Genomic DNA, 141,552 nt, shown 5'->3' with positions numbered 1-141,552 from the left:
TTAATGTCCCTTCCATCCCAAACCACTCTGGGATTCCATGATCCCCCACCAAAATGAGGGAAGGAGGGAATGGCTTTGTTGCTGTGCCTTTCCCAGAGAACACCAGGTGTGGTTGGTCCCAGCCTCTGGAATTCCCTCACTTTGATTTGCAGGAGTGATAATTTGTAGTGCTTGAAGTTAAGTGCAGAACGCCATAGAAAGCAGCTGGAGATGGAGGATTTTGGGTGCTTCATCCAGGAGTGAGGATCAAAAATCCCAAGGGAGAGGCTGGGGCAGAGAGAGGAGCCTGGGGAGAGGTTTTGGTGCTGTCCCATGTCCCCAGCAAGGGGAGGATCCGTGGCTTTCACTGAGGATGAGCTGGCTGTGCCAGTTAATCCCTAACAGGAATGAATGAGGGGCTGAAAAAGCAACAAACACAAACGTAAAGAAAGCAATATGAAAGAAATGAAATGTTCCACTTTGTGACTCCCCAAGAGAACCTGGGGGAACTGCAGAAAAGCAGGACTGAAAGGGAAAGGGAGTTTGTAGCAGAGTTAAGTACAAATTAACATTAAACTGCCGTGAAATTCCCAAGGAATTATATTTTGCATCCACATGAAAACCAGGGTAATTCATCACCTTTAATGATGTTACAAGGAATCCTGGCATGGCTTGAAATACTTCCCTGCTCTAAGAGTGGGAGAAAAATGTTTACCATGAGCACTAAATATGGACATTCATCATTATGCCTTTAATGCCAGGGCAAAACCACTTCCATGCTGTGAATGTTCAGCCCAGTATTGTAATATTTAGAGTGAATAGACTGACTGAGACAAGTCTAAAATTCCTAAGGAGCTCATGCAACTGAAGGCAGAGAAAACCTCAGACATCTTCAAATGTTTGGGCAGTGGCTGCTGCTGCTCAGTTTTCGTGAGGAGGAAAATGCTTGGAGGAGCAAGAAATGGAACATGAGGTGAGCCGAGAGTGATTCCACAAAACCTTTTGGGGCTGAGACAAGGAATGGCAATCCCAGAGTCACATTTGCTGTGTCTGGGAAGGACAGCACAGCCTCTGGGTCAATGGGTGCAATTTTCCCAGCTGGGAGAGAGCTCAGAGCCCTTCCAGGGACTAAAGAGGCTCCAGGAGAGCTGCAGAGGGACTGGGGACAAGGATGGAGGGACAGCACCCAGGGAATGGCTGCCAGTGCCAGAGGGCAGGGCTGGCTGGGATCTTGGCAATGAGGAATTGTTCCCTGGCAGGGTGGGCAGGGCTGGCATGGAATTCCATCCCTGCATCCCTGGCAGTGCCCAAGGCCAGGCTGGACACTGGGGACAGTGGGAGGTGTCCCTGCCATGGCAGGATGAGCTTCAAGCTCCCTCCCAAGGCAGGAATTCCCTGATTCTGAGCTCCCTGAGTGCCTCTGTCCCTGTGATCCCCCTGTCCCTGAGCTCAGCTCCCCCAGGGGTGTTGGAGAGGCTCCTCTCCTGCTGGGGTGGTTTTTCTGTTGAGGGGAAATTGCCCTGCCAGGCACATGCCCAGATCTGCCTGTTTACATTTTGAAGATTCTGGGGCTGTGTCCAAAGTCTACTGAAATCATTGGGAGCCTTCCTGTTTGTTCCAATGCACTCAGATCAAGCTGAGCATCAACAAAAATCGAGATTTACCCAGGGCCTTCCTCGTCCTCCTCCTCCTTCCCTTCCCTGGCTTCTCCTCTCCCTCCTCCTCCTCCTCTCCCTGTGACACCATCACCACATAAACCCAGAAAGGCTTAACCAAGATTTGGGATGTCAGTGACATTTAAAGCCTCCAGAAATCAGGAACTGCAATACAACAAGGAGCCTCTCCTAATCCCAGGCTCTGTAATCCCCCTGATTATCCAGGTAATGAGGGGCTGGAGCCAAAATCATCTCAGCCTGCTCAGGGTGTTAATCCAGGGACTAGAAAATTAATGATCCCTTTATATCTGCACGTTTACCTGGCTGGAATCTCTCAGGGGCTGGAATATTGGGTGTTCTTCACTGGATTTCTTTTATCAGCTTTATTTTTTTTTTTTTTAATTATTTTAAAGGTAAAAGTGGTGAATTTTTGCAGCATAATTGGCTGAAGTAAAAATTACCAGGCAAATAAATAGAAGTCGGAAAAGGGCAGGGAGGTGAAGCTGCATTTCAACTTTTTTTAATGTTTCAGGTTCCAGGCTCTGGGTTTAACCCAGGCTGTAGAATTGTGGAATGGTTTTGGTCAGAAAGGACTTTAAAGGGGCAGGGGCACCTTCCACCATCCCAGGCTGCTCCAACCTGGCCTTGGAAACCTCCAGGGATCCAGAGGCAGCCACAGCTTCTCTGGGAAATGTGGAAGTGATTTAGGAACCATGGGGAGGCTTTGGAGAAGGGGACCAGTGAGGCTGGCAGTGCTTCTCTTGCCTCAGCCCGCGGATTTCTCCCCTTTCTTAGCCCTGGGGATCCTTTGGAGCTCCCACATGTGCTGTTTGTCCTGGCTGGTGATGTCTGGGGATGTTTTCTGTGCTGGAACAGGAGTTTTATCTGCCCCAAGAGGGGCAGAGCAGCAGAAGTGGCCCTGGCAGGAGCTGTAAGACACAACCATGGCTTGGGGCCACCTTTGTCCCTGCCCTGGTGTCCCCTCTGCTGTGCCCAGGAGTGCAGGAGCTCAGGGACTTGGGATGGGAGCTGTGAGTGGCCTGGAATCCCTGGAGATATGGGGACATTGGGGCAGTGATGGTTCTGATCAGAGCTGCAAGGCTTTAATCAAATCCTGGTTCTGCTCAGAGCTGGGTGGGTTTGATCCAATCCTGGTTCTGATCAGAGCTGGGTGGGTTTAACCAAACCCTGGTTCTGATCAGAGCTGGGTGGGTTTGATCCAAACCTGGTTCTGCTCAGAGCTGGGTGGGTTTGATCCAGTCCTGGTTCTGATCAGAACTGCATGGGTTTAACCAAACCCTGGTTCTGGTCAGAGCTGGGTGGGTTTAACCAAACCCTGGTTCTGGTCAGAGCTGGGTGGGTTTGATCAAATCCTGGTTCTGCTCAGAGCTGGGTGGGTTTGATCCAAACCTGGTTCTGGTCAGAGCTGGGTGGGTTTGATCCAATCCAATCCTTACAACGCCTTGCAGGGACCAATGGCCTGCGTGGTGTGATCCTGAGCAGAGGATTTTGTTTAATTTAGTGGGGATGCTCAGGGGGCAGGGCTTTGGGAATTGGATAAAATTCAGCAGATCTGGAGCAGCTCTGTTTATGTGTGTGTGTAAATCCTGGAGCTTGGGCTGAGCCAGCTCAGGGCTGCAAAGGCCTCATAAACTGTAGATTATCCTGACTTTATTCCAGCACTTTTTATCCTAGGAGTGGCTTATTTCTGAGTCATTTCTAAACATGATCCAAAATGTTGGTACAAATGTATCCAAATGGTTTTACTTATTTACAATAATCTTCACCCCATGGTTTCAGGCCTGGCTTTCTGGAATTAGAAACCTGAGCCAAGGGAATGCTCCTGTGCCATCTTTGTCTGCTCACATAAAGCTAAGCAGGTTTGCAGGAACAGGCCTGGCAGGGCCCATGGGAAGGGTTAATTACATCCTCCCTATGACCAGGATGTAAAAACTTGATAACCAGGCTTGAAGATGTAAAATGGGAGAGGTTTTCCTAATTTAAAGCAAGAATTTGTGACTTAGCACAGCTTATTCCCTAAAAAAGCCTTGGGAAAGGGAGTTTCACTGACAGGGTGCCCCCCCTGGGGCACAGCACCACCTCAAATGAGCATTTATGTTTTTCATAAGCAGCTGCCTTAAATTTTTAATCAACCTTTGGCAGCTGCTTTCATGTTGCCGAGCGTTTCATCAATGTTTCAGCAGTGTCACATTTCCCAGGCACTGCTTGGCCACAGGTGGGGCAGCAAGAGCCAGGAGGGTGCCAGGGACGGGGGAGGGATGCAGGGATGCAGGGATTGAGGGGTGCAGGGATTGAGGAGTGCAGGGATGCTGGGATGCAGGGATGCAGGGATTGAGGGGTGCAGGGATTGAGGGATGCAGGGGTGCAGGGACTGAGGGGTGCAAGGATTGAGGAGTGCAGGGATGCTGGGATGCAGGGATGCAGGGATTGAGGGGTGCAGGGATTGGGGGGTGCAGGGATTGAGGGGTGCAGGGATACAGGATGCAGGGATGCAGGAATGGGGCAGGGACACAGGGGTGCAGGGATGCAGGGTTGCAGGGATTGAGGGGTGCAGGGATACAGGATGCAGGGATGCAGGAATTTTGGGATGCAGGGGTGCAGGGATTATGGGATGCAGGGATGCAGGGATGTAGGGATGCAGGGATGCAGCATTCAGGGATGCAGGGATGCATGGATGCAGGGATGCAGAGGTGCAGGCATTCAGGGATGCAGGCATGCAGGGATTATGGGATTATGGGATGCAGGGTTGCAGGCATACAGGGATGCAGGGATGCACGGATGCAGGGATTATGGGATGCAGGAGTGCAGGGATACAGGGATGGAAGGATACAGGATGCAGGGATACAGGATGCAGGGATGCAGGGATGCAGGGATTGAAGGGTGCAGGGATGCAGGGAAAGCCACCCTGGGCCAGCCTGCTGGAGGGGAAGCCCCTGAGAGCTGCTGCAGTGGGAATTGAGGGGTTTTCCCTGCTGGAGGGTTATAGGAATGTGCTCCTTGTGGACAGAGGGACAAAATTATCTTCTGTGCCTTTAAAAAGGAAATAAACTTAGAAGTTTTGGTTGGTTTTTTTTTTTTCAATTAGGTGAAAAGACATCTCATAGGACTTGGGGGACTTCACCTGAAACGTAAGGATGGCCAATTGGACAGGGACCAAAAAGTCCCACCTGGGCAATTTACTAGAAAAAGAAGAGAACAAAGAAACCAATGGCTTTTGTGAGGTGTTTTACCAGGAGCAAGAGCCTCTTGCACCCGGATTCGTTTTTCTCTGTTAAGAGTTTTGTTATTTTGCCTTTTATTAAAACTTTTCTGTTTCCAACACTGCCACAGAACCCATCCTGCTGATTTTTATGCTTTCTAAGGTAGCTGAGCTATCTTGGGTGTGATATAAATCTCCAAGAGTTTGTGAGACCTGGCTTGAGGAGCCCCTTATTTCAGAGGGTGACAGTGGCAGGGAATTTGCAGGAGCACAAAAAGCACAGATGAGACAACAGCAGGGACTGGAGCAGGATGTCCTGGATGTGCTGGGAAGTGGAGGAGCAGCAGGGCAGCACTGCAGGCACAGAACATCCCCAAAACCCCCCAGGGAATGGGGGATCAGCTGCGGCCCGAGGCAGAGCAGCTCCTGCAGGGCTGCGAGGATGAGGTGGGAGTGAGTGATGAGGGATTGTGCTCAGCAGGAGGGAAGCAGTTTGCTTCCCTCATTGCTCATTCCCAAGCACTCGAATGTTTGGGTGGTATTTCAGTGGCAGGGTTTCTGTAAGGGAAGTGTGATGTTGTTTTATGGGGTGCCAGCCAGATCCCACTGAGCCGCGCTCTCGATCCTCAGCCTTCTTAGTCACAGCTTTTTCCAACAGGGAATTCAGCTGCTCAGAAAGTTGCCAGTGTTTCAACATTATCACTGCTGAGGACAGGCCTGCACTTCCATTTTCGTGCCAAAAGGGCTGCCTCAGTCACAAATGTGGGGTTTTATGGGTTGCTATTGCTGTGATAAAGGAGCAGCCCTTTGTGCTGCCCCAAAGCTTTTGTGTTCTACCAGAAGGCACAAATTTTCCAGGCAGTTCACGCATTTCATCTGCACTCATTGCTGAGCACTTCAGGACAGCCCAGAGAGGCATTTAGAGCACTTTTCCTCAGCTGCACAGAAGCAGCAGTGCAGAGAGTGGAGTTTGAAAGGAACACTTCATTTCCCCCTCTCCTCGCTGTCCTCGCCCAGCTTGAGGGAGCAGGAGATTGTTCAGCACCATGTCAGCAAAGTCTTCTGGTCATTGCTTCCCCATGAAGAAAAAAACAGTTCTGAACCCTCAGAAATAGTTTTTCCTCGATGGCCCAGCTTTTAATCCACGATTTTGGGCTCCAGTGGCCGGCCTGAGCCATAATAAACCACACTTGGAACCACAATAAACCACACTTGGAACCACAATAAACCACACTTGGAACCAGATGGCTCCAGGTGGAGGTCCTGAAATCGAACCTGTGTGATTTAAAACCAAAACACCTGCCCAGGACAGAGGCTTTGAGAGCAGCAATAATGACCTGAGAGAGGGAAGGAGCTGAAGGCCAAGCAGGTGCCAGCTCTGGGGCAGGATTTGGTTCCATCCCCTCTCAGAGATTTTGGGATGTGCTCTGCATCCCAGTCCTGGCTGCAGTGGTCACCCAGGAGTGGTGTTTTCCCTGGGAACAGGGAAAATGTTTCCTGCCCAAGGAGTTCCTTTGCATCCACTGCTGTTTCTGACTGCTGGAAACAAGCAGGTTGGATTTTAGACCTGATTCTGCCAGAGCAGACTTCAAGGCTCTGGAGGAACTGGAATGTGCCATTCTCCAGTGTGGACACCGTGACCCTGCCCAGCTCCCCTGCAGCAGCTGCACTCACACCCTGCGCTGGCAAGGTCCAAAAATAGGCCACATTTCAGACTCTTAATTGTCATTAATTTTTCAGAGGGCTCCATGTGCCAAGGGTCACCTTCCCCAGGCTGCCAGGGGCGCCCAGGGAGGGAATGTTGGGGGGTCTGGGCAGGAACGGGGGCTGGAATTGCAGGGAATTTCATAGAATTTCATAGAATTTCATGAAATTTCATTGAATTTCATGAAATTTCATTGAATTTCATTTCCTTGTGGGTCTCCCTTCCAGCTCTGTGATTGCACGAGCAGTCGGATTCTGAGCAGACCCACCTGGGGATGAACTGGGAGAACTGGGAAAGAGCTGTGCAGCATTCTGGAGGCTCTGATCCCTCTGATTTGCTCTGTAGGTAAATTTCAAGGCCAAGATTTTGACAGTTTCTCTGATTTTGCAAGAAATTCAGTTTCCAGAAATTCAAGAAATTCAAGAAATTCAAGAAATTCAGAAATCCAGTTTCTCAGATTTTGCAAGAAGTCCAATTTCTCTGATTTTGCAAGAAATTCAGTTTCCAGAAATTCAAGAAATTCAAGAAATTCAAGAAATTTCGTTTCTCTGATTCTGCAAGAAATCCAGTTTCTTTGATTTTGAGGCTAAATTGCAGTGATCAAGTGAGGAGGGTGCTGCTTGTCAGGACTAAAGTGACTCTGTGTTCCTTCTAACTGTGGTCATTGCCTGAAGAATGAGCTCCTAATTCTGTTTATAAAATGATGAACGGCCTCCAGCTCCCCTTTGGGAGAGGGGCAAGGCTGAGGTGGGATAGTGCAAGAAATCCCATTTCTCTGATTTTGCAAGAAATTCAGTTTCCAGAAATTCAAGAAATTCTAGAAATTCAAGAAATTCAGAAATCCAGTTTCTCTGATTTTGCAAGAAATTCAGAAATCTAGTTTTTCTGATTTTGCAAGAAATCCAGTTTCAAGAAATTCAAGAAATTCAAGAAATTCAAGAAATTCAAGAAATTCAGAAATCCAGTTTCTCTGATTTTGCAAGAAATTCAGAAATCCAGTTTTTCTGATTTTGCAAGAAATCCAGTTTCCAGAAATTCAAGAAATTCAAGAAATTCAAGAAATTCAAGAAATTCAAGAAATTCAAGAAATTCAAGAAATTCAGAAATCCAGTTTCTGTGATTTTGCAAGAAATTAAAGAAATTAAAGAAAGCCTCCAACTCCTCTTTGGGAGAGGGGCAAGGCTGAGGTGGGATAGAGCAAGAAATCCAGGGAGTCCCTGGCAGGAGAGAGGGAACCAGGGCCCCAAAATTAACAAACCAGAGCCCCAAAATTATTTAATGCTCACTTTGAATACAGGAGCAAAATATAAAACCAGCAAAAAGCCCCAATTCCCTGGGGGATGTGGTGAGCTGGAAACCTGGGCTCTGTACCCTGTGGTAGTCTGGACCTGTGTTACACAGTGAAATAAAAGTGACTCAGTGCCAGAATTTATTTTAGAAATGCCATTAAAATGCTCAATAAAAGCAAAATAAAACCAAGAGACACATGATCAGCATGGAGCAGTTATTAGGGAAACAACACCAATCCAGCATAAAATACTTTATTAGAGACAAAGCAAATCAATCTTCCTTGTGAGTAAGAATTCAGTCACCAAATGAATTCCAGCCATAGAAGGCAGAATAGGAAGTTTTGCTCTAAATTTCACCTACATGATTGTAGGTGACTATTTAAGGATTGGGAACTGCTGGATGTTTAATTCCTGGTTCAAAGGGTTGTTTTGGGTACCCCTTGGCTTTGACGAAAATTCTGTTTTTTCAAATCTGCCATGGTTGTACAGGGGTCAAACAAATGGCTCTGCCTTTCATTCTGTACCTTAAAAATTGAGAAAGATTGGGTTGCCCACACAACAACAGGGTAAAACAGAAGGTCACAGAATCCTGGAATGGTTTGGATTGCAAGGGACCTTAAAGATAATTCAATTCCAACTCTCCACCATGGCAGGGACACCTCCCACTGTCCCCAGTGTCCAACCTGGCCTTGGGCACTGCCAGGGATCCAGGGATGGAATTCCATGCCATCCCTGCCCACCCTGCCAGGGAACAATTCCTCATTGCCAAGATCCCACCCAGCCCTGCCCTCTGGCACTGGCAGCCATTCCCTGTGTGCTGTCCCTGCATCCCCTGGAAATTGTCTCTCTCCAGCTTTCCTGGGGCTCCTCCAGGCCCTGCAAGGCCACCCTGAGCTCAGCCCAAAGCTTCTCCTGTGCAGGTGAACAATCCCAGCTGTGCCAGCCTTTCCTCCCAGCAGAGCTGCTCCATCCCTCTAAAGGGCTGAAGATTTTATATTTAAGATCTGTTATAGTTGTACTTGGGTCAAGCAAAGACCTCCACTTCCACTTTTGCACCTTAAAAATGAAGAGATTAAATTGCACACAGGTCTGGTTAAAACAAAATACCAGTGAATCATGAAAGATCACAGAATGATGGAATGGTTTGGGTTGGAAGGGACCTCAGAGCCCACCCAGTGCCACCCCTGCCATGGCAGGGACACCTCCCACTGTTCCAGGCTGCTCCAAATCCCAATATCCAACCTGGCCTTGGGCACTGCCAGAGATCCAGGGGCAGCCCCAGCCCCCACTGTGCCAGAGCAAGGTGAGAGGAGCAGTTCTATGAAGAAGAAGAAGAAGAAGAAGAAGAAGAAGAAGAAGAAGAAGAAGAAGAAGAAGAAGAAGAAGAAGAAGAAGAAGAAAAGAAGCAGCAGAAGAAGCAGAAGAAGAAGAAGAAGAAGAAGCAGAAGTAGAAGAAGAAGCAGAAGAAGAAGAAGAACCAGAAGAAGAAGTAGAAGAAGCAGCAGAAGAAGAAGAAGCAGAAGAAGAAGAAGCAGAAGAAGCAGAAAAAGAAGAAGAAGAAGAAGAAGAAGAAGAAGAAGAAGAAGAAGAAGAAGAAGAAGAAGAAGAAGAAGAAGCCCCACAGCTCTCCCTTGCTATTGGAACCCAGGACATTCCTCTGGCTGCCCTGGATGGCTCCAGACCCTGGCAAGGGGCTCAGAGACCTTGGCATGGAGTCAAAACCACCTGTGCCTTGGATTTTAAGCCATGGAAACAATTCCCAGCTTTGTGTGAGGAGTTACAAGCCACAAAAGTTTGAATAGAATGATAGTGAATTTATCACAGGGTGAAAAAGTAGAGTTTTGGGGATTTAGGATGGAGGTTCAAAACCCAAGATGGAGGAAGCTGGGCGTGTCCTGTCCTTCTTCTTCTTGTCCTCCATCTTCTGCTGGGATGGTGGCACTTTTGGATTGGTTTAGGGTAGAGACAGACTGTCTGACATAGGTGATAGGTATTGGAAAATTCTTGTAAATAATGTACACATAGTTCTCAGTATAAAAAGCCAACACCACCCCAAGGGCAGTGGCTGTGCCTCAACCCGACCTGCAGGACGGATCTCAGCAGGTCAGAGAAGGAATGTAACAGATAACAGAAAATAAACAGCCTTGAAAAGCAGAGCCAAGGAATCCTGTCTTCTTCTTCAGTCTTGGGGCTGGGATAAAGAGACTTTCCAACACCTCAGGGTCATCTGGACACCAGAGACCTCATCATCACCTGGCCACCAGAAGGAAGCCACAGAAACCTCAGCTCTCACCCTTTGAACTGGGCTCCCTGGCCCAGTTTGAGCAGAACTGGAGCACAGCCTGGCCAGATTTTTGTGGGGATCTCCAGAACTGGAGCACAGCCCGGCCAGATTTTTGTGGGGATCACCAGAGATGGAGCACAAAAATCTGATCCCCAGATTTTTGTGAGGATCACCAGAGCTGGAGCACAGCTTGGCCGGATTTTTGTGGGGATCACCAGAGCTTGGTGCTCTCAGGAAAGCAGAGTCAGGGAGAGAAAAAGGACCCTGAAAATGTGATGGGAGTGCAAACCCTTCAGTGCTCAGTGCCTTCCCTTCACCTCTGGAGCAGGGCTGGCCGTGCAGAGCACATGGGGCTGTTTTCCTGGCACTGCTTCCCGGAGTTTTCAGCCTGGAGAAGGCAGGTGATGGATTGCTCAGCTACTGGAAATGTGGAAATGTGTTTGCAGCAAGCTGCTCTTCCCTGAGCAGCCCTGGGATCCCAGAGGAGCAGGAATCCCTCGGGGTGTTTGCTGACCCAAAAGTCTTCCCTGCCTCACCCTTAAATTCGGGGGCTGCTTTGCTCTGTCTCCCTCAGGGCCAGGCATCTTTGGCTTGAATTAGGTCACTCTCAACCAGTGTCAGCTTGGAGGAGCCTTGCTGAAGCTGGCAGTCTAAAAAAACAACATCCAAAAAAAAAAAAAAAAATTGGAAATATTTTCCATGCCACAGAGACTATTGGTCTGTGACCCACCAAAATATCCAAAATCCAGATGCATCAGACCAATTCTGATGAAGTTGGCATGGTCTTATCTGGGTCAATTGTCTTAACAAGACATTATGTCACCCGTTAGGGGAAAATACAATCTAAACCCCCTAAAAATAACTAATGGGAAAAACCTTGCACAACAAAGCCAGTGGCACATCAGAAAAATAAAAATAAATTCAGACTCATGATATATTTAATCATCTGTATTTATTCCTCTGCTAATCTAAATACAGGCAAATGTTCTTTTTCTTCTTGGAAACGAGGCAATTCTGGAAAATTTCATATTTTAGGCAGCTCTTTGAACAGCTTTTCTCCCCAAACTTTAATTTTGTTATTTGTTAGGAGGAAAGCCATTGGAATGAAAGACATTTGCATTGTATATAAGTTATTTTACCATAGCAGCTCTGTCCTCTGGGCTCTCAGAACAGGCACCAGAGGAATCTCATTTTTGTACTTTGCCACAGAAGGAGAATTTAGATTTTAAGCCAATCCCTCTGAAGAAGATGGGAGCAAAGACAAGGAAGGCCCAGGAAGAAGGGAAAGGCAGAGGGATCTCCAGGTGCGTGGTGTCCATGCAGAGCATCCTGCACGGAGGTGGATTATCCTGCAGTGATGATGGATTAAGCCTTCAAAATTGGGAAGTTCTCCAGCCACCAACTCCCAGGGCTTTTGTGTGAAAAATCCAGTGGTGGAAAAACCTGAGGGAGAAAGCTCCAAAGCAGCATCCTGCAGGTTCCTGCTGAGGGACAATGTCTGCTCTGGGACAGGGACAGGGACAGGGACAGGGACAGGGACAGGGACAGGGACAGGGACAGGGACAGGGACAGATCCTGGCTGGGGCTGGGCCAGGAGGGATTTGGGTTGGGTTTTAGGGCAAGGTTCTTGCCCAGAGGGTGCTGGCACTGCCCAGGCTGCCCAGGGAATGGGCACGGCCCCGAGGCTGCCACAGCTCCAGGAGCCTTTGGCCAGCGCTGCCAGGGATGCCCAGGCTGGGCTTGCTGGGCTCTGGGACTGGGGGATCCCTGGGGGTTTATTCCCATCAGGATGTTCCATCATTCCATGAAAGAGGTGTTGAACCCAACCATGTGGGGAGTTTTTCCAGCCCAGTCTGAATTTGAGAGGAAAAAGGCAAAGCAGTGAGAGCTGCACAGAGGGTTCTGTGTGTGAGCCACTCTGGAGACCAAAGGGATCCTGTGGTCCTTCATCCCAGCAGAGCCCAGAAAAGCCAGGAAGTTTTCCTTGAGGAGATACCTTGGAGCACAGAGATGATGGAATCACAGCAGGGTTTGGGTTGGGAGGGACCTCAGAGCCCACCCAGAGCCACCCCTGCCATGGCAGGGACATCTCCCACTGTCCCCAGTGTCCAGCCTGGCCTTGGGCACTGCCAGGGATCCAGGGCTGGAATTGCATCCCAGCCCTGCCCACCCTGCCAGGGAACAATTCCTGCCCCAAATCCCATCTAAAGCTCCTGTCAGCTCAAGGCCATTCCCTGTGTCCTGTCACTACAAAGATAAAACATTTCAGTTGTCTTGGACTTCTTGAGACTCCTGAAAATGGTTGTTTGAAGCTTTTTTCTTTTGCTAAATGGATTTGAGATTTAGTTGGATTAGAGCCTTAATAAATACCTACAGTGTTTGCCTTTCATCTGGGAAATGTTTGCCTGCTTTTAAATAGGCTGTTCTTGTTTGCTCCAGTGTTGTCATGTTGATGGGAGCCTTTGGAAACAGGAATCCTGCCCTTGATTCAATGAAAGGATTTGGAAACCTGAGGCTCCAGCTCGCCTCAAATATAACTGGGAGAAATCCAGAGTAGCAGGACTTCATTTCACTGCTGGGGAAGCAGCAGGGGAGCAGCTCCTTGACAATTTCTGATGTCTGGATGACTTTTTTATGTGCCTCAGGACAGTTTGTGGTAGTGTAGCTATTATTTTTAAAGCTCAGCCCTGGCCAGAGGGCAGCTGTGCTGTTCCACGTGGTGGGAAAACCCAGCAGAGCTTCCCTGGGAGGAGAAGATTCCTCCTGGTGCCCCTGTGCTCCATCCTCCTGGGATGCACCTGGAGTGCAGCTTCCAGCCCTGGAACCAGCCCAGGGAGGAGCTGGAGCTGCTGCAGAGAGCCCAGAGGAGGCTCCAGGATGAGCAGAGGGATGGAGCAGCTCTGCTGGGAGGAAAGGCTGGCACAGCTGGGATTGTTCACCTGCACAGGAGAAGCTTTGGGCTGAGCTCAGGGTGGCCTTGCAGGGCCTGGAGGAGCCCCAGGAAAGCTGGAGAGAGACAATTTCCAGGGGATGCAGGGACAGCACCCAGGGAATGGCTTCACACTGAACATTTTCCAGGTTCAGATCAATATTAGGAACAATTTCCTGCCTGGCAGGGTGGGCAGGGCCTGGCACAGGGTGTCCCCAAGGCCAGGTTGGACACTGGGGCTGGAGCAGCCTGGGACAGTGGGAGGTGTCCCTGCCATGGCAGGGGTGGCTCTGGGTGGGCTTTGAGGCCTTCCCAACCCAATCCAACCCATTCTCAAGTCCCCACGCGGGTTTATGGCCTGGCTGTCATGGGGAGGGTTTCTCACAACGAAGCCAAGGTGGAAGCTGCTGGTGGGAATGTCAGGATCTACTGCTGGGAATGCCAAAACTTGCTGGTGGCACTGTCAGGACCTTCTGGTGGCACTGTCAGGAGCTGCTGGTGCGTGGTGGGCTGGAAGGTGCCCAAGGATGAGCAGAGCTGGGACATTCCCAGCCTGGGGAAGGGACAGGGCAGTGCCAGCCCTGCAGGGAGGTGCCTTTGGCAGGGGCACTGCCTTGGCAGGGCAGGTGAGCCCAACAATGAACTCCTGGGGATAAATCTGTGCTGGGACAGCTCCTGGACCTGGGATTTTCCATCCTGGGCAGCTCCCAGGTGGTCAGCAGCAGGACACAGGGACACAGGGACACAGGGACAGCAGGGACAGCAGGATGGGCTTTCCCTCCCCCTTGGAAAATGCTCATGGAGCCAACTGGGCTCTGCTTCAGACCTTTCCCCTCCAAGGGACACTCGGGCAGGTTCTCAGTGTCCTCCAGGCTGGTGGTTCTGCTCCAAGGAGCTGTGAAGGTCGCAGGGCAGCTCAGGTGCCACCCCCTGCCCTCAGCAGTGCCGCCTTTGTCACCCGATCCCCGGGGCCTGCGGGACGGGGCTGGGTTTCATGGGGCCCGATGAAAACAGCTGGCAGAGGAGGGTTTGTTCCTGCTCTCCACGTCTCATCAAAGACTGCATTGAGCTTTGAAAAGGAGAATCGGGAGGCTGTGAGAGGATTTTCACACCGAACTGGGGTGGCTGCAGCCCTTCTGGAGAGGTCAGGGCTGGCAGTGAAGGTGAATTTTAGATCTGGAGTGTGCAAATCTCACGGGATAATGAATAGGAATTAATGAGATTTATTGCTTGCTTTTGAAGAACCCTCTCTCTCTGGTTACAATAATAATAAAAAGAATCCCCTTTGCCCAGCCCTTATCTACTCATATGACCCAAAACCAGATGGAAAAAGCAAGGAGAAAAGAGGGAAACAAGGGACATGAAAGGATCCTGATCACCCAGCAGTCCCTGGTGTTGATGTATTGTCCACCTGCTCCTTCTCAGGTGATTTGCAGGCACAAACAATAGTTCAGCTCCTGTTTTTCCACAAAAATCTCTCTGGTTACAGCCTTCAGTTGCCTTTTTTCCCTCCATCCCCCCCCCCAAGAGCAGGAGAGCAGCTGCCAGGTCGGTATCAGGCACACAAAGAAGGATCCAGAAGCTCCATGCCAGAGTGGGAAGCACTCAGGGATCTGTCCTGTGATCCTGAGAGCTGTCAGGTGTGCCAGGCTGAGCACTTTGGGCAAATGGAGGTGTTATTCTCCGTGTCACTTTAATAGCTGATGATTAAATCAGAAGGAAAAGAGGGCAGGCAAGAAGGTTTTGTTATTAAAAGGGATGAGAAGGAAAAAATTGTGTGATCTCCTAGGACAGATCACACACCCAGGGCTAAACTTGCCACAACAGAATCAGGTTGATTCATGGGGCCGTGTGCTGGGTGCAATTAGACCTTAGTTAAAAATGAAACAAAAAAAAAAAAAAAAAAAGAGAATGGTTTTAAGGTTGAGCCACACCAGAGCTCAATCCTGCCCAAATTAGGGAGGAAGGAGCTCAGCTGAAGGGCCCTGAGTCTCGTGGCCAGACCCAGATTCCTCAGGATGGTCCAGGCAGAACGTTCTGGAAATAAAACACACCCAGAGGCACCAGAGCAGCCACCCCCAGCCCCACAGCCCACGGGGGCTCTGCAGTGTCCCCAGGAGAGGCAGGGATTTGGGATTGCCCAGGAGCTGGGCAGGGCTGGGACAGAGGCCCCTCCATCTGCTGAGCAGCCCTGGGCAGGGTGGAGCCAGGGGATGATTTCATTGCTGTGAAAATAACCCGAGATTTTCCACAGTGCCTGAGCATCCCCCTGGGAACAGGGCAGGGGGAATGCCCAGCCCCACTGGGACCCCAAGGGCTGAGCTCTTCCCTGTGCTCAGGAGCTGCTCACCCTCATCCCCAATCCCTGCAAAATCCCAGCTCTTCCTGTGCTCAGGAGCTGCTCAACCTCATCCCCAATCCCTGAAAAATCCCAGCTCTTCCCTGGGCTCAGGAGCTGCTCAGCTTCATCCCCAATCCCTGAAAAATCCCAGCTCTTCCTGTGCTCAGGAGCTGCTCACCCTCATCCCCAATCCCTGCAAAATCCCAGCTCTTCCTGTGCTCAGGAGCTGGAAAAGGCTGCCAGGTCCTGCTCAACTTCATTCCCCATCCCTGCAAAATCCCAGCCCTTCCTGTGCTCAGAAAGGGCTGCCAGGCCCTGCTCAGCCTCACTCCCCATCCCCATCCCTGAAAGGATGCAGCCAGACCCGTCCTGCAGGCCAGGAACTTCAGCCTGAGCAGAGGATTGCTCCCAAATGCAGGGATGGGGATAATGGGATGGAAACACAGGGCCTGGGGTCTCTGCTGCCCCAGGGGTTTGTGAGCTGGGCTCAGGAGGGGGAGGCAAATTCAGCTGCTGGTGCCTCTGTCCCACCCTCACGTCTGGGCATGGAATTCCTGAGTTTTCTCCATGGAGCAGCAGAAGTTCAGTCCCTTCCACGCTGCTAAATCCATGGATTTGTCCCCCTCTGCCCTGTCCTGGGTCAAGTGGTGATTATTGATAATGTGAGAAATGCTGCTCGCTTTCAAAGATTTGAGAGGTTTATTAAAACCTTATCAAAACACAACAGAAGACTGAATAAAATATTATGGGGCAGGGAGCAAAGGATTTTTCCCACCAGGTGCTCACCCACACAATGGAGGTTTCACCTTTTAACCCTTTAATCCCCTCCCAAAGCTCAGCCCATCGACTCCTCCTTCCCTGTCCAGTGATGGAGATCATTTCCTTAAATCTCAATTGGTTGCCAGCTCTTGCCATAGCAACAATGCCACCCTCCCAAATGTCCCAAACCCAGGCCACCCCCTGATAACAACACAAGGGGGGTAAAACAGAACTATAAATCTATAAAAAAAACCCAGAACTATAAATCTATTAAAAAACAGAACTATAAATCTATTAAAAAAAATATAACTACAAATCTATGAAACTTCTCCTAACATAAATACATGATATTTGCATTTTAATGGTGAGAGCCAGCCATGGCATTCCCCATTTATCCCACCCCTGTGGCAGCTCCAGCCACCCCTCTGAGGGAGGATTCCAGCTGGGTCACTCCTGCAAAGCTTCTGCTGTTCCCAATCCCATCTGGGAATGCATGGGAGGCACTGGCTGGGAAGGGACACAGACAGCCCTGGCTGCCAACAGTGTTGGGAAATATCCTGATCCCTTTCCATGCTCACAGATGCCTGGCACAGCCTGGTGAAAATAAAAAACTAATTAAACATTTAAGTTCTATTTCTTTACATTAGCAATAAACAAGCAAACAAACAATTATAAAGAGAAGAAAAAATATTCTAAGTGTTTTATTCTAATTCTTATTACTCTTTCTTTTAATTACTGTTAATACATTTTTCTTTATACCCTTTTAAAGTTTTAAACCTACTTTACCTTTCTCCTAGCTCAGAACAAAAAATAAATACACTAATGATTCACAAAAAAAAAAAAATCTAAAAATTAACAAAATCTCAAATTAACCAAACAAAACCACTGCACTGTGTCTTGCTGATGGCACCATTGAGTGTCTGCAATTCAGGCAGTTGAAAATGTGCAAATCAGAGGTGTTTTCTGTCCCCACAGATCCCCAAATCCCTGGGGCTGGCAAAGCCCTCCCAGCCCATGGGGTCCCAGCTCCAACTGAACAGCCTCCAACTCCACTGTGGGAGAGGGGCAAGGCTGAGGTGGGATAGTGCAAGGAATCCAGTTTCTCTGATTTTGCAAGAAATTCAAGAAATGCAAGAAATTCAGAAATCCAGTTCGTCAGATTTTGCAAGAAATCCAGTTTCCATAAATTCAAGAAATTCAAGAAATAATTCAAGAAATTCAAGAAATTCAGCAATCCAGTTTATCTGATTTTGCAAGAAATTCAAGAAATGCAAGAAATTCAGAAATCCAGTTTCTTTGATTTTGCAAGAAATCCAGTTTCCAGAAATTCAAGAAATTCAAGAAATTCAAGAAATCCAGAAATTCAGAAGTCCATGGGCACCTTGTCCCCAGCCCAGAGCACTCAGTGCCACCTGCAGGGGACACCTGCAGGGCTGGGCACTGCAAAGCTCCCTGGGCAGCCCCTGCCAAGGCCTGAGCTCCCTTTCCATGGGCAAATTGCTGCTGCTGCTGAAGAAATCCTTCCCCACGAGTGAATTGCACCTTTCAACATCAAACACCTCTTGTCACCATTTTCTTCCAGTAGAGAACCTAGTCCAAAAGGGTGTTTTGCCCAATTATTCCTTCTTTTCTCACCATTTTCCCCTTCCATGTCTTGGCTCTTGCCTGTCTTTGCTGGTGTCATTGTCACAGCCCTGCCTGGGGCACATTTTTGCATGAACATTGCTGTCCCTCAGCCTGGTGACTTCCTGGGGGTGCTGGGCAGCAGAGCCCTGCTCTGAACAGAAATTGCTGATAATTCATGGTCTGGTTGTGCCAGTGCCAGCTGATTCTGTACAACCAGAATGGATAAAGCAGCAGCAACCTGGTGTTTGTGAGCCTGGAGAGGGATGGAAGGGGAAAGGAGGCTCAGGGGGGACCTCAGTGCTCTGCACAGCTCCTGACAGGAGGGGCAGGGAAAGGAGGAGAGGAAATGGCCTCAAATGGCACCAGGGCAGGCTCAGGTTTTTTAAAACACTTCCTGTGGAACTGAACAAAAAATCCTCACCCAAATTCCTTTGGTGGATCTTTTCCTGGCTGTCCCCTGGATCTCTGCAAGATGGGAACATTTGAGAGTCTCTGTTCAGGTTTCTGTAGAGCTCTGGGACATTTTTGTCCCTCTCAGAGTGGTCAGGCCTTGGGCTGAGCTGCCCAGGGAGGTTTGGAGTCCCTGGAATTGTCCCAGAGCAGTCTGGATGTGGCCTTGGGGACAGGGATTGGGGTGATGCTGGTGGGGCTGGGGTGGCACTGGGTGATCCTGAAGGGTTTTCCCAGCCTTGATCCTGGGATTCTGAGAAGATCCATCAATTTCTAAAGTCCACCTTCAGGGCAGGTTGGATGAGTCAAAGCTCTGTGATGCTGCCCTGGGCCAGGTCTTGCTGCTCCCAGCCCATCAAACTCTCCCTCCATGACCATTCCCTGCTGATGTCCTGCTCTGCCTGGATGTCCTGGTGGTCACACCAGCGACCCTGAGGCCACCCAAGCACAGGAATGGCCACCAGGATGTCAGGGTGGAGGGGAACATCAATGGCAGTGTGTGTGGGGGAAGAGGAGGAGCCAGGAATGCTCACCAGGGGAAAAGCTTGGTGACAATGTGGTGATCACAGAGCCCCTCACACGCAGCTGGAGGGGCTGGTGGCATCTTGGAATCCCCAAATCCACGGGACCTGGGCCCAGCCACCTCTGCCTTGTGCCAGACCATGGTTTGTGAGGGCAGTGAAGATGTCCTGGGGGCTTGGTGGCAGGGACAGGATGAATGTGAATGTGACAGGGATTGGAGCAGAGGGCTGGAGCAGCTCTGCTGGGAGGAAAGGCTGGCACAGCTGGGATTGTTCACCTGCACAGGAGAAGCTTTGGGCTGAGCTCAGAGCCCCTGGCAGGGCCTGCAGGGGCTCCAGGAGAGCTGCAGAGGGACTGGGGACAAGGCCTGCAGGGACAGCACCCAGGGAATGGCTTCAAAGTAGGATTTGATGGGATCTTGGGCAGGAATTGTTCCCTGGCAGGGTGGGCAGGGCTGGGATGGAATTCCCAGAGCAGCTGGGGCTGCCCCTGCATCCCTGGCAGTGCCCAAGGCCAGGCTGGGCACTGGGGACAGTGGGAGGTGTCCCTGCCATGGCAGGGGTGGCTCTGGGTGGGATTTGGGATCCTTTCCAACCCAGGCCATGCTGTGACTCCAGGGTCCCTCTGGGGGTTTTTCAGTCCTTTTTAACCCCATAAATGCAGGGCTGATGCCAAGCTCTGTGTCCCTGCCCAGAGCTGGCTCTTTGGAAAATCAATGTTTACGCTCCACCAGCAGCACGGAACTGAATCCTGCTTTCTCCTCAGCATTGATCCTTAAATAGGAAAAGCACAAACCAGAAACTCCATATCCATGGAAACATGGTGCTTCAGCTCCTACGAGTCAACAAACACACCAGGAATTATTTTGCTGTCATTCTTACAACTTCATCACTTAATGGTGTTAAGAGACCCTTGGCTGCTCTGGCTGATTGTTATCTGTCATTTCTGGTTAAATCATTCTGTCAGGAGGAGATCACTGCCTGAAATTTCATGTTCTCATTTCCAAAGTAACACCTACCACACGCTGCTGGATTAAGTGTTATTTGAGGTTTAAAATTAGATGGATAGACAGATAAATAGATGGATATTTGGTCTCTTTGTTCCCTCTCAGATATTTGGTCTCTTTTTTTTCCCCCTCCTCTCTGTCATTTTTTAGCTGGAGATACAAACGAGTTGTGTGGCTTTATTGTAACCCTGATAAAGCTTTTCACTCTTTTTTACTGTCAGGTTGGTGCTTCACTCTGAGGTGAAAGCAGCTTTTTGGAAATGACAAACAAAACCAGCATTTCAAAATGGAAAAGGCAGCCAGAATCTGGGTCTGGCAGGGTGATTTATACACAAACCTGCTTTTTTTTTACTGGTGGAACTGGTCTGAACAGAGAGCAGAACTGCTCCTGGGAATGGTGGCTTTTCTGGTTATCTCAAACTTTTGGGGGACAAATTTGGAGAGGGACTTTGGGCAAGGGCATGGGATCAGGGGAATGGGTTTAAGGTGGAAGAGCGCAGGGTCAGATGGGATTTTGGGGGTAAATTCTTCCCTGGGAGGGTGGGGAGGCCCTGGCAGAGAGAAGCTGGGGCTGCCCCATCCCTGGAAGTGTCCAAGAACAGCTAGGATGGGGCTTGGAGCAGCCTGGGACAGTGGAAGGTGTCCCTGCCATGGCAGGGGTGGCACTGGGTGGGCTCTGAGGTCCCTTCCAACCCAAACCACTCTGGGATTCCCCCTATGGAACAAACTCGGTTTATCCATCAGCTGATGGCAGCCAAAGAAGTGTTGGAAAAGCCAAATCCCAGGGAGAAGGAATGAGACAGTCTGATGTCCTTAGCAGAGGCTGCAGGAGATTCCTGAGAGCACCGAGTGGTCCCACAAGTGCCACACAAAGGGCTCATAAACAAGGGAACCTTTATTGCAGAAAAGTTTCCACTGCAGCGAGTCCTCCCCTGGTCCATAAAAGGGCATAAATTGGCTCTTTCATTCCAGAAAAATAAAATGCCTTCCCACTTGATAGCACCCAGGGCAGGAGCCAGCTCTGCTTTAAGGTGTTTACAGGATTAGGCACCCGGGGAAGGCAGGGGAGGAGGAGGAGCCCGGGAGGTGCTGCCTCACCTGCCTGGCCCCACATAATCCATTGTTTTTATTTCCCAAGAACCCCAAACAAAACCACCTTCGTGCTTTAAAAACCACTGGCAAAAGAGCCATGCTGAGAAATCCACTGGGTTTGCTGCAGCCTGACAAGAGGAGAGAAGGTCCTTAATTTTAAGGGTTGTTCTTTTTTTCTCCTTTTTGGTTTTTCGCATGAGAAAATAACTCGGCATTCCAACGGCATCCCTTGGCAGAGGGGGAACGGGAGTGCTCCAATTGGAGGTTCAATAAATCAGGACAAGAATTGGCTCTGTCACTCCATAAACTCTTGGGCATTTGCTTTTCCTACCCTTTGGAAGTGGCTGGCTGCTCTCTCAGGCACGCCGCCGGTGACGCAGCCACGGTTTCATCACGACCAAGGGAAAAGCAGCAGCACATTCTGTGCCACGGACACCCCTGCATTCTGCACAGGTTTCCTCACAGCCCAATGAAAATGGGAGAGTTTGCTTCCCGTTTCCAGGATTCCCCTCGCTTCTCCTGCGTTTTAGTTTTTAATTATTTGGAAAAAGCCGGCGGCAATCTGACACCTCGCCGCGAACGTGATCCCTCTGTGCTGGTGTGTGGAAAGAATGCACAACAAAGGAGCTACAAAAGCTTTGTAAATATACATTGCCTGCCCTGACAGAGAATATTCTGTCTGATCAGCTCCCTGCTCCTGCTGTAAATGATATTCTCCTTTTATTGAACAGTTCAAGCCCTCCTGAACCCAATTAAAAGCTTCTCAGGTGTGCCCGGTGGGCAAAATTTGGATGCATGGGTGCATCAGGAATTTCTGTCACTACAGCTCTTAAACCTGACTATAATTTTGTGTCCATGGAGGGCCTGTGTGTTCTCAGAGGCCTGTGTGTCCCCAGCCTCAGAGGCTCTCAGTATATGAAAGCATCATTGTTTCTCCAAATGTTATGGCAAAAGCACGACTGGAATTGCAGCGTTTCTAAATATTTTGCCTAATTAGTCTGTTGGGAAGAATTTGAACTCCACTTGTCCTGGATGTGAATGTGGAGTGTTGACCAAACCCCAAACATGTTTGCTGGCCAGCAGGGTCACTATCCCCAGACAGCTGCAAATCCCAAGGGATGCTTTTCAGGGATCCTTCCTTCCCAGCCTTCACATCTTGGGGTTTTGGACTCTGAACCAGGAGTTACTCTCATTCCAAGCCCAGGTCTTCCCCTCTTGGCTTAGAAACGAAACTGAAAGCATTTCCACAGCCAATAACCCAGGGAAGGATTATATCCTGAAAATTCAGCTCTTCCCCTCTGCTGGGCCTGTCAGAGGAGCATCCCCTGATGTGTTATTCCTCACCTTATGCAACCCAAAATTTACTTTTTGTGGTAGAAAAAGCAGCTGCTTTCCCACAGAAGAGAAGGGCTGGAGCAAGGGGGCTCTCCCTGCCCTTCCACAGGAATTCCTGGGAGGGCTGTGAAGCAAGAGGGGATCAAAGGGTTTTTTGTGGTGGTCTTTAAGGTCCCCTCCAACCCAAGGCATTCCCCTTCTGCCCAGAATTGTCCTGGTCAGCTGAGACAGGGGCTGTGAGATTCCCACAGAGCTCTGGACACCAAAACCTTTCCCAGGTGCCCCTTCTGGGTGGCTTTGGCTGCACACCTGGATCGTTGGCACCTGCAGGGGAACCTCTCTCAGCTGGGGCAGCTGATCCAGGCACTGATCCCTTCCAGGGGAGGCCCAGAATTCCCCACAATTTCCAGTCCATGGGTTAAATCCCTGTGCAAGCCCAAAGTCCCCGTGCTGAGGTGTGTGGGTGTGCAAGGCTGCAGTGAGGGTCATGGAATCATGGAGTGCTTTGGGTTGGGAGGGACCCCAAATCCACCCAGTGCCACCCCTGCCATGGCAGGGACACCTCCCACTGTCCCCAGTGCCCAGCCTGGCCTTGGGCACTGCCAGGGATGCAGGGGCAGCCCCAGCTGCTCTGGGCACCCTGTGCCAGGCCCTGCCCACCCTGCCAGGGAACAATTCCTCATTGCCAAGATCCCACCCAGCCCTGCCCTCTTTCAGCTTTAAACCATTCCCTGTGTCCTGTCCCTCCATGCCAAACCCATGGGCTGAGCTGCTGTCACCTGGTGAATGAAGTCACAAATTCCCCATAAATTCTGTTCCCATTCGATTCATTCCTGTTCCCCACTGCTGTTCCCTCCTCCTGCCTGACCCCCCTTTGCCTCTCTCTGTTTTAACCCTTTCCCAGCTGAGGAGCAGAAAATGCCACCCTCCACCTCCTGCTTTCCATTTTCCTCTCATCCCTCTCCATGAGGATCCTGGTCTGCAGAGGCAGGGCTGGCTGTGGAAAAGCAGGACAGGGCAGTGTTATCTCACTGATAGTGGGGCCAAGGTCACCTGGGAATCTCAGCTCCAACGTGCACAGGAGGCCAAAGGACCTCACTGGGCCCACAGGAAGATTTCCAGCTCCAGGGTTGTTTTCTGCTCCCATTTTCACACCTGGACATGGATGGACTCACAGGACAGTGGTGATTCCCCATCACAGAGTCACAGAATCACAAAATCATAGAGTGACAGAATCACAGAGTCACAGAATCACAGAGTCACAGAATCACAGAGTGACAGAATCACAGAGTCACAAAATCATAGAGTGACAGAATCACAGAGTGACAGAATCACAGAGTCACAGAATCACAGAGTCACAAAATCATAGAGTGACAGAATCACAGAGTCACAGAATCACAGAGTCACAGAATCACAGAGTGACAGAATCACAGAGTCACAAAATCATAGAGTGACAGAATCACAGAGTCACAGAATTCACAGAATCACAGTCACAGAATCACACAATCACAGAATTCACAGTCACAGAATCACAGAATTCATAGAATCACAGAGTTCACAGAGTCACAGAATTCACTAAATCACAGTCACAGTCACATAATCACAGAATTCACTGAATTCGCTGAATTCACCAAATCAGAGTCACAGAATCACAGAATCACAAGTCACATAATCACAGAATTCACAGACTCACAGAGTCACAGATTCACAGAGCCACAATTCACAGAATTCATAGAATCACAGAATTCACAGAGTCAGTCACAGAATCACATAATCACTGAATTCACTGAATTCACCAAATCAGACCGACAGAATCACAGAATTCACAGAGTCACAGAATCCACTGAATCAGAGAGTCACAGAATCAGAGTCACAGAATCACAAGATCACAGAGTCACAGAGTCACAGTCACAGAATTAACTGAATCACAGAGTCACAGAATTCCCAGAGTGACCAGGTTGGGAGAGACCTTCCGGACCATTGAGTCCAGCCCAGCCCCAACCCCTCAACTCAACCCTGGCACCCAGTGCCACATCCAGGCTTTGTTAAACACACCCAGGCATGGGGACTCCACCACCTCCCTGGGCAGCCATTCCAGAACTTTCTCACCCTTGCTGGAAAAACCTTTTCCCTGCTGTCCAGCCTGGATTTCCCTTGGCCCAGCTTAAGATTGGGTCCTCTGGTCCTTCCAAGCCGCCTTTTTATGAGTCTCTGGAACACCTGGTGACAGAGGAAATGGGCCTGCCTGGCTCCCAGCTTGGGAGCCACAACATTTCTTCCTGAACAGCCCAGCTCTAATTCCAGTCCCAGAGCCCAGCACTAATTCCAGTTCCACAGCCCAGCTCTAATTCCAGTCCCAGAGCCCAGCACTAATTCCAGTCCCAGAGCCCAGCACTAATTCCAGTCCCACAGCCCAGCACTAATTCCAGTCCCAGAGCCCAGCTCTAATTCCAGTCCCAGAGCCCAGCACTAATTCCAGTCCCACAGCCCAGCTCTAATTCCAGTCCCACAGCCCAGCTCTAATTCCAGTCCCACAGCCCAGCTCTAATTCCAGTCCCAGAGCCCAGGTCTAATTCCAGTCCCAGAGCCCAGGTCTAATTCCAGTCCCACAGCCCAGCACTAATTCCAATCCCACAGCCCAGCACTAATTCCAGTCCCAGAGCCCTGGGGAGGGAAGAGGAGACAATGGAGCTGCTGCTCCAGAGGGGATGAGGAAGAGCTCTCAAGAGCAGGACAGCCTGGTTTGGAATTGCAGCTCTGGACACCCCTCCTGCCCCCAGGGCAAACCAGAGCCATTCCCGACTGCTCTCACCCCTGGGCAGCCTTGGCAGTGACCTGGGGCCACACCAGTGGCTCACAAGTTGTCACCTTGCTCTGGAAAGGTGCAGTCCCAAGCTGCACCAAGGGAAATCCAGGTTGGAGAGCAGGGAAAAGGTTTTTCCAGCAAGGGTGAGGAAGTTCTGGAATGGCTGCCCAGGGAGGTGGTGGAGTCCCCATGCCTGGGTGTGTTTAACAAAGCCTGGATGTGGCACTGGGTGCCAGGGTTGAGTTGAGGGGTTGGGGCTGGGCTGGACTCGATGGTCTTGAAGGTCTCCCAACCTGGTCACTCTGGGATTCTATGAATTCTGTGAGTTCTGTGAGGAGTTCTGGGAGGGTCAGGCTGGAAGGGCCCACAGCGCTCACCTGGAGCCACCTCTGGGTCACCCAGGGCAGAGGGCACAGGGTGGGCCCAGGTGGCTCTGGAATGTCCCAGGGAGGAGACTCCAGCCCCTCTCTGGGCTCTGCTCCAGCTCGGTCCCTGCCCAGGGCAGAAGTTGTGCCTCCTGTGCAGGGGAATTGCTGGGCTCAGGCCCTGCCCGTGGCTCTGGGGCCATTGCTGGGCCTGGAGCAGAGCCTGGGCCTGCTCTGACCTCTGCACACAGGGACAGACACGGGGACAGACAGGGACAGACACAGGGACAGACACAGGGACAGACACAGGGACAGACAGGGACAGACACAGGGACAGACACAGGGACAGCGACAGGGACAGACACAGGGCCAGGCAGGGCCAGGCAGGGCTGAGGCCCCTCTCTCTCCCTGGGGCTCCTCTCCAGGCTGAGCAGCCCCAGCTCCCTCAGCCTCTCCTGGGCATTCCAAGAGCCAAAACTCCTATAATCCATGCTGGGGGTGTTGAGAATCCTGTGCACTGTGACAATGGATTGGTCACACACAAATAAATTAATACCTCGGGAATGAGCGTGTGGAAAATCCAGCAAAATGAGCGCCAGGCATCAAAATTAGCAAGGAACTAAAATCGGGGGAAATTCCTCCTTAAGGGGAAAAAACAGCCAAGAAATCCTGCATTAGTGCAGCTTGTTAAATCAGCAACCTGTTGTGTCTGATCTTGCAAGGCTGGAGCAGCTCTCCCATTTCCCTGGTCTCCTCTGGGCTTGTTAACACAAGCTCTGCCATTCCTTCTGCAAGGAATTTTAATGCATTAATTTCTTCTTCGTTTCCCTGTGGTCAGGGTTAATTCTCTGCAATGAGGGTGCTGCAGGTAAAGCATTCTTTAGCCCCAGCCCCCAGGTAATTTTATCCATCAGACATCCCTGCTTGGAGCAGGGAATAATTCTGAGATCTCTGAGGTCTCTGGGAGGTGCTGCTTAACAAATGCAGGAGAATTTCTGCCTCCAGAATCTCTTCTCCCCTGTCAATAAAGCACTGAGCAGTGTTATTCCTGCATGTAGCTCATGTTTGTGGTCAATTATTCCTTGGTTATGTTCTCCTGTGCCCCAAGGCTCCTACCCAGGAGCTGCAATGTGCTCCTTTATTTCAGAAGGTTTGCAGAGAGGGCTGCAGCCAATGGCCCATGGCAAACCCTCCTGCTAATCTTTCACACGCTCCAGAACTTTGGGTTCAAGGCAGGACAAATCCCTTCCTCGTGGAATTGATGAGTTCCTGCTTTCACTTCTCCAAATTTGATTCATAAAAAAACAGAATCTGGCCAGTCTTTGTTACAGCTGCTGGTGGCCCTGCCATGGCCTGAGTGAGTGTCATCCTTCAGGACAGCACTCACCAGCTTCTGCCCCTCGTGTTCCTCAGCATTCCCCAGCCTGGGATTGTCTTCCCAAGAGTCACCTGGGGTTTAGGATGTCTCATTTCTGAGGGGTCCTGTTCACATGGAGGATGGAATGGATGGAGGATGGAAAGTGGGCAATGTGATGGTGTAGCCATGATATTTTATGAAAAATCCTTTCCTTAGGATTTTTCCTCCTGAGAAGCTGAGAGGCCTCAGGAACAAAATGCAACCAATGGTTATCTGCTGCTGTGGAATGCAACAGGAGCATCTGTGATTGGTCTCATGTGGTTGTTTCTAATTAATGGCCAATCACAGCCCAGCTGTCTGGACTGTCTCAGTCAGTCACAAACCTTTGTTATCATTCTTTTTCTATTCTTAGCCAGCCTTCTGGTGAAATCCTTTCATCTATTCTTTTAGTATAGTCTTAATATAATATATATCATAAAATAATAAATCAGCCTTCTGAAACATGGAGTCAGATCCTCGTCTCTTCCCTCAACCTGGGACCCCTGTGACCACCATCACATAATGGGAACAATTCATCCAGTGATTCCTGAGCAGCTCAAACTCCACCACAAATCCTGGAGGGACAGCACCCAGGGAATGGCTGCCAGTGCCAGAGGGCAGGGCTGGATGGGCCCTTGGCAATGAGGAATTGTTCCCTGGCAGGGTGGGCAGGGCTGGCATGGAATTCCATCCCTGGATCCCTGGCAGTGCCCAAGGCCAGGCTGGACACTGGGGACAGTGGGAGGTGTCCCTGCCATGGCAGGGGTGGCACTGGGTGGGCTCTGAGGTCTCTTCCCACCCAACCCAGTCTGGGATTCTGGGATTCCACCATTATGGGGTAGGGGCTGGTCTAGGAGTTTGTGATCAGCCTTTTTTCCAAGCTTTTCTGGTACAGTTTTTGCCAAGATTCAACTGCTTATGACTGCCAGAGGCCTCAAAGTGGGTGAAACCTTTGGAAGACTTCAGGATGGCTTAAAGCCCTGCATTTGTGGGGTGCTCCATGGTGATCCATGCAAAACCCCACAAATCCATGTAGGGTGTTCCATTGGATCGAGAGCCGTGGGCTTATCAAGCCAAACTCGTCTGTCCCACTGCTCCCCCTGTGTGGGGAGGAGCACAGGCTGCACTGTGCCTGTCAGCTGGGCCCTGGGGAGCTGCTCTTCCTCTGGAACTGCCAGCACATCCCTGTTCCCTGCATCCCTGGCAGTGCCCAAGGCCAGGCTGGGCACTGGGGCTGGGAGCACCTGGGACAGTGGGAGGTGTCCCTGCCATGGCAGGGGTGGCACTGGGTAGGATTTAAGGCCCCTCCCAACCCAAACCATTCCATGGCTCCCTGAGATCTCTGGGATTTCAATTTTGGAGCAAAGGAGTCCTCAGAGTGTCACCCACCCAGCAGAAGGCCAGGCTGCAGTGAGCCCTGCTTGAAGGGCTGCAGAGTGGCTGCTGCTCCTGGAACTTCTCACTTTTCTTCTTGGAAATCACTGCAAATATCAGAAACCCTCATCAGGGAAGTGGCACTTAGGGACAGGCTTTGGGGTGATGCTGGTGGTGCTGGGGTGAGACTGGCTGAGCCTGAAGGGCTCTTCCCACCCTGCTGATTCTGGGGTTGTGTCAGATCATTTGGCTGATCATGGTTTCAGTCTCTCTGGGATGTTTCTGTTTCATAGGCAAGGCAACAGGAACTGGCAAACTCCAGCAAATTTAAATTTTCTCACTTCATACCAGCCTGGCTGTGAGTTCAAAGGGACTCTTCCAATCCTTGGGTGTGCACCTGAGCTGTGGAGCACCTGCCTGCAGGCAGGGAATAGGGAACACAAATGGGCAGCAAGGGGAGGCATTGATTCACCTCAATTTGTAAAACTGTAATTTGTAAAAACTGAGGCTTTGATAGCAGAGATTCCTGGGACTGAGTCCATCTGGGATGATGAACTCATAAATAACATTTGGGGTCTAAATTAAGAGCTGGACTGTGGCATTGGCTGCCCCCTGAGAAAGAGGGCAGGGCAGCACAGATGGTGGAGATGCTGAGTGAGAAGTGGTGACCCTTCCTGCAGCCTCAGGCCCAGCCAGACTCTGCTCCTCCCTGCAAGGTCCTGCTGGGGTCAGCCCGGGCTCTGAGGCTGCTCTTGGCACCTAAAAACCACCCAGTGGGGCATTTCTGGTGTCAGATGTGTGTCCTCAGCAGGGCAGGGATTGTCCCTCTGTGCTGGGGTCCCTCCAGGGCTGGGTCCAGTTCTGCTCCTGCAGGAGAGCCCTGGAGGGGCTGGAGCGTGTCCAGGGCAGGGAACGGAGCTGGGCAGGGGCTGGAGAATCCCTGAGGGAGCTGGGCAGGGGCTGGAGAATCCCTGAGGGAGCTGGGCAGGGGCTGGGAATCCCTGAGGGAGCTGGGCAGGGGCTGGGGCTGGAGCAAAGGAGGCTCAGGGGCCCTTGTGGCTCTGCACAAGTCCCTGCCAGGAGGGCACAGCCGGGGGGGTCGGGCTCTGCTCCCAGGGAACAGGGACAGGAGCAGAGGGAACGGCCTCAGGCTGGGCCAGGGCAGGCTCAGCTTGGACAGCAGCAGCAATTTGCCCATGGAAAGGGAGCTCAGGCCTTGGCAGGGGCTGCCCAGGGAGCTTTGCAGTGCCCAGCCCTGCAGGTGTCCCCTGCAGGTGGCACTGAGTGCTCTGGGCTGGGGACAAGGTGCCCATGGACTTCTGAATTTCTGGATTTCTTGAATTTCTTGAATTTCTTGAATTTCTTGAATTTCTTGCATTTCTTGAATTTCTGGATTTCTTGCAAAATCTGACCAACTAGATGTCTGAATTTCTTGCATTTCTTGAATTCGGGAAATTGGCTGAGTTTCCACTTCAGCTCCTTCCAGTTTGGAGTCCCCATGGCTGCAGGCACAGTGCAGGTGGCTGAGTGTCCTCTCAGGGCTTCCTCAAACTGGGATTTCAATTGGGAATGAACTGGGAATGAAAAACTGGGAATGACCACTGGGGAGGAATCTGTGACCTCCCATCCTGTGCCTCTCCTGCCTTGTGCTGCTGGGATGCTGCAGTAAAACTCCTCTGCTCGGGGCTCTGGGTGTCTTTAGGAACGCTGGGGACAGAATCCAGAGGCCAGGCTGGCACCAAACCCCACATGAACACTTCTCAACAGCAGGAAAGCCACGGGAAGTGAGCGCCCTGCAGGAGTTCTGTGTGGAAACTGGGCTGGAAGTGGAGGGATTTGGGATTTGGGATTTGGGATTTGGGATTTGGGGCCACGGTGACATAACCCACACCAGGGAGGGGCAGATTTTGCAAGAGCTGCGCATGAGCCAGGCCTGGGTGTGCTTAAGCTTGGCTTAAAGCAAAGCTCCAGATCCTCTCACTCCTTGCTCTGGGAGCAGGAGGAGCAGAGCAGCTCAGCAGCAGCCTCAGCTTTGTCCCTGTCCCCTCCTGGCTGCTCCAGAGTTTGGGAGAGCAGGGCCAGCCTGCTCAGGGCTGGCTTTGCACCCTCCTGGCTGCTGGGGTTCCAGCTGCACCCCAGGACAGCTCCTGGGGGTTCAATCCCTCGTGCTGGGGAAGAGAAAGGTGCATTTATTGATGGCAGGCCTTGATCCAGGCTTAGAATCCTGGAATCTCCTGAGCTGGAGGGACCCAGAGGGATCCCTGATCCAAGGCCTGGCCCTGCACAGACACCCCACCAATCCTCCCTGGGAGTGTTGTCCAAACCAGACCCTTCCCCATCCCCTGTCCCTCCTTTGGACACTCCCCAGGAGCTTCATTTTAACCCATTTTATGTCGAGGTGCCCAAAACTCCAGGCAGCTCTGGGCACTGAATGCAGCAGGGATCTCTCTGGGGGTGTCACAGCCCAGGTGTTCCAGCCCTGGAGATGGCAGATGCAGAGTGGAAAATCCTCGTGGTGCTCAGCCAGCAGAGCCCCGGCTCCCTCCCCTCTCCCAGTGCCCCCATTCCTTTCCATAGACGAGGCTGGTGGAGAGGAGAAAAAAAAATAAATATTTTGGGCTAAGCTGCTGAGTCATTAACCATGTGATGGAAACAATGCCTGCAGTTCTCACCTCCTCCTACTCCTCCTCCTCCTCCTCCTCCTCCTCCTCCTCCTCCTCCTCCTCCCAGGCTTTTGTGTTCCAAGGGCTCTGTCCACAGGCAGCAATGGGAATCTGCTCCATGACTCATCCCCTGGGCACTGCAGCCACTCTGATAATGCTCCCTGCTCAGGCCTTTCACATCTAACACAGTTGGGAGAGCCTGAAATAAGGGTTTGGGGCAGGGGAGAGAGATTAGCTCCCAATGGCTGCTCTTTGATACATTTAAATCTATAAAAAATATAAATATAAAACGTGTAGTGAAATGAGGAGCTGAAAACTAACTTTGAAAGGGACCTCAGCTTGGCCTCTACAACTGCAAATCTGCATTTTCCATCTCTCCCTGCCCTTGCACCATCGTGGATAGAGGTGTGGACATCCTGCAGAGGTGGTTTGCATAGAGGAAAGCTGTTTGTGCACTTCAGGAGGTGCAGGAAGAGCTTTTGTGCATGCAAACCACCAGCTCCATTTGGCAAATGTGTCATTAAGTGGTGGTTTGTCACAGCTTTTTTGCCTTCCTCCCTTCCAAATGCCTGTGTACACAGGATTGAAATGCTCTGCGAGCTGCTGGGTGGAACAGGATTTTCAGATTCTCCAGTAATTTATATTTACTTCCATCTAACAATCAAAATTGCTTACAGTGCACAACTTCCAGCCTACCATGGATTAAAATGCATTTTGGAAACCTCTCCAGATTCCTGGCACATTTATTGCAGCAACTCCAAAGCACAGAGTGTTTGGGATCTTTAATCTTGCCATTCCTGTAATAAGAAAAGTTGTATAATCCATCTCTGAAGGACAAATCCTTCTGAAAATCCTGTGAGTGTATCCTGAGAGCAGGATTTCTCCCTCTGAAACCACTCATCCATATCCAGCCAGGAAAAGCCTCTCATTTTCTCCCATTATCACATTTGTGTGTTTGCTCAAAAGCCCTCACAGAACTCTGCAGCCTCTCCCATTTCCCCTTCCACAGCCCCTTTTTCCTTCCAGCAGCTGCTTCAGGGTGGGCAAAGAGGTGCTGGGAATGAGGAGCTGGGGCTGCCCCTGGATGGAATTCCATCCCTGGATCCCTGGCAGGTTGGACACCGGGGCTGGAGCAGCCTGGGACAGTGGGAGGGGTCCCTGCCATGGCAGGGCTGGGATGGGATGAACTTTGAGGTCCCTTCCAACCCAAACAGATTTGGGATTCCATGATTCGATGAAAATGCCATTAAACTTTAGGAGTTTGGGATGGAAATGGCCCCTGAGGGCTCTGCCAGAGAAAAGTTCCTCCTTTCAGGACCACAATAAGTTCAGCAAATAGGGAAGAGGAGGAAGCTCCATTCTTTAACCCTGCCTTTCCACCTGCTTGTGCACCTTGGGCTGCAGCTCTCTGCCCTCTCCCAGGTGGCACAGCACAGAATCATGGAATGGTTTGGGTGGGAAGGGACCTTAAAATTCACCCAGTGCCATCCCTGCCATGGCAGGGACACCTCCCACTGTCCAGGCCCAGTGTCCAGCCTGGCCTTGGGCACTGCCAGGGATCCAGGGGTGGAATTCCATGCCAGCCCTGCCCACCCTGCCAGGGAACAATTCCTCATTGCCAAGATCCCATCCAGCCCTGCCCTCTGGCACTGGCAGCCATTCCCAGCTGGGTTTGGGCAGGGATCACCCTCCAGGGATGGCTCTGGAAGGAACCTGGACACAGGGAGAGAGTCCTGAGGGGATGGAATTCAAATCACAAGGGGAAGGCAGAGGGAATCAGACCAGAATAATGAAATCTGGATTTGGGTTGGGAGGGAACTTAAAGCTCATCCCAATCTACCCCAGCCATGGCAGGGACACCTCCCACTGTCCCCAGTGCCCAGCCTGGCCTTGGGCACTGCCAGGGATGCAGGGGCAGCCCCAGCTGCTCTGGGCACCCTGTGCCAGGGCCTGCCCACCCTGCCAGGGAACAATTCCTCATTGCCAAGATCCCACCCAGCCCTGCCCTCTGGCACTGGCAGCCATTCCCTGGGTGCTGTCCCTGCAGGCCTTGTCCCCAGTCCCTCTGCAGCTCTCCTGGAGCCCCTGCAGGCCCTGCCAGGGGCTCTGGGCTCTCCCTGCAGCTGCTCCTCTGCAGGTTGAACATTCCCAGCTCTCCCAGCCTGGCTCCAGAGGGGCTCCAGCCCTGGGGCAGTCCCGTGGCTCCTCTGGGCTCTCTCCAGCTGCTCCCTGATTCCCCAGGGCTGGGCCCCTCTGCAGGTGGGCTCTCACCTGAGCAGGACAACATCCCCTCCCTTGCCCTGCTGCAGCCCAGGATCCCTTTGCCCTCCAGGGCTGGCAGATTTTATTGTCTCTTTTCCAGCTCAGCCCCAAGAACTTGGCCCCTGCAGATCCAACAAATCCATGGAGGAAAATTCCACTGGGCAAAGGGGTTTTCACTTTCTCCTCGTTCCCAAACACCACTCTCAGGGCAGGTGGTGCCAGGTTACAGAATTGCAGATATTGGTCCTCCTTCTCCTGTTCCTGGGTCCTGCACAAAAGGGATTTGGGGTGTGGAAGGGCAGCTGGAGAGCAAGAAACTCATGGATCATTCTGCAGGGGGGGAACAGCTGGAGCTGGGCTGGGGTTAGAGAAAGACAAAACAGAATTTTCTGGAGAAAACAGAATTTTTTGGAGGGGTGAGTTGTTCCAGGATCATCTGTGGAGGGATCTTTGGATGTGACACAACATAAAAATGTCCAATTTGGATTCTCCCAGGCTTCAGCCATTGTGTGTTGCCCACTAAATTTGAGAAATCAAAGGGAATCTGATGAAACTGGAGCAGTTTCTCCTGACTGAGGTGACATGATGGAAAAAAAAAACCAAAAAAAACTGGGACTGAGCCTTGCAGGACTTCAAGACTTGGAGTGCCCTTTGCTGTGTGATATTTGTGTTTGTAATTTTAACTCGAGATAGAGCCAGAGCTGTTTCTCTGCCTGCCAAAGGAAACGATAGATATAAATCATCCACCAAAAAGTGAGGCCTGGGGCCCTTGTTTATGTGATATGGAACAATTTCATTATTGTTAATTATTTATTTTGGTAGGGCTACAAAGTGGTAAAAGCCTTTTTTCTTTTTTTTTTTTTTTTTTTTTTAGGAAGACAGGATAGAAAGCAAACTTCAAGCATTCCAGTTTCTTTGGCATTTTCACACTGGTCAGTGTTCAGATTTCATGTGACAAGCCCAGGAATGGAAGTTGAAAAAGGCAAATTTTATCTTCCCCCTCTGCTAAAGGGCATTTGTTGCTTCCTGTGGGTTTCTAAGGGCAATTTTCCAGCGTGACTGTCAGAACCCGTCCCCAAACAGGGCAGAGCTGCTGCTTCTTGCAGGAAGGGAAATTCTGATTTGTTTTCTTCGTTGCTGTTGCATGGTGTGCTCATCCCCAGCCCACACTCACCTGCAGCATCCTGCCCACACCTTGCAGCAGGTGGAACACGGCTCCACCCCAGTTCAAGCCACCGAAATCCAAAATTCCAGCGCTGTTGCAGGTGATGCTGCCACCAAAGCTGTGGGGTGGCTCCTGTGTGTGCTGCTCCTTCACCCTCTGCTCATCCCACCCATCTCTGCTCGCAGTGCCAGCATTGATTGGTCCTGAAAATTAAATAAGGCCCAGAACTCCTCCAGGAGCACAGGATCAAGGAATATCTTGAGGAAATAAGGATGTGAAGATGTCAGGATGGCAAATGTTCTCCAGGAGGTGCCATGTGTGACATGGAAACACACCAGGTCTCAACTGTGTTTCCAGGGGAAGCCTGTGGCACAAGAGGGACTCCTCTCCTCTTGATGAACTGAGAATTGATTATCTGAAGGGTGGTGATGGACTGAGAGTCGGTGATCTGAGGGATGGTAATGAATTGAGGGGCCAAGGTTTTGTCTTACTGTGATGTGTTGGAAATTTGGTGCGGGGAGGAGGAATGTTTGGAAGGTTTTCATCCGGAGTTCTGGGTGATTCTCTTATGTATTGTAAGTTAATAATTTGTTTTTCCTTTTATTCCTAAGCTAGAGCCTGCTTTGCTCTATTCCTGCTCACATCTCACAGCAGACACCAGGGAGAATGTATTTTCATGGGGGCACCGGCATTGTGCCAGCCTCAAACCATGACAGGGTGAGAGATCAGCTCCCAGTGGCTTCTGTTTAACACATTTAAATCTCTAAAATGGTCCCTCCTGCTTAAATCTATAAAAGGGACCCCCAGGATCATCAATCCCAGCCCTGCCCTGCCCAGCCTGGGCATCCCTGGCAGCGCTGGCCAAAGGCTCCTGGAGCTGTGGCAGCCTCGGGGCCGTGCCCATTCCCTGGGCAGCCTGGGCAGTGCCAGCACCCTCTGGGCAAGAACCTTGCCCTGAAAACCCAACCTAAACCCCTCCAGGCCCAGCTGCTGTCAGCTCCCAGGAGCAGAGATGGATGCTGGCCCTCAGGAGGAGCTGCAGCCCCTGGTGGGTCTCTCTCAGCCCCCTCTGCCCCAGCTGGACACTCCAAGGTCCCTCAGCTGCTCTTGTTTGGCTCTTCCAGCTCCTTCCCCATCCCTGTGGCCTCTCCCTGTGTGTTACATGCCCACACCTGCCTGGGCATGAGGGCACAGATGCCCCCAGGGGCTGCAGGCCCAGGTCACCCTGCACAAAGGGTCTGGGCTTGGTGTCATTCCCGAGCTGCTGGCACGGGCAGAGCTGCAGACAAACGGCGCCATCGCCATGGAAATCGCTGGCACTCACATCCCCCGACAGCTCCTGCATCCCTGTGCCAGGGTCAGGAAAATTCATCCACAAACACCAGAGCTTTATGGCCAAACAGGAGACAGAGGAGTCCTTTGGCTTTACTCCAATAAAGGGAGAGGCCATGGGCCATTCCCCTGGGATCTCTCAGTTTTTTTGGAGGACGCAGGCTCCTTTTTATCCACATTTCCCAGCTGCATTTCCCTTCTCTCTTTCCCCATTGTCTGAGAGGTTCAGACTTCCCAAAACACCCGATACCAGAGATTCCCTCTAATGTACAACCCTCCCTTTTCATTTTCAATTCTTATGGAATTTAGGTGGTTTTCCCCATTGGCTGAGGCACTTGAGAGGTACAGACTTCCCAATACACCTGATACCGAAGATTTGCCAAAGATTTCCCTCTGATGTACAACCCTCCCTTTTCATTTTTAATTCTTATGGAATTTAGGGGTTTTTTTTCCCATTCCTGAGGCACTTGAGAGGTTCAGACTTCCCAAAACACCTGACACCAGAGATTCCCTCTAATGTGTAACCCTCCCTTTTAATTTTTAATTCTTACAGAATTTAGGGGTTTTTCTTCCCCATTGTTTCTTTCATCTCTCAATGTCTAATTTCATTTATCAGCAAACCTAAAGTTCATTAGTAAAAGCAAATCTCTTTTTCCATTCATCAATCAGTGAAATCCTTCCCATTGTTTCTTTTATCTTCCAGTGCTGGTTTTATCTACCAGCAGACCCAGAGCTGGTTTGTAAAGACAAATCTGCCATTCCTCTCATATAAATACATGTATATGTATATATAAATGTATATATACACACACACACATATATGTATGTGTATATATGCCCCATAGCAGTGAAATGAGCTGTTCTAGGGAGGAAAAAAAGATTAAAAAGCATTCAAGGAATAAAAAGATTGACCTGTTAAGTAATCTATAGGATACCTAGTGACAAATGGGAAAATTGCTTTGTTTGGGGTTTGTTTTGTTTTCAACCTGCACTTTGTTTTCAATACATTCTTGATCTTTGTGTGTGTGTTCTGGGGGAATTCTGAGGAGAAGAAGTGGGATGAATCCTGCTTTCAGCATTGCCTCAGTTCTCTTAATTTTCAGTGTCAAATATATATATATATATATATTTCAAAATTAATATAAATGGTACCATTTCTATTAATATATATATTAAATATATATATATAAAATATATATCAAAACAGACACCTTTACAACGTGAATTCTTCTCTTCTCTTGGCCCCTGCTGACTAGAGAAGGAATTTATTTTTAAGTGGTCAAACTTCCTCCCAAGGAATCACGCCTCTAGATCCTGCCTGGGGGGTTTGGTGTGGCTAAAAATGGGTGAGGAGACAAGGAGAGGGCTCCCTGTGCTCCTTGGACAGGGGGTGGTGGTGCCAAGGGAAGGTGGCAGCTGCTGCAGCACTGTCAGGGGTTAATGCTGGGCCTTGCTGCCCCATGGGAAAAACGCCAATCGCTCGTTTTTAAAATTGTAAAAGTTTAATAGTAATAAAATGGTTATAAAAATAGGAATGTAATTAGAGTGAGAATAATTTGGACAATCTGGATTAGGACAATATGAGACAATAAGAACAAAGAGTTACAGACAGTCTGGGTACCTTTTCTGGACAAAATAAGCCCGAAAAAGGCCCCACATTAACAGAGGATTAACCCTTAAAAGCAACAGCCTGTTGCATATTCATACACCTCATCCATGATGCATAAATTCCATTCAAACACAGGATTCTGGCTGGTCATCATCAGCTTCTTCCTCTTGATGCTGACGGTGTCTTCAGGAAGGAAGAAGTTCGTTTCTTCTGATAATGGAGCAATAAATTCTCTTTCTCTGAAAGATTCAGGTGTCCTGTGGCTGCTATCTGGTGTGAGTCCTTTCTTTAGCATAGTTTCTATTTTAACCTTATGTTATAACCCAAAACCGCACACTACATAAGAAAATTATTACAGCATAACTTTCTAACATAACACAAATAACATTCATTTTAATATCTGCCAAAAGCCAATCATAAAATACACACTTTTTCACACCCAGGAGTGGGAGGGAGGCCTTGGGGACCTTCTGTTTTCTCTGGGATTGCCATGAGAGCTTGGGAACAGGGCACGTGGGGGAGGCATCAGCCAAAGAAGTGGTGCTGGAATTGCTGATTGTGTGGGATCCTCCATTCTGGGACAGGGAGGGAACTGGGAACTGGGCAGATTCCACTCCCCAAACGCAGTGAAGGAGTTGCTGCTACTCCCTGAGTTCTTCTGCTGAGAAAAGCACGAGTTGTTCTGCCTGGCAGCCTTGGAACCTCTCATTACACAACACAGAGGGTTCCACATCCCATAAAGCAACAGCACAGGTCATTGTTTCACTTTTTGTATCTCATTTCGACATGGGAATTACTAAAATATTGTCCTTTTTTTGGTGTATCAGCACTCACACCATCTCTGCAAGGGGATCTCTGCCTTCCTGCTTCCCTGCAACTGTTGCTGAAAATACAGCTGTGTTGTATTTTCCACAGGTTGTTTTCCAGATGTATTTGCTGCAGGAATGCTTCTGTGCTTTACCTGATGTAGAATTTGGGAGATAAATCCCCACATTTGGAACACACAGAGTTCTGTTCTGCTTCACCTCACTTTTGGTAGCATGGAGACCATAACTGCCCTGCACTCATTGCTAGTGCCAGTGTCAGGTGAATCAGCTTCCACTGAAAAAAAATTGGTTGGATGTTTTCCAGACATTGTAGCCACTGAAACAAATCAGGAAAAAAAACCTGTATTTTTAACAGGATGCACTGCACTACTGAAAATCTGTATTTTAACAAGATGATCTGTATTTTAACAGGATCATTGTGGTACCTCATAAAGGGAATTATAGGGACCCTCAGGATCATCCTGCCCTGCACAGACACCCCAAAACTCCCAGCCTGTGCCTGCTGAGGGACAGCCCTGCCATTGTCCCCTGCTGGGCAGTGCAGTGGCAGTGTTGGGACACAGGGACACACAAGGACACTCCTGGCAGAGCTGGGCTTTGCTGCCAGCCTGGGCCTGCCCTGACTTGCTTCCTTTGGTAAGCCAGGCTCAGCACCCCCTGCTCCTGCTGGGCTGGAAAATTGGGTGTGAAATGGCACAGCAGGGCCAGCAGGGCTGCAAATGGAAAGGGAATCCTGATTTTCTTGGAAGTTAAGAAGTGAGAGGTTCTGGACATGGGTTGGTGTCAATAGGAAATGATGTTGGCAATTGATTTCATCTGTGGGAATTGTACAGTCATGGAATGGTTTGGGTGGGAAGGACCTTAAATCCCAGCCAGTGCCACCCGTGCCATGGCAGGGACACCTCCCACTGTCCCCAGTGCCCAGCCTGGCCTTGGGCACTGCCAGGGATGCAGGGGCAGCCCCAGCTGCTCTGGGAATTCCATCCCAGCCCTGCCCACCCTGCCAGGGAACAATTCCTCATTCCTAAGATCCCATGAAATCCTACTTTGAAGCCATTCCCTGGGTGCTGTCCCTGCAGGCCTTGTCCCCAGTCCCTCTGCAGCTCTCCTGGAGCCCCTTCAGGCCCTGCCAGGGGCTCTGAGCTCTCCCATGTTTGCTGTATAATTTTGGATTTGTTTTTTTTTTTGAGGTTGAGATCCTGAGAGAGGTTTCTGAGATTTTATTTGAAGTGTGGCAGGAAGAGCTGAGCCTCTGTCCTGGCTCAGGGTGCCCAGAGCAGCTGGGGCTGCCCCTGCATCCCTGGCAGTGCCCAAGGCCAGGCTGGGCACTGGGGACAGTGGGAGGTGTCCCTGCCATGGCTGGGGTGGCCCTGGGTGGGATTTAAGATCCTTCCCAACCCAAATTGTTCTGTGATTCCCTGATGTTGATTTTTATCCACTCAGATTTTCCTGCCTGCAGAGTTTTCCTCCAAGGCCTTTCCTTTGTTGCTTCCCAGTGAATGAAATCTCCACGCTGAGCTGGAGCTTTCTCCCTGTTCCAGGTGAGCCAGAGCTCTTTCCTGCACTGCCCTGAGGAAAATTCCTGCAAATTCCTGGAAAAGCTCAGGTGCCATCAGGGCACTGAGGCTGGCAAGGCCCCTCTGGAGGAGCTGCAGCCCCTGGTGAGCTCTGACCTCGGTCCTGAACCCCAAAACCCCCAAATCTTTCACATCTGCGGGGGTTCAGCAAAATCTCCTGGCTTTTACTTTCAGTTTGGAAGCCTGGCTGGGTGAGGGGTTTGAAGCACTCCCAAAAAGATATTTTACTACTGAATTCCCATCCAGGCAGGAGCACAAATTACCAGAAATTCTGGAGTGGTTTGAGAAAAACTGTGATTGAATTCTTCAAGCCTCCTGAATCCCCAGGTGATTTAATGCCCCAGGTGGATGATATCAGTGACATCCAGCACCTGTGAGCTCCTGATCTTTGTAAAGCAGAGAAACTTTGCACAAATGTTAATTGGAGGAATTAACACCTGCATTAATCACCAGCACAAACCAAATGAATTTGAGGCTTCTGATGATATTCTGTGGTGTCTGCTGCAGGCTGGACATGTAGGAAAAAGGGGATTATCCAAAGATTTGAAATTATTCACATTGCACCAAACAGTTTCCTTAACGCTTTGATTAAATTATTATTATTATTATTATTATTATTATTATTATTATTATTATTATTATTATTATTATTATTATTATTATTATTATTATTATTATTATATTCTTTTGGAGAGTGACTCCAGTGAGCTCTGTCCACTGACTTGGGGAAAACCATGGGACCACGTTTGCCGCTTGAAATTTTAAATTTTGAATTGTCACCGTGTAATAAAGAAACCAAGAGTAACAGCAAGGCCTTTTGTTGCCCCCAGGATGATTTTCCTCTGCCTGGCAGCAACAAAGGAGGTGCTTGATGAATCCACTTTGTGTCATTGCAAGAGAGAATTCCTGAATCTTCTGGAATCAGTGATGGGGGATCTGCAGCTCTTCTCAGGTGGGTGGTGCTGGGTGGACTGGATGATCTTTGTGTTTCCAGGATTTCTCATTTATTAGTTCCAATTTCTCTACACTGACCTACAGAGGTTTCTTCTTTTTTGTTTTGTTTTTTTTGTTTGTTTGTTTGTTTTTTTCCCTGGGGATTTCTTGGACAAAACCCCTTGAGCGTGTTCTGGACCATGGAATCTTTAAATGGAATTGTTCTTCAAATGGAAATCCAAACATTTCCTGTTCCCTCACAAGTCCTGCACAGGGAATGAACTCCTGGAAGCTCCAGGATCACTGTGCCTGGAGCACAAAGGGACCTGCAGGTGGGTCCACGAGAGCTGGAGCAAAGTCACAACTCCAGATGGATTTTCTGAGGTCTGAAAATGCTGAAGAAATGACTGAAATCTGCATTTTCTGCCCTCACACACATTTTGAATGTGAAAAGAATTTTTGAATGGGGAAAAAAAAAAAAAGAATTTCCAGGAAAACCTGGTGCAGAAATTGTCTCTGTAAAAAAAAAAAAAAAAAAAAAAGGAGAGACAGAGCCTGGCTGAACGTTCACCACTTCAATAAACTGGAATTTGGGAAGAGCCACCATGATCAGGGAAGCAGAAGACAGGTGAGCACCACTGGAACGAGGGAGAATAATTTTTCTTGATTTTTTTTTTTGCTTTTCTCATGTATTTCCCAGATTCTGAGCATTTCTGCTGGATATCAGCACTATGAACAGCAACATGGCTTTGGATGTGTGATTTCTAAGGGTGAAGGGATCAAACCCCCTCACTTCTCTAATTTAATCAGGGTTAGGGATTCCTCAGTGAAAATGTGGGTTTAAACTTGATTAAATTGGATCAGTTGATTCATGATATTCTATTTGCACAACACAATTTATTAGCAGCAAATTGCTGCCAAGAGAAGAGGACAAACAGCTGGAAAAGCAGAGAGAGGCTTCTGGGGGAGGCGTCATTTTAATTGCACAGAATTCCATTCACATCCCCAGCACGGGCAGCACGACCTCAGAACCTTCTGGAAGGAGCTGAAGTGGGAACTCTGCCAATTTCCCAGAATCAGAAATCCCTGGGGCTGGCCCAGCCCTGCCAGCCCATGCAGTGCCAGCTGTGCCCCATGGGCACCTTGTCCCCAGCCCAGAGCACTCAGTGCCACCTGCAGGAGACACCTGCAGGGCTGGGCACTGCAAAGCTCCCTGGGCAGCCCCTGCCAAGGCCTGAGCTCCCTTTCCATGGGCAAATTGCTGCTGCTGTCCAAGCTGAGCCTGCCCTGGCCCAGCCTGAGGCCGTTCCCTCTGCTCCTGTCCCTGTTCCCTGGGAGCAGAGCCCGACCCCCCCGGCTGTGCCCTCCTGGCAGGGACTTGGGGACACTGAGGGTCCCCCTGAGGGGGGGGACACTGAGCCTCCTTTGCTCCAGCCCCAGCCCCTGCCCAGCTCCCTGAGCCCCTGCCCAGCTCTTGGTACCTCTGCTGCTTCTCATTTCCTTGCCTGGGCTCTCTTGCCTCCTCGGGGTCTGCAGAGGGATCCAAGCACAGCCACCCCTCAGGTTCCTCTCATTCCTGGCACAGCAGCAGTGCCAGTCCCTGGTTGTCTCCCAGGTGATGGGACTGCAGGCTGCTCCTGCCAGAAATGCACAGGATGCAGCCTGCCTTGATTTATTTCTTTCCTTCTCTATCTTTATTTATTTATTTTTGCACCAAGACACCAACACAGCCTAACATCCCTTTTCTCACCTGCAGCAGGAAACCACTGAAGCAGAAATTCAGCCATTCTGGCACCGTCTGTGTCTGTTTGCAATCATTGAAAGCACAGAGAGACCTCAAGAAATTATGTGAGACTCAGAAACCTTTCAATGTTTGCATCTTAGAGCTGATTTTTCTCTGTTTTTCCTGCTTTGAGGTTGCTGGAAAGAACTTACTGGGAGCTGAGAGATGCTTCACCCATGGACAGCACCCTCGGGATGTCTCCAGCTCCAGATGTCACCTGAGCCCTTCAAATCCATTTCTGCAGCTTTTCAGGTACATTTGCCTCAAAGCTTCTTCCCTCACCACACCAATAATCTCTGGTGCTTTTTCCAGCTGCATTTAATGCCCTCAATGCCCTTCAAGGCTCCTTTAACTCCCTAACTGGGAAGTTTGCCTTTCAATCCAGCAGGAACTGTAATGGTGGATATTGTTTAAGCTCCCTGCTGCCCTCCAAGCATCGAGAGTTTCCTGCTGCCTTCTACCTGTTACATATTTGAAGACTCTTATCATGTTACTTCTCTGTCCTATTTTCTCTAGATTAAAACCAACAAACCCAGATCTTTGAGGTTTCCCTCCAGAGTCAGCTTTTTTTACAGACTTTCAGCACCTTTTTGTGCTCTCAGGACTTTCCCTAATTGGCCTCGTGAGGAAGTTGGAGACCAGGCTGGGGTTTCTCCAGTTCAGTGACCAAAGGGAATCATTCATTTTTCACTTTCAGGCCTCCCCAGGGCTGAGTGGGAGTGCAGGAATTATTCCATACATCCCAACCAGCCTGTTTAGACATTTCAGGCCAATCCTTGCTTTCCCACACATTTGTTAATTCTCAAGGGAGCTCAAGCTCTTCCAAAATGCCCACTGGTTTTTGTCCAGGTTTTTTGCCTTGTTGGCTCCTTCCACTGGGGGGGTTTATTCTTATGTAAAACTGAGTTTACACTTGCACTGAATCCTGCTGGTTTTACACCATTTCTTCAAGGATCAAGATGTTAATCCTAAAAGAACTTTCCCACTCAATCCCTCATCCTGCAAAACACAAGGAAAACAGGGAATGGCAAAAACCCCAGGCAGGGCATCTGCAAAAAATGCTTTCCATAATTTTTCCACACCAACAACAATCCCTCTTGGAGGGTTTTTGATGTTTCAAACAGCTGAGTCCACCTTACAATGGTTTCATTTTAGTTCCCTCAGCGGAGGCTGTGCTGAAAGCCTCGCTCCAGTCAAGATATGCAATATCTATTGTCCATAAGAGCTGCTACTTGTCAGGGGAGGAAATGAGCCTGGCTGGGCAGGATTTGTTCCTGGCAAATCATTCTTGGCCTCCACTTATCATTTCATTATTTCCCATGCACAAAAGAAAACTTTGTTTCATTATTTGTTTCCAGAAATTTCCAGGAATTCAAGCTGGGCTGTTTTCTCCTCTGACATTCCCCAAGCTGGTTTTTTTTATAACTCAGGTGACTGCAGCACCTGTCCCTGCTCTTCCCTTTTTCCAGCTGTGGGAAGGGATTCCTTGTGGATTCCTCTAGGATTCAGCCAGTCCTCCACATCCTCTCAGCTGCATTCTGCCAGGTCTGGCTGGCTGGAAAAAGCCCAACTTGCTGAAATGTTCTGCTCTGTTCTTCGTGGTTACTCAATGGACCATTGTTCATTCTCCTTGCTGAGGAGTGAGGAGAAAAAGCCATCAATCATTTTGGCATTCCCAGTGTCACCTTTTCCCATCCTGCCATCCTGGAGGAAGAGCACATCTGTTTTTCACAGTTTTCTTGTTCTAACTCCTAAAGAACAGCCACACCTACCTGGAATTTTCTCTTCCCTTTGCTAATTACATTGATTTTATTAATTTTCACTCTTACAGGCTTCTGTTCTCATTGCTGTTCCCAGTTTGCTGGAGTGTCTGCTCACACTGGAGGGTTAATGAGCCACTGATTGGGATTTAGTTGAGTTGTGGCCTGAAGAAGGGACACAGGAACCAAAGGTGTGCCTGTGGTGGCTCTGCAGCTTCTGCCACCCTCCCTGTGCCTGCTGGTGCATTCAGAGCTGTTCCCTCCTCGGGGAGCAATGGAATGGTCGGGGTTGGAGGGATCCCCAAGCTCATCCAGCCCCATGTCATGGACAGGGAACCTTCCATGAGGTTCCACACCCAGCCTGGCCTTGGGCACTGCCAGGGATGCAGGGGCAGCCCCAGCTGCTCTGGGCACCCTGTGCCAGGGCCTGCCCACCCTGCCAGGGAACAATTCCTGCCCAAAATCCCATCTAATCTCATTTTGTATCTCTCTACCCTTATATTGTATTCCACACAAGCTACACTTTGTCACAGTTACTTCTGGACTCCCTCGCTGGCCTGCCTCTCTGCCAGTTCAAAGCTTTTCTCAGTTGAGCCATTTCTCCCCCTTGTTTCCCCTGGCTCTCCTGGCACTCAGCATTCAGGATAGCCCAGCTGAGCCCTGGGGGTGGCTGCACCTCCCAAACCACGCCTAAATCCCCTGGTGCCAGAGCTCTCTCTGGAAGGACTGGGCCCTCCCAGAGCTCCAGATCCCTCCACAGTCATTCCCAGCCCCCCTCAGCTGTGTTTCTCAGAACCTTCTGGAACCCTGGGGCTGGCCCAGCCCTGCCAGCCCCTGCAGTGCCAGCTGTGCCCCATGGGCACCTTGTCCCCAGCCCAGAGCACTCAGTGCCACCTGCAGGGGACACCTGCAGGGCTGGGCACTGCAAAGCTCCCTGGGCAGCCCCTGCCAAGGCCTGAGCTCCCTTTCCATGGGCAAATTGCTGCTGCTGTCCAAGCTGAGCCTGCCCTGGCCCAGCCTGAGGCCGTTCCCTCTGCTCCTGTCCCTGTTCCCTGGCAGCAGAGCCCAGACCCACTGTCTGTGTCCTCTTGGCAGGAATTTTGGAGACTCCTGGTCCCACCTGGCAGAGCCATTAACACTCAGGAGGAGGGTGAGAGGGGCAGGGCAGTCACAACAACTTTCCCAGCCATCCTGGGTTTAGGTTTTTTTTGGCCAGGACCCTTCTGGGATATCAGGATAAACAGCAGGAAGGTGCCCCTTCCTCCCCTTTCCATGGAAAAGAACCATCAGCCATGAACAGGTTTTGTTTCCTCCTGGGTGTGATGGGTTTGGGATGGGCTGGAATTACCTGCAGTTCTTTAGATTCTGGTTCCTGAGTTTGAGACAGTGAAGAGTTCAAGTGAATATTTCAAGAATTGCTGCGTTCCTCATTCAGAGCACTTCACATGTGTAGCACCAATTGAATTTATTCCATCTGGGATCATTCAGCACTTCTGCAAATGAGACCACAAAATGTCAATTCAGACACTCAGAAACGGGGAGGGTGAAATTCATGGCCACCTGCAAGAAGTGTGGTTTAACTGACTCGTGCAGCCCCACCCAAGTAAGGAAGGAGGGATTCAATCCCTTCCTAAGGCACATCCCAGCTGGTTGAAACCCAAGAGCTCATCCTTTTCCACATAATCCCCTGCACATTCACTGCTCATCTTCTGTCTGCTGAAACAAATGTGGAAAAAACTTCTGGAGACAGCAGCCTCCTCCACTATGTCATCCTGACACAGCTCCAGAGTGGCTCCACCCTGAAAAATAAATGTGGCACAGAGCCCATGGAAAAGAAAAGTGGGCAATTATCTACTTTGCATATGCAGATGCAAAGGAGAGGAAGGAGAAATAACGCTCCTCATTATGTGGTATTGATTTTGCAACCTAGTCCTCATTTAAAGCAGATTGGATGTGTGCAATTATGCAGCTTTTTAAAAGTAAACAGCAAAAAGGATCTGAACTCCTTCCATCGTGTGCAAGCATCACATTGTGGCAGATGGACACAGAGCTGCTGGAGCAATTCCAGAGGAGGCACCAGGACAAGAACAGGGATGGAGGAGAGGCTGGGAGAGCTGGGATTGTTCACTGGAGAGGAGAAGCTTTGGGGTGACCAAAGGGAAATTCCTGAAAGGAGGTGACAAGAGAGATCCCAGATCAATGGAATGGTTGGGTTGGAGGGACCTCAGAGCCCACCCAGTGCCACCCCTGCCATGGCAGGGACACCTCCCACTGTCCCAGGCTGCTCCAGCCCCAGTGTCCAGCCTGGCCTTGGGCACTGCCAGGGATGCAGGGGCAGCCCCAGCTGCTCTGGGAATTCCATCCCAGCCCCCATTTCCATCACAGGAAACAATTCCTTCCTAATATCCAACAGAAGCCTTCCTGCTATCAGTCTGAGGCCATTCCCTGGGTGCTGTCCCTGCATCCCCTGGAAATTGTCTCTCTCCAGCTTTCCTGGGGCTCCTGCAGGCCCTGCAAGGCCACCCTGAGCTCAGCCCAAAGCTTCTCCTGTGCAGGTGAACAATCCCAGCTGTGCCAGCCTTTCCTCCCAGCAGAGCTGCTCCATCCCTCTGCTCATCCTGGAGCCTCCTCTGGACACACAAATCCATGATTCTTCTTCTTCTCTTTTAGCTCATTCATCTTCCCATCTTTCCCTGTCCTCATCTTCCTCAAATCTAGCCTTTCTTCATCCCAGTCTTTTTCCATCTATTCTCCTCCCTTTCCTTTTCCCCTCTCTTTCACATCCTCTCATCAGACCCTAGTCCTAAATCCCAAACCCATGTGAAACGTGTGGTGTTTATGGACAAACCTCCTGGAGAAGTGAGGAAACAGCAGGAGAACAGGCCTGCACCTGCCCTACACCCCTGCCCACAGCAGGCAAACAAACCTCCCCCAGCAGGGCAATTCCTCTTTCCACAGGCAATTCCTGCTTCCTACCAGCACCTCCAAACACCTCTCCTGACCTGGGGCTGGAGGGAACCAACATCCCAGTCCTAAAGCTGTGATCAATTTTGATTTTATTTTGATATTGAGTGAGGTGCCATAGGTGGAAATTTAAGTTTTTAACTCGAGAATTGGCTTTCTGTGGTGCACAGAGGACGTGGTGCAAAAGGAGGTTTAGTGCAGCCTAGTCAGGAGACTGCTCGAACCAAAAATAGCTGTGGTTAGAGAAGTTCTGAATGGTGATTTTGAGCTTCTAGAAGTGCCAATTTTTGTTTTTCATTTTCACCCTCAACTGCCATGCTGGGCCAGCTTCTTTGTCAGGAGCCTCTGAGATATTGCAGGACATTTTTTCATGGAATCCCAGAATTATTGAGGTTGGAAAAGCCCTCCCAGATGATGGAGTCCAAGCTGTGACCCCCTGCCAAGGCCTGAACACCCTTTCCATGAGGAAATTGCTCCTGGTGTCCAAGCTGAGCCTCCCCTGGCCTGGCTTGAGGCTGTTTTCCCTCGTCCTGTCCCTGTTCCCTGGGAGCAGAGCCCCACTTTGCTACAAGCCTCCAACATTCCCAGCATCTTTCCCAGAGAAAACCTTGGCATATGTATATGGAATGCAGGAGGATATCTTTTTATCTGTGCTTTATTACAAAGGGTGATGTATTAAGGGTGGAATTATTCATCCATGCCCTCTTGTGCTGCTCTTTGGGATAGGGATGGATGGGATAGACACCAGGATGCAGAGAGGGTGCTTTGCCCAAATTGCAGCATGAAAAAGTCAGGACATTTTGCATGGCACTTATTACTGAAATAAAGTAAATAAAATCTCTGTCAGGGGAGTTTTTATTCCCTTACTGAGTATTCAGGGCATGGTCACCACTCGCTGTTCAGACCATCCTCTCTAACCCTGTGCTTTTAAATATTAAATATTACATTTCCTACAGTCTTTGGATGCTTTTGGAGGAAAAACCAAACTTGTGAGATTCAAGGGAGTTTGGACATGGTGGACACCTTAGATGGGTGGTGAAAGATCTGGGGATCATCTTGAGCTTCCATAAAGGGATGGACAAGGCAGGGCTGGCACAGCTGGAACGTGTCCAGGGAAGGGAACAGAGCTGGGCAGGGGCTGGAAAACTCCTGAGGGAGCTGGGCAGGGGCTCAGCCTGGAGCAAAGGAGGCTCAGGGGGGACCTCAGTGCTCTGCACAGCTCCTGACAGGAGGGGCAGGGAAAAAAATGAGAGGAAATGGCCTCAAATGGCACCAGGCAGGCTCAGGTTGGAGATTGGGACAGAAAATTTCCCTGGCAGAGTGGTCAGGCCTTGGGCTGAGCTGCCCAGGGAGGTTTGGAGTTACTGGAATTGTCCCAGAGCAGTCTGGATGTGGCCCTGGGGACAGGGATTGGGGGGATGCTGGTGGGGCTGGATGGTCCTGGGGGGCTCTTCCCACATTCCTGCTGACTCTGGGATTCTGGGATGCCCCATGAGATGCCCACACATGTGTGACAGACAGGTGTAGTCACTACCTGTGTTGCTGATGTGCATGAGAGACCCTCAGGCACCCAGATCTCATCCCAGGGATATCAAACATCCACTGGGAATGGGTTTATGAGGTCTCAGGATCAAATGTTTCTGCTGGGAGCAAATCCCATCACAGACAAAAATGGACTCGGGCTCAGGCTGATGTTTGGGGAGTCTTGAGACAGCTTTAAATACAGCTGGGGGGGGGATTCCCAAAAAGGGGGGAGTTGGCCACAGGCAGATGTGTATTTAGGGAGATTCCATGTGGAATGGAGTCAGAAGTCAGATTGAACAGAGACTGTAAATTTATACCCTACTGGGAATCTGATACTGGCATTTGAAAGCAGCACTGGGAGGACAACAGGGACAGGGATTGAAAGTTTCCTTTTCTTCTGCCAGAGGAATGTTTGAAGGAGGTAGAGCATTGGAAGAACTGGGAATTAGAGCTCTCCCCACTCCTTTCTTCCCCTGGCCAAAATGTGACAGCTCCAAATGTGACAAAGAGAACACCATGGGTGACCTGTGGCTGCACAAGGAGCACCTGGAGGGTGGGAATGGCTGATGTGGGAATGGCAGGGATACCTGGGAATTCCCACCTCACCTGGATTTCCTCCTGAGCTTGCCAGGCACATGTCCAGAATAAGGAAGAAGGTCAGGCCAGACAACACTGTATTAGAAAACAAACAGGGAAGCAAAGTAAAGGGAAGCAAACCCAGGGAGAGTTTGCATTGTGAACACCAACAGGCAGTAAATTCTCCCTGTCAGTTGCCTGGCAATTACTGCCTGAGCACGGAGCGGTGGGAGCCTGGGAATACCTGTAAACACTTCTGCACAGGCAATTTGTCTTGTAGCAGTACCCAAAACAGCTCCCAGGACTCGCACAGCCCTCGTGCCTGGAGGGCACAGGATGCCTTGGGAAGCACGAGGAGCTCACACCTGCCTGGGATGGGGAAGGCCCACAGCAGTACCCGGGGCTGGCTGAGCTGCAAGTTCTGCTGAAAAGCGCTGGGAGGAGTTTTCCACTTCCATTCCTGCCCTCAGGATCCGTGGCAGTGACCGTGGCAGCCTCCCTGTGCAGGCAGAGCAGAAGCAAACGAGCCTGGCTATGGAAAGGAGGTGTTGAGGCCTCTCTGGCTGGGCTGGGGCTGGGATTCCAGTGATATTTCATTAAAGTCGTTCAATCTCAAGATCTGTCACTTTCTCTGCTTCCCCTTGGGCACGCTGGGGCTGCTCTCTCATCCTTTTCCTGAGGATGGGATCGAGCAATGAGGGCTTCAACAGCTTGGGCAGAAACTTGATCGTTTCTGAGTATTAATGGCTCTGCCAAAGCCAGCTTGTTGGGCATGGCTGTGAGGGGAGGCAGGGACAAGTCTCTGCTGTGGACAAGACAGAGAGCGTTCAAACAAAGTCCCAGGCCCCTCCAACACCTTCTCCAGTGGGAGCAAGGGGTTGAGCTTCCAGCCCAGCCCGGCTGGCCGCTGGTGTCGGGTGTGCTGCAGCTGCGGGGATCTGTGTCACTGACCTTGGTGGCTGCACGTGAGCACCAGGCAGGGGCGCGTGCCAGGCTGGGAAATGCGTGTGCAGAGCCTCCCTCGCGGGGAGGACCCGGCCACCAAGGCCACACACGCAGCTCTACCTCCATGCTGCTGCTGCTGCTGCTGCTGCTCGGGCCTCCACACCCCACACAGCCATGAGGGCTGCTCAACCACGGCTGGGACTGCTGGGAATGAGGTGGGGAAGGACCTGGGGGTGCCCTGAGGGTGGGGAAGGACCTGGGGATGCCCTGAGGGTGGGGAAGGACCTGGGGGTGCTCTGAGAATGGATGGGGAAAGACCTGGGGGTGCCCTGAGGATAAGAAAGGACCTTGGGGTGCCTTTGGAATGGGGAATGTCCTGGCTGTGCATTGTGGAGTTCTGAGGATGGGGAAGGACCTGAGTGTGCCCTGATAGTGGAGAAGGACATGGGGGTGCTCTGAGGATGGGGAAGGTCTTGGGTGTGCCCTGAGGATGAGAAAGGACCTCGGGGTGCTTTCAGAATGGGGAATGTCCTGACTGAACACTGGGGAGCTCTGACGATGGAGAAGTTCTAAGGGTGCCCTGGGAACGGGGAAGGACCTGGGGGTGCTCTGAGAATGGATGGGGAAGGTCCTGAGTGTGTCCTCAGAATGGGGAAGGGACCTGGGTGTGCCCTGAGGTGCTCTGGGGATGAGAAAGGACCTTGGGGTGCCTTTGGAATGGGGAATGTCCTGACTGAACACTGGGGAGTTCTGAGGATGGAGAAGTTCTGAAGATGCCCTGAGGATGGGGAAGGTCCTGGGGGTGCATTGGGGAGTTCTGAGGATGGAGAAGTTCTGAAGATGCCCTGAGGATGGGGAAGGTATTGGGCCTGCACTGGGGTGCTCTGAGGATGGAGAAGTTCTGGGGGTGCCCTGAAGGACTCTGCAGATGGACAAGGTCCTGGCTGTGCACTGAGGAGTTCTGACAATGGCCATGTCCTGGGGGTGCAGAGGTGCCCTAAGGATGAGGAAGGTTCTGGAAAGCACCAGGTTGGCTGTGACTTGAAGCAACCTGGCCCAGTGGAAGGTGTCTGTGGCCACGGCAGCGGGTGGAGCGGGACAATTCTGCATGTCCCATCCCACTCGAGCCTTTTGGAGCACTGGTGACATGGGCAGGGTGTCCCACAGGAGCAGGGTGTCCCACACGAGCAGGCTGTCCCGGTGTCACACTGGGCTGTCCCACACACCCGGCTGTCCCACAGGAGCAGGGTGTCCCACAGGAGCAGGGTGTCCCACAGGAGCAGGGTGCCCCGGTGTCACTCCCGAGGTGTCCTGGTGTCACACCGGCCTGTCCCACAGGAGCAGGGTGTCCCAGTGTCACACCAGGGTGTCCCACAGGAGCAGGGTGTCCCGGTGTCACACCCAGGGTGTCCCGGTGTCACTCCCGAGGTGTCCCGGTGTCACACCGGGCTGTCCCACAGGAGCAGGGTGTCCCACAGGAGCGGGGTGTCCCGGTGTCACACCGGGCTGTCCCACACGAGCAGGGTGTCCCGGTGTCACTCCCGAGCTGTCCCGGTGTCACACCGCGCTGTCCCACAGGAGCAGGCTGTCCCGGTGTCACTCCCGAGCTGTCCCGGTGTCACACCGGGCTGTCCCACAGGAGCAGGGGGTCCCGGTGTCACACTCAGGGTGTCCCGGTGTCACTCCCGAGCTGTCCCGGTGTCACACCGGGCTGTCCCACAGGAGCAGGGTGTCCCACAGGAGCGGGGTGTCCCGGTGTCACACCGGGCTGTCCCACACCAGCAGGGTGTCGCGGTGTCACACCCAGGGTGTCCCGGTGTCACTCCCGAGCTGTCCCACAGGAGCAGGGTGTCCCGGTGTCACACCCAGGGTGTCCCGGTGTCACTCCCGAGCTGTCCCGGTGTCACACCGGGCTGTCCCACACGCGCGGTCCGGCCCGAGCCGCCCCCGCCACGCGCGGCCCCCACGCGGCGCGGCCGCGAGCCCCGGCCCCCCCCGCGGCGCTCCGTGCGCGGCCCCGGCCGGGAGTGAGCGCGGCCCGGCGGGGGGAGCGGAGGGGGCGGCGCAGTGGAAATTTCCACTCCCTGCAGCAGCGGCGGCGGCGGCGGCTCGGGCGGCTCGGCGGGGCCGGGGGCGGCGCCGGCCGCGGGGGCAGCGCGGGGAGGGCCCGGCCGTGCCCGCGCGGGGGTCCCGGCCCTCAGGCCGCGGTGCGGGGCAGCCCCGGCCCGGCGGGGGCGGCGCTTGGCGCGGGCAGGGCCGGCCCGGTCGAGCGTGCGCAGCTCCTGCGCCCTTTAAGCCGCGCCGCCCCTGTCCGTACGGGCGTCTGAGCCGCGGGAGCCGCGCGGGAAGGAGCCGCCACAGCGCCGGGACGCGCCTTCCTCCACCTCCACCTCCTCCTCCTGTCTCCCCTGCTCCTCCTCTCCGGCCTCGCCGCAGCCCCCTCCTCCCCACCCCGTGCCCCGCTCCTCCCGCCACTGCCAGCTCTAAGATGCCCCGCTATGAACTGGCTTTGATCCTGAAAGCCATGCAGAGGGTGAGTGAGGGAGAGGAGACGGGAGGGAGGGAGGCAGGTGGGACTGGCAGATCCCCCCCCACCCCGATCCTTGCCCCGCGGTGTCCCCTCGGTGCCCGCTGTCCCCGCCGCACCGCGTGGCCCGGCCGGCCCTGTCGCCCGCAGTGTCGCAGCGTGTCCCGGGCTCCGCGGCGCTTCCCCCGCGCTCCGGCCCCTCGCCCATCGCCCCTTCCCTGCCCGCTGCCCCCGAGCCGCAGTCCCCTCTCCCCCTCCCCTCGGGTCCGCAGGTAAGCAGATCCCACGCTCTCCGAGCGGCAGCGATGCGGTTTTCCCTGCCCATCCCCTCCCTCCGTGCCTGGAGCAGGTGAAGCCGGCCCTTCCCCTGCCCCTGCCGGCGCATCCCCCTCTCCCTCTGCAGCACCAGCGCTTTCCATCCCCCTCCCCGCACCTGGCTGGCACCGCCGGGCACCTCCTCGGCTCCCCTGGGCTCCGGGGAGCCTCGGGGCGAGGGAAAGAGCGGCGACAGCGGAGGATTCGCTCCGGCCAGCTGCCAACCGCGGGGTGCCACCTTGCCCCCCGTGTGCCAGGGAAGTGCCAGGGATGGGGCTTTGCCCGCAGCGGTTGAGCGGGGCCGATAGGCCGGGCCGTATCGCCCCCGGGAAGGGGCGCTGGGGGTGGCAGCAGCCGTTGCCGCTGTTTTTTGGCAGCGCGGTGATAACAGAGCTCGGTTAAATGATGCTCTTCCCATTCGGCAGGAGCTGAGTCAATACGTGGGGGAAGGGAGGGGGGTGGGAATGGGGGATGTGTGTGCGTAAAAATAATAATAAAATAAGGCCATCTCCGTGTGGATGGGAGGTTTATTTGGTAAATAACAGCTGATACCGGCCCTTCTCTAGTACCTTCTATAGCCTTTGTTTATCTGCTACTTTCCAGCTTAATATGCGGTGCTGGTGTTGGAATGTAGCGGCACTCGCGCTGGGCTGGAGCCCTCCGATCCAGCCCGGCGTGGGTACTGTGGGATTTACCCTTCATTCCCACCAGCACCTTTTCCCACCGAGCAGCAGCAGCTCAGCAGCGTGGCCGTGGTTTTTTGGGAATTACGGGAGCACGTCCGGTGTGCCGCATGCACTAGTACATTTCCATTCATTTTACATTGGACCATCCACATGTCGGGGCTGGCTTTTTTTTTTTTTTTTTTCTTCTCTCTAATATATTTTTCCCCGTGGTTTAGCTGCAGAAGCTGTAGTAGAGACATCTCACCTGGGTCCTCTAGTGGAGAAATGCAGCAGCAGGGAGAAAGCCGGGTGACATTGCTGCACCAGCTCACCCGGGCAAAAATTCGCCGCTTTTCCACTTGCTTGTCAACATAGAAATTTTTGTCCGATTTTTTTTTTTGTTCCTTTCCACACCTCTCCCCTCGGGTGGATGAGGCAGAGGTGCTTTTTGTAGCCGTGCTGTGGATGTGGGAGATGCTTTAAGCTGGGCACTCGGCATGCAGGGCAGGACAAGCAAGCGTAGCAAATCTGCCATAATACTGAGGCAGGAATAAACTGATTTCTCTGAAAGGATGCCATGGAGTGCTCTCTGCTGGAAAGGCTCTCTGGTTTCTAGGATCTGACCACGGAGATGCAGGGATGAGCTTTTAGCTGTAAGATGCTTCTAATGAACCTCAGGGCACTCAGGATTTAACATCTGCAACCTTTGCCTCTTTGAAGTTGGACTCTCCAGCATGTTCTTTCCACATGGATGTACCTTGAAGGGGTTTTTTTTTAGCTCTGTGATTATGTCCAAACATTTCAGTTTGTGCTGGTGTTTTTAACCCACCCTTGTTGTAAGTCTAAAATTAAGAGTCTGTCTGTAGGTGCTGCTATTTTCGTGCTGTTTTCAGCACACCACATCTGGGTGCTTTTTTGTTTCCCAATATTTTGCTGCTCCTGCCTCTCTTGTGCCATGAGAACTCTTGGAAATACTTTCTCGAGTGGTTTTGTACTCCGTGGTGCTGCTGGATCTTGGCTGGGGGGTTGCTCTAATGACCCCTGTAAGCTGTGCATCATCCTGGCTGTAATACTGAATTAAGTGAGGCAAAATACGGGCATAATAAGCCAGTCTGAAATAGTGGAACGATTCCAGAACTCCTTCCTGGAGAAGAATAAATAACACTGCTTTTCCACACTGGTGACAGCACCTGGGCAGTTGTTCCCTGTCCTGCCCTGTCAGTCCCTCTGTGGTGTCTGTGTGTCCTGGTGCTGTCTGAGCAAGTGCTGACTCTTCTTTTGGTGTCTGTGATGTCCTTCCTCCCCCGTGGCAGCTCCCCTGTCCCCCTGTCACTTGGCTTGTCCTGAACTTCTTGGAGCTCTCTGGCAGCTTGGTGCACACCTCAGCCTGGAGACTTTGCTGCCTCTCTTCAGAGACAAACTTGGTGCTTCTGTGGGGTTTTCCCCACCCACAACTTTCTTTTAATAGTTCCCTTGGCATTCTCAGGGATCCAGGCAGAATTAAGTCCCTCCAGTTCGTTTTTGTTGCTTTAAGCCCTGTTGCTGTCCAGCCCTGCTCGTGTCCAAGTCAGGAATCCTTTCCTGTTCTTTCCCTGCATGTGGCTTCTGTTGGGAGGGTCCCAGCACACCCCATCCATCCTGCCTGCTGCTCTCCTCGGGCTTGGCAGGCTCCAGAGCCTCTCCAGCTCTCCTTTTGTGCCTTAAAAATGCAACACCCAAGAGCTTTGGGAATGGGAAAACTTTCACTTTGCACTGGTGCCACTTATCAGCCTTTGTCTCTGGTTGTCTGCATGTACTTTCCACAAAAAGTCAGGATTTTATTCTGGAGTCAAAGCTGAGCAGCTCTTCTCTGTCCTGATTTGTGAGAGGTAATGGACTTGGACTAAAACCACTGTATTTTTAGATACTAAAACAGAGAATATTTTATATACTCTGTATATAGAGTGAGTTTTTCATCAGCAGAGCCTCCAGTTAGTGACTCTTAGGAAAACAATAATAAAAGTACCCCCAAAATTAATAACCCCCCCGGTACTCTGTGGTGTATTTGGAGGGTGAGAGGTTTGTGTAGGTGAGTGTGAGTTTATGGAGGAGGTGCTTTGGGCAGAGCAAGGTGTGGGCACATGGAGGTGAAATGATTCATTTTTGCCCATTGTGTTGCTTTTCACACTGCAGCATGGAAAGAACAAGTGCTGGGGGGAGCTCGGGGGCAGATTTGTTATCAGCAGTGTCCAGGTGCTGGCAAACCAAACCTTACCTGCCCTCAGCAGCCCCAGGCAGGCCCTGCAGCTGTGCTGGAGGGAAAGGTGCAAAGTGAAGACACAGCTGCCCATGGCCTGAATTCCCTGCTCATAATAAAAGCTGAGCTTCTAAGAATTCCTGATTTTTGTCCCATCTGTGGCTCTGAGTGGGGGGATTGTGGTGGAGCAGCACCTTCAGCAGAGAAGGGCAGTGAATCCCCAGGAGTGAATCCGCAGGAATTCTCACTGCCTGGGAGAGCAGGGAGCTCTGAAACTCCCTGGGAAGGAAGGAAGGAAGTGAGGAAGAGCTGGCAATGGTTTCCTGCTCTGAGGCTGTTTGCCACAGTGACTGTGGGGTGGCAGTGCCACATCTCCGAGGGGATTGGGACACAGATGGGAACCCCACGGTCCTGGAGCTTGGAGAAGAGCTCCAGGATGGATCCAGCCTCTGACTGATCCCCACCTTGTCACCCAGAGCAGAGCACAGGGACACCCATCCCCACCAGCAACTGATGGGCACTTGGTGAATAACTCAGAGTATTTCACTACAAAGGAGGAAATTCATCAGTATTTTATTAGCACTGTGCTCATCTTCACCTGTGGTGGCAAAGTTCAAACACGGTGTCAGAATCTAAAACTTAACCACGTTTTTATCAGCAAATACCTGGACTAGGAGAGCCATCCACCCACTTCTGGAATCCAGAGTGGTTTGGGTTGGAGGGGGTCTTAAAAGTCACCTTGTTCCACATGGCAGGGACACCTCCCACTGTCCCAGGTTGCTGCAAGCCCTGTCCAAGCTGGCCTTGGGCACTTCCAAAGAATAATAATAATAATAATAATAATAATCCTGCAGTGAATGTGTGCTCTCATTTCCCCAGCCATGTTCTCACAACACAACTTGTCTTCAGCAGCTGTTTGTTGCTTTTGGAGTGGCTTGCTGTGTTTCCAAAACTCCCTACCTGCCGTGTGGGGATTGTTGGCTATTTTGGGAAAGCCAAAGTAAATGGGCAGTGGTGTTGCTTGACATCTTGACTATTCCATTTAATTGCTGTGTAGGCAGCTGCAGCAACTGGGCTTTTGATGTCTCAGTTGCCAGGAAGGAGGGGGAGAGAATGAAGCAGGAAGATACTGGGTTTATTTTATTTTATTTCCTTTCCTTTCCGGTGAACCACCTGCTCTTCCAATGGAATTGTGCATCTTCCCCACCCCTCTTCCCAGCTGAGCAGGTTAAAAATTGCACACAAGTTTTTTCCTCTGTTCCCACTGGCATTTTCAGTAGGCTGGAACGGCTCTTGAGCCTGGCAGGGAGGGATGGTGGTGCTGGGATGGAGACCAAAGCCTTGGAACTAAAGACAGGATCAGAAAACAGCAAGATCCAGCCCTGACTCTGCTGCAGGAGTCACCTTTTTGTTTTCTGCCCTGAGCATTCCATAAGGAGAACTGCATTTTGGGGAGTGTGGTGCAGACAGCATTTGGGAACGATACCCTCTTGCCTGATATTTGACATTTCCAGTCTTGGAAGAGCTGGAATTTTTGCCAAGTGTGGCATATGTGCCTGGCTCTGAGGGGACACAGAGGATTATTCTCTACTGCAGAACAGTTTAAGCCTAATTTCAGTTTCTTGCAGGCCCCTGGTGGATTTCAGTGAGGTTTGGCCAGTCCCTCTTCAGGGGACAGCAGTGGGGTTAAACCTTTGAGTTCAGACTCCTCTGGGCTGCCCCTGGTTCCTCCTCAGCAATGAGCTCTCTGCTCCTGCTTGGGTTTTGTTCCTGCTGTCTTCTGGCTGTGGACAGGGAGCTGTTGGTCACTTCAGTGGGGAGGAGATTGTGTCCCTAAACTCTTGGGAGAACCCTTTGTGCTGAGCATTAATCTCTGATTGTTGCAAAGCCCTGAAATGTGACTGATTCCTGTAAAAGTTCTCCATTGTAACAATGAGGAGAAGCTGCTCCTTCAGCTCATGTGTGTCTGTGTTTTCTGTCTCCTAATCTTCATCAGTTCCATACTTTGGAATGATGGAAGCTCTGCTTTTCTCCATGTGTTCTTCCAGGAGCTGATTTCTCCAGTTCCCTTGTCCCAGAACCATCATTGCCACACAAAAATTGCTTGGGCAATTAAGTTGTTGTCAAGTAATTTATCTTCTTCCCTTTTTTTGTTTTGTTTTGCCCAGAGCAGCTGGGGCTGCCCCTGGATCCCTGGAAGTGTCCAAGTCCAGGTTGGAGCAGCCTGGGAACAGTGGAAGGTGTCCCTGCCCATGGCAGAGGTGGCACTGGATGGGCTTTAAATTCTTTCCAACCCAAACCATTCCAGGATTTTATGATTTGTCAGGCTCCATCCATGGCAGGCTGATAATTCCTGGAGCCACAGCCACCCTCACCTCCCTGGCTGCAGGTCTGGGGTGAGGGAAGAGCTGTTTATGTGGAAGCAGCTGCTTGGTAGAGCTTTGTGTCCCACCCTCTGTGTCCCTTACCTGAGGGCAGCAGGAACCTCTGGGCACCAGGTGATTCCCTGGAAAAATTCCTGCCCTATGGAGCAGCAGGGATATCCCCAGTGTGCATGGAAGAGCTGATAGAAAGGTGAAAAGCAGGGAAAAATAAAAACACAGAGGTGCAAAACATAACTAATTATACAGGAAAAATTGGAATTAAATATGTGGAAAGTAAGGCAAGATGTGAGGACCTGTCCTGGGGAGCACTGGTGTAAACATTAGTGCTAAAAATGAGATTCTAGAGAAAATTCATCACCCCTGGTGAGGAGGAGGGCAGGAAGGAAGTGGATGGTGTAAAGTGAGGGTTATGAACCCAAGAAACAGCGTGGAGGAACTGCAGAAGAACTGTTGTTCTGCTATTTTTTAATCCTGGTTTGTCCACTTGCAAGCCAGTCCTTGTGTCCAGTCCTGCAGATACCTAAGGAATAATAAAAAGCCAGGTCCATGCAGAGGAGGGAATGTGTTCAGTGGAGTTGGTGTTTTAGAAAAAGAAATCAATGTTCAGTAGCTTTTAATAGAGATATTCTGCATCAAGCTTTGTAATTAGCATGAATTGTTTTGGAACCAACAGAATTTTATTGAACTCTGGTTTTGGTGTCTTGAAATCTCCAAGAAGAATCACAAGGCTTGAAACAGCACCCAGCTGACTGGGAAGCTTGGAGAGCCTCAAATTCTTGGATTCTCTATGATCCTGAACTTCTGTCTCACCCATCAATAATCCTGGGGGTGCTTTATATTCTTCCAAAGATTGTGGGCAGCCACAAATGTGATGGGAATTTGGGGAAGTCCTAAAGAAACTTAATGAGTCTGGTTGGTTTTTTTTTTTTCTTCTTTTTTTTTTTTGTTCTTCCTAGAAATTTGAAGAAGAATTTCCTCCTGGTATCTTGCCCAGTTTCATGGAGACTGACACTTCTCCTTTCTCATTTCCCAAGTAATTTCTGCACTCTCACAGCCAAAAGCCTCCTCAAATGGGATGAACCAGCACATTTTTTAGGCTGGGATTATCCAGTTCCTGCTGAGTGCTGATCACCACCAGCTGCATCACAGCATTGAGCCTCCAGCTGAAGGAAAGGGCATCCTCAGCAGCGGCAGAGATTTTGCAGCAGTTCTGATATTTGCTTCTAGAAAAGGTGATAACCTTGTCCAGAGAACTGAGGTGGTCCCAAATCCACTCCAGAAATCCAAAATCCAATTCTTGGCTGCTGAGGTTTGTTTGAGGCTCCTTCTCTTGCTGCTGCTCTGCTGATCAAATCTTCATCTCCTCCATCGCTGCCGTGGCAGTGCAATGTTTGTGCTGCTGCATTTTGGGTTCCACAAGTAGGGATTTGAGCCCTGGGACTGACTCAAGAGTCTTGCTGCACCCTCCAGTGCAGTGTGATCTTGCCTGGTGCTGTGAGATGCCAGAACCTTCCAGTTTTTGCCAGCCCCTTGGCAATATCTGGCTTTTTGCCCTCTGGTGCCCTTGGTGTTGCTGGTTCAGCACGTGGCTTCTGGGTTGTCTCTGCCCCTTTTTCTTTCAGTTCCTGTGGAAAAGAACTGTGTCCCGTGGAGTGGGGAAAGTCACCTCACTGTGGTTTCCTTGCTGGGCTGGGCTTTGTGGTGACAAACTGAGCTCAGGAGGGCCCTGCTGGGGCTGCAGCCCAGGCAGGAAAGGTTCTGCAAGGCCCAATTCCTTGGCAGTTTCTGCTCCCTTCACAGAATTCCAGAGCTTGGAAAAGCCCTGCCAGCCCATGCAGTGCCAGCTGTGCCCCATGGGGCACCTTGTCCCCAGCCCAGAGCACTCAGTGCCACCTCCAGGCCTTCCCTGGGGACTCCAGACCTCCCTGGGCAGCCCCTTCCAGGTCCTTTCCATGAAGAAATTCCTCCAGATAACATTTGTCACCCATGGAAACATAAGCCAATTCTTTGGGCTGACCAGGGGAAAAGGAAGGTTTTAACTCCTTATTTTCTTTAATTTGATAATTGATGGATTCCTCTCCTGGGTATGATGGGTATCGTGTCTAGGTAGACCTGGAGAAGACAGAATTTCTTTCTGGTGTCTCTGTATTTAACAGATAAAAAGAGAATTTCTGTCTCCTTCCCTCTGTCCCCAGCTTACCCCCCTTGCCCTGGAGGTGTTTGGAGTTTTGGGAAGAACAGTGGAAGCAAATCAGTTCCTTATTCCTGCTGGAGTGCTGGGGACTGGCTCTTGGCAAAGGGAACCAGCCAAGTGTGAATGTCACAGGCAGTGGCATGAAGTGCTTGGGGAGGGTGATGCAGATCCTGAAAAAATCCATCTTTTCTTGCTTTGCAAGGCTGGAGCTTCTCTTGTGTCTACTGACTGCTGGAGTGTCCTTCCTGTGCCTTCTGCCCTTCATTTGTCACTTGGTGGGACACTGGAATAGGTGTATTTGCTTGGGATGAGGGGAGAAAATGGTTAAAAAACCCCCAAAAATGACAACCAAATGAGGTCCTGCTCTAACAGTGCCAGTGCCCTTGAGCTCCAGTTGGCCTCACATCACTCCAGTTCCTGCTCTGTAATTGTCCACTGCCCATCCCATTTCTGACTGGCAGGGAGTTCTGTGTCTCTTGTTTTGGGGTTACTTATTTCTCTCATGTCTCCCTCAGCAGTTGTGTAGAAAAGAATCCAGAAGAATTTATGCTGGAACAAGCTGCTTTTTTGTGCTGCTGCAGTAAAATGAAGACTAGAGCTGGCGTGATTCCTGACCAAAACAAAAGTTCCTTACGTGTTCATAACAGCTCCTTTGAGTGAGTGACTCCTTCCTTGCACCTCAAATTGGATTTTTTTTTGGTAGAGGTGGTTTATAGAGGTGGTTCCTGAGTTCTCCAGCCCAGCAGGAGCTCGATGTGGTGATGATGGAGAGTGTGACCAGCAGGTTCAGCCAGGTGGGCTCAGGTAACCTGGAAATGGGGCCCTTTTCTGCTGCAGCCTCTGGAGTTCCCCAGCAGCTCCAGTTATTTATTGGCTGCTCCAGGTCAACCTCTGCCTTCCCTGTGTGCCCCAGGGGGGCTTCCCTGGCACATTCCTCTGCCCCAGCTCCTGGTTTTCAGGGAAAAGCCTGGAACTGCTGCCCTGGATGCTGAGGGCTCTGTTGAGCAGCTGCCAAGGATAGCCCCTGCTTCCTCAAGGGCATGTGCTACATAATTTATGTATCACTTACTCCATGAAGAGCTTCAGTGCTCCTTTTTCTGTGTTCTGGAGTGCTGCGGTAAATGGAACAAAGTTTTTCCTCTTTTTTTTTTTTTTTTTTTTTTTTTCCCTCTAAGAGGTTTTTTTTCCTTGTGTTTACTGTGGAGCAGTGGACAGGTAGGAGCTCCCTGGTGTGTCCATGGCCAGGAGTGTGAGGGGTTGGAAAACACACTCAGGAGGTGGCACATGGCACAGACCCCACTCAAGGCACAGGACTTCTGGTATTTATGAATTTTTCTGTGGCAGAGTTAATATTTTCCATGATCCTGGCAGTCTGGACAGATTTCTTCCACACAGCAGAGCTGTTCAGGTAGGTGAAGTGCTGCAGATCTGATTTCAAATGCTCCTGCTTGAAGGTGGAGAGGGAAAATGTTCCCAAGAAATAATCTGAAAACTGCTTGGAAATCTGTGAGCAGAGCACCTAATTCGCTAACAGTGGGCACTGCTGTGGGATAGGTGGGCATCTGCATCCCCAAATTAACCCTGAAAACATCAGGATTGGTGAGGAGAAAAGGGGAGTCAGCTCAGACATTCCCATCTGCCAGAAAGCCATCGGAGCTGAGAACAAATGGTGGCTTCAGAGCTGGAGCAGTTGGACTCTGGCATGGTTTAAACACTCATTTTATTAGAAAAGAACTGTGGAGAAAGTTTTCCTTTAGAGCAATCCTACAAATTTCTCCTCAAAATCTCACCCTGGGTCTGCTTCACATTATGAAATCTCTCTTCAGGGACTGCTTGGGATTTTTTTTTCCCCTTAAGGAACAGGCTGGGTGTTGGAGAGACATATGCATTGTTTCACCAGAGCTGCAGCCTCTATTTCCAGACAAGAGGGAAGCACATTGTTTTGTGTCTTTGATATGATCCAGCCAGAAAACAGCCTCAGGGAAGAAAATTCCCAGTCCTTGGCAGCAGCACTGTCTTTCTGCCTTTTTTTTTTCCCCTCTCTCTGTCAGTGCCACAATGTTCACTGTTCTAATACCTCAGGACTAAACTCACATGGGGCATCTCAAAAGTCCTTTGTAAGACTTGAGGTCAGAACTTGCTGAAAGTTCAGAGGGACGAGTCTCATTTTCCTAATGAAGAAAAGTTCCAGGGTTATTTTGGAATTAGGTCTAAGAAACTGGTACAAGAAGCTACTTCAGTGCTGTAATTTAGTGACAGTGCAGCAAATTTGTGGTGGCTGCTGAAAACTTTCCACCTTCCAGCTCGGGCAGACTGAGCCTTGCAAAAAAACCCTCAGGTGTTGGTGACAGAGGGCAGGGTTCATTCAGCTCTCTGAAATGTGATTATTTCAGGTGCATGGTCTGGCTGTATCTTCCTATGGAAGACGCTGCAGGAAACTTCACTTGTTGTTTATTTTGGTTGGAATGAGCCCCCTGGAGCTGAAGTGACTTAACTGAGGAATGTCACAATTTATTTGAGGGCAGCTGCATCTAATAGTGACACACTTGTCAGAGAGTCTGGATCCTGGAATTACAGGAGGTTTGGATTCCCAGGGACCTCAGAGCCCATCCAGTCCCACCCCCAGGGCAGGGACACCTTCCATTATCCCATCCTGCCTGGCCTTGGACATTCCCAGGGATCCAGGGCAGCCACAGCTTCCCTGTTAATATCCTGTTTGTAGAAACACTCTGAACACTTGGGATATCAAATTGAATTGATTTTAACAAAGATTTTTGGGATTTTTCCATATTGCTCTATAGGGTATTTGTGACAGGTCACTGATGAACCTACAGGGAAGATGGTGGGGGGTGAACTCAAGTTAAAATCAAATATTTTTTGTAATGAGAAGGACAACAGAACATTAAAAATATTAATTATTAGCATTTCCTTATCCGGCTGTTCTCCTGGTTTTCTGTATAGCAGATTTTCTTTTTGTCATATCTCAGTAAAATCTCTTCTTCCCTTTCTCTTCAAATATTTATAATTTTGGTATAAACATAACGTAGTTGAAAAATTAGCTGAATATAGCAAAAGACACAACACTATTAAAGTGTTGCTCCAAAGTGCTTAAAACTAAGAATAGTCCATTAAACTTGGCTCTGATTGCGTCATCTGATGTGAAGTGTTTATAATTTTGGGTTGGATTAAGCTATTAGACCATTTAACTACTCCTGTATTTGCGGGTGGGGAGAAATGTGAATTCTTCTGTGGAAGAATTGAAAATACATCTGTGGTTTGAGGCTTCTGAGAAATGATAAATTTAGCCCAGTGCTGTAATCAGTCCGTTTTGTGCCATTCTCCTTAGTCTCTCATTATTGGCTGTAATTCCAGCAGAAGGAATATCTCTATTCTCAAGTGGGTTTGTGGTGCTGGGGGGGAACCCTTATTATTTTTATTTTTTAAATTTTTCTCCTGAAAAACAGCTGGACCATGCAAATGACAGAGTGGTGGATTTCTCCTTAAGGTTAAAGTTGTGGCTTGCTGGGAGCTATTTTTAAAATCTATGAGGAGTTGCACGTTTTTACCTCAGTACCACTGCTGCCTTTAACACAATGTGTGCATTTTCAACCTTAACTCTCTTGGAATTTCAAATGGTTTTATTGACCCTTTAAACAAACCCAGTATATGGCAGGGATGCTAAACAAAAGAAACCAACCAAATATTAGAATATGCTATCAGGCTGTTTGTATTAATGATTAATTAATGGGGAAATGGGAGCTCCGGCCTTGTGCCAGGGAAAGAACTAGAAGGGGATGCCTGGAGCTGATGCTTGTAGGACTTGTGAGATTTTATGGCCAGAAAAAAGATCCAGTGTTGGTTTTCTTGTGCTTTTGCCAGTGGGTGGGAAAGAGGAGTGAGTCAGACCCTGTTCCTCACCTTCTGTAATAATCTCATCATTGCTACCAAAGGTTTGTGTTCTGATCTTTAGACTAAACCTGTTCTTTGCTTTGGTCTTCCCTTCCCATGGCCATTGGCTGTAGGAGATGGAAGAATCCTGTGTCCAGCTCTCTCCAAGCCCATTAGAAGCCTTTGGGTTGGTAGAGGGTGGGCAGGCCCTGGCACAGGGTGCCCAGAGCAGCTGGGGCTGCCCCTGCATCCCTGGCAGTGCCCAAGGCCAGGCTGGACACTGGGGACAGTGGGAGGTGTCCCTGCCATGGCAGGGGCTGGCACTGGCTGGGCTTTGAGGTCCCTCCAACCCAAACCATTCCATGATTCTGTGGTACCTCCCAAGGCATAAACAAGAGATGGGAGCACATCCCAAATCCATGAGGGAGCCACCATGCAGCTCCTCAGGGCCCCTTCCTCTGCCACCAAGCCTTCATTGTCCCTTCCCTCCACTTCCAACAGGTTTTGTTTGCTGCCGAGTTTGAGAGCTGTCAGGTGGGATTGGGAATTTGGGAAGAGCGTGACAGGGAGAGCTTTGCCTCCATACCTTCCATCCTCTCCGTGCTGGGATGGGAATGGATGCTGGAAGGACATTTCCTGGCGTCCTTGCAGCTGTGACTGCTGCCAGAACCCACCCAGTGTTCCCTCCCGTGCCTCTGGTGCTCCCACAAAACCCCAGGTGTGGGTGTCCAAAGGCACTGGCCCTAAAGTGAGATGGCAGGTGGAGTTTTGCTTCTGCCATTTGCTGGAATGGGATGTTTTCTCCCCTTGGATCACATGGATGTGTATGGAGAGCTTCCCGAGTGAAAAATAACCCTGTGATTATCTGTACCCCAGACAGGAGCAAACTCACCTCAAAACCTGCAGAATAACCTTGATTCTCCAGCTGATTTGAAATGGATGTTGATATTTGACAGTGCTGTGACCTCGCTTTGGTTTTTCTAGCAGCCAGCTGGTGTCTCAGGTGCTGTCCTGTGGTGCCAGGATCTCCCAGGATTTGGGAGGTGCAGTGCAGGAAATGCTGAGCCAGGTTTGGGCTCCATAGCCGTTGTTATTTGTTGGTCTTTTTAAATTTTATTTTCCTACGATTGCTTGGAAGAGGAAGATCTGGTTAGTGGCTTGAGAAGGAGACTTGTGAGACACCAGAGTAATGAAAAAGAAAATGTATTTTTGTTGCTTGCTGTGTTCTGGGGAATTTGGGTCACTCAATCCTCCCGAATTGCTGCGTCTCTGAAGGTACCTGTAACCATTGAAGTTGACTTGTGAAAGGCTTTTACCACTTAGCCCTACAAATATTGAATGATGTCTGTTTTGGATTGCAGGAAATATAAAGGGGGAAAAATCTGTGGTGTTCAGTGATTTGTTTTACTACACTTCAAATTTTTTCTCATTACTTCATGAAATTCCTCTCTAATTCAATCTTTGTCTTTTGTCTTTGCTGCCTTGCAGGGTTGGTACAGTAGGCCTCACTAAACTTAGCTGCAACTAAGAATTTCTCCTACATCAACTGAGTTAAGGCTGATGCTCTTGTGGAATGTGGATTAAAAGTGCGTGCTAAGTTCCCAAATTTGAGAAGCGGAGAAAAGTAAATGTACCACTGCCACCAGCATCAGGACAGCAAACCAAGGGACAAAGAATTTGACCCGCTGTGTTGATTTTGGTTAAAACTGGTTCACGTGGTGCTTAAGAGACGTTGGCTGGGGGGCGAGAAGTGGACGTCAGCGAAGGCTTTTTGGTTACAAAATGAGGGCTTCTTTGGAGCCAGCAGACATTGCCATTGTGGCCCTGTACTTCGTGCTTGTAATGTGCATAGGTTTCTTTGCCATGTGGAAAAACAATCGGAGCACCGTGAGTGGCTACTTTTTGGCAGGGCGTTCTATGACCTGGGTAGCTATCGGGGCCTCGTTGTTTGTGAGCAATATTGGAAGTGAACATTTCATTGGGCTCGCAGGATCTGGAGCGGCGAGCGGATTCGCCGTAGGCGCGTGGGAGTTCAACGCCTTAATGCTTTTGCAGCTTTTGGGATGGGTCTTCGTGCCAGTCTACATCCGCTCGGGAGTGTACACCATGCCCGAATACTTGTCCAAGCGGTTCGGAGGGCATAGGATTCAAATCTATTTTGCAGCGTTGTCTCTGCTTCTTTATATCTTCACCAAACTCTCGGTTGACTTGTATTCAGGGGCGCTTTTTATCCAAGAGTCCCTAGGGTGGAACCTCTACCTGTCAGTGATCCTGCTGATCGGAATGACGGCGCTGCTGACCGTGACCGGAGGGCTGGTGGCCGTCATCTACACGGACACCCTCCAGGCGCTGCTTATGATCATCGGGGCCCTCACACTCATGATCATAAGCCTCATGGAGGTCGGTGGGTTTGAAGAAGTGAAAAGGAGGTACATGTTGGCGTCACCAAACATCACCTCCATCCTCCTCACCTACAACATCTCCAACACCAACTCCTGCAACGTCAGCCCGAAGCCCGACTCTCTCAAAATGCTGCGCGAGCCGACGGACGAAGACATTCCCTGGCCCGGGTTTCTGCTGGGACAGACCCCGGCCTCGGTGTGGTACTGGTGCGCCGACCAAGTCATAGTGCAGAGAGTTCTGGCCGCCAAAAACATCGCTCACGCCAAAGGCTCCACCCTCATGGCCGGCTTCTTGAAGCTGCTGCCCATGTTCATCATCGTGGTGCCGGGGATGATCTCCCGCATCCTGTTTGTGGATGACATCGCCTGCATCAACCCCGAGCACTGCTTCCAGGTGTGCGGGAGCAGGGCCGGCTGCTCCAACATCGCCTACCCGCGCCTGGTGATGAACCTGGTGCCCGTGGGGCTGCGCGGGCTCATGATGGCCGTGATGATCGCCGCCCTGATGAGCGACCTGGACTCCATCTTCAACAGCGCCAGCACCATCTTCACGCTCGACGTCTACAAGCTCATCAGGAAGAGCGCGACCTCCCGGGAGCTCATGATCGTGGGCAGGGTGTTCGTGGCCTTCATGGTGGTGATCAGCATCGCCTGGGTGCCCATCATCGTGGAGATGCAGGGCGGGCAGATGTACCTGTACATCCAGGAGGTGGCGGATTACCTGACCCCGCCGGTGGCCGCCCTGTTCCTCATGGCCATCTTCTGGAAGCGCTGCAACGAGCAGGGGGCTTTCTACGGCGGCATGGCCGGGTTCGTCCTGGGCGCCATCCGCCTGATCCTGGCCTTCTTCTACCGCGCTCCCGAGTGCGACCAGCCGGACACCAGGCCCGGCTTCATCAAGAACATCCACTACATGTACGTGGCCACGGCCCTGTTCTGGATCACCGGGGCCGTGACGGTCGTGGTGAGCCTGCTGACGCCGCCGCCCACCAAGGAGCAGGTCCGGACCACCACGTTCTGGGCCCTGTGGAAGCGCGGCGCGCCGGAGAGCGCCGGCAAGGGGGAGCTGTACCAGGGGCAGGAGAAGAGCATCCTCAAGTGCAATGAGAACGCCAACCACATCATTCCCAACGGGAAGTCGGAGGAGAACATTAAGAACGTGAAACCGGAGGATATCAACCTCCTGGTGACGTGCAGGGATGACAGCAACCCGGTGATCTCGGTGAGCCACTCCGAGGTGGAGACGCCCGTGGATTGTTACTCCAACGGACAGGCCGCCCTGATGGGGGAGAAGAAGCACGAGGAGGAGGAGGGGACTGACAACAGGGCGAGACATTTGAAATTCATAGATTGGTTCTGTGGCTTTAAAAGTAAAAACGTAAACAAGAGAGTGGTTCGGGAGGTCGAGGAGGAGACTGTTTGTTTACAAATGCTGGAAGAGACTCCAAAAGTTAAACTATTACTAAATACTGGACTGGTCTGTGTCTGTTCCCTTGGAATCTTCATGTTTGTCTACTTCTCTTTGTGAGTGAATAGTGAACTTTTAAGGGTATGGCTTAAACATACAGAAGTTGATACAGGTCTCTGGAGATTTTTGGTTTTTCCTTTCTTTTCTTTTCAAACAACATAACCACAACCCAGGCATTGTTTACGCTATAATTGTAAGGTCAACTCAGCTTTAGCCTATTTCGAGACCATTTGAGATGTGTTGTCCTCCCTCTGCTGAAAGCAGAACCTGTCCTGTGGTGGCTTTTTCTTTTCTCCCTTTTGTGTTGGTTTTATTTTTTTTTTTTTTCCATTTGCAGCACTAACCTTTTGTTTTTCTGTGTATAAATATACCAAAGGTAGGCAGGTGGCTGTGTTTGAAGTCAGGCAGTTACAGCTCAGTCAGCATTAAGTGAAGATAACAGGTAATCAGTTACCAGTGTGTAAAATCTGAGTGATTAAAGCTGTGTCAAAAGATTTTTAAACGCAGAGCTGTGATGCACATTTATAAAATAACTGTATTACCTTGGCCAACTTAGCACTTTTTAATTGCACTCACTGCTTTTTTTCTTTTTTCAGTTTCTCATTTCTCTTCTGGCAACAACAGGAAGCTGTTTTGTCTCATTTTATAGCACTTAAAACATGATGGCTCTTAGCAGGTTTCTGCCTTTTTTTTTACTCTTTGTAAGGAAATTTTTGTCTTTTGATTTTTATCCGCTGTAAATTCCATTACTGAAAAGTTTCTGTATTTAAAAAAAAAAGAAAAAAAAGAGAAAAACTAAAACAAAAAAAAGCCTGGAGATGACAAACTCTCAGTGGAGGAGGACAAAAAAGAAATATTCTTTCTGTGGGGTTTTGTAGTATATTGAAATTGAAGAATCACAGAATTCTTGGGGTGGGTTTGGGATGTCCCTGGGCAGCTGTTCCAGGGCTCTACCACCTCCATGGAAAGAAATTTTTCCTCAGGTTTGGGTGGAATTTCTCGAGTTTCAGTAAATGGCCAAAAGATTAATTCAGCCTCTCCACCCTCTGAACCTTTAGGACATTGTAAGGATTAGCTTCTTTTTAGGGAAAAATCTGTTTGTAGGTTCTGCCATATGGGAAGAAGAGAACCATGAAGCTTTGCATGTCTTGAAAAACTGTTTTGCACCCTGCAGAAGGGTTTTCCTCTGCTGTGTCTGGGAGGAATCCCAGAGGAGGAAGAGGAGGAAGCTCTGATGCTGCAGAGGGAGAACAACTGGGAAGGCGAGGAAGGGGAAATGGGAGGGAGAGGTGAAAGTGCTCCTTGTTTTCCAGAGTCCTTTTGCCCCACGTCTTCTCCCACTTCCCCTTCACCTGTCAAAATTCCTTTTTGTATTTTGAGGAATCCCAGAATCCCTGAGCTTGGAAAAGCCCTCGCTGGTCATTGAGTTCCAGCTGTGCCCAATCCCCTCCTCGTCACCCAGCCCAGAGTGCCCCATTCCTTGGACACCTCCAGGGCTGGGCACTCCACCAGCTCCCTGGGCAGCCCCTTCCCCATGAGTGACCTTTGTGTGAAGAAATTCCCTCCTTCCCTCCCTCCTCAGAAGGATCCTGAGGGATTCGGTGTCAGGAGACGGGGAGTGCGTGCAGCCACAAATCTGTGTCGCCAATTGAGGTCTGTCCTGTCCTCAGGATTTTTCCAAAAACCTGAATTCCTCCCAGGCAGTCACAGCTATTTGTAGATCTCCAGGTCCAGAGGATGTTTCCTCCTGAAGGATGGATGCAAGGGTGGATGGAAGGATGGATGGATGGATGGATGGATGGATGGATGGATGGATGGATGGATGGATGGATGGATGGATGGATGGATGGAAGGATGGAAGGAAGGAATGCCCAGGCAGGGATGAGCAGTTCCCAGGTGTGGAGGATGTGTGTGTAGCAGGTTAGTGCTCTCATCCTTCCCCAAGCCAAGCTGGGTCCTGGTTTTGGGAGCAGAGCCCATCAGTGTTAAAACTCCTCTCTCCAGGACAGAGTGGTCATATCCAGGCTTTCCATGGAAATAATTCCTCCAGTTGTCTTTGCTCCTGAGCTCGTTCAGGAGAACATGAACTGGCTGGGCCAAAATCGGGCTGAGGGACCACTGTGAGCATTCACCAAAACCATTGCAGGGGTCCAGCACCATTTCCTTGGCACACAAACAAGAACCAATTCCTGTGGGGGAAACCCTTTTGTAGAGATGAGATTTGGGTCAGTCCTGCCTTTTCCTGCTGGAGAAAGTTTGCTTTTCCAGTGGTGCCATCCACACGGCTTCTAGCAGATAATTCCCAATACATCTTTTCAGATAAAACGATTCACTTCTATTTTTTGGGGTGGTTTTGTTTGCTTTGACGGTGTTTTAATATCAGCTGAATCTCATTCATTCCAATACTTTGACCAGAGGCTGAGATGCCCCACTTTTCTCCACTTGCTTTAGTTGTTGCTGCTGGGAAGTAGAACTACTCCAAAGTGGAAAACTTGGAGTGTTGTTGCAATATTTGTAAGAGAGGAGCCACCATATGTGGTGCTGATGTTGCTACCAATGGGAAAAGACAGATTTTCTTATGATTTGTGTGTCCACAGCTTGGTTTGGGAAAACATTTTAAATCCTATTTAAGGGTGAAATCCTGGTGTGTGGAATTAATGGCATCTCAAGTTGCTTCATTAGTGGGCTGAGCTGTGAAGGACGGTTTGATGCAAAGACGTAGGGAATTGTTTCCATACAGGATAAAATCATTTAGGGCAACATTTGATCATAGTGGGATGAAAAATCTATTGTAGAAGGCAAAGCTAATTCTCAGTCCAACAATATCCTCCTGAGAAGGCTGGGATGTGGCTCCAACACCCGGTTTGGCCCGGGGAAGGAGACTCGCGTCCGTTCGGAGCTCGATTGCTCGGAACAATTTTGGAGCACGATTTTGGAGCAGCTCCTGGCACTGGGGTTTTCCAGGCTGCTCCTCAATGTGCAGCGCTCTGCCACCGCCTGGGAAGCCAGGTTAGCTCAGGGACCCTTTGGCTCGGCTCCATCCCCCTGTGCTGTCCCCAGGGTGCCTTACACGGGCGGGCGGGCGGGCGGCCCAAGGCGCGGCTGGAGGAGGCGCTGCCCGCGCTCCTTCCAACGCTTCTCCCTGCTGCTTCCATCCCTCCCCAGCCATTTGCTCCTCCAGGAGGACACTTGGAAGAGCCAACAGGCACAATTCCAGTGTCCTGCTTGGTCACATCCGCGGGGAGCTCTCCTTGGCCGTGGGAGGGAGCTGAGTCCTTCAGGACTGCACTGAGGTGCTCCATCTCCCGCTTCCTTTATTCTCCCTTTTGCTACACTAACGAGCTGCCACATTAATCACACTGCTAATTGGCAGGCAGGATCATCATGGATTATTAATCTGCCTCCCCAGCCCATCTTCAGACCTGGTATTGTGAAGCTTTTAAGCAAATTCTTTCTCCAGTGCTTTTTCTCTTCAGGTGTTTTGTGTGCTCCTCTTCAGCCTCATTGTGTCGTAGAGATCCTGGAAGTTGCTGATGCTCTTTGCTGCATAAAACCACTTAATAAAAGGCCTTTATTAATAAATAAAGATATTCCTAAGGTTCCAAGCAAGCTGCCTGCTGGTGAGAAGGACCTTGTGTAGGAGAAGGGATTTTTTATAGCGTAAACAAGCCTTTGCTGAAGGGGGAAGTTGGTGAATTTGGGGTTAAACACCCATTTTTTGGTTCAGCAGAACCACAGAGTGTTTCCCACGATGGAATTTTGTTGCCTGGCCCCCTCCCCCTGGGTGGGGCTGGTTGTGCTTCTGTCTTGCAGCAATGGGTTTATTTATTATTGCCTTGAGCTTAGGATGACAAGTCCTGGAAAACTGAGTTTGGAGTGACAGCTTTTTTTCTTCTTGTTATTTTCCTTAACTTATTTTTTCTGGTAAGATATTTGAATTTTGCTCCTGGAAATGGTAGAAGCCTTTTATTTAAAAAAATAATAAAAAAAAAATAAAAAAGAAGAGGCTTCTTGAGAGTTTAATAGAACACTTTGGGAGACTGTTTTTATTTAAGTTTTTTTTTTAATGGCTGATTTGATGCTATTCTCTGCCAAAGTTTAGAGGCTTTTTTTGTTGTTTAATTTTTTTAAAATAATTTTTCCTGTTTAGCTTTTAGGGAAAGGAAACCGTGCGAGATTGTAAGAAATAAAAATGGCCTTCAGTATATTCCTTATATTGTGTATTTTTTACTTCTCCACTTGTGTGTTCCCTGATCCCAGAAGGGCCAGGATGAGACTTCTGATGAGAGTCATGAGCCCTGTAACCCAGGAGAGAAAAGGATTTATTTCCATGAGGTTACAGTGGAGGGGGCAGAGCCACCAGGGAGCTCTGCCAGCACTTAAAAGATGCTTACAACTTTAAAACAGCTTTATTTTTTTTATATATCTATTTTTTTAAATCCTGAGATAGAGGAGGTGTTGGGAATTGCTCCCTTTCAGAGAACAGAGACATGGAAGGAGCTGGAGTTGCCAAGCTCCAGCTTTCTCAAGGAAATCTTTGGATTTAGCATGTACAGAGAAGCAAAATTACTCATCTGTTAATTTGGTATTCTGTATGTTCTGTGCCCTTAAATGTAATTGTTTTGAAAATAAAACTAACCTTGTTATGTGATGTTAAAAGCAGACTTCTGTGCAATGTTTTAATTTTTTTGGTTTTTTTTAAAGAAAATGTTTGTATATAATTAAATGGTTTAATGTGCTTTAATTGGCCTAAGGTAAAGAGTAGTCCTAGAATGTAAAACATATATAATTAGAATTTCTGATTTCACTGTGAGATCTCTGAACTCTTGGTTTTTTGGTATTGTTTTGGTTTTTTTGGTTTTTTTTTCCTTTCTTGCAAAGTGGTTTTGATTTGTTTACAAAACACTTTCTCTTTGATTTCTTTCCTGGTGTTGGTTTCAAGGCATTTGCTTCACTTCTGTTCCAATCTTGAACTCATGGTATAGTGACATCTGGTGACACTTGGCATTCTCAGTTCCACTGTGTAAAGTCAGACACTTTGAGCAAAACTGGCGGTGAAATGACAATTCTGTGTCTAGGGATTCACGCTTTTCAAATGAGGTGGTTATAAAAATAGTTGCTGTGCAAAATGTTAGTAGTCTTCTTCAAGAAGAAAGCAAAATTTTCTAATCTCACTCGAGCAGTCTCTTCATTCATCATCTTCTTTTTTAAAGCACAGTGTCAAAGTGATGCTGCTTTACCTTGTATCTCTGAGAAAAATGTTTTTTTAGATATCTGTGAAGTATTTTTGGGTTTTGTTGCTGTTGTATTTTTCTGCAGATTTTATATAAAATACCAGTTAATGAACTGCCTTTTTTCTGTTGGTTTTTTTTAACTCTCTAAAATACATTTCAGACCAAAACCAAATGATATCATATAACATTTGAAACCTGCCTTTTTCCTTGTCCCTTGGTTGTTTTTTTGGAAATAAGCCAAATGGGCATGTAGATAAGATCACTATAATGGATCCAGGTCTCTTTTGGTAAAGTGTTATTTAAAGGTCTGTTAAGATCTTATAAGACAATATAATGAAAAAAAAAAAACTTTACTGTAGTAGGAATATAGATTTAGAAGTGTTAATGAGATTAATACAGCTTAATTATATTGTAAGTTGCTACTGTCCTTAATGACAAGCTTTTTGTCATAGAAACGATGTATGATAAATTAATTTTGGTCTAGTGTATAGAATTATCATATTGCTATCAATCTTTGAAGTAAATCTGATGCAAAATTTTCATAGTTAGCATTGCTGGCCCTGTGTATACTGTTCTTTGTATACTGTATGCATTTTATTTTGCCTCCTGCATTAGTCTTCAAACTAAAACTCTTATTAGAGAGTATTTGGATACTTTCAGACTGTGTTTCTTGCAGTTTACATTCCTTTACCATGGCATTTTGTCCTGTCTCAAAGTATTGTATGGAAATGTTTCAAACTTCTGTACAAAGTTTCAATAAAAATAGAGAAAAAAAAAAACCCAAAAAAAACCCCAACGGACCAACCCACCAGAACAGAGAGTTTTGGAGTATTTTACTCTCAGTAAACCCTCGTCCCTGTAGCTAAAGGTGATTCCTGCTTCTATTCCTGCTTATTCCAAAGGCAAAGCCAAACTGGGTTCTTTGAGGCTGCAGGGAGAACTCCGGGATCCCAAATCCTGAGTTTGGGCTCTGGTTTTGGGAGGTGGGGCTGGGCTGGGCTGGGCTCAGGGCACAAAACAGGAGTGAACCCCCCCTTTAGCAGAGGAATCTGCTTGGGTACCGTGCAAAATTCCTTGATTTCTGTTGGTTTATCTTTAAATATCCTCTTCACTTGCTCCTTAAGCCGTTCTTGGTGGGACCAGCACCTTCTTGATTCTGGGGTTAAACCATCAGCACATTCTGTGAGCAGAGCCCTGAATCTCCCACTTCCTTCTCCTCATCCCTGTCCCCCCCATAAGGACACGATGAACTTGGGAATCATGGATTCCTTGTCCAGCACTGGTGGTTCAGCAAGGGAGGGGCAGGCCTGGTGTTAAATTAGGGATTCACCTTCCTTTGCAGATGGGAGCTTGGCAAAAACTATGGCAAGGCTGTTAAACCCAGAATTTCAGCTACAGACAAAACAACCCAAATTTTTCATTTATTCTCTTCTTTTGCTGCTGTGATGTAAAAGAAAAATTGAAATTTTGCTGTTGTTTGTTTCAAGGGGTGGATAAGAAACATTTTTGGGAGGAAACTTTGGATTTGGGATGAAAAATAAGCATTTTCCTGCCTTACAAACTTGTTTTGGATTTGTGTTTTCAGGAAGGGAGCGTTTTCATGAGTTAACTATTAATTAACCAGTTCCATAATTAGTTTATTAGGTGTTTACCCAGTGAGCAGCTTTCCAGGTCAGTGATTCTCAAAGAGATTCAAGCAGCCTCTTTGTCAGCAGCTGGTTGTGTTTGTGTTGGCCAAGCCTCACTCCCCAGTTTGCCGCTCTTTCTTTGGGGTTTTGGGTTCTCCTGGGTCTGGGGTTCTGGGCAGGATTTGTGTGGAAAATCCCACACAGGTGGTGGCAATGAGGCCTTTTCCTGCAGAGAATTCCTTTCCTGGGATGGGGCTGCCTCAGTTTCCCTGTGGTTGTTCTGGTGCTGGGAAAGGGAAGGAGCCAGGAGGTTTCACCTCTGGTCCTTCTCACTTTGATCAGGTTGGACTCAGGGATTTGCTTTTTGGGTGTTTTGGGCTTTATTTTTGACGTGTTGGTGGAGTGATAAAAGATAATTGAGTTTATGATGTCTCCAAACCTTTGTCAGCAGTGATTTTTAATATTTACCTGACTCCTGTTGTGAGATAGTTTTGTGTATCCCAGGATTTATCTGGGATAAATTCTGAATTTGAGCAAGGGATTGGCAAGATTCCCTCTTCACTTGGTGACAACATTGTGACTTCCACCTTAAACCTTCTTCTGCTCCAGAGCCAAGGATGCTTGTGTTCTGCAAAAGCAGGAGGATTTAAAAACTACAGCTGTGGTCCTCAAAAAGTGCTGTGGAGGGTTTTTTACTCACCATGTTCAGCTTGGTCTTTGTCCTGGGGTAGCAGTGAGGACCTGCAGGGTGAGTGGAAGAGCTGCGTGTCCAGAGCCAGCTCTGATCCCTGAAAATGCCTCTCCTGGAAGGGACACGTGGCTTAGGCCAGTCTGGGTTGGGCAAGAGGCCCCTGGCAGCTGGGCTGGATGAGGAATTGTGTGTGCAGCAGGAGCAGGGCAGGAATTGTCCCTCGAGGGCTGGGCCCAGTTCTGGTCCTGCAGGAGAGCCCTGGAGGGGCTGGAGCGTGTCCAGGGCAGGGAACGGAGCTGGGCAGGGGCTGGAGAATCCCTGAGGGAGCTGGGCAGGGGCTGGAGAATCCCTGAGGGAGCTGGGCAGGGGCTGGAGAATCCCTGAGGGAGCTGGGCAGGGGCTGCAGAATCCCTGAGGGAGCTGGGCAGGGGCTGGAGAATCCCTGAGGGAGCTGGGCAGGGGCTGGGGCTGGAGCAAAGGAGGCTCAGGGGCCCTTGTGGCTCTGCACAAGTCCCTGCCAGGAGGGCACAGCCGGGGGGGTCGGGCTCTGCTCCCAGGGAACAGGGACAGGAGCAGAGGGAACGGCCTCAGGCTGGGCCAGGGCAGGCTCAGCTTGGACAGCAGCAGCAATTTGCCCATGGAAAGGGAGCTCAGGCCTTGGCAGGGGCTGCCCAGGGAGCTTTGCAGTGCCCAGCCCTGCAGGTGTCCCCTGCAGGTGGCACTGAGTGCTCTGGGCTGGGGACAAGGTGCCCATGGGCACAGCTGGCACTGCATGACCTTGGAAATCTTTTCCAACCCCAGGGATTGGGGATTCTCTAATTCTGGGAAGTTGGCTGATTTTCCACTCCAGCTCCTTCCAGAGCTGGGACAGGGACCCCAGCTGACCATGGGGACATCCCAGCCCCTGTGTTGTGCCCAGTCTGTAAAACTGGGGAAGAATGAGGAAGAAGGGGGAATATTCTCTCCATGTCTTTTTTCCTTTGCATTTCATTATTTTTCCTATGTACTCTTAATTAAGCTTAATGAACATACAAAGTAAATTGATGAAATATATTCACATCAGAAAGTCATGGCAGAAACACAACTTGGAGTTCCTGGGGAGCTCTTTCTCAGCAACTTCCTGATAAGGACAATTTTGCAGTGTTATCTTGAAGCCCTTACTAGAATTTGTTGAGGTTGGAAGAAGAGTTGAATTTTCTGGAGTTTCGGGGAAGGTGTTGAATTAATTCTGAGGTTTAACTGATTCTGAATTGACTCTGCCTGGAAAGTTGAGGACTCTCCTTCCCTGGCAGTGCCCAAGGCCAGGTTGGACAGGGCTTGGAGCAGCCTGGGACAGTGGAAGCTGTCCCTGCCCATGGCACTGCATGGTCCCTAAATCCCTTCCAACCCAAACCCTTCTGTGATGTTGTGGCCAATTGTTACTTTAACTGTTTCTAGTAATAAACCATTGAAATGACCCTAAATCATGGAGGATTTGGTTGCTGTTTATTTCAGATTTAAAAGACACCTTTTTAGGCTTCTTTTTAGAAATTCTGAAGGCTCTCAGCTCTCTAAAATGAATTAAATTCAGTGTTGGGATTGATGTTTTAATTTAACTGTGGGTTGGTATTTATAGAATACTTGTATTCCTTAGATTTTAGTTTAATTTCTTCTAGAATCTCCTTTGATCTTAAAAGATTTGTTAAAAATTTAAAAAAATCCATCATAGAATTTCGATTCTTTGAAGAAGAAAGGTGGATTTGGGAGCAGAAGAGTTCAGGCATCACTTGGAGTTTAAAAGTTGCTGCTTCCTCTGCATCCAGGCCCGTGGGCTTCGTATTCACATCTGGTTCTTTGCCTTACCCACCACCCAATGCTAATTAAAGTCTGCTTTGAGGATGGAGTGCTCATTTTAATTCAGAAGTAATTTTGATCACTTCCCCCAAGTTATTTTTGGTGATGTGCCTGCTGTAACTTTCTGTGTGCCATTTCTGGAATGGTCTCTCCTGCTTCTGTGTTCACTCAATGTGGGCTGGGAACATGGCAAGCTTGTCATGGTCAGGAGCACCTGGGCTTTCCCATTTGTCCTTTATTCTGTTTTTGGGGAAATGGTTCTGTTGTAGATACAGAGACCTCTGTCCCTGCATCCTGCTGTCCCTAAAATCATCCAGGGCTGGGGCTCCAAGAAAGGGCTGGGAATGTTGGGATGAGTCCAGAGGGGCTGGAGCCAGGCTGGGAGAGCTGGGGGTGCTCACCTGGAGAGGAGCAGCTCCAGGGAGAGCTCAGAGCCCCTGGCAGGGCCTGCAGGGGCTCCAGGAGAGCTGCAGAGGGACTGGGGACAAGGCCTGCAGGGACAGCACCCAGGGAATGGCTGCCAGTGCCAGAGGGCAGGGCTGGGTGGGATCTTGGCAATGAGGAATTGTTCCCTGGCAGGGTGGGCAGGCCCTGGCACAGGGTGCCCAGAGCAGCTGGGGCTGCCCCTGCATCCCTGGCAGTGCCCAAGGCCAGGCTGGGCACTGGGGACAGTGGGAGGTGTCCCTGCCATGGCACGGGTGGCACTGGGTGGGCTTTGAGGTCCCTCCCAACCCAACCCAGTCTGGGATCCCTCCCCATCCCTGAACTTCCAGGCAGGTTTGGATGTTTTCCCCATTCCCACTTTTCCATTTCCAGCTCCAGCCCAGCCCATTTTCCCCAGGGGTTCAGCCCAGCTCCCACATCTGCTGTTTCCTTGGAATGCTGCATTTATCTGGATTTTGACCTTTCCTGGCTGCCCTGAGTGGTTGTCCCCAACCTGGGGCTGATGCTCTGGGTTGTTGGTGCTTTTACAGTAATTGCAGAGTATTAAAAAATTTTCAGTAATAATTTCTAATGTTTTATTAAGTAGTAAATGACAGCAAGGAAATGGTTTTTCCCCTTAGTTTTGCTGCTTGGAATTGCAGCTTCTTTCTAAACATGGATTTTGCCTTCTTTGATTTCCACCTCAGGAAATAATCCCAGACCAACCTTTTGTAACTGCTGAGCAACCAAAAAAAGACATAATTTTATCCTGCTGTTACTACATTGAAGGGATAATCAAGTGACTGGGATGGAGTTATTCCTGTTTATAATTTGGGATGTGCCCACTGACTTTGAATGCTTCCTGTTGGACTGAGCAAGTGGCCAGAAGAACTTGAGAACTGTCCTAGCCCTAAAGCTACTGAGGGTTTGGTGTTTGCTTCCTTTTCTCCCTCCAAAGGCTCTCCTTGGAGGAGGTTTTGGTGGTTGACAAAGTTTTTTTTTGTTGCCAGTGCTGGATTTTCTATCCCTTGGACTTTCTGGGGGAAATGAGGTGGAAAAAGGAGCAGTGGAGCCGAGTCCTTTCACACCTCTGCTTCCAGGCGGGTGGCTCCTCGTGTTTTAGGAGGCATCAGCATTCCAAAGGCTTTATTTCCAAGTTTGGTTTGTCTCCAGGTTGCTCTCTGAGCTTCATGGCTGATGGTCATGCCTGAAGCCACTTTGCCACCAGAGAATTCCCATTTTTTTTCCCCAGTTCCCTTTCATTTATACCTTTCCTGATTGCCAGGTGAGTCCTATGGGACTGACAGAACCCATGGGAGCATTTTTGTTCCCTCTTATGCAAAACATCCTCTGAGGATGAGGTGCTTGGTGCTGCTTTGATGGTTCTTTTGGGGCATTTGTGGCTTTAATCCTGGGGAGAACGGATGGGGCACCCCCAGGTGTGCATGGAACAGCTCCTGCTCTTGGGTGGGATTGTGCTGAGCTGACAGACCTTGAGGAGAGAGGGAGAGGCCAGAATCACTGAATTGCTGAGGTTGGAGAAGACCTTTAAGAAGATCCAGTCCAACCATGGAGCAGCACCAGTGGTGTGCTCACCTTTAAACCAAATCCTCAGGGGCCACAACCCCACATTCCTGGGACACCTGCAGGGCTGGGCACTGCAAAGCTCCCTGGGCAGCCCCTGCCAAGGCCTGAGCTCCCTTTCCATGGGCAAATTGCTGCTGCTGTCCAAGCTGAGCCTGCCCTGGCCCAGCCTGAGGCCGTTCCCTCTGCTCCTGTCCCTGTTCCCTGGGAGCAGAGCCCGACCCCCCCGGCTGTGCCCTCCTGGCAGGGACTTGTGCAGAGCCACAAGGGCCCCTGAGCCTCCTTTGCTCCAGCCCCAGCCCCTGCCCAGCTCCCTCAGGGATTCTGCAGCCCCTGCCCAGCTCCCTCAGGGATTCTGCAGCCCCTGCCCAGCTCCGTTCCCTGCCCTGGACACGCTCCAGCCCCTCCAGGGCTCTCCTGCAGGACCCAGAACTGGACACAGGTTTTGAGGTGGGGCCAACTGAGGACAAAGTGCTCAGGTTGTCCCCTCACCTGTGGCTGGTGTGACACCTGGGGCTACCTTTGCCTTGGTGGGACCTGTGGAGTTAACAGGTTTCTTCTGGGCAGCTCTGAAACACGTGGCTGGGGAGGAGTGGGGAATTTGGATCTGTAGACAAAAATCCTTTGGTCCTGTCTTCCAAGAGCCTTCACCCCTGTCTGTCCCTGTGTCTGGCCATGTGTTTGTCCCTGTGTCTGTCCCTGTGTCTGTCCCCGTGTCTGTCCCTGTGTGCAGAGGTCAGAGCAGGCCCAGGCTCTGCTCCAGGCCCAGCAATGGCCCCAGAGCCACGGGCAGGGCCTGAGCCCAGCAATTCCCCTGCACAGGAGGCACAACTTCTGCCCTGGGCAGGGACCGAGCTGGAGCAGAGCCCAGAGAGGGGCTGGAGTCTCCTCCCTGGGACATTCCAGAGCCACCTGGGCCCACCCTGTGCCCTCTGCTCTGGGTGACCCAGAGGTGGCTCCAGGTGAGCGCTGTGGGCCCTTCCAGCCTGACCCTCCCAGAACTCCTCACAGAACTCACAGAATTCACAGAATCCCAGAATGACCAGGTTGGAAGAGACCTTCAAGACCTTCAAGTCCAGCCCAGCCCCAGCCCCTCAACTCAACCCTGGCACCCAGTGCCACATCCAGGCTTTGTTAAACACACCCAGGCATGGGCACTCCACCACCTCCCTGGGCAGCCATTCCAGAACTTCCTCACCCTTGCTGGAAAAACCTTTTCCCTGCTCTCCAACCTGGATTTCCCTTGGTGCAGCTTGGGACTGCACCTTTCCAGAGCAAGGTGACAACTTGTGAGCCACTGGTGTGGCCCCAGGTCACTGCCAAGGCTGCCCAGGGGTGAGAGCAGTCGGGAATGGCTCTGGTTTGCCCTGGGGGCAGGAGGGGTGTCCAGAGCTGCAATTCCAAACCAGGCTGTCCTGCTCTTGAGAGCTCTTCCTCATCCCTTCTGGAGCAGCAGCTCCATTGTCTCCTCTTCCCTCCCCAGGGCTCTGGGACTGGAATTAGAGCTGGGCTGGGGGATTGGAATTAGTGCTGGGCTGTGGGACTGGAATTAGAGCTGGGCTCTGGGACTGGAATTAGAGTTGGGCTGGGGAACTGGAATTAGTGCTGGGCTGTGGGACTGGAATTAGAGCTGGGCTCTGGGACTGGAATTAGAGCTGGGCTGTGGGACTGGAATTAGTGCTGGGCTGTGGGACTGGAATTAGAGCTGGGCTCTGGGACTGGAATTAGAGCTGGGCTCTGGGACTGGAATTAGTGCTGGGCTGTTCAGGAAAAAATGTAGTGGCTCCCGAGCTGGGAGCCAGGCAGGCCCATTTCCTCTGTCCCCAAGTGTGCTGGCTCTGAGGCAAACCAAGGAACCTGTGTCTGTGGATCTCTTGGTTAGCAGAGTTCAGCTTATTTTTAGTTTGGGTGATGGCTTTAGGCAAGCCAGGGTAAACCATGGCAATTTTGGGAGAGGGAGAATGAGAGGGATTATAGTGACAAGCTTTCCAACCCAACAATTAGTTGATGTTTTCAGAGTACGGCCACAAGTGGGGAAGGTTGCAAATTTTACAATCCTGAATGTAGAAATCTGTGGCTTTCTTTTCTTGTTCTTTCTCTCTGGTTTTGTTTGTAAATACATGGGGCTCAAATCTTTGGCTTGGTTGTGTTCAGAAACTGCACCTCACATTGGCCTTGCAGCACTCAGGGAATGTGCTGATCCCTGGGCACATGGAAAAGAGACAAAACCCTCTGTGTCACTTGTGGGGTGAGGGATGGAGGGCAGGGAGTTTACCCCACAATATTTTATTGGATTTCATTGAAATCTGCATGGAGGTTAGAAGGGTTTGTCATTGCTCTCCACAGCTCCCTGAGATGAGGTTGTGGAAGGGCTGCCAGAGCTGCAGGAGCCTTTGGACAGCCCTGCAGGGACAGGATGGGATTGTTGGGGTGTGTGCAGGGCCAGGAGCTGGATCAGAGATCCCTGTGGGTCCCTTCCAGCCCAGGATATCCCATGGCTCCCTAATGTTGCACAAGTGCAGTGTACATAAGGATATAAATGACATATATAATTTATAGATACTGGTGCTAATTGCTGGCTCCATACCAAGCCATGGATTTGTGTTTTCCCTACACTGATCACTTGAAATATTAATGAACAACAACAGTGCAAGGACCCCAAATCTGTTCCCAATCCATCATTTTCCTTTGCTAGGAATATTGCCTTGTGCAAGGCTCAGAACAAGTGATTCCAGGTGAGTCAAATCCATGAACTCATCTTCTTTTTGCTGGGGCCTGACTTGGAAATGGCAGGAAATGTTCCTGGGGAATTGCCTGCTGTCACTAACATATTTTTTGAAAAATACTTTTGCTAAGATTTTTTTTTTCTTGAGAAGCTGGGAAGCTTCAGCTTCTCCGTGTTTTGTTACTTTAGAATGTGATTTAAAGAATTGTTTACTTAGTATGTGAATTGGTTTTACTTAATGAATAATCACAGGTCTAGCTGTGTCGAGACTTTAGTTAATCACAAGATTTTATTATTCATTCTTTTCTTTGCTAGCTTTTTGATGTTTCTTTGCTTTTTCTTTAGGATAGTTTTAGTATATCATTATAATATAATATAATATAATATATTATAATATAATAACCATATATATTATGGTTATTATATAAAATACAATATATTATTCTATATTATTCTATATTATTCTATATTATTATATTATATTATATAATTATATATTATATATTATATATTATATATATTTAAAATATATATAATCATATATAAAGTATGAAATATATATTATATTTCATATTTATGCATTATATATTGAATATATAATTATACATATTATTGTTATATAATTATATTATTATAGATTATATATTATATATAACATTATATATTATATATAATAATGTATATAATGTATAAATATACTGTATTACTATATTGTATATAAATATTTTTATATATTATATATATTCTTATATAATAATATAATATAATATAATATAATATAATATAATATAATATAATATAATATAATATAATATCATTAAATAATAAATCAGCCTTCTGAAACATAGAGTCAAGATTCTCATCTCTTCCCTGGAGACCCCCAAACATATAATATAAAATGCTTCTTCCCTGGTCCTGGAGACTCAAACACCACCACAGCCTGCTCCTAAAAATTCTCTCCCTCAGTGCTTCCACTTTGTCTTCTTGGGTTGCAGCACCCCCTGTCCAAGTGCTGAGCTGTGCAAGTGCAGCTGTCCTTTCCACCACATAAACCACCCAGATTTCCAGCAATTCCTGACTTTTCTTTCTTTCTTTTCCAGCCTGAGACAGCAGCCGTGCTCAAGCGCACCGTGGAGGCTCTGATGGAGAGAGGAGCCATCGTGAGGGGCCTGGAGAACCTGGGGGAGAGGTCCCTGCCCTACAAAATCACCAAGCACAAGGAGCGCCACAAGAGAGGGGGGTACGTGGTGGCACCTCCTCCTTCAGTCCTGTCACTGCTGCTCCTGGAACAGGGACACCAGGACCAGCCCTTTGGTCTTCTGGGCACGTTTGGGTTGCAGGTGGGACCTGGGAGGGCTCTCAGCAAGGAGCTGGGTGGTTGTTGGGGAGTGTGTGTGTTCTGTGTGCTTTATTCTGAGTGCTGTCAGTTTTGTGGTGTTTCCACTGCAGAACTTTCCCCAACATAAACAATATTATTATTTTTTAAATGACTATTTTTAGGCTGTTTTCTGATAAAGCTCAGCCTAATCTCCTAGTTGGCAGAACGGGATCCTTTCCTCCAATGTTAATAATTAACATTAAAGTGCCCTGTAAGACTTGGTTGTGTTCCTGATACAGTTTTGGGGTTTGATAAAGTCCAGAATCATGGAATGGTTTGGGCTGGGAGGGATTTTAGGGATCCTCCTATCCCACCCCTGCCATGGCAGGGACACCTCCCACTGCTCCAAGCCCCAGTGCCCAGCCTGGCCTTGGGCACTGCCAGGGATGCAGGGGCAGCCCCAGCTGCTCTGGGCACCCTGTGCCAGGGCCTGCCCACCCTCAAAAGGGAGAATTTCTTCCTCATATCTCACCTAAATTTCTCCCATTTCAGTGGGAAGCCATTCCCTGGGTGCTGTCCCTGCAGGCCTTGTCCCCAGTCCCTCTGCAGCTCTCCTGGAGCCCCTGCAGGCCCTGCCAGGGGCTCTGAGCTCTCCCTGGAGCTGCTCCTCTCCAGGTGAGCACCCCCAGCTCCCCCAGCCCCTCAGTTAAGGGTGTTTAAGGTAATCCTGTGTTTTATGGAAACACAATAAATGGAAATTACCCCACAGTGCAGAGGGAGGTGCTGCAGCTCCCATCCCATGCCCAGGGTGGTTTTGCTCCTTGAGGCCACCCCTGAAATGGCTGCTGCCTCTCCAAGGCCTGGGAGATGTTGCTAAGCAACCCCCACTGCTGGGGCTGCCTAATCCTAATAACAATTAACAATTAACAATTAACAATTAACGAGCTGCTCCCGATCCTGCAGCATCCAACAGGAGCTTGGCCAGCCCTGTTCTTCCATGAGGGGCTCTGGGGAAGCTCAGGGCACTCCAGAGCTGCAAAGTCCTCCTTGGATCAGCTCTCATGGGCTCACTCCTGGTTTCATTCCCTCTTCTGAGCACCTTGTGGTGCTCCTGCCAAGTGGGAGTGGTGAGCGGGGAAGGGGGGATCTCCAGCACACTCCTGTTCCATCAGCCTGGGGAAGAGGAACTTCAGGGAGGCCTCAGAGCCCTTCCAGAACCTTAAAGAACACTTTCAAAAGGAGGAAAGAGGACTTTCTGCAAGGACATGTAGTGACAGACAGGGGGAATGGCTTCCCAGTGCCAGAGGGCAGGGTTGGCTGGGGTGCTGGGGAGGATCTCTCCCTGTGGAGGTGATGAGGCCCTGGCACAGCTCCCCTGGAGAAATGGCTTCTCTTCATCTCTTCTCCAAAGTCCTGGAGATGTTCCTGTCTTCTGTTGAAGAACCCAAACCCTGGCCTGTAGAAGTGCTGCCACCCAAGCCAAAAACTGTCATCCAACCTCTGCACTTCAACCCAAAATCTCTGGAATTTCATCCCTGTGCCTTAGCTCCCCCCTGGCACAAGGAGAGGGACAGCAGCTCCTTGTTCTGCCCTTGGAAAAGGCTTTCATGTTTATAAAATGCTTCTGCTCTGACAGCAGGATGAGGTAATCACTAATTCTGTCCTGAGACAGGAGTTTCTCAGCTCCCATGGGCATGCAACAGGATTTCATCCTCTATTGCAAAACTGCCAGGGTCAAGGCATGGTTTGGAAAAAAACCCACAGGGAGCAGCAGAGCAAAACAGGCACGGGCACAATGGCAGTGCCTGAGGTGGAGTCAGGGATGGTTTGGGTTGGGAGGGACCTCAGAGCCCACCCAGAGCCACCCCTGCCATGGCAGGGACACCTCCCACTGTCCCAGGCTGCTCCAGCCCCAGTGCCCAGCCTGGCCTTGGGCACTGCCAGGGATCCAGGGACACCCTCCCTGTGCCAGGGTCTGCCCACCCTCACAGGGAGGAAATTTTTCCCAATTATCTGATATAAACCTGTAATTTTTCAGTGTGAAGCCATTCCCTGGGTGCTGTCCCTGCATCCCCTGGAAATTGTCTCTCTCCAGCTTTCCTGGGGCTCCTCCAGGCCCTGCAAGGCCACCCTGAGCTCAGCCCAAAGCTTCTCCTGTGCAGGTGAACAATCCCAGCTGTGCCAGCCTTTCCTCCCAGCAGAGCTGCTCCATCCCTCTGCTCATCCTGGAGCCTCCTCTGGGCTCTCTGCAGCAGCTCCAGCTCCTCCCTGGGCTGGTTCCAGGCCTGGGGCAGCTCTGCGGGTGGGAAATCACCTGAGGGGGCTCAGGGGCACAATCCCAACCCCAATCCCAATCCCAATCCCAATCCCTCTCCTGATCCCAGCTGGGCTCAGGGGGCTCTGGGATGGGGCAGATCCATCTCTCCCCCCTCCAACACTTCCAAATCCTCCCAGAGAGCTTTGAGCAAACCCCTCCTGCCCACAGAGCCCTCAGAGCAGGTGGATTTTATGTGCTGAGTAAAACAAAGCTTTAGTTACCAGTAATTGCAACCTTCAGGCAGGAAACCATAAGATCAAAGCCTCCTCCTCCCAGGTCAGATGTCCCCAAATATTTCTCAGATATATTTCATCCTGCCTTGCTGAGAGGAGCAGGATGGAGGGAGGTGCTGCAGGACATGGTTTGGGTGCCTCTCTTTGGCATCTCACATCCAGGGCTGGCACTGGCAGCGCTGGGAATTCCTGAGGATTCAATTCCTGGTGGTTTTCCTGTGGAATTTGCAGCTCCATGGACAGGCAGGGTGGGTTCCTGCTGGACCATCCAGTATTTTATACTGGAAAATAAAACATTCAGGAAATCAAACATTATCCATTAATAGGAAGTGATAAATCAGTTTTGGAGCCACCTTTTAAAATCAGCCAGTTCTACTTTACAGCAGCTGTAAAAAAAAAAAATTTTTTTCAAGAGGACAAAGTTAGAAAATAAACAACTTTTACAGATACCTTTAATAGGACAAAGTTAAAAAGAAAATAAAGAAAATAAACAACTTTTCCAGACACCTTCCTAAGCTCCTGGACTTTCCATAAAATCCTGGAATTTTTTCTCCTCCCCAGCCAATTTCTAATTCTCCTGTGTCCCTTCTGGAGCAGGTTGGTGTGGAGTGGGACACTGGATAATCCAGAATATTCCACTTTTCCTTAGTCTTGGTTTATTCTGAATTATCTTAAGAGGCTTCTGTGAGAATTCTCATGAGTGTCTGGGGGGAGCATCTTGAATCTTCCAAAGCTTTTAATTTTTTGCTTGTTTTAGGTTTTTAATATTTTTAAGTTTATTTTTTTTTAATTTTCCTGACTCTTATTTAACTGATTTATTTTAACTGATTTATTTAACAGATTTCTTTTTCTCTAGCATGTAGTTAGTTGGAGATTTGGGATGGACACTCAATCCATTATTTCCTTGGACCTCCTGGCTGGTGAATTACATGCAAATGAATCCAATGTAATTATCTAAAAATGAATGGAATGGGGCTTGGACTCAGCTGGGCTGCTGGAAGGTTCCCTGCCCATGGAATGACCTTTAACTTCCCTCCAACCCAAACCATTCCCTGATTTTCAGGGCAAAGCTTGTGCAGGTCTTGGTGGTGATTTTAGAGGTAGGGAAAGAGTTGAAGTAGAAAATACAAATTGATAAAATCAGCAGGAGGGATGGTTTGTCCTTAAAAAAGGGCTTTTTTTCCCTGAGCTCTGGAGTGCTCCAGCATATCTGGGATATTTGGGATATAAAGTGAATACAGGCTTGTTACAAACTGAACAATATCCAGGAGACTTCAGAGAGAAAAGGGATTTTCTGGCAATTGCTGTGTAAAGCAGATTTCTCCAAGCCTGCCAAGGGGGGTTGTGGCCCTGAGCTGTCACTGGCAGGAGCAGTGACTCTCCTGAAGCCCTCAGATCCTACAAACAATGGGATTATCCTACAAACAATGGGATCATCCTGCAAACAATGGGATCATCCTACAAACATGGGGTTATTCCCTCTCAGGAGATCCTGCTCATTGAGGATGAAGTGTTAAAATTTAGGTTTTTCTCTGAAATGAATCTCTTTGGGCATCCTCCTCCTTTTGTTTTATTTATTTTTTGGAAGACCTAATATTGACAGGTTTTGCCTGTAGGCCATTATGAAAATTTGGTCGTTTTGAAATGATGAAATGAGTTTTGGGAATTGTGTGGATTCATTAAAGAATCAAACTTTTCAATCCCTGATTTACTGATCTTTAAACTGAATTAGCCACTCATTCACATTCCTTTTATTCATAGTGGAACAAGAATTGTTTGGTTTTTAAGCATTTCAGAGAATGATTTGAAATTGTAACAACTCATCTTGTGGCTGGATAAAATGTGCCAAGGACCAGGTTCCAGGTATGGAAATTTAGGTGAGGCTTTGAGCCTGACCAGCCCAGGATGTGCAAAACCAGGGGAAGAATGTATCTCAATAAAGATTCCCAGCCTTTCTCTCCTGCTGGGCCACAAATTTGTGCCAAACATTTCTTTTACTCGCCACTCCTTGTTATTAACGAGCTGCATTTTAATTGCTTTTAAGGTGCTTGGTGGTTTGGTTTTTTTTTTTGTCCCAGAGGTGTTTCTGGCTGGCACAAACAAAACCAAACTGATTTAAATAAGGCGTGTGGCAGCCTTTTGAATGGAAGGAATGTTGAAGCCAGGCTCTGTTTGCTGTTTGAGATGCTCCAGGAGCTCTGAATCCCTCTCCAGGCTGGGGCAGATTTGCTCAGGGCTCAGCTGGAGCAGATTCCAACAGGTTGTAAAGTGATAGTAGCACTTTGGGGTGGCACTTTGTGGTTCTCTGTTTGCTCTGGCCCTGCCCCAACCCCACCCTTGTGCCTCTCCCGGGCTCAGGGGGTGTTTGGGGTCAGCCTTGGGCTGGGGGGGTTTGACTTTGGACAGGATCAGTCAAACCTGATCCTTTGGACAGGATCAAAGGCAGCTCCTTGGGCTGGGGGGTTTCACTTTGGACAGGATCAGTCAAACCTGACCCTTTGGACAGGATCAAAGGCAGCTCCTTGGGCTGGGGGGTTTCACTTTGGACAGGATCAGTCAAACCTGACCCTTTGGACAGGATCAAAGGCAGCTCCTTGGGCTGGGGGGTTTCACTTTGGACAGGATCAGTCAAACCTGATCCTTTGGACAGGATCAAAGGCAGCTCCTTGGGCTGGGGGGTTTCACTTTGGACAGGATCAGTCAAACCTGACCCTTTGGACAGGATCAAAGGCAGCTCCTTGGGCTGGGGGGTTTGACTTTGGACAGGATCAGTCAAACCTGACCCTTTGGACAGGATCAAAGGCAGCTCCAGAACAACCAGGAAAAAACCAAAATAGGATCCACACATTCCTCTGGGGAGGTGGTGGCTCCCAGGATTTGCAGGTCAGGGATCTCTGAAGCTGCAGGAGCTGAGATGGGGGATTGAGGTGGACCTTGGAATTCTGGGGGCTGGAATTTCAGAGTTTCTGGTGGTTTTTAGCCCCACTCCAGTGTTTCCATTCTTAACTCTGGAGCAAAGGTGATGGAGCTGAGCCTGCTCAGGGTTTGGGAACTGATGGAGCACCAGGGCCTTCCCTTCTCTTGGTTTTGGGATGTGTGGGATTCCCTCTGTTAAATCTGCCTGGGACACAGGAATGTTTCACACCTTCCTCACCACATTTTTATCATTTAGTTTACTTTATTTTATTGAGTTGCACATTTATTTCAGGTTGGACCCTGGGGCTGGAGCAGCCTGGGACAGTGGGAGGTGTCCCTGCCATGACAGGGCTGGCACTGGGTGGGTTTCAATTCCCTTCCAACCCAAACCATTCCATGACTTATGACTTCTCCAGCAAAATTCTGATTATTCATAACAATTTCCATGTTCTATTTGCCAGTTTTTCATTGCCTTGTTGTTTCTTTTTTTCTTGCTTTCAAATTTGATTTTGAAAAGATGGCAATTTTCTTTTGTTATTTGCTTGCTTTGCCTCTTCATCTTTTTGTTTTGCTCTTCACTCACAGTTGTCTCCTCAGCCCCCGTGCTCTCTGAAATAGCAAACCCAGGGCTTGCTTTTGTTCTTGCTGAACTGCATTTTGGGAATTGATCAAGAACCATCACCCAGGAACTGCATTTGGGGGGTTTATTAGGAATTATCATGCAGGAATCACATTTTGGGGGGTTTATTAGGAATTATCACCCAGGAATTGCATTTGGGGAGTTTATTAGGAATTATCATGCAGGAATCACATTTGGGGGATTTATTAGGAATTATCATGCAGGAATCACATTTTGGGGAGTTTATTAGGAATTATCACCCAGGAACTGCATTTGGGGAGTTTATTAGGAATTATCATGCAGGAATCACATTTTGGGGAGTTTATTAGGAATTATCACCCAGGAATTGCATTTGGGGGGTTTATTAGGAATTATCATGCAGGAATCACATTTTGGGGATTTATTAGGAATTATCACCCAGGAATTGCATTTTGGGAGTTTATTAGGAATTATCATGCAGGAATCACATTTTGGGGAGTTTATTAGGAATTATCACCCAGGAATTGCATTTGGGGGGTTTATTAGGAATTATCATGCAGGAATCACATTTTGGGGAGTTTATTAGGAATTATCACCCAGGAACTGCATTTAGGGGATTTATTAGGAATTACATTTTGGGGAGTTTATCAGGAATTGCATTTTGGGAGTTGATCAGGAATTATCATCCAAAAAATGGATTTTGTGGAGTTCATCAGGAATTATTATCCAAAAATTGCATTTTGGGGAGTTCATCAGAAATTCTTATCCAGGAATTGCATTTTGGGGAGTTTATCAGGAATTCTCATGCAGAAATTGCATTTTGGGGGGTTCATAATGAATTGCATTTGTGGAGTTCATCAGGAATTATCATCCAAAAATTGCATAAATTGGGGAGTTATTGGGAATCTTCATCCTTAGGAATTATATTTTGGGAATTTATCAAGAATTGCTTCCCAGGAATTGCATCTGGGGAGTTGATCAGGAATTATCATCTAATTTGGGGTGCTCATCAGGAATTATCATCCAGAAATTGCATTTGGGGAGTTGATCATGAATTATCATCCAGGAGTTACATTTTGGGAGTTTATCAGGAATTATCATGCAGGAATTACATTTTGGGAATTGATCAGGAATTCTCATCCAGTTTGGGGTGTTCATCAGGAATTATCATCCAAAAATTGCATTTTGGGGAGTTGATCAGGAATTATCATCCAATAAAATGATTGTTATATCATTTGGGGAGTTGATCAGGAATTATCATCCAAAAATTGCATTTTATGGAGTTGATCAGGAATTATCACCCTGGAATTGCATTTGGGGAGCTCATCAGGAATTATCATCCAGGAATTTCTGAGTTCATCAGGAATTCTCACCCAGGAATTACATTTAGGGGAGTTGATCAGTAATTCTTATCCAGGAATTACATTTTAGGGAATTGATCAGTAATTATCATCCAAAAACTGCAATCTGGGGAGTTCATCAGTAATTATCATCCAAAATTTGCATTTTAGGGAGTTGATCAGGAATTCTCACCCAGGAATTGCATTTTGGGGAGCTGATCAGGAATTCTCATGCAGGAATTGCATTTTGAGGAGTTCATCAGGAATTCTTATCCAGAAATTTAATTCTGGGGAGTTGATCAGGAATTGCATTTGGGGAGTTCATCAGGAATTCTCATCCAGGATTTTCTGAGTTGATCAGGAATTCTCAGCCAGGAATTGCACTCTGGGGAGTTTATCAGGAATTGCATTTTGTGGAGTTGATCAGGAATTCTCACCCAGGAATTGCATTTTGTGGAGTTGATCAGGAATTCTCATCCAAAAATTGCATTTAGGGGAGCTGATCAAGGATCCTCACCCAGGAATTGCATTTTGGGGAGCTGATCAAGGATCCTCACCCAGGAATTGCATTTTGGGGAGCTGATCAGGGATTCTCACCCAGGAATTGCATTTTGGGGAGCTGATCAGGGATCCTCACCCAGGAATTGCATTTTGGGGAGCTGATCAGGGATCCTCACCCAGGAATTGCATTTTGGGGAGTTCACCTTCACATGTGCCTGGGGGATTTTCTGCAGGAGCTGAATTCCAGGGTCCCTGAGGACCAAGGGATACACAACAGCATCCAAGGGGTCAGGAGGCAGAAATTCCAAAATTTGCCAAGGCACCTGCCCAGGAGAGGCTCTGGTTTCCAGAACCTAAACATTCCAGCAGGAATGGATGGTTACTGAGAGGAATAATTCAATCATTGACCATGGGGCCATGGAATGGGTGGGGCTGGAAGGGATCCTGAAGATCATTCTGTTCCAGCCCAACACCTTCCACTCTCCCAGGCTGCTCCAAGCCCCATCCACCCTCACATTTCCAGCCATGAGGAATCCACAACCTCTCTGGACACCCCCTTGTTTTTGATTCCTGTGGAAACATTTCCATACAAATTTTCTTACATGTTCAGGCTTTGCCTCTCCCCACAGCTCTCCCTCCTTCCAAGCTGAGCTTTGGAAGTTGCACAATTCATTTTTAAACCTCCTGCTCGTGGCAGGATGAAATTTTCCACGTGGATGGAGAGGTTGAAGTGCCCTCTGATCGTCCCCACCACCTGGGTACAATTTGATTGCCTCGATTTGTGAGAGTGAAATAATGGTTACCTGTCAGAAATGGGCTCTGGAGCGTTCACAGGTTTGAACAACCCTCTCCCCACCCTTTATTGAACCCAAATTATGCAGAGTTCATATTTTTTCTTTATTCTCCAAACGTGTTTGGCCTCGCTCAAGTCGAGCCTCTTGATGCTTTTCATGGCTCTTGAAGACCAAAGAGGGCAAAACAAAAACACATGAAAGGAGCTTAATTAATCTTAAAAAGGAGCTTTTTTTCCTTACTTAACCCCCCCCAAAATAAATTGAAACTTAATGCCCAACCCAACTTTTTGTTGCTGTTTGGATTTTAGAACATCTTGAGCTGTTTGGGCAAAAAAGGTGTCCTGGCTGTGCAGTGCACTTGGAGGAGGACAAAGGCAGCTGGAATATTTGTGGATTTAGGCACATTTGGAGTATTTTCTGCTCAGCTGATAGTCTTCTTCCACTAGATGGGGCTTTCTTCATTGATGAGTTGAACCATTACTTCTGCCCATGTAAGTGTGGCTGTGCCTCAAGGATCAAAGCCCTGAAATGTTTGGGATGTTTTCTCCTTTCCCCCTGAGCTGTGGAAGTGCCCTTTGGAATTTTGGTGCTTTTTAGAGGCCCTGAGCAGAGCTGGTGCTGTGGAGGCACCAGAATCCACCAAATCCTGTGGCACCCCTGTGCAAGCTCCTTGACTGAGTGTGGTGGCCACTGGGCTTGGTGGGGTGGCAACCAGCCACCATTTGGGGGGGTTTGACTTTCATTTTAATTTCTTTTGTTCTTAATGATCTTTAAAATGAATGAAACATCTTTCCATGACTCAAATCAGCTGAACACCAGGTGCCTGTGGATGGGATTTGAGAGGTGCCATTCCTGGGGCTGTGGATGTATCTCCCCCCAAGCTCTCTGTGGATCATTCCCATCGTTGCTGTGGCTCAGTGTTGGTCACCAAAGTCCAGCTGTGGGTTGGATCTGGTCCTTCCCAGATTTTCAAGGAAATTCCACTGCCATATTTGTACAAGCTAAAGGCAACACTTGTCCTGGTCCTTCTGACAATCCATGAGCTCATGAGCTTGCCCTGCTGAGGAGGGGCAAAGCAAATTCCCCCATTTCCATGGTCCTAAAAATGAACATTCAGGTAGCCAAAAAAAAAAAAAAAAAAAAAAGAAAGAAAAGAAACAAAATTATTTTTGTGGAAATACCTTAATGAGGACAACGTGGAGCTCCTCCTGCTCCTGCTGTGGTTTCCTCCAGGTGTTTTCTGCTCCTTTCACCTCTGCTCTTCCTCAGATCATTTTCTTTCCCTTGGATCTTCCACGTCCACACAAGGGAGATGTTTTGGGGTCAAAACCTTGGGACCCCACAGCCTCTTCCAAGGCCACCACATCTTCACTGTTCCCCTTGGCCCAGAGTTGTATTCCAGGAGGATTTCAAAGGGAATTTCCATCCAGGATCCTTGAAGTCCTGCCCTGCCCATCTGAAAGCAACAGATTTGAGCATCCTTAGGACTCAAGGTTAAAACAATTTCTGGCTTGAATTTGGTAAATTTGAGAAATAAAACCCTGCACTTTTTTTTTTTTTTGTCCTCTTTTTTTATTTCCCTCATATCCAAAGGCACATCCTCCTTTATTCGAGACCATCTTACATTTTAATTTTTTTTTGGAGTTAATGCATTGTTTTAATGTGTTCCAGTCTGCTCCCCTGCATTTAAATCATCCTTGTGTTTGCAGTCAAGCAGGAGGACAAAAATAACTGTGGGCTCATGGTGAATCAGTGGAATTTTCCTGCATTTCTCCCCTGGTGACTCCTAGAGAGCACAAATGCTTTTTGCATTTCTCTTTGCATGAACGAGGTGCTTTCCCTGCTGCATTCCTGTATTTTTCCCTGGCTTTGTCTCGCTGGGGTTTGGGGTTGTTTACTCCACAAACAGCAGCCTGGGGGTCACAGATCACTGCCTGCAATGAAGGTTTGAGGCTTTCAAAACCCCCCTGGCCTCCTGGCAGCTGATTTCAGTGCGGAGATTTGAGGGGAAGGGGTTCAGATCTCCTCAGGGATGTCATTGTCCATTGTGCTGCTCATTGTTTTTCCAGCCCTTCTTTCTTTCCTGAAGAAATCCAATTTTTTTAATTTTTTTTTTTTTTTGCTGCTTCTCTCTCCCTTCTCCCTCTCTCTCCCTTTGTTTTGTTGTGGCAGAGGGAAGCAATCTTGCTCACGTTGGAGAGAGGTGGTTGTTTTTGAAACCCCACGTTTTTCCCAGTGCCTGCAATTTTGATAAAATACCTTTTCCTGAGAGGAGTCAGAAAGATCTGCTGGAACAGCTCATCCTCCCTTCCCCCCCTGCTCTCCTTGGCTTATCAACAGTGCGTCAGTGGAAATTTCCACCCTTTGCTAATGGCAGAGAAAGCACAAAGTTGCAAAGCAGCCTTTGGAGGGGGAAAAAAAAAAAGGAAAAAAACCCAACAAAACAAACCAAAAAAACCAACCCTCTTGCCGATTTAGGAGCACAACGAAAAGCAGCAGATGAGAGCTGGGCAGAAATGGAGTGAAATTCAGGATGCAGGGCCTGGATGGCAGTGGGATCAGGGGACAGGGGCAGGGATCAGCTGCTGGAATTGCTGCCCCCAGCCAGGTGAGAGGATCTGGGAGGCTGCTTCCCAAGGAAGCAGAGCTCAGGTGGCACCTGCTCAATTCACCAGTGGCTGCACCAGGGAATCAATCCCACATCCCCAGACTTTGGGAGGGTGCATCCTTAGGTCCTGCTGGGCTGCACTTCCACAGGATTGGCCAGGCTGGGAAATGGTTCCTGTCCCTAAGCTCCAGCCCTGCTGGCATCTCTGCACTCTGGAGCCCACAGAGCAGTGGGCAGCCCGGCTGCCCAAAAGCCAGATTTTGTTGCTGTGGGGATTTGGGAGGAGGAGGAGGAGGAGGAGGGAGCCCAGCAGAATTCCCCCAGATCCCTGGGCCAATTCCTGCAGCTCAGGCACCCTGGAATGCTGGGCTGGCATGGGCTGGCGCTGCTGCCTTGGCTCCAGGGACAGCCAGGCACAGCCCAGTCCAGCTGGGCACCTCTCCCACCTCAGGATTTGGGGTTTCATGTGGGTGTTTTTACCATCCTACCCCTCCCATAGAGAATTCTGGACTTTCTGGGAAGGGTTTGGGGATGACTTGAGGCTGTGACGTGGCTGCTGGTGTGAGATCAGGGTGGTGGCTGAGGAAAAGTGTTCTTCCCATGCTTTCCAGGGGTGGATTCTGCAATCCTGAGTCACTCCTGGCCCCATGGGGCTCTTGGGGTGCAATATTTGGGATGTGATGCAAAAAAAATGACCCCAGTGCAGCCTGAAGAGCACAAGCAGGGCTTGTTCACAGCCCCACCTCCTGCATTTCCCCTTCAGATTCCCAGTTCCCTTCTGGTCCTGGGGATTTTCCCTCCAGGATCACCTTGGTGAACATGGGATGCTCCTGCTGTAGCTGACTTAGGAAGAATCCAAAATTCCTGCAGAGCAAAGTGCTCTCTGTCAGGGGCAGTTTTGGGATGAAATTGGGGTGCCTGGTCCTGCTTGGACAACGTGTCTTCCTTTAAGGGATGTCACTTTTGGGTTTGAGGTGCTCCATGGGGAGGTGGGCTGGGAGAATTGGGGGATTCTGGAATGGTTTGGGTTGGAAGGGACCTCAAAACCCACCCATGGAATGGTTTGGGTTGGAAGGGACCTCAAAACCCACCCATGTCCCATCTCTAACTTATTCAAAACTCCTTCAAAAATCCCCATCATAAATCTCCTTGGGTCAGCATTGCTGGACAGAGCTCCAGGAGTGTTGGGACAACATTCCCAAGGAAAAACTGGGAATTTTGGGGGGTCTGAGCAGGGCCTGGATGATCCTGTGGGACATCTTCCAGCTCAGGATATTCCATGATTCCACCAGGGTTCAATTGAACTTCTCATCATTGAAATCAAGCTAAACCTGAGCTTTTGTTTCAAACAATCCAGGGACCAAAATGTGAGAAAAAACTGAGGAATTCTCATTTAAAAAAAACCCACAGGAGCAGAAAAAACTTAATAATTCTCATTTAACCCCCCAGAAGAAGAATTCCTTGAATTGCAGCCCAGGTATTTTGGTGGATTTGGTTCCAGCCCTGGTATTTTGGTTAATTTTGTTCCAGGCCAGGTATTTTAGTGGATTTGACCCCAGTATTTTGGTGGATTTTGTCCCAGCCCAAGAATTTTGGTGGGGTTTGTCCTCGCACAGGTATTTTGGTGGATTTTGTCCAGCCCAGGTATTTTGGTGGGGTTTGTTCCAGCCCAGATATTTTGGCTGATTTTGTTCCAGTCCAGGTATTTTGGTGGATTTGACTCAGGTATTTTGGTGGCTTTGGTCCCAGCCCAGGTATTTTGGCTGATTTGGTCCCAGCCCAGGTATTTCAGTGGGGTTTGTCCCAGCCCAGGCATTTTGGTGGATTTTGTCCAGCCCAGATATTTTGGTGGATTTGGCCCAAGTATTTTGGTTAATTTTGTTCCAGTCCAGGTATTTTGGTGGATTTGACTCAGGTATTTTGGTTAATTTTGTCCCAGCCCAAGTATTTTGGTGGATTTTGTCCCAGCCCACATATTTTGGTTAATTTTGTCCAGCCCAGGTATTTTGGTTAATTTTGTCCCAGCCCAGGGATTTTGGTTAATTTGGTCCCAACCCAGGGATTTTGGCTGATTTAGTTCCAGCCCAGGTATTTTGGTGGATTTGACTCAGGCATTTTGGTTAATTTTGTCCAGCCCTGGTATTTTGGTGGATTTGACTCAGGCATTTTGGTTAACTTTGTCCAGCCCAGATATTTTGGCTGATTTTGTCCCAGCCCAGATATTTTGGTGGATTTTGTCCAGCACAGATATTTTGGCTGATTTTGTCCCAGCCCAGATATTTTGGCGGATTTTGTCCCAGCCAGGTATTTTGGCTGATTTAGTTCCAGCCCAGGTATTTTGGTGGATTTGGCCCAAGTATTTTGGTTAATTTTGTTCCAGCCCAGATATTTTGGTGGATTTGGCCCAAGTATTTTGGTTAATTTTGTCCAGCCCAGGTATTTTGGCGGATTTTGTCCCAGCCCAGTATTTTGGTGGATTCATTTGCTGTGTTTCTCCTTGCAGGTATTTCCTGATAGACCTGGAGGCTCCCCCTTCCCTGGTGTCCCCCATGATGGATCACCTGGGACGGGACATTGATGTCATCAGAAGAGCTTTCATCAAACGCCCCCTGGCCAAGGCAGAGGAATGCAGTGGCATCCTCCCAGTCAGCCCTGAGCAGAAACTCCTCTCTGCCAAGAAAAACTGAAAATCCCAAACGTCTGAAACCTTTTTTAACCCATTTTTTATTGCTGCTGTGGAAAAGATTTGTGATAACTCCATCCCCAAAAAAAAACAAAACAAAAAAAGCAACAAAACCCAGTCACTTTTGGCCATGGGATGTGTGTGGTCTGTCACAGGATCTTCATTACTGTAACAATTGAGGTTTCTTTTTGTTTTAGAATAATTGGAATAGTTTTAATCTGGGTGCTTATCTTGCTGTTTGACAGCTCTGCAAATTGATTTGCTTTTCTCTCGGAGCATTACATTGATAATGGAGATTTCTCCAGCAGCAGGATGCTATAAATAGCATTTTTTCCAGAGATTACTCCAGAATATGGATATTTACATGAGAGATTAAGAAGTCTGCAGTGGAAATATAGAAATCTAGGATGTGATTTGGTGGGGGTTTGTTTGGGGGGAAATAAAAGGCAATAAAAGTGCGGTTAAAAGTAAACCTGACTCTTTTTTTTTTTTAATTAAGTATTTTATTTAAAAAATCCCAAAACTTTCACTGCCAAAAGCCACCTCATGGTCCTCAAGGTAAACAATGTTCAAAGCACAGGTAAAAATCCCTTTATAGGTAGGCCAGAAAATTCCAGGTGGGAATTAGAGACTGCCCAAGCTTTTGTAGGAGCAGGAGAATCAAAGATGCTTCGTTTTGCCATCAAGTGGACATTTCAAACTGGGAAAAAACATCAGAATAAAGTGTTCATGTGTCTTTTCTGCCTTTCTTCTGTTGAAAATAGGAGGAAAATCAGTGTTATTGTTGTTATATATATAAAGACCTCCTGCTCTCTGATGTAAATCCAGTGGCTGGATCATTCCTAGGGGGGTTTTGTGCTCTTTTTTTTTTTTTCCTTAGATGTGGAATTTTGGAAAGGAAAAGAAACCAGTTCTTCTGAGTATCTGAATTTTTTTTTAAATGCATCAGAAAAAGAATAACATTTTCTTTTTCCCTACTTCTTCCTTTAAGAGTTATGAATGTCTGGATTTGTGGGTTTTGTTTGTTTGGGTGTATTTTCATAATTTTTTTTTTTAAATTTAAATTTGATTTTCGTTTTTCTTTTAATTCTCTTTTCTTTCCTATTTGATTTTTTTTCTCTTTCTTTTATTTTTCTTATGTTTTTTTTTCTGGAAAAATCTTTGGAAGGACAGAGGGAATACACCACACACTCCCTGAAGCTGAATCTGTATGAGAGGTGCTTTAATTCCTGCCTGCTCCAGGCAGAGCTTTCCTTTTCCAGGATTTTTCCTTGTGGGACAGACCTGGCTCCCAGAAAGGGATGAGCTCAGCCCGGAGGAGCTCTGGATTTGGGAATCTCAGCCCCAGGTTTGGCTCCCTGAGCTGCCCTCGCTGCTGAAAATTCACATTTTGGGTGTAGAAAGTGCCAACTGCAAGAATGTGGCTTACTCAGGGGTTTCTCTGGAGGTTTCCTTAATCACAAAGTGGACAGAAAGTTTGGGGTTTAAGGGGGTTTTGCCTCAGACCTGGAATTTGGGCCCTGAATTTGGATTGAGCAGGAAGGGGAATAACTTAAGATTTCAACTCCACTCCATGAAACTCGGCAGAGGCTGCAAATGTAAAAATGTTGCTTATTTGTCCTTTTTCAGTTTCTTTGCCGTAGTTTTAAATTTTCCATTTAATTTGTCCCAGTTTCAAGGCTGATCCCCCAATCCCAGGTGCTGGCCCAGCCCTGCCAGCCCATGCAGTGCCAGCTGTGCCCCATGGGCACCTTGTCCCCAGCCCAGAGCACCCAGTGCCACCTGCAGGGGACACCTGCAGGGCTGGGCACTGCAAAGCTCCCTGGGCAGCCCCTGCCAAGGCCTGAGCTCCCTTTCCATGGGCAAATTGCTGCTGCTGTCCAAGCTGAGCCTGCCCTGGCCCAGCCTGAGGCCGTTCCCTCTGCTCCTGTCCCTGTTCCTGGGAGCAGAGCCCGACCCCCCCGGCTGTGCCCTCCTGGCAGGGACTTGTGCAGAGCCACAAGGGCCCCTGAGCCTCCTTTGCTCCAGCCCCAGCCCCTTATGCTGGAAGTCAAATATTACACAGAATTTGTACTTTCCTGTTTTATTCAGTTATTGAAATTGTCAGATAGCAAGGAACTCTCTCTCTGGGTTTTTCTTTATAAATTTACCCCAATAACTTCTTGTTTGAGCTATTGGACACCAAAGCAGAATTAATAAGAAGTACTCAATTTCCTCCCAAGAAAAGATTTTGTCACATTCTGCATTAACATGGGGCTATTTTCTTTGGAGGAATGCACATTTTAAATATTTTTTTAAAATTCAACTCTGAAATGCAACAAGATTCTCAATGATTATACAAGTAAAAGTCTCACCAGTACCCTTCAATATGATAAGGCTTAAAAGTTGCTACATTCCAATAATATTTTATGGTGATCTGCCTGTTTGAAATGATTTCTCTGTATGGGAGCACTGGTGGTTCAGAGTCCTCAATTCAATGGTGTGTATCTGCCTGCTCTTAAAATTGAAATATGCACAGCAGCCAGCCAGACTTCACACATTTAATGCTCCATTTGTAGGCTCAGTTTGTGACATTACTGATCATATTCCATACATTTTCTATAAATTACTATCTCCAGGGTTTTTAAATTGTTGTCCCACTTTTTGGGGTGGCAGGAGCAGGACTGCAGCGGGGTTGTCCCAGCACTGGAGCTGCCTCAGCACCCAGATTTATTTATAAACCTCTCAACTGCAGGCACAACTTTCCTCATAATTGATAGTTTCTAATAGAGACTTTTAATTTTTTTCTGTTGTTTTAATAGGAGGTGGAGTGGGGGTTGCAATTTGTTGGGCCCAGTCAGCTCCCAGACCAAGAGTTGGATATTTTGGGACAGCAAACACCAGAATGGAGGTGAGGGGATCAAACTGGAGCGGTCCTGGGCCTGAGCAAACAGTTGTGCCAGAGGAAAAAAAAAGGATATTTGTGCCCTGAGGGACCATAAATCCCTGTGGAGGAAGGGAAATCTTGGGATGTGTTCCAGCCTTTGTGGTTGTCCACATCTCAATTTGTCCCATGGGCTCTGAGAGGCTCTGGATGTCCAAGAGTAAAATTTTGGGACAGTGGAGAGCCAGAGGAGTTGTGCAGCCACAGCATGGCCTGAAATGTCCCATTCCATGGCCATGGCCAAGCCCAGAGACCTGAGCTGTTGGAATGCCAGGACTTGGATTTTGTTTCCCAAAGAATCCAATAGTGAAGCTCCTCAGCCCTTCCTCAGGTTTTCTGAGGGGAGGGAATGAGGAAATTCTGCTCCCAAATCCTTCCCAAATTTCTGCTCTGGGTTTCTTGTTTGTGGATTTTGGGGAGGGACAGCCTTGGGAAAGGGATTCAAATAACAACTGGCAGCTCTGGCTTGGGAAGGTTTGCTCAGCCAACAAATGGGGAGAGCTTGGGGATGTATCCATCCCTCCCTTTTCCTGATCTTTTCTCTCCCATGGAGGAATGTGGAACCCTGGAGGCTTCTCCAACAGACTGAGGGCACTGCAGCATCAAAGAATTCACTGCCCTGATCCCAGGAAGTCTGAGCACACAAGGATTTTCTCCCTGAATCCAGAGTGCACCAAAATCCCTTTGCTGGGAGTGTGAGCAGAAAGAATTCCAGGATCTTGTGTTTCAGTGTCCCTCTGGAAATCCTCTCCAGTCTGGGAGCTGCAGGAGGAGCTGGGAATCAGCAGCCAGGGGTGGAAATCATCCAGGAAAGGACTGGGATGGCAAAAATCAGCCTGGGATGGCAAAAATCAACCTGGCTCATGGAGATGGGGTCTGATCTCTGAAAAATGCTGGGAAGGAAAGGAAGGAAAGGAAGGAAAGGAAGGAAAGGAAGGAAAGGAAGGAAAGGAAGGAAAGGAAGGAAAGGAAGGAAAGGAAGGAAAGGAAGGAAAGGAAGGAAAGGAAGGAAAGGAAGGAAAGGAAGGAAAGGAAGGAAAGGAAGGAAAGGAAGGAAAGGAAGGAAAGGAAGGAAAGGAAGGAAAGGAAGGAAGGAAGGAAGGAAGGAAGGAAGGAAGGAAGGAAGGAAGGAAGGAAGGAAGGAAGGAAGGAAGGAAGGAAGGAAGGAAGGAAGGAAGGAAGGAAGGAAGGAAGGAAGGAAGGAAGGAAGGAAGGAAGGAGAAAAAAGAAAAGAAAAGAAAAGAAAAGAAAAGAAAAGAAAAGAAAAGAAAAGAAAAGAAAAGAAAAGAAAAGAAAAGAAAAGAAAAGAAAAGAAAAGAAAAGAAAAGAAAAGAAAAGAAAAAGCTGGGACTTTGGGATATAAACCAGGGCTGTTGGAGTTAGGAATTTCTCTTAGGATGTGCCCAGGTTATTTCTGCCCAAAGAGTCACCCAGGATGGATCCAGCACTGCCAGGATCTCCACTCTCCATGGAATCACAAACTGGTTTGGTTTGGGAGGGACTTTAGGGATCATCCTCCCACTGCCATCCCACTCCCATCCCTGCCACCTCCCACTGTCCCAGGTGCTCCCAGCCCCAGTGTCCAACCTGGCCTTGGGCACTGCCAGGGACCCAGGGGCTCCCTCAGGATAAAGAATTCCCCATTCCCAAGATCCCATCTGAATCTCCTCCCTGTCAGTTTGAATCCATCCCACTTTCCAGGCTCCTCTCAGCTTCTGGAAAGCTGCAATTTTAAGCAAAACCCCCCTCAGCTATTTTCAACTTACAGCCTGGAAGCACAAGCCTAAAACTCATCAGCATTGTTTAAAATATGAGAGGCTTTAATGTGAGATTTTATGATTCACTCCTCTCCAGCTTGGGTGCTGGCAGGATTTTCCTGGAACATCCCACTGAGGAGCTCTTGGAAAAACAAAACTCCAACAAAGGAGATGCTTGATAAGGAGGCAGCAGTGCTGGAAGAGGGGGAGCTTGGCTCTGCCAGATCCCACTCCTGCAGAATTCCAGGTTGGAGGATGTTTTCCTGGGAGGGCTTCAATCCCTGCTGGGGCTGGGCTGTGCTGGGGCTGCCAGGCTGGGTGTGTGTGGAGGGCGCTGCTGGCTCAGGGCAATGCTGAGGGGAGTTTTGTGGGATGGTGAGATTCCACTGGGTCTGTACGAGGCCCTGGCTGAGCTCTGAAGGAACAGAGCAGTTCTGGATGCTCAGGGGAGCTGTGGCTGCTCCCTGCAAGTGTCCAAGGTCAGGCTGGATGGGGCTTGGAGCAGCCTGGGGCAGTGGAAGGTGTCAGGGATGGGGTGGGATGATTTAAATTCCCTCCCTACCCAAACCATTCCGTAATTCCGTGTATCCTGACACTTTATGCCAGGAGGAATCCCTCAGCCACCTCAGCGGGGTTTCAGAGTTGGGAATTCTGCTGGTGAATGTCACTGTGATGTTTTCTGAAAAAATCCCTTCGCCAGGATTTCTTCTCCTGGGAAGCTGAGAAGCTTCAGAGAAAAATAATAAAATAATAATAATTATCTGGTTGCTCCTCCTTGGGTTTTGCTGCTTTGGAATGTGGTAGGTGATTCTTTCATTGGTTCCACGTGAATTGTGTTTTCTTAATGACTAATCTCAGCCAGCTGTGTTGGACTCTCTGAGGAGTCACAGGCTTTTATTATTCATTATTGTTAAGCCTTCTAATGTATCCTTTTTCTTTAGTATAGTTTTAGTATGTAATATAATGTAATATAATATAATATAATGTAATGTAATATAATGTAATGTAATGTATTGTAATGTAATGTAATATAATATAATATAATATAATACAATTACATATTATAATATACTACAATATACTACAATATACTATAATATACTATAATATAATATAATATAATATAATATAATATAATATAATATAATATAATATAATATAATATAATATAATATAATATAATATAATATAATATAATATAATATAATATAATATATCAGCCTTCTGAGAACTTGGAGTCAAATTCTCATCTCTCACCTCATCCTGGGGACCTCACTACACCACAGGTGAAGACACATGAAGCTTCTCTTGATGGGGACATCCAGCATTCCCTGGGGAATGCCCAACTCCTGCAGGGCTCTCCAGAGCTGCTGCCTGTGCTGATGAGCTGAGCTCAGCTCAGTCTGGTGCTGGGGGCAGATGTGGAAGTCACAGGTAGGGAGGAGAAGGTTCTCAGCTGGGTTTTCCCTCCCCAGTTCCCCTTGGAAGCAGCAGAGGAGGCTCAGGGTCCTTGGAGCCTGGTGGTGCCTTGTGCAGGCTGAGCCAGAGCAGAGGCTGGGCAGAGCTACAGAATAAAGCAGGGATTGATTCAAAGCATCTCCTCCATGGATGCACCTTGGGCAGCACCAGAGCCCAGCCAGGGCTGCACCCAAGATGAACCAAAATGGCCCCAAAATGCACGGCCGGGCACGGGGTCTCTCCCTGGGATCAGTTCTGCTCCATTTGCATCTTGCAGTTCATTGTCCCATTCCAGCTTTAGCCCCTGCAGTCCCACCCTGCTTGTTTTTCTCTCTCCAGCCCACGGGGTTTGTGCTCTGGGGCTGAGATTTGGATCATTTGTCCTTGGTGCCCAGCTGGAGCAGGAATTGTTTTGTCTCCCTGCTCTGTGCACAGAGCTCACCATCCCAGAATGTGAACCCAGCCCCACACACTGAAGCAGCACAGATTGTGAAAAATAGAAAAGCTCCAACCTGAGGCATCATGGCTGTTCCCTGTTTTTGGGGGACAAGCAGGGTGACAATGTCACAGGGTGTGTTCCAGCTGTGGGCACTGCCAGAGACAGGAGGGAGCCAGGAGCAGGAGGTTCATTATCCTAAAGATGCACAGGCAGCATTCCCACTCTTCTGCTCAGGAAATGCCAGGAATGAAATATTCCCATTCCTTAAATATTAAGGGTGAGGGGATTTCAGGAGTGCTCCTGGCATGGGCATGAAGGATCCTCCAAGCTGCTCACTCTGAGGGGAGGATATTCCCAGCTGTCCCAGCCACTGGAAAGAGCAGAGAGTTTGCTTTGATAATCCCTGGAATCCCCTATAAATATTTCCCTGTCCTCTACTGAGAAAAAACAACTCCAGAAGAGCTGCACCCCGCACAAAGGGGAAGAGAAACAAACCCAAAAGTGACCTGGGGCATCTGGTGCTGCTCAGATCAGTTTGGGATTGCTGCCAGGGGAAGCAGGATGATCATCGGGAAGGCAAAGTCGCAGGATCTTGGGCTGGAAAAGGAGTTTTCCAAGAAGTTTTCCAAGAAAGTCCAGAGCCAAAGGCTTTGTTGGCTGTGCAGGCCATGGGCAGGGCTGGGTGTGCTGGGTCATGCTCAGCTCCTCATCCCTGGCAGTGCCCAAGGCCAGGCTGGACACTGGGGCTGGAGCAGCCTGGGACAGTGGGAGGTGTCCCTGCCATGGCAGGGGTGGCACTGGGTGAGTTTGAGGTTCCTCCCAGCCCAAACCATTCCATGATTCCATGGCTTTCCCTTCTTTTTTGTGTGCTATCATCTGTCTTCATCCCAAGTTTTCCTTTTTCCAGTTCTCTCCCCGTCCCCTGGGGGTGTCCCTGGGCCTGGCTGGGCTTTGGCTGACAGCTTCAACCACCAGGTGCCTTTTGGTGCTCCAAGGGTTGAGATCCCAGAATCCCTGGATGATCAGGTTTGGAAAGACCCTCTGGAGATCCCCCAGTCCAACCCCTTGCACCTGACACAGGGACACATCCAGGTGGGTTTGGGATGGCTCCAGAGAGGGAGAATCCATCACCTCCCTGGGCAGCTCTTCCAGGGCTCCATGGAAAGAGGTTCCTCCTCTGTTTGGGGTTGGAATTTGTTGTGTTTTAGTTTCATGGCCACTGCTCCTTGTCCTGTCACTGGCACCACTGAAAACACAACAAAATTCTAGCTGGAATGTGTTAAAGCAGATTTATTAAGAGCATTTTTTACATCCGTTTCACAGTCTCTGGTCACAATGGTGATTTATTTGCTCTCAGATCTGTGGTGTTTATTGGTTGTTGTTTATTTGGTTTATTTGCTCTCAGAGCTGTGGTGTTCCAGACCTGCTCCAGGTGCAGGTGACACCTCCCTGGCTGTGGTTGTCCCCAGTTTGTCCCCTCTGAGGGCTGGGTGCAGGTTCTCCCTTCTCTGGGCTGTGGAACATGGGTTTGTGAGCTGAGGAAATTCCTGGTGGTGGGAATAACCCAGAGCTCTGCCCTGATCTCTGGGTGCTGGGAGCCACCATGTGGGATTACAGAATCCCAGAATCCTAGATTGGTTTGGGTTGGGAGGGATTTTAGGGATCATCTCATCCCTGACACCTCCCACTGTCCCAGGTGCTCCCAGCCCCAGTGCCCAGCCTGGCCTTGGGCACTGCCAGGGATGCAGGGGCAGCCCCAGCTGCTCTGGGCACCCTGTGCCAGGGCCTGCCCACCCTGCCAGGGAACAATTCCTCATTGCCAAGATCCCATCCAGCCCTGCCCTCTGGCACTGGCAGCCATTCCCTGGGTGCTGTCCCTGCAGGCCTTGTCCCCAGTCCCTCTGCAGCTCTCCTGGAGCCCTTTAGGTGCTGATTTCCCTGATCTCCCTGTGCTGGGAGGCTGAATCACGGCTGAGAATTCCAGCATTTCTCCCTGTGTAGGATTTTCTGCTCCTCAGCCTCTGCTGACTCTGAGTAATCAGTGACTGGGAGAGGGTTGTATATCCCAGCATCCCAATCCCACTGCCCAGGACATTCCTGCCAACCTCAGGGAGCTCTAAAAACAGCTGTGGTCCAAAACCCCTCCCTAATTGCACAGTGAGGAGCATGAGCCCCCTCCCAGGGTTATTCTGGTGGGAATTGCACAGTCCCTAATGCTGGCATTTGGGGAAGGACAATAGTGGTGTCCCTCATGTGAGAATCCACAGAAATGTGCTGGGTTCCTTCAGGGAGAGCTGTGGCCAAACCACAGAGCCCAGCTGGAGTCCCGTGGCAGGGGGGGGTGACCAGAAATATTTTCTGAGGGATTTTTGGGAGGATGAAACCCAGTCCAGGGGTTCACCAAAGTGCCTCTCTCCTGCAGACACGTGCAGTGCCTTGTCTTCACAGAATCCCAAATCCCTGGTGCTGGCCCAGCCCTGCCAGCCCATGCAGTGCCAGCTGTGCCCCATGGGCACCTTGTCCCCAGCCCAGAGCACTCAGTGCCACCTGCAGGGGACACCTGCAGGGCTGGGCACTGCAAAGCTCCCTGGGCAGCCCCTGCCAAGGCCTGAGCTCCCTTTCCATGGGCAAATTGCTGCTGCTGTCCAAGCTGAGCCTGCCCTGGCCCAGCCTGAGGCCGTTCCCTCTGCTCCTGTCCCTGTTCCCTGGGAGCAGAGCCCGACCCCCCCGGCTGTGCCCTCCTGGCAGGGACTTGTGCAGAGCCACAAGGGCCCCTGAGCCTCCTTTGCTCCAGCCCCAGCCCCTGCCCAGCTCCCTCAGGGATTCTGCAGCCCCTGCCCAGCTCCCTCAGGGATTCTGCAGCCCCTGCCCAGCTCCCTCAGGGATTCTCCAGCCCCTGCCCAGCTCCGTTCCCTGCCCTGGACACGCTCCAGCCCCTCCAGGGCTCTCCTGCAGGAGCAGAACTGGGCCCAGCCCTGGAGGGACCCCAGCACAGAGGGACAATCCCTGCCCTGCTCCTGCTGCACACACAATTCCTCATCCAGCCCAGGATGTTCTTGGCCTTCTTGGCCACCTGGGCACCCCTGGACTCATCCCCTGCAATCCAGAACATTCCCCCAGCAGCTCCCTGGCCATTGCCAACAATAGAAACACTCCATGAGAATAATTCCAAAGAGCTGCGTTTGCCTCAGGAATGCACTGAAGGAGAGATGAGAGAAGTGAAGAAGAATAGGGGGAAATTAATTTAATTATAGGAGACACCTGATGCAGCTTGAAATCAAACAAATTGAAAAAGCCTCCAAAGTGCAGCTTCCTGGCAGAGGCAGAGGATTGGTTTGGTTCCTGACAATGAGGGTCAAATTAAAAACTAAAATTGGACTTCTTTGTACCAATAAAAAAAAAATAAAGAAAAGGAAAAATAAAAAGAATGAAAATAAAAGGGGAAACAAAGAAAAAGAAAAAAGGGGGGGAAAAAATCACCAGAGAAAAACCTGAACTGGGCAAAGGACAAAAGAGGATCCAGGCATTTCCTTCTCAGTCCTGTCTGATCTCCCAGGCAGGGCCAGCACGTTGGAAGATGTCACAAACAGATGGAATCTGTTTATCTGAAGCCAGGGAAAGCCTTCATCTCTCCCTGAGCTTCCCTAAGCCATGGCAGCCCAGCAGCCTTCCCAAAATTCCAGAGCACTCCCAAACAACCCCACCAGGTATTTTCAAATAAGGGACCAAAAAAGAGCAGAAAACTCATTAAAGTTAATTGGCCACCTGGAAAGTCTTCTCTCTGCCAAGGGTTGCTTTTTTTTTTATTATTTTCCAAGGAATGTTTGCTTGGAACCTTTCAGGAGAACTCTGCAGAAAGCTCTGATTGTTGGAGCTGGATGGAATCAAGTGAGGTGTTGAGCTGGAGTGAAATCAACTCAGGGAAAATCAGGGAAAGCAGAGTGAGCACAGATTCACCCCCTGATCCACGGAAAAATCAATGACATGGAAATAAAACTTCAACTCCCTGACAGGAGGGTCCAGTTCTGGCCCTGCAGGAGAGCCCTGGAGGGGCTGGAGCGTGTCCAGGGCAGGGAACGGAGCTGGGCAGGGGCTGCAGAATCCCTGAGGGAGCTGGGCAGGGGCTGGAGAATCCCTGAGGGAGCTGGGCAGGGGCTGCAGAATCCCTGAGGGAGCTGGGCAGGGGCTGGAGAATCCCTGAGGGAGCTGGGCAGGGGCTGGGGCTGGAGCAAAGGAGGCTCAGGGGCCCTTGTGGCTCTGCACAAGTCCCTGACAGGAGGGGCAGGGAAAGGAGCAGAGGAAATGGCCTCAAATGGCACCAGGGCAGGCTCAGGTTGGAGATTGGGACAGAAAATTTCCCTCTCAGAGTGGTCAGGCCTTGGGCTGAGCTGCCCAGGGAGGTTTGGAGTCACTGAATTGTCCCAGAGCAGTCTGGATGTGGCCTTGGGGACAGGGTTTAGGGTGATGCTGGTGGTTTTTGGGTGATCCTGAAGGGCTCTCCCACCTCAGTTTTTCAGGGATTCTGGGATGTTTCCTGCAGAGATTTTTGAGCAGATCAGGTGCCCCTCAGTTCCCAGTAACCACCATTTTTATTGGGATGATTTCCTGTGAAATCAGGGCAATATTAAGATACAAATCAGGCATCCTGCAGCCTCCAACGTTTGTTTCCCTCCTGAGACCCTGTGGGGTTCTGCTGTCACTGTCCCTGATCCCATCCCACCCTGGAATCTGCCAGGAGCAGGTTCTCCAAATGCAGCCTTGACCATGGAGCTGCTGAGCTGCTCCTGGAGACTGGAGCTCTTCTCTTCTCTTCTCTTCTCTTCTCTTCTCTTCTCTTCTCTTCTCTTCTCTTCTCTTCTCTTCTCTTCTCTTCTCTTCTCTTCTCTTCTCTTCTCTTCTCTTCTCTTCTCTTCTCTTCTCTTCTCTTCTCTTCTCTTCTCTTCTCTTCTCTTCTCTTCTCTTCTCTTCTCTTCTCTTCTCTTCTCTTCTCTTCTCTTCTCTTCTCTTCTCTTCTCTCCTCTCCTCTCCTCTCCTCTCCTCTCCTCTCCTCTCCTCTCCTCTCCTCTCCTCTCCTCTCCTCTCCTCTCCTCTCCTCTCCTCTCCTCTCCTCTCCTCTCCTCCTCTTCTCCTTCTCCTCTCTTCTTGTTTTTCTTCTTCTTCTTTCATCTTTCTTCTTTTTTCTTCTTCTTTCATCATCTTTCTTCATCATCTTCATCTTCTTGTTCATCATCTTCATCTTCTTCATCATCTCCTTCATCTCCTTCTCCTTCTCCTCCTTCTTCTTTCTTCTTCTTCTTCTTCTTCTTCTTCCTCTCCTTCCTCTTCTCTTCCCTTTATCCCTACAAACCCTTCCCCTTCCAGGTGGGACAAGTGGGAACCATGGAACAGTTTGGGTTGGAAGGGACCTAGAAGATCATCCCATTCCAACCCCTGGCCATGGGCAGGGCCACCTGTCACCATCCCAGATTTATTTATTTTTAATTTTACCTCTCTTATTCTCTTTTAATTGCTGAGGACAACCAGCAATTGATCAAAAATCAGCAAAAATCCGTTTGGAAAATCCTGGTGGATGCTGGGGATGTGATGGTGGCCCCACATCTCTGCCCACATCCCAAAGAGTGTTTGAGTGCCTGGAAATTTGCACCTTTATTTCATTTTATCATTTTTTACAGCCTCGCTAAAAGAGCTCCAGGAGCACTGGGACATGGTGGGATTTTGGGAATGCCTGGAGTGGCACTGGGTGATCCCTGTGGGTCCCTTCCCCTCAGGATATTCTGGGATTCCATGAAAACCTCTCCCTACAAATGAAGAGTCCTGGTGAGGCTGCATATTGATTCCAATGCCCCTGGAATTTTAAATTATTTTTAAAATTATTCCAGGAATTCTCCTGGAATTTTTAATTGTCCCAGAGTATCCCAGGTCACCTGAAGGGAAACCTTGGAGCTAAGGGGTGCTTTTCAAGAGGAGTGACACAGAAACGTTGCAGAAACGAGAATTTGGAATAATGGATTTTTTATCACTTCCTTCCCTTTGAAGGACACAATTCCTGAGCCAATTCCTTTTTTTTTTTGCTGCTCTCCCAGAAGTGGCTGCTCCATCTTCAAAGGGAGAGGTTTTTACCACCCAGGTGGAGCCAGATTTGGGATCAAAAATTGCTGCAGAATCCAACAGATCACAGCTCTTTTCCTTCTGCTGCACCTTTTGTGTGAGAAACAGCCTCATTTTCCCCAATTGTACTGGGGCTTTTGATTTTAAAACATTTTTAAGGTGTTTTATTTTGTATTTTTCACAGTTTTCAGCTATTTTAGGGAATTGTTGGGGAAATAACCCAATATCATTGTAGCAGGGGTTTTGATTTTAAAATTATTTTTATTCTGTTTTAGTCTGTATTTTTTATGTTTTTCAGCTATTTCTGTGAATTGTTGGGGAAATAACCTTATTTTATATAATTGTAGTGGGGGTTTTGATTTTAAAACATTTTTAATTGTTTTATTTTGTATTTTTCACAGTTTTCAGCTATTTCTGAGAATGTTGGGGAAATAACCCAATATAATTGTAGCGGGGGTTTTGATTTTTTAATTATTTTTATTCTGTTTTAGTTTGTACTTTTCGGGGTTTTCAGCTATTTTAGGGAATTGTTGGGGAAATAACCTTATTTTATATAATTGTAGTGGGGGATTTTGATTTAAAAATATTTTTCATCGTGTTTTATTTTGTATTTTTCAGGGTTTGCAGCTATTTCTGTGAATTGTTGGGGAAATAACCTTATTTTATATTATTAGAATGGGGGGTTTTGAATTTAAAATTGTTTTTATTCTGTTTTAGTTTGTATTTTTCAGGGTTTTCAGCTATCTCTGGATATTGTGTGTGGTGTTGTACACACAGAGTGACACCCAGATCCAACATCCCATCACTTCCATTTGATTTTTTTATTTGATTCTCAAATAATTTAGAGTAACTTGTGCTGAGAGCTGACTGAAATATTTCAGCTTCCTTTCTTTTCTGTGTCAAAGCACCAAACTACCCTATGAGGGGAAAAAAAAGATGTTTTGATCAGTGCCAGGCAGCAACTGCCCTTAATGCTGTTAAAAATAGCATTTTTGGGTAAAAGAGAAGGAGATTGAAATGGTGCTGTGTCATGTTATGACATGCTGGTATTAGTCAGTGCATAATTCCATTGATTAGTCATGGAATGGCAGGGAAATAGGAAGAAAGAGAACTTCTATAAGATAGGATATAGTTTAAAATGAAGATTGAAAGGTTTATAATGGACTCTGGGAGCAACAGAACCAACTAAAACCAGGTTTGATTCTTGTTTTCCTCCAGATTGGGCATTTTTTGGGAAATTGCTGAAAAACTGACGGAATAATGGAATCTCCTGAGTGGGAATAAACCCCCAGGGATCCCCCAGTGCCAGCCCTGCCCTGCCCAGAGCCCAGCAAGCCCAGCCTGGGCATCCCTGGCAGTGCTGGCCAAAGGCTCCTGGAGCTGTGGCAGCCTCGGGGCCGTGCCCATTCCCTGGGCAGCCTGGGCAGTGCCAGCACCCTCTGGGCAAGAACCTTGCCCTAAAACCCAACCTAAACCCCTCCAGCTGCTCCCTCTGCTTTAATACTTGGATTGATCCCAAAATTAAAAGTGTCAGAACTTGGATGAGAAAAGAAGTTCGGAGTTTTGGTTGGCTCTGAAATGAAGGTTCATGGTTGGAACTATAAAGATCAAAATATGATCTCAGGTAATTTTCTATTTCTTGTCCATATTTTATGATTTCATCATGCCCCAAAAAGCTGGGGCTGCCCCTGGATCCCTGGCAGTGCCCAAGGCCAGGTTGGATCAGCCTGGGACAGTGGGAGGTGTCCCTGCCATGGCAGGGCTGGCACTGGGTGGGATTTAAGATCCCTCCCAACCCAAATCCTTCTGGGATTCTGGGATTGTCTGGAGTCTGAGCCTGCAGATGAGCAGAGGGTGGTGCTGGGAAGGTCCCACCTTGCCCTGGCCTCTCCTTCCCCCTGGAATGCTCATGGCATCCATGGCACTGCAGCTGCAGCTGGGCCTGAGGGATCCTCTGGGAACCAACCAAAGTGGGAATGAATCTGTGTGCAGCTGAGTTAGAGAAATGGGGAATTGTGGATGGGGTGGGATGGGAGGGACCTCAAATCCCACCCAGTGCCACCCCTGCCATGGCAGGGACACCTCCCACTGTCCCAGGTGCTCCCAGCCCCAGTGCCCAGCCTGGCCTTGGGCACTGCCAGGGATGCAGGGGCAGCCCCAGCTGCTCTGGGAATTCCATCCCAGCCCCTTTTTACCCTCACAGGAAAGGATTTTTGCAGGACTCCATTTGAGTGAAGTTCTGGGAAGATTTTTGCTCTTTTTCAAACTGGTTTTACTCCAAGCTCTGGTGGTGTTTGACTTGGTTCAGCTTCCTGAAAAAGATCCAGAACTGTGCAACCTCCCAGGCATTGAAACAGGGCCTGAGTTTAATGGATTTATTTATTTCTGTAAGGACCTGATGTGATTTCACCCAGGCTCAGCAAGGTAAACCTGCAAAGTGTTTTAAACTCAGAGCTGGGCTGGAGCCTAAGCACAGAATCCTGGGATGGGTGAGGCTGGAAGGGCCCACAGTGCTCACCTGGGATCACCCCAGAGCCCAGGGATTGTGGGATTATATTCTGGAATGTCCCAGGGAGGAGACTCCAGCCCCTCTCTGGGCTCTGCTCCAGCTCGGTCCCTGCCCAGGGCAGAAGTTGTGCCTCCTGTGCAGGGGAATTGCTGGGCTCAGGCCCTGCCCGTGGCTCTGGGGCCATTGCTGGGCCTGGAGCAGAGCCTGGGCCTGCTCTGACCTCTGCACACAGGGACAGACACAGGGACAGACACAGGGACAGACACAGAATTCCCAGAACTCCCAGAGTGACCAGGTTGGGAGAGACCTTCAAGGCCATGGAGTCCAGCCCAGCCCCAACCCCTCAACTGAACCCTGGCACCCAGTGCCACATCCAGGCTTTGTTAAACACACCCAGGCATGGGGACTCCACCACCTCCCCGGGCAGCCATTCCAGAACTTTCTCAGCCTTGCTGGAAAAACCTTTTCCCTGCTCTCCAGCCTGGATTTCCCTTGGTGCAGCTCGAGGCTGTGTGCTCTGGGTGTGTCAGTGCTGCTGGAGAAAGAGCCCAGGGCCAGCTGAGCCCAGGCCCCTTTCAGGAGCTGTGCAGAGTGAGGAGGGCAGCCCTGAGTCTCCTTTGCTCCAGGCTGAGCACCCCCAGCTCCCTCAGGGCTTCCTCACAGGGTTTGTGTTCCCAGCCCCTCTCCAGCCTCCTTGGCCCCTCTGCATGTGCTCAGTGTCCCCAGGTCCTTCCCAAGCTGAGGGGCCAGAGCTGGGCACAGCACTCCAGGTGTGCCCTCAGCAGTGCAGGGACAGAATGACCTCCCTGCTCCTGGGACAGACAGGGACAGACATTGGGACAGATTGGGACAGACACAGGGACAGCCAGGGACAGACTGGGACAGACAGAGGGACAGACAGAGGGACAGACACAGGGACAGAATGACCTCCCTGCTCCTGGGACAGCCTGGGACAGATTGGGACAGACACAGGGACAGCCAGGGACAGCCAGGGACAGCCAGGGACAGACAGGGACAGATTGGAACAGACAGGGACAGACAGGGATAGCCAGGGACAGACACAGGGACAGACACAGGGACAGTCAGGGATGCCCAGGGACACCCAGGAACAGACAGGGGCAGACAGGGACAGACAGAGGGACACTGAGGGACAGCCTGGGACCGACAGGGACAGACAGGGACAGACAGAGGGACACTGAGGGACAGCCAGGGGTTGGAGCTGGCCAGGGTTTCCATCGTTGCTCAAAGGCAGGAGCAGAGCACACCAAGTGAAGTTGCAGAAGAAGTGAACTTGCTCCAAACCCTTCTGCTGAGCTGAGCAGAGGCACAAATGGAGAAAGCCCTGCCCAGACCTCGAGCTGATTTGTTTGAGTACTTTGGGCTATTTCATTCTCAAGCTCCAGTTCGGCTCCTCTGATCTCCCTCTTCTCTCTTGCTCCCAGTCATTCATCATTCCCTTCATCAGGAGTGGTTTTCCAAACATGCTGGGGCAGCCTGAATCCCCTCCTGGAGCTCCCCATGGAGCCATCTGCTCTCTCCTCAGGCCCTTCATTAACAAGCTCCCCTCAGTGAAGGCTTGGGGTGCCCCAGGTGCTGTTTCTGCTCCCCAATTCCCCTGATTTGTCAGCCTGAACACAGAGTCCCTGTGCAGCTCCCCTCCCTCCCTGCCCCTGGGACAGTTGGACATTCGGGGATGTCTTTGTCACAGCTGATTATTCCAGCCTTGTTCCACAAGTGTCATTTCTCCTCTATTGTTCCCTGCTCCTCATTCTCCTTGTCTGGCAGCAAAGCAGGACAAGCAATTCCTGTCAGCTGCTCCCTGGCTGCAGTGAGGGCATGGAGGAGCTCCTGAGGTGTTCCAGGAGTGGAGCAGGGCTGGGACCCTTCACCTGCAGGGAGAACCTTGCTCAGGTTGATTTGTTAAAAATATGGATACTGATCTAGTACCGATATCCAAATGTGATGGACAAAAACTCTCTGACAGTTTAAAGTTAGAAAGTGTGTGTTTATTATGGGATAACCCCCAACTACACACCACAAATCACAGGTGATTCCAGAGCTCTTTTATCTACACAGGTATTGAATACCCAAAATACAAATACATGTTCATGACTTTGGTACATCCCATTCCCAATATGGATATTGATCTGGTGCTGATATCCAACTGTGATGGACAAAGACTCTCTAACAGTTTAAAGTTAGAAAGTGAATATTTATTGTGGGATAGCTCCCAAACACACACTGTGATTTACAGGTGATTCCAGAGTCCTTTTATCTACACAGGTATTGAATACCCAAAATACAAATACATGTTCATGACTTTGGTACATCCCATTCCCAATATGGATATTGATCTAGTGCTGATATCCAACTGTGATGGACAAAGACTCTCTAACAGTTTAAAGTTAGAAAGTGTTTGTTTATTGTGGGATAGCTCCCAAACACACACTGTGATTTATAGGTGATTACAGAGTCCTTTTATCTATACAAGTATTGAATACCCAAAATACAAATACATGTTCATGACTTTGGTACATCCCATTCCCAATATGGATATTGATCTAGTACCAATATCCAAAAACTCTGTGACAGTTTTAAGTTAGAAAGTGTTTGTTTATTGTGGGATAGCTCCCAAACACACACTGTGATTTACAGGTGATTCCAGAGCTCTTTTATCTGTACAAGTATTGAATACCCAAAATACAAATACATGTTCATGACTTTGGTACATCCCATTCCCCACTTTGTATGGTAATTAGTCCAAAAGCTATTAAGCATGGTAATTAGTTCAGAAGCTATTAAGCATGTGTAGTTTGTTCCTCAAAGTGGGTCGGTGGTCCCTTTCATGGGGAGGGGTCCCAAAATGAGGAAGTAAATGAAGTCTTCCTCATTCTGACCTTTCTATCCCTTCAATGCAAATGTGACAAATGAACCCTTGGTAGAACTCCCATTCCCCATCTTCAATTGGTTTCAGAACAGAGGAGCTACAATTGTCTTATGTTCCTAAAAGCCATTTATCAGTTTCTATATTCTTCATTATAAACCCAGCTAACCAAATATTGTGTTGACAAGCAATCAATTATATTAACTCTTAACTTCACCAAGGCCTACCCATTTATTTTGATTAACTCCAATAAAGTTTATCTCTAACTAAAACCTCAGCTCCTATAAAATCCCTAAATTCTTTAAAGTTTGTGTCTCAAGGTTCCTCACAGGGCAGGAGCAGTGTGGGGCAGGCAGCTCAGCAGCCAGGAAAAGCCACCTCAGAGGGAATCCCAGAATGGATCTGAAGGAATTTTAAGGATCACCCAGTGCCATGGGCAGGGACACCTTCCACTGTCCCAGGTGTCTCCAGGTCCCATCCAACCTGGCCTTGGAAATGAGAACTTATCCCAGTGCCTTTATTTTTAATCTAAGGTTGCAGGAGACATTTGGGATTTGCCCTCCTTGGCCACCCCTCAGCTCAGATCTGGTCAAAATCCCTTTGCAGAGGGCACAGATCCCTTTGGAGGTGGATTGGTGTATCCCAGCCTGGCACTTGCACTGCACAATCCCACGGATGTTACCTGGGAGCAGCAGCTCCCTGAGCTGTGGCCTCGTTGGAGCTCAGCAGCTGGGAGTCCTGGGAAGGAAGGGCTGGATTCCTTCTGGAAAATTCTGCTTGTTCTGGCATCTTCCTGCTCAGCCTTTGCAGCCTCGTATCCAGAATGGGGCAGGTGGATAAAGCTGCAATCCCAAATTCTAACATCAAATCAAAATTGCCAAATTTTCCCCACAGGAAAGATGTGGAGCTCTTGGAAGAAGCCCAGAGGAGGGCATGGAGTTGCTCCAGGACTGGATCCCCTCTGGAGCCAGGCTGGGAGAGCTGGGAATGTTCAATCTGGAGAAGAAAAGCTCCTGGCAGGGCCTGCAGGGGCTCCAGGAGAGCTGCAGAGGGACTGGGGACAAGGCCTGCAGGGACAGCACCCAGGGAATGGCTGCCAGTGCCAGAGGGCAGGGCTGGGTGGGATCTTGGCAATGAGGAATTGTTCCCTGGCAGGGTGGGCAGGCCCTGGCACAGGGTGCCCAGAGCAGCTGGGGCTGCCCCTGCATCCCTGGCAGTGCCCAAGGCCAGGCTGGGCACTGGGGACAGTGGGAGGTGTCCCTGCCATGGATCTGGATGAGCTTTAAGGTCCCTCCCAACCCAAACCATTCCATGATTCCATAAGTTTAGGCCTGCCTACAACAGCAGCTTAACCAAAGCCCTGTTTGTGCTCATGGACATGGCTGGGAGCACCTGTGGGCTGGGGTTTATGGCTGGAAGGCACCAAAAAGACATTCCATGGAATTCTGGGTTTTACCTGACTTTAATTCGATTAAAAAAACCCTTTGGCTGGGGTTTATGGCTGGAAGGCACCAAAAAGACATTCCATGGAATTCTGGGTTTTACCTGACTTTAATTCGATTAAAAAAACCCTTTGGCTGGGGTTTATGGCTGGAAGGCACCAAAAAGACATTCCATGGAATTCTGGGTTTTACCTGGCTTTAATTCCATTAAAAAACCCCTTTGGCTGGGGTTTATGGCTGGAAGGCACCAAAAAGACATTCCATGGAATTCTGGGTTTTACCTGACTTTAATTCGATTAAAAAAACCCTTTGGCTGGGGTTTATGGCTGGAAGGCACCAAAAAGACATTCCATGGAATTCTGGGTTTTACCTGACTTTAATTCCATAAAAAAATCTCCTTTGGCTGGGAACAAAAAATGTCCTGGCAACTCCTGGTCCTGGTGAGCGTGCCTGGGGTGGGACTTCAGGATGAGGCCATTCCTCAGGTGTTTTCCCTGACTGCAGGGTGAAGGGTTTGGGATTTTGAGAGCTCTGAGGCAGAGGGGAACTCTGCTCCTGGGGATTCTTTGGGGCTCCCAGCAGGCCAAGGTGGGGATTTTGGCTCCTGCTCTCCCTGCTTGGCCCTCTGAAGGTGCCAGCGTGTGTTTGGTTCAATTCCTGGGAATGCTGACACAATCCATCCCAATTTTCTCGAGCTGGGCCCTAATTAAGGCTGGGCAGGCAGAGGTGGAGCAGACATGGGGTGATTGTTTGCTCCTTACCCAGCTGGGTGTTCCTGAGGGAATTGCTGCTTCTCCAGGTGCTGCCAGCTCCTCCTCTGATCCCAGGCATTCCACATCTTCCATCTTGGCTGGATTTTTCCTTTTGTTCAGCTGGAAAACTGTAACAAGCTCAGGTTTCCCTTCCAGCTGAGCCTTTCCTGAGGTAAAATTGAATTATTGTGTCCATTGCTCCTGTATGGGCTGATAAAGAGCTGCCACAGTGCATGGACTAGGCCTTGCACTGCTGCATTTTCCCCTTTTTTTTTAATTTCCTGAGGAATCTCAAGCCTCAAATCCCCTCTTGGGTTTTTTTTTTTTTTTTTTTCCCTTAAATGAATGAGGTATCACTTCAGGTTGAAACCTAAACTGCTGCCCCCCTCCTTGCCCCCGAGGAGAGGTTGGATTCAGCTCATCCTCTTGCCTCCAAACCTCAGTGCCTTGGATATTCAATGACATTCCAGCCTGGACCACACCAGGAGCTCTGCGCTGGGCATCTCAATTCCAGGGCTGGCCACTTCTCCTCCCCGCCAGTTCCTCCTGTCATGTGGGCTCTGCGGTGCTGGAGGGCAATGCTTGACCTAAAAAAATGAAGGAATTATTTTCAGATGTCCCCCAAGAGTGGCACTTCCAGCCCTGGAGAAGTGGTGGCATCTCAGAACAATTGATTGGAAGAAGTGGTGGCAGCTTTCCCAGAAACTGCACTCCCTGGCACGGAGCTGGGGGAAGTTTCCTTGCTGAGGAGGAGACTCCATGTGGGAACTGCCAGGGACAGTGGGAAGTGCAGCTTGGATGGGTTTCAGCCCCCTGATCCCCAGAAATGAGAATCCCAGGAACTTTCTGGCTCAGGTAGGGAGGAGGGATCAATGGAGGAGGACTGGGAGCTTCCTGAGCTTCCATCATCTGGGGTTGGAGACCTTTTCTGAGCTCTCCTCACCATGTGCCCCACCAGCCAGGGCTTCTCCCTACCCAGGTGCCTTTTATTTCCATTCTAAGGTGGTAGAAGGTAACTGGAACTTGCCCTCCTTGGCTGCCCAGCAGCTCAGGACTCTCCAAGTTCTCTTTCCAGAGTGATTTGGAGGTGGATTTGAATATTCCAGCCTGCACAATTTGACAGCTGATTATCTGGGAACAGTAGTAGTAGTTGTTATTATTATTATTATTATTATTATTATTATTATTATTATTATTATTATTTCGTTATCATTATCTTTATCATTATTTTTCTTTATAATTCTCTTTATCTTTGTTATTTACTTTACTATTCTCTTTATGTTTGTTATTATTTTTCTTTATTATTCTCTTTATTCTCTTTATATTTGTTATTGTTATTATGATTATTTTGAGTGGTTATTGAGTTTTTGAGTTGTTAAGAGGGAGAAAAAGGAGGAGAAGAAAAAGGAGAAGAAGAAGAAAAAGGACAAGAAGAAGATGGAGGAGAAGGAGGAGAAGGAGAAGGAGAAAAAGGAGAAGGAGAAGGAGATGGAGGAGAAGGAGAAAAAGGAGAAGGAGGAGAAGGAGAAAAAGGAGAAGGAGGAGAAGAAGAAGATGGAGGAGAAGGAGGAGAAGAAGAAGATGGAGGAGAAGGAGAAGGAGGAGAAGAAGGCGAAGGAGAAAAAGGGGAAGGAGAAGGAGGAAAAGGAGAAGGAGAAGATGGAGAAGAAGGAGAAAAAGGAGAAGGAGAAGTTGTTGTTTTTATCTCATTGGTGCTCAACAATTGGGAGCCTGCAGGCATTCCTGATAAGACCTGGAAAGGACTGGGAGGGTTTCAGCTCAGGAGTTTGGGCTTTTCCCCGTGGCCTGGGCCAAACTCCACAGGAATATGAGGCAGGAAAAGTGCTCTGGGCAGGGAGGGAGATCTGGAGCTGCTGGGGTTGAAACTGGGGTTGTGCTGCCTCACGATGGGAATTTGCTGAATCCCAAAGTTCTCTCTGGGTTCCTGGTGGCAGGGGAATGATGCAGGTAAGGCTGGGAATGGTGGAAACCTGTGCAGAGCCACAAGGGCCCCCTGAGCCTCCTTTTCTCCAGGCTCAGCCCCTGCCCAGCTCCCTCAGGGATTCTGCAGCCCCTGCCCAGCTCCGTTCCCTGCCCTGGACACGCTCCAGCCCCTCCAGGGCTCTCCTGCAGGAGCAGAACTGGGCACAGCCACAGTGGGAATTGCTGCCAGTGGGTCTGCTGGGCAGGAGGCTGCTCCTGGCTGGGACAATGCAGGTGTGGAATCTCACTTTAGGATTTGCTCTGCCAAACATTGCAATTCCCTCACTGGGACAATGAGGAAAACAGAAGCTTCTTCTCCAGGGAAGTGCAGAATTCCCCACCTTTTCTGGGTTGTTGTTTCTGTTCTGTCTCTTCCCTTGTCTGTCCCAAAACCCCACACTGGAAGGGGAGGTGGGGCTGTCACTGCATGGAAATGGGGATCCAGGCTGGAATGAGCCTGGTGCTGCTGAGGAAGGTGTGGAAATCTCCCTGTGATGGGACAGAAACCCTGCCTGAGGTGGCAATGGAGCCACCAGGGCTGTCCCTCCCTGGCCCTGGCTGCTGGATTACAGCAGGTCAGGAAATCCAGGATTGGAGGGAGGGTGTCCAGGCTGGAAGTGCTGGGAGCTTGCAGGGGTTGGGAAGGGCCTTTCTGGGAGTTTGGCTCTGCCCCCACACGTGGGAAACTCCAAACCCCCACCCTGGGAATCCTGTTGGTTTTTATTTCGAGCAGATCTGGGGTGGGGAGAGAGGAGGATGGGGCTGATGATCCTGAATGTGTCCTGGAGCTCAGGAGGACAAATCTCCAGGGCTCCAGACACAGAGGGTGTTGCTGGAACTGTTTGGAGGTGAATGGGGGCAAATGGCCAAGTGCTGGGTCCTGCCCTTGGGTCACAACAACCCCAGGGAGCTCCAGGCTGGGCAGAGGGGCTGAGAAAGGCCCTGGGGGTGCTGGGGACAGGGGCTGGACACGAGCCCAGGGGTGCCCAGGGGGGCAAGAGGCCCCTGGCAGCTGGGCTGGATGAGGAATTGTGTGTGCAGCAGGAGCAGGGCAGGGATTGTCCCTCTGTGCTGGGGTCCCTCCAGGGCTGGGCCCAGTTCTGCTCCTGCAGGAGAGCCCTGGAGGGGCTGGAGCGTGTCCAGGGCAGGGAACAGAGCTGGGCAGGGGCTGGAGAATCCCTGAGGGAGCTGGGCAGGGGCTGGAGAATCCCTGAGGGAGCTGGGCAGGGGCTGCAGAATCCCTGAGGGAGCTGGGCAGGGGCTGGGGCTGGAGCAAAGGAGGCTCAGGGGCCCTTGTGGCTCTGCACAAGTCCCTGCCAGGAGGGCACAGCCGGGGGGGTCGGGCTCTGCTCCCAGGGAACAGGGACAGGAGCAGAGGGAACGGCCTCAGGCTGGGCCAGGGCAGGCTCAGCTTGGACAGCAGCAGCAATTTGCCCATGGAAAGGGAGCTCAGGCCTTGGCAGGGGCTGCCCAGGGAGCTTTGCAGTGCCCAGCCCTGCAGGTGTCCCCTGCAGGTGGCACTGAGTGCTCTGGGCTGGGGACAAGGTGCCCATGGGGCACAGCTGGCACTGCATGGGCTGGCAGGGCTGGGCCAGCCCCAGGGATCCTGAGATTGTGTGGAATTTCACATTTTGAACCTCTCTTCTCTCTGTGGGCAGAGAAGGGCCTTGGCCTTGCCTGGCAGCAGAGCTGGCTCAGCCTGGTCCCCCTGTCCCTGTTTGTTATCATCTCATTATCAATTCTCTTGCTGATAACAGCTCCTACACCAGCCTTGGCTCTCTGGGCTTTGGGGTGAACCAGAAATCTTCCATTAAAGAGTTTTTCACATGCCATGAGAGCCCCAGAGGGCACAAAGTTCCTAAGCCAGACTATCCCACAAGATTTAACACTGCCATGAACTCTCCTCTGCCGCTTCTGGGGTTTGCAGTCCTTGAACTCCAGAAACATTTTACCTCCAATTCATGCTTGACCTGAAACTTCTCCAAGGCTGAATCCTGCCCTGGGCTGACTCTGCCAGGCTCAGTGGAAATTTTAAAGTAGGTTATTGCAGATGTGCATTTAGACTTCACCAAGTGCTGGATTTCTGGAGCTGCCTCATCTCATGGAAGGCCCCAACAGGACTGGAAAAAATGTGTGTGTGCTTCCCTCTTCCTTATCTCCAGGAATATCCAGAAAATCATCCTGGTTTTTACAAAACATGATTGTGCTCTTTGCCCCAGGGAATTTCTGTGGCAGAAAATTCCCCAGGCTGGTTTTGGACCTGTTTGGGAAGGATTTCCTTTCACTAGTCCCAAATGGATGGAGCTGGAATCTCCTCCAGGGAGTGCCTGTGGCTCTTCAGGGACATCATATATGGGGTATTTATATATATATACAATTTTAAAATTATTCTAAAGTTATTTATATTTATATTTATATTTATATTTATATTTATATTTATATTTATATTTATATTTATATATCATTAATATGTATTAGATATATATTACATAATATTATATATTTTATACGTATAACATTATATATATAATATATAGGATATGTATTATATACATAATACCTCAGGGGTATATATTATATTACATTACATTACACTACATTACATTATATTATATTATATTAGTAATGTGGGTATTGTCATCTGAGCAGCAGCAATGCACAAATGTGGTGAGGAGGGAGTGATTTCCTCCAAGAGAATGGGGTTTTTCAATCTTGCTGTAATCCTGCTCTTAAATCTCATCAGCCAGGATGACTTTTTAATATAATTTGTATCCAGAAAATTGAAATCTAGAAAATAGCAGGTTTTTTTTTTTTTCTGGGGGAGAGGAATGAGTTAGAGAAAAGCCTTTAGTCTGCAACCTGAATTGTGGCCCTCTCATCCCACACCCTTGTGCACAGTCATGCTGCAGCTGGAAAACCAAATATCAGGATGGGAGGCATTTACTAAATCACTCATCAGGTTTAAACTTGGAATTAAATCCATTTCTGGCCAGTCTGTGACAATGTGACACCAAGGGAACTTCATGGGCTGCACTTCAAGTGCAGATCTCAATTTGTGTTGCATTTGGCCACAAAGTTGGGTGCAGTTCAGGCCCCGTTCCAGTGTCACTTGGATGGCTCAGGGATCTTGTTCTTTTCCCTTTGTGCCCCAGAACTGTTGGCTCAGTTGGGGAAGAGCTGTGTTGGCATCCAGGTGAGCTGTGCACAGATTCCCTGCTGGTCTGAGCAAATCCCAGGGGAATTTCAGTGGTGGGGAAATGTCAGCTTGGGAGAATCCCAGAATGGAGTCATGGAGGGTTTGGGATGCAAGGGTCTGGAAAGGGCATCCAATCCCACCCCTGCCATAGCTGGGGATGCCACTCACTATCCCAGGCTGCCTTGGGCACTGCCAGGGATCCAGGGCTGGAATTCCATGCCAGCCCTGCCCACCCTGCCAGGAACAATTCCTCATTGCCAAGATCCCAGCCAGCCCTGCCCTCTGGCACTGGCAGCCATTCCCTGGGTGCTGTCCCTGCATCCCCTGGAAATTGTCTCTCTCCAGCTTTCCTGGGGCTCCTCCAGGCCCTGCAAGGCCACCCTGAGCTCAGCCCAAAGCTTCTCCTGTGCAGGTGAACAATCCCAGCTGTGCCAGCCTTTCCTCCCAGCAGAGCTGCTCCATCCCTCTGCTCATCCTGGAGCCTCCTCTGGGCTCTCTGCAGCAGCTCCAGCTCCTCCCTGGGCTGGGCCCAGGCCTGGGGCAGCTCTGCAGGTGGGAAATCACCTGAGGACAGGGGCACAGGGGCACAATCCCAATCCCAATCCCAAACCCTCTCCTGATCCCAGCTGGGGGCTCAGGGCTGGGGCAGGTCCAGCTCTCCCAGGGCAGCTCCCTATGCTCATCCCAGCCTGGATTGATGCCAGGCTGTCCCAATCCATGTTCAGCACCAGCATTTTGGCTTTTCCCAAAGGATTCACAGGCCAGGAGCTCCTTGGGACACAGGAGCTGCTGCCAGGGCAGGGCCACAGGGAGCCATCCCTGCCCCTCTCCAGCTCTGCCCTGGCACTTTCATCCCTCCCATTTCCTAACCCAGCAACGACATTGTCTGCCCTGCCCTGAGGGAAGTGTTGTGAAAATAAAGGGATGGGAATTGTGAAAATAAAGGAATTGGAGTTGTGCAAGGCCAGAGAAGCAGCTTTTCAGAGGTGTTTATTCAAATACAGACAAATATGTAGGGCAGTAGAAGCAAACACTCCCAGCAATGCTGGACCTCATTATTCCTAACTCCATTTAAAACTCTGGCTGCATTTCTGGGCTCCTGAAGAAACTGAGGAGTCTTTAGGCCTTGGGAAAGCCTTGGAATGACACCCAAAGAGGAACCAGTAAGGAAGTGAACAAGTGTACATTTAAGGGTATAAGGAAGTTTATTGTGGGAGATAAGGGCTTTGTTTGGAGGCAGTTGGAACTGTGTGCTGTAAATAATGTTTGCTAACACAGGATGGCTGTGGGGAAACAAACTGTGGAAAAGTTGTTGGGAGAGTCTGGCTGGTGCCACGTGTGGAGGGAGCATGGGCTGGAGGAAAAACCTCCCAGGGTTGTGTCATTAAAAACTCTTATCTGAGGGTGTTGATAGGAGAGAGGGAAATGAGGCTTCTGCAACCCTGCTGTGGGTTTGGAGGGAGCCATTCCCTGTGCAGATTCCTGGGGTTTTTGGGAAATAACAGGAAAGGGATTGTGTGGCAAGATGGAGCCAGGTGGGAGCTGGGCTCTGCTCCCAGGGAACAGGGACAGGAGCAGAGGGAACGGCCTCAGGCTGGGCCAGGGCAGGCTCAGCTTGGACAGCAGCAGCAATTTGCCCATGTAAAGGGAGCTCAGGCCTTGGCAGGGGCTGCCCAGGGAGCTTTGCAGTGCCCAGCCCTGCAGGTGTCCCCTGCAGGTGGCACTGAGTGCTCTGGGCTGGGGACAAGGTGCCCATGGGCACAGCTGGCACTCCGTGACCTTGGAAATCTTTTCCAACCCCAGGGATTTGGGGATTCCATGAACATTTCACTGCTGAAATTGAGGAAATCTCTCCTAAGGATGTGTGTTTTCCCTAAGATTTATAATGAAATTCACTTGGACTTTGATGGCAGAAGATAAAACCAAGACAGAGATAAACCAAATTTCAGGCTTCTGCTAAATTTTAGGATCCTGGGAATAGCAAAGCTCTCCAGAGGGAAATTCCTTCCAGTGATACCATAATTCACCAGCTCCAACTCTCCTCCTGGGAGACAGCACAATGCAATCAGCTGAACCTTTCAGAACAAACAAGAAACAGAATTTTACCTGAGTTCAGTGCCTGTCACTCCAAATTTCATCCCAAATTGTTGAAGTTTGCTGAGGTGACAGGTCCAGAAAATCACACTGTGCTGTTTCACTCCTTGGCAGCTGCTCCTGGCAGTGCCAGCTGGACTTGGTGGATGTTGGTTTCTTTTCCAGCTTCCCCCTCTGCAGAGCCCTTGGGATTTGAGATGCATTTCAGAATGTGGCCTTCCAAAGTCAGGGCACCAAGTGGGCCTGGCTGCCTCCCAGGCCATGTCTGGGAGAATTGCTTTTTTATTCCTCTTTGGAATGTGGTCAATTTATAAGCTGTCCCCACACCCTTTCTCTGCAGGAGTCACTTCATTTCTTTGTGAGCTTTGCTGTTAAACTGTGCATAATTTGGGGTTTTTACTGTTCTCTCCCTGCTTTTGAGGCCGCTTTGTGAGTTTTGAAAAGATGTTAATTTTCCTTTTGTTGTTTTCTGTCGACCACTTAATCCTTTTCCCATTCCAATTGTTTTTCTTATTGCTCTCCTCCAACTTTTCTGTTGTTTGAAATGTCTGTCATCCCAAACTCGCCTTTGTTCTCCCAACAATGATTTTGGGAGCCTCCCTGCTGAGGAACATTCCAAATGTGTGTGTGGCTGTGGATGGGGGATTTTGGCCTCCCCTGCTCTCCTTCCTTCATCTGGGCTATCAGCAGATCCCAGCAGCTCCAGGCCTTCCCTTGGAATCTGATTGCCAGGCAGAGTCACCAGCAGCTGGATATCCCTCAGACTCCACCAGGGTGGATTTATTTTATCAATTTTGGGCTGACCACGACTCCACTTCAGCTCAGAAAATGAATTGAAGTCTCCCAAACCTCCCAGCAGCTCTGCAAACATTCAGGAGCTGTGTCCTTATCCTTCCTACCCAGTGGAAGCAATCCAAAATCGTGACTCATTCCCTCAAAAAGAATGGAGAATGGGCTGAAATCCCTGGGGGTATTTTCTGATCAGAGGGGAAGTCCAGATATTTATCAGGTACTAAAATATTTTCGTTTCAGCTCAGAGAATTTCACCTCAAAAAACCTTGGTCCCTCATAACCATCTCCAAAGGTGTGGGAATCACACCTGGGGGCAATTCTGAGAATTTTGGGGTGGCAAGGGCTGGATCTTAAAGATATTTGGGTGCCCAGGGTTCGGTAATAGCAATATTATCTCCCTGAGCCTAGAGTGGAGGTCCTTAACTCAATTCCAACCCAGATCCTGCAGGAATTCAGTAACTAAAGAGCCACTGGATGGAAATGGGACAGGGATGCTCCATTATTGTCTCCAGGTGGAAGAGTGGAAGTGCCAAAGAGGAGGAGAGGATTTAGGACTGTGGCTTCTGCAGGCACAGAGAAACCTCTGCAAACAGACAGGGGTTTTGGGATGGGTGGAATTCAAGGAACCTGCTTGGAACTTCTTGGAACCTTCTGGAAAACTTCTTGCTGTTGGATTCATTTCCATGGATATTGCAGCAGTGGGATTTGAAAGTCTTTGCACCCACACCAAAATTACAGCTTCTGTTCACTGCTGTAACAGCTCAGCATTTCCAGGTGGGTTTATCCTGGGTGGATGTGGCTTAGGAATGGGAATCACCGAGCTGCTCCAAAAAATGGGCTCCTTTAGGAGAATCCATCACCCACATTTGCCATTCCCACCCAAAAACGGTTCCATTCCTTTTAAAAGCAAATTAGGGATTGGCTATGAGGCTTTTAAATGTGTGACCTTCCACCAAACCATCCTGGACTAGAATTCCTGAGGGAACGCTGCAGGACACCAACCATTCCATCCAGGTACCATCCCTGGGGACTGGAACTGGATTACAGAGGGCAGATTCTCACTCTCACCACGGAAAACTGGAAATCCTGGGAGAAATCCAATTTTTCCAGGGCATTTAAGTCAACAGCTGGGCTTGGAGCAGCTGAAGTTGGGTGGTTGTGGTGACATCTCCTCGCAGGCCCAGTGCAAGGCTGCAGTGTCACAGAATCACGGAATGGTTTGGAAGGACATTAAGGATCATCCCATTCCATCCCTGCCATGGGCAGGGACACCTTCCACTGTCCCAGGCTGCTCCAAGCCCTGTCCAACCTGGCCTTGGACACCTCCAGCCTCTCCTACCCCACCACCACACCCTCTACACAACTGGAGCCCTCCTATTCACAGGGAAAGGTTTTTCTCCTTCCCTGAAATTGTGCCAATTCCTTAAGGATCATCCCAGCCCTGGTTTGGAGAACTCTGAGTCCCAGGCAAGGAGCAACTGCTTTGCCTGGAGGAAACTTTTGACCTTGGGAGTGTCTGGGCTGGTGACAATCTGAGCTTTTAGGAGAACTGAGCAGCAATTTCTCCAGGATTCTGGCTCCAAGGGAGGTGCTTTGCCCAGGACAGGGTCACAGAATCATGGAATGGTTGGAAGGACCTTAAGGATCATCATGGGCATCATCATGGACAGGGACACCTTTCTGTGTCCCAGGCTGGTCCAAGCCTCAGTGTCCAACCTGGCCTGGGACACCTCCAGCTTCTCCTACCCCACCACCACTCTCTCTACACAACTTTAGACCTCCCACCTTCAGGAAAAGTTTTTCTCCTTCCCTGAAATGGTGCCAATTCCTTAAGGATCATCCCAGCCCTGGTTTGGAGAACTCTGAGTCCCAGGCCAGGAACAACAACTTTACCTGTAGGAAAATTTTAACCTTGGGGTGTCTCTGGGCTGGTGACAATCTGAGCTTTCAGGAGAACTGAGCAGCAATTTCTCCAGGATTCTGGCTCCATGGGAAGAGATTTTTCCAGGACACCAGCTTGGGAATCACTCCCTGCTGCAGCTCAGGAGTTGTCCCCTGGCAGATACGATCTTCCCTCGGTAAATTCATTAAGTACACAAACACAAAGACTCCCTTTGGACAATTAGGACCACAAGGGAGGGGTTGGGAAGATGATTGCTCCCTCCTGGGAAGAGATGAAAGCCTCCAGTGGGAAAGAGATTTTTCCTGATAGATCTTCAGATTAAACCCGAGGGGCTGCTTTAGCTGGAAGTCTGCCTTCTGTTTTGTATCAATAACTGGATTTCAAATGCTTGGCTCCCACTCCTGTTTGTAGGTAATGGTTCTTTGTTGAGCTCCCTCTGCTTTCTTGGAGGTGGATTAGGACATAATTAAATATGAGGAACTCTAACGAAAACCATGGGTCTATCAAAGCAAATTAACTGCTGGGTCTGGTTTGGAGCTTGGGAGAATCACTGCAAACAATGGATTTGTTCCATCTTCCCTGGGTACTTCACTTCTGCCCTGTCTATTTGCAGCAGAATCCTGGGATTTGTTGCAAGCAAACAGAAAATCATAATTTTCTTGAGCAAACACAAAGGAGAGGGAGCTCCTCATGTTTATTCATGCCTCCGTGGCAACTACTTGGTGTAAAATCTACTTAAGCCCCTCTTTCACTACTAGAGATGGGAAAAGGAGCCTTTTTGGAAATGAAAACCAGGGAATTTCCCTCTTGTTGCAGCTGCAATCAGAGTTTGTTAAATGGCAAAGAATTTGTGCCTGGCGAGTGGGGCATCACTAAAGATTCCCTGAGTTCATGCAGAGACAGAAATTCAGGAGGTATCAGAGCCAGGGCTGGGTTTTGTCCATGGCTCCATGGGCAAGTGCAGCTTCCCAAGGCTGCCCATGGAAGGGCAGAGCTGCTCTGTGGGACAGGGCAGGAGTTTCTGCCAAGGACAAACGTTTAAATGTAAGAAAAGCTGAAAATTCAGGTGCTGGTGGGAAAGGCCTTCATGTTTTGGGGTGAATTTGAAGGTGAATGAGTTTCCATCTGTCCCAGCTTTGCCTGTCCTCAGGCTCAGCCCATCCTTTGGTGGTTGCTGCATCTGGAGAGGCTGAAGAGCAGCTGGAACAGAGCCAAAGGAAGGTTTGGCTGCCCAAAAATCCAACTCCCTCCCTTCCTATGGTTGCTGGAGTTGGGGATGTGCTTCTTGCACTCAGAGGTGTGTGTGTGTGTGTGTTAATGAAGGGCTTTGGAGCTGCTCTCATTCCCTTTTTGGCTCTTTCATTATTTGCTCCCAGCACCAGGAGCCCTGGGCAGACCAGCTGGATCCTGTGGTGGGAGGGAGGAGGAGCAGGGGAGCATCCACCTGGATTTCTGCTGCCCTTGGACAGCTCTTGGCATGCCTGGCTTTCCCAGAGGAGCAGCAGCTCAAATGTCCACGCTGGGCTTGGCTCTCCAGAGATTTGAGGACATCTCCCACCCTTGGGCTGCTGGGCAGGGATAGGACAGTGGGACAACCAGCCCTGGAGCTTTTCACCCTGCAGCTGGAAATCCTCTGGGAATTCTCTAGCCTTTCTGTGTGAAAATGAGAGCAAAAATTTCCACTCCAGTCCTGCATGTGGTTTTCCCTTCCTCAATTTGTTTGCTGAGTCCACTTCCCTGGCTGAGTGCACACTGAACACAACATTGTGAACAGAAATATCATGAACAGAATTCTGAGCAGAAACATCACTGAGTTCTCCAGGTTTCCTCTCACTTTCTGCAAACAGGGAGAGATTTGCAAACAGGGAATTCTGTGGGAGGAGAATCAGCTTTGAACACTGAATTATCAGCTGTTTGTAAAGACCAATTCCAGTGATTGTTCCCCCTTTGGCAGGGCCGTGGTTTGTGCTGAAAGCACTCCCAGTTTAACCCAGTTTCCATGATGGGATGTGAGCTCCAGCATGGAAAGCCTGGTTAATGGTGAATTATCAAATATTCTGGGAAAAGATTCCTCCTGGGAGGGTGGGGAGGGGCTGGGATGGAATTCCCAGAGCAGCTGGGGCTGCCCCTGGATCCCTGGCAGTGCCCAAGGCCAGGCTGGGCACTGGGGCTGGGAGCACCTGGGACAGTGGGAGGTGTCCCTGCCATGGCAGGGGTGGCACTGGGTGGGATTTGAGATCCCTCCCATCCCACCCCATCCACAATTCCCCATTTCTCTAACTCAGCTGCACACAGATTCATTCCCACTTTGGTTGGTTCCCAGAGGATCCCTCAGGCCCAGCTGCAGCTGCAGTGCCATGGATGCCATGAGCATTCCAGGGGGAAGGAGAGGCCAGGGCAAGGTGGGACCTTCCCAGCACCACCCTCTGCTCATCTGCAGGCTCAGACTCCAGACAATCCCAGAATCCCAGAAGGATTTGGGTTGGGAGGGATCTTAAATCCCACCCAGTGCCACCCCTGCCATGGCAGGGACACCTCCCACTGTCCCAGGCTGATCCAACCTGGCCTTGGGCGCTGCATTGCACTGCAAAAAGCATTGATCAGTGCCCAGAAAGATTTTGTGATTAAAAGAAAGAAATTAAAAAAAAAAAAAAAAAACAACCAAAATATGTGGGGTCAACTTTCTTCCTGATGTTTGTTTTACTCATTTCCAGAAAACAGCTCTGGAGCTGTGCTGTAAAATCACCAACAAACTGATGGACGCATTGGTGAGGTGACAAAATGATAACAAAAAAGCAGAGGGGGAAAGGGGTCTCTTATAGTAGAGGAAATGTATTTGAATATCTGTATAGAGGCTTTGCCCCAGAGGTCCCGGTTGCCCTTGATGGGCTGCAGCTGTGATGTCCTTAACTGGGCTGCAGCTGTGACCAATGGAGATAACTGGGATAAAAGGGGGTGGGTTGGGCAGGCAGGGGGGGCCTTGGAGGAGCTCTGAATTGGGTGAGAACAGCATGTAGCAGAAGGAGTCGGTGAAGCTCTGTAGCCATGAGGATACACCAAAGAGGTATGGACTTTAGAAATCTGAGAAAATCATTATGGGACTCTAAAGAAATAATAGAACAAGAACCGTTGGTGACCCCGATGTGATAGTTAACAGAAGATAAGACGGCCAACAGCTGTGACAGAACAGCCAAGAGCTGCAGTGGTCTAGAGAAATAATAGAAGAACAACAGCCTTTTTCTGCTCCCAGTGAGGGCAGAGGAAAGTTCTGGAACAGCCAGAAGGAATAACAGAAGAGAAATTCAAATCAAGCCAACCAATTGTTTCACTTCTGTAGCTGACCTGTAAAAATGAGCACTTTCATATTTTCTTCCAGAGATGCAGGGGCAGCCCCAGCTGCTCTGGGCACCCTGTGCCAGGGCCTGCCCACCCTGCCAGGGAACAATTCCTCATTGCCAAGATCCCACCCAGCCCTGCCCTCTGGCACTGGCAGCCATTCCCTGGGTGCTGTCCCTGCAGGCCTTGTCCCCAGTCCCTCTGCAGCTCTCCTGGAGCCCCTGCAGGCCCTGCCAGGGGCTCTGAGCTCTCCCTGGAGCTTCTCCTCTCCAGGCTGTGCAGAATTAGAATAATCCAACAATATTAAAGTGCATTTTTATGGAAGGCTCCTCATTCCTGGAATTTGAAAGTCAAAGTGGCTTTTTCAATAAATTCCTTGGATTTCCTTGGTAAAAATGTCAGGCTTTGATTCCATTTTCTTGTCTTCCATGGGGAAAACAGAGCTAAAAAGTCTTGACTGTGCCTGGCAGCCTAATTTTACAGAAACTGTTTGTTGTGAAGCTCGTTGTCATCTGCCTGCCTGAATTTTTGGGATTATATTTTATTTTTATTGTGGAAAACTGGAAAATAATTCATGGAGAGGATTGAAAAATTCAGTGGAAGACTGAAAATTAATTAAATTCAAATGAATTAAAATACATGTGTTTAGCAAATATGTCTTTTTTAACATAAAAACCAACTTGGAATTCCAAGTGTGTCCTGAAAATAATCCCTGGCTTAGTTTCTACTGGAACACATTAGCTCAGACTAATTTTAGGCTGGCTCGTGGGCTGGCTCTGGGATCCAGAGTGAAAACCTGCTGCCCAGCACGATCCTGGACTCAGGAATCAGGCTCCTGCTCCCAGCTTCCTTTTGGAGGAGCCTCTCCCTGCCCCTTTCCCATCTGGTGTGCCCAGGAGAAAACTTGGATGCTTTGAGACATCCTGTGTTGGTTTCACTGCCTGAGAAAAATGGGATAAGGGAAGGAATAGAAGGAAGACGTTTTCTGGGATTTGCTGCAGGAATTTGTTGATTGGAGTAGGTTGGATAAAATTCCATGTGTTTTTCTCTGTGTCAGAGAAATAAAGGGAAGGGTGGTGTCAAAAGCCAATATTCCCCAAAATATTCCTGCCCAGGATTCTGTGGTGGCTTTCCCTGGAATTCTCTGGCATTTCTCCCTCACAGCATCATCATTCCTCCCCTACACTGAATGTTGGGAAGAAATTCCTCCCTGGAAGGCAGGATGGAATTGGGGCTTGGAGCAGCCTGGGACAGTGGAAGGTGTCCCTGCCATGGGAATGGGATGATCCTTAAAATCCCTTCCACCCCAAACTATTCCATGATTCCACATCCAAACAACCCCTTGTGCCATAATGGTCCTGGATCCCCACATCTGTTCCCATTTTTAAGGCTGGAATTTCAATCATTTGGCCCAATTTGCTCTTGCCAAGCCCAGTAAAACTGCTCAGGATCATCTTCTAGGAAGTGGGAAAAGGGGAGTTTTATTTAATAGGAATTTCTGCTTCCTATTTATTTAATAGGAATTTCTGCTTCCTGTCTTGCTGACAGCTCCATAATTCCCTGTTTTTCCATTTTTCCAGGGAAGTGCTTTGCTTTCTATTCCCCAGCCACTCAAGGCTCTCAGATTCCTGCTGCTGGCTCCTCCTCATGCCATGGATTTCCTCAGATCCTGATGATTTGGAAATCCCTAATTTGCCAGAAATCCTTAATTTGTTAGAAATCAATAATCTGTTAGAAATCCACCATTTGTCAGAAGCTCCTAATTTGTCAGAAATCTTCTTCACTAAGGTGTTTCCCACCTTGGTTTTTCCTTGGGAACATTAAATCCAAGTTAACTCTCTTTCTGTCTCGTCCCTTTTTATTTTTCATGGGATCATGGATCTCTCTCCTGGATGAACCTCCACAATTATTCCCCTCTTTCTGTGAGCACACAAAATCCATTCCCATGGATCTGACAGCTCTGTGGGATTTCCCACATTCCTGCTTGGAAAAGCACCACTTTTACTCCTTTAATTTATTTTTATTGCCTTTATCCCTCATCACTCAACATTCCCTCGCACTCCTGGCCTTTCCCTGCTCCATTCCCCCATCCTCAGCTCTGTTTTGGCTCCTGTGATGTGCACGAGCCCTGTTTGATGTTCTGGCCACTGAGGGCTCCATTCTGCATCCTGACCTTCCTTTGGAATCCTGTGGCTTCCCAGTGCACTTTTAATGGAGTCTCCACCACTATTCCCAATTATCTTTCCAGAAAATTCCCCTCCAGCTGCTGGACTGGGATCTCCTGGGGTCCATTATTTCTGTTCTCACAGCTCCTTTTCCTTGGAATGCTGAACTTCATCCCAATTATCTCCCAGTTTATCACTCGTCCCTCACTTGGAACCGGGCAAAAAGTCCCAGCCCAGCCACCCCAGCCTTCTCCAAATCCCATCCCAAGCTGCACTCAGCTGCTCCAGGCACTGAATTCCTTGTCCAAGACTTTTCCATGTCCCATCAGATATTCTTGGGAAAACTCCTTTGTCCCTCTCTCCTTTTTAAAGTGGTTTTTAGGAGGTTTTTCAAGTGAAATTGGTGCTGTTTTCCCAGCTCTGTTTTTAACCTGATGTTACACAATCTCTCCCCTTTTTGGTTTTTTTTTTTTTGGAATCATGGCTCTCTCTCCTGGATGGACCTCCACAATTATTCCTGCCTCTCCTTCCTGTAGTGCTACTCTGAATTTGTCCTCCCAGTGATTTTTGACCATGTTGGGCCCTTTAAGGAAGGATCTCCCCACTGGATAATCCAAATCCTGCTCTCCATCGTGTCCCTGAGCTCCCCAAAGCCACAGAAACCCAGCAGGAGCTGATGTTTGGAGAAATTAATCCCCAAAACTTCCCTTCCTCTTCTTTTCCTGGGTTTGTTTTGGTTGTGTTGCTGTTTGCTTTGTAACCACCCACAACACAAAAAGAACCCTGGATTATCCCCCCAAAATTCCTGCAATAAAAGCTCCCTAATCCCAACCCTTGGCTCCCTCCTCAATTAGCAGATTCCTAATTTAGGGGGAAACAGCTCCTTTTGCTTCTGCTTAAATTCTTGGATGGTTAAAGCCAAAATCTGCTTCCAGCCTGGGATGGTTTCCTGCCACTGTGGATTTCCCAGCTGGATTTGGCAGAGCTGCACGTGGGGCCAGGCTCTGCTCTGGGCAGGGGAACATCCCTGAAATCCCTCACTTGAGGATAATAATCCTGCAAATGAGGATCCCAGGCCTCAGGGAAGGCAAAGGGAGCTCAGTTTCACCAGGAATTTCCTCTTGCTCAAGGTTATGGTTTTGGCCAAGTCAAGTTGCTATTTCCAGATGAAGAAATCTGGTGATTTTTCCAGATTTTTCTCTGTTAAACAGAGCTGGAACAAAAATGTCCCCTCAGAGCATGTCCCTTTGTCACCTCTCTCTTACTCTGGGAATATTTTTGATCCCTTTTCCATTCTTGCACTGCTCACAATATTTTAGAATATTTTGATGGATGTTTATTGTGGATTCCTTCACTTCTTTTTTCATCCTCTTTATTTATTTCCCTCTTCCATATTCTTGGAATCAAGCTGAGAGAGTAAGGAATCATAGAATGGTTTGGGTTGTGACATTAAAGATCATCCCATTCCATGGCAGGGACACCTTCCACTGTCCAATTAATCCAATTAAATCCAATAATATTTATTTTGTTCCAGCCTGTTGGGGAATTCCACCTGCTGGGAACTGGGGCTGAATTGAATCCCTGCCCTTCAAAGCACCTCCAAAACCCTTCAAACAGAGCATTCCTCGCTTTGGGGCTGCACTTGGACCTCAATCCTATAGAAATATGAAATATCTCAAGGAATTTTAAGGACAGGCTTCTTAAGGGGGCCTGTAGGACACAGGGCGAGGGGAGTAAATTAAAATGAATTCAGATCAGATCTAAGGAAGATTTTTTTTTTACAGTGAGTGGAAAAACACTGGAAAAGATTGTCCAGAGAGGTTGTGGATGCCTCACCTACATGGATGGAGTTTTAGGATCTTGGAGGTGTTTCTGTTTATTGCAGAGGGGAGGGTGGGCTAGAAAATCCCTTCCAAACCATGAACCTTCCAAATAATGAACCTTTAGATCCTCCATGACCTTCTCTTGGTGAGGGAGGGGAAGAGAGGCCTTCCAGGTGTGTGGGATCAGGAATGGGGGTGGATCCCACCTGGGAAAAGGAGAGGGATGTGGGGAAATGGCAGCAATTCCTGAGGCCTTGTCCCTCTGCCTGAGGGATGGGAAGTGCAGGTGGGGAAAGGGAACGCTGTGGGAATTAGGATGAAGGAAAATCAGGAATGAGAAGGGCAGAGTGAGGCTGAGAGCTCAGACTCAGCTCAGTGTCCTGCTTGGGAATTTCCAACTTTATCCCAATCCCTCTTGTCCCTCCCAGGGAGTGCCTGGTGTGTCCTCAGTGGGAATTTCCATCCCAGCATGGAAACACAGAGGAATTGCCCAGCTGGGCCTGCTGGGTGCAGCTCTGGGAGGGGGATGATCCTCGTGGGGGTGTGTGTTGTGCCCAGGGCTCCCAGCAGCCAGGAGTTGGACAAATCCCTCAGGAATTCATCCCTGGATGAAGGAGTGCAGGGTGAGTGCTGCTGGGGGACTGTCCCAGCTCAGCTTGGTGGCTCTGGTGGGGACAGGGGTGTTCTCTGTGTCCCAGGAACTGGGGTGTTCCTGCTCTGCCAGTCGTGGGAGTGGTACTGGGTGAAAACCCCAAAATTGGAATTTTTGCTTCCCCATTGTCCTGCACACTGAGCTTTGAGCTGGTACAGAGAATCCCAGAATATCCTGAGCTGTAGGGACCCCCAGGGATCCCCCAGTGCCAGCCCTGCCCTGCCCAGAGCCCAGCAAGCCCAGCCTGGGCATCCCTGGCAGCGCTGGCCAAAGGCTCCTGGAGCTGTGGCAGCCTCGGGGCCGTGCCCATTCCCTGGGCAGCCTGGGCAGTGCCAGCACCCTCTGGGCAACAACCTTGCCCTAAAACCCAACCCAAATCCCTCCCCTGGGCCGGCTCCAGCCCCTCCCTGGATCCCATCAGGTCATAGGAACAGTTCCATGTTTGATCAGCCTGTTTGGCACTTGGGGACAAGGGGCTGATCCCAAGAGGAGCAAAGGTGACCAAGCTGGAGGGGTTTGTTCTTTGAAACAAGTGGTTTCTAGAACACTGGGGGTTGATCCTTAATTTGTTCCATTTTTACATTAAGTTCAGTTAAGTAAATGGATTTTCCAAGGCAATCATATTTATTTTGTTCTAGCCTGTTGGGGAATTCAGCTTCCCAAGGAGGGGGAGCAGCAGAAATGCAAACTCGAGACCGTGTTCACAGGGGTCCCAGGATGAGGGGAGAGACAAGGATCTGACTCCGTGTTTCAGAAGGTTTGATTTATTATTTTATGATATATATTACATTAAAACTATACTAAAAGAATAGAAGAAAGGATTTCATCAGAAGGCTGGCTAAGAATAGAATAGCAAAGAGTGATAACAAAGGTTTGTAGCTCGGCTCTCTGTCCGAGCCAGCTGGGCTGTGATTGGCCATTAATTGAAAACAACCACATGAGCCCAATCCCAGATGCACCTGTTGCATTCCACAGCAGCAGATAACCATTGGTTACATTTTGTTCTTGAGGCCTCTCAGCTTCTCAGGAGGAAAAATGCTAAGGAAAGGATTTTCCATAAAAGATGTCTGGGGCGCAAACCCTACACAGAATTCCTCACTGGACACCTTGTCCTGTGTGCTCAGACATCCCAAACTCTGGGAATGTTTCTTTTCACAATCTCCAGGAGTTCTGCTGGGTGTTAAAATGTTATTTTTCCACCCACTTTGCTGCCAGCCAGAAGTTTCCTGTCCTTGGAGGAGAGGGGATCTCAGGGAGGATTCTGCCCTGGGCTACAAAACATCAAAGCCAATCTTTTCCCTACTTCTCCCCCAGAAACCAACAGCTCTGAAATGGAGTCTCTGATGCAGAGCTGCCTTCAGGGCAGCACAAGCTCGTTATAACAGGCTAGAACAAAATAAATATGATTGGATTGGAAAATCCATTTACTTTTCCCAGCTTAATGTAAAAATGGAACGAATTAAGGGTCAACTCCCAATGTTCTAAGAACCGCTTGTTTCAAAGAACAAACCCCTCCAGCTTGTTCACCTTTACTGCTCTTGGGATCAGTCCCTGTCTGCTCTGGAGTTGAGACCTCAATTTCAGCAATTTTCCTTTGCTTTCCCTGGATTGGGAGCTGGGATTTTCTTTGAGCTGCTGCAGAGAGCCCAGAGGAGGCTCCAGGATGGGCAGAGGGATGGAGCAGCTCTGCTGGGAGGAAAGGCTGGCACAGCTGGGATTGTTCACCTGCACAGGAGAAGCTTTGGGCTGAGCTCAGGGTGGCCTTGCAGGGCCTGCAGGAGCCCCAGGAAAGCTGGAGAGAGACAATTTCCAGGGGATGCGGGGACAGCACCCAGGGAATGGCTTCAGACTGAAAAATTACAGGTTTAGATCAGATAATTGGGAAAAATTTCCTCCCTGTGAGGGTGGGCAGGCCCTGGCACAGGGTGTCCCTGGATCCCTGGCAGTGCCCAAGCCAGGTTGGACACTGGGGACAGTGGGAGGTGTCCCTGCCATGGCAGGGGTGGGATGGGATGATCCCTAAAATCCCTTCCAACACCAACCCATTCTGTAATTCCATGATCTGGGAAGGCAGAACCAGCCCTGAGCAGGGTTAGAGAGTGCCTGGATGCACAATTAACCCTCTCTCATCAGATCCTTCCAGCCTCCAAATTCCCAGGGCAATCAGGGTTTGTGTCATTCCATGGGAGTGGCCTCAGCACTGGAATATTCCCTGGGCAGAGGCCACCAGAGCAGATGGGACATTTCTGTCTGGATGATGCTTCTGGAAGGAGGACGGAGCATTATTGAGCAATCCTGATCTGCTCTGCCACCCTTAAATGCAGCTCTAATTCCGCTCTGAGTGTGTCCTAACAAAGCCGGGCTCAGGGTGGGCTCAAGCCCTGTGTGAGGCACCACTGAGTTGAGTTTTTTGCACCCCAGCAGCATATTCTGAGTTTTTTCTGATTCTTACACGAATTATGGAAACGAAAATCCCCACAAAAATATCCCAGAAACATCTGGGAAGGGGATCCTCCATGAGGAACGAGCCCCATCCCCACACACACTGGATTTCACTGGTGCCCAGCCCATAACTCCTGAATGGAGAGCCAGGAGTATTTCCCAAAGGGCTCCCTTGATCTGGAATTCTCCCTGGGGTTTGCCAAGGTGTCCCCAAGGTGTGGGATTGGTGGCCACCTCCTGCAAGGATTGTCCCCACATTTTTTGGGCTCCTGTTGCCAGAGCCCCGCTGCTGCCACTTCTGAGGGTGCCCTGAGGGATCAGCAGCTGCAGGAGATGGTGATGATTATTCCAGAGGCAGATTTGGGCTGGAATTGCACCTTTTCTGTGCTCACACGGGGCTCCTTTCCTGGCAAAAGGAGCAGGGATGGCTCAGAGGAGCTCCTCCCTCAGTGCCTGTGAACATCTCCCAGATGTTGAGCACTGCATTGTTGGGGAAGATGAAACAGGAAAGCCTTATAAATATGATTGCCTGGCAAAAGATTGTGAGAATATGGAAACTATCAGTGAGATTGAAATGAAAGCAAGCTTTGAGATCCCTCAGTTACTGAACAACTGGAAAACAATGGTGTGGCCACTGAAGGTGATCCCCTTTTGATGGAACAACACCCTCTGCTTGCAGACAGCTCCAGGGGCCAGAGCAGACCCTGCAGCTTGGCAAAGGGGCCCAAAGAGGAGTTTTTAGGGTTTAAAATGTAACACAGTGTGGGAATGTAGTGATTCTTATAGGCTGTATGGAAATGCTATGGGATTTGTATCTTGCACTAGATTGGTTAGTGAGAATCAGAATATTCAACATAGAAGAAGATTTATGGTATTGGAATGGGAACCTCGCCCTCTTACCCTTTTTACTCTCTTCCCCTCTCATCCTCTCTCCCCTCTCTTCTCTCAGGCCTGCTCTGAGCTGTGTCTGGCAGCTCCAGCAGGGCCCTGCCCCCAGGCCCTTTGCAATGAACCCCAAGTTCCAGCCCTGGCTGCAGGGATCTCTCATCTCCATCCTACCCCCTGATGCTCCTACACTGCACAAATTTAGCCCTGCACAGGGGCTGTGGCATCCCAGCACGTCCTCAGGGTTCTCCTGGAGGGAATGGGGAGCCTGGGGTTTTCCTGGGCAGAGGAGGATCCATGCACTGGGTGTTGTGCTGTGAGAACATTTCTCCTGTGACCTCTGGAGTGGTGCTGAGGGCCAGGCAGGAGCAAACGGCAGCTAAATTTGGCACAGGCCTTAAAAACATTTCCCATTTTGTTTGACAAATGTCCACGAGATGGGAAAGAATCCTTCCCAGCCTGTTGGGAAATCTCAGCCCATGGAAATCCTTCTCCAGCACTGAAGCTGGGAGGTTTTTCCAGCAATTTCTCCTGAGCAGCGCATCCGTGCCATCATCACTGGCTGTTTTATTTTTAACTTGTGTATCCTCAGGGCCTCCTTTGGAGGTCCTATCACAACAACCAGCCCTGGTGGTTGCTTTGAAGTTGCACCTGGCACTTCTGAGTCATCCCAGTAGGAAAGGCTGGGGTTGGGAAGGAGCTGGAACGTGCAGCTCATCAATGTTTTTGGGTTGGTGGGGACAGCAGGGAAATGTCTCAAGTGCAGGAGGTGCCTGACATGGGGCAGATTTTGATTTTTCCATCTCACTGGAGGCATCCAGAAGTGTCCTTTTCCACTCCTTTGGTTTTCCATGGAGGCAGGATTTGCCTGGTGAGAACTGTGAGGAGTTGGAGCCTTTTCCAGCCTTTTTTTGGGCTGTACCCAAAGCCCTGTGGGCAGCAGGGCAGGGAGGGGGTTCTCTGCTCTGCTCTCCTGAGCTCCTACCTGGAGCAGTGGGAGCAATCCTGGTGCCTCCAGGGTGAGGAGGATGTGGAGCTGCTGGAGCAGATCCAGAGGAGGCCACAAAGTCCCTAAAGGGGCTGGAGCCAGGCTGGGAGAGCTGGGAATGCTCAGCCTGGAGAGGAGCAGGGGGTGTGGAGACCTAACAGCAAATCCCAGGGGCTGAAGGGGCTCTGGGGAACATGGAAAGGGACTTTTCATCAAAAACTGCAGGGACAGCACCCAGGGAATGGCTGCCAGTGCCAGAGGGCAGGGCTGGGTGGGATCTTGGCAATGAGGAATTGTTCCCTGGCAGGGTGGGCAGGGCTGGCATGGAATTCCAGCCCTGCATCCCTGGCAGTGCCCAAGGCCAGGCTGGACACTGGGGACACTGGAAGGTGTCTCTGCCATGGCAGGGGTGGCACTGGGTGATATTTGAGGTCCATTCCAACCCATTCCATGATTTTGTGAGCCTGGCTTTGTGTGCACCCACACCTCTGGGGTTTGCCCAGCACCAGGTGGGACCTGCAGGAATGGCCAGGGGTTGTTCCTGGCAGTGACCCTGACATCCTGAGGGTTTTCCAAGCCCATTCCATGACTGTCTCCTCCATCACAACAGGGATATCTCCCACTCCTCTCCACTCACCTGCCCTTCAGGCACCAAGGAGTTGTTCCTGTAGAAAATCTGCTCCAGCAGAGCAGGAATGTGAAAATTCTGCTGAAAACGCTTCTTTTCCCACTAATACCTGTGGCTGCCACAGGATCCCTGCAGGGTTCCAGGGATTCTGCCCTGCCCTGTGTGATGCTCCTGCTCTTCCAGAAATCCCCAGACTCCAGGGCTGGCCCACAAACTGCAGCATTCCCAGGCTCCTGCAGGATGAAAGGCCCTCCACGTGGGTGAGTTATCATTATTTGTTATTATCCTCTCCCTGATCCACTTGGGAAGACAGATGTGCATTCCTTCCCCCCCTCCCCTCCCTCCCTTCCCCAAGAACTGATGAAACATGAAAATCACTTCTTAGGGGAACAAAAAAAAAATTAAAAAACCAACCACAAAGTCACCACAATTCATCGGGAGCTCGTTGGTTCCTAATCTCTGAAAATGAGCCAGGTCAAACAGCCACAGCTCCTCTGATAAATTGTTATTCTTGGGGATTTCATCCTTCCATGGAAAAGTACTGGGCTGGCTCTGGGAGCTCCTCTCAGCCTGGCAGCAGCATCCAGCAGTGGAAAATTGGAGAGCTCCAGCTGCAGGGAGAGTGTTCGGGGCAGGGTTTTTACATCTTTGGCTCCACACAGGCTTCCCTGAGGAAAACAAGGCTGGGCAGCCCAGGGAGCTCCATGGAGAGGCTGCTCCTCTGAAATGAGGTGCTGGATGGAAGGAACAGGAGGGAAAAGAGAGCTCTGAGTTTGTGGAGTGCTCAGCTGGAGAGACAGGGAGGTTCCAGAGGGAATGCCTGGGAATTCTGCCT

General features: G+C 49.4%; 2 protein-coding genes across 2 annotated transcripts; both read left to right on the top strand.

Moving 5' to 3' along the window:
- The first annotated feature begins 52,478 nt into the window (after positions 1-52,478).
- Positions 52,479-98,030, top strand: MRPS6 (mitochondrial ribosomal protein S6). Its single transcript, XM_036389324.2, has 3 exons — positions 52,479-52,586; positions 83,351-83,490; positions 97,379-98,030. Exons 1-3 carry the CDS (start codon positions 52,542-52,544, stop codon positions 97,560-97,562), a joined length of 369 nt encoding a protein of 122 aa, XP_036245217.1. The 5' UTR covers positions 52,479-52,541; the 3' UTR covers positions 97,563-98,030.
- Positions 52,483-74,180, top strand: SLC5A3 (solute carrier family 5 member 3). Its single transcript, XM_036389281.1, has 2 exons — positions 52,483-52,586; positions 65,751-74,180. The coding sequence occupies exon 2, from the start codon at positions 66,045-66,047 to the stop codon at positions 68,190-68,192; it is 2,148 nt and encodes a 715-aa protein (XP_036245174.1). The 5' UTR covers positions 52,483-52,586; positions 65,751-66,044; the 3' UTR covers positions 68,193-74,180.
- Positions 98,031-141,552: the final 43,522 nt, after the last annotated feature.

The sequence above is a fragment of the Molothrus ater genome, chromosome 2 (genome assembly GCF_012460135.2).
Source record: "Molothrus ater isolate BHLD 08-10-18 breed brown headed cowbird chromosome 2, BPBGC_Mater_1.1, whole genome shotgun sequence".
In the NCBI taxonomy this organism is placed as follows: domain Eukaryota; kingdom Metazoa; phylum Chordata; class Aves; order Passeriformes; family Icteridae; genus Molothrus; species Molothrus ater.
The sequence above is the reverse complement of the archived record's forward strand: the minus strand, read 5'-3'. Positions and strand labels throughout refer to the sequence as shown.

Excerpts from the sequence above, each read along its gene's own strand:
- SLC5A3 (XM_036389281.1), top strand. The coding sequence starts at position 66,045 with ATGAGGGCTTCTTTGGAGCCAGCAGACATTGCCATTGTGGCCCTGTAC.
- MRPS6 (XM_036389324.2), top strand. The coding sequence starts at position 52,542 with ATGCCCCGCTATGAACTGGCTTTGATCCTGAAAGCCATGCAGAGG. Across the intron at positions 52,587-83,350 it reads TCCTGAAAGCCATGCAGAGG|CCTGAGACAGCAGCCGTGCT; the intron begins GTGAGTGAGGGA and ends TTTCTTTTCCAG. Across the intron at positions 83,491-97,378 it reads GAGCGCCACAAGAGAGGGGG|GTATTTCCTGATAGACCTGG; the intron begins GTACGTGGTGGC and ends TTCTCCTTGCAG.